This window comes from Pipistrellus kuhlii, unplaced genomic scaffold (assembly GCF_014108245.1).
Source record: "Pipistrellus kuhlii isolate mPipKuh1 unplaced genomic scaffold, mPipKuh1.p scaffold_m20_p_5, whole genome shotgun sequence".
Classification (NCBI taxonomy): Eukaryota; Metazoa; Chordata; class Mammalia; order Chiroptera; family Vespertilionidae; genus Pipistrellus; species Pipistrellus kuhlii.
In genome coordinates this window covers 36,645,141-36,789,319 of record NW_023425551.1, presented here as the reverse complement: position 1 = coordinate 36,789,319, position 144,179 = coordinate 36,645,141, and the positions used below count along the sequence as shown (strand labels likewise).

General features: G+C 39.9%; 1 protein-coding gene across 2 annotated transcripts; it reads right to left on the bottom strand.

The window, feature by feature from the left end:
- Positions 1 to 71,169: 71,169 nt before the first annotated feature.
- On the bottom strand, positions 71,170 to 142,553 carry SIM1 (SIM bHLH transcription factor 1). 2 transcript variants are annotated; one of them, XM_045572936.1, is made up of 12 exons: positions 142,248 to 142,553; positions 140,953 to 141,586; positions 131,562 to 131,644; positions 127,948 to 128,037; positions 127,335 to 127,443; positions 127,116 to 127,201; positions 126,226 to 126,425; positions 125,878 to 125,984; positions 124,999 to 125,146; positions 101,372 to 101,540; positions 79,421 to 79,823; positions 71,170 to 77,047 (listed from the first exon to the last, which is right to left on the bottom strand). In XM_045572936.1, exons 2-12 carry the CDS (start codon positions 141,125 to 141,127, stop codon positions 76,317 to 76,319), a joined length of 2,301 nt encoding a protein of 766 aa, XP_045428892.1. In that variant the 5' UTR covers positions 141,128 to 141,586; positions 142,248 to 142,553; the 3' UTR covers positions 71,170 to 76,316. The 2 variants fall into 2 exon arrangements, with proteins under 2 accessions (XP_045428892.1, XP_045428893.1); XM_045572937.1 differs by lacking the exons at positions 140,953 to 141,586; positions 142,248 to 142,553 and having other exon boundaries at positions 127,944 to 128,037; positions 131,562 to 131,591.
- Between the last annotated feature and the right edge of the window lie 1,626 nt (positions 142,554 to 144,179).

Sequence of the window (144,179 nt, the reverse complement as noted above, 5' to 3'; positions counted from 1 at the left end):
CCCTATGTACTTCCTAAAATATGTAGTGGAATGTTTTCTAGATCCTCTCCACACCGAAAATAAAATATCTAAGTAAAACTGAGCAAGTCCTCAATCTCCTTATGTCTCTTCTTCTCACTTCTGTGTCCTTCCCCCTAATTATTTTTCAATCACCATGTCAGGTAAAGCCCCATTTGTGTAAGTTAGATGCATGTGTGGAGAATTCTGCACCAAAAAGTGTTATTAAGCAATCATTTTCAAACACTGCTTGGCTTGGAAAAACACATCTGATCAATTCCCTTTGTTCCAAGATCCTGCCTGGTACATTACTATATCAATTTCACAATGAAATGATATTTAAATATTGCTAGATAATTATCCAGAGCATATTACTTATTCTGGGCCACCTAAAGAATGTCAGACATTTATGGGTATGGATGTGGATGTGGGCGTGGAGTAATCAGCTAGATCGATAAAGATATGGATACAGATACACACATAAATACCACATCTTTTCTCGTAGGATCCCCATTTAACAGAGGAAGAACCCGGCACAGGAAGGAGACCGACAAATACACCCTCCTATTGCAGCATCTCCAATTAGTTTTCTCAGGAAACTTCCACAGCCTAGATTTGAATTTTCTTATTTTTTATTTCGGGCAGCCTTTAGAATAACGCAGAGGAAAAATAAATGCTGTACAGACCAAGTGTTTTGAAATGCCTTTTATGAACAACACACGTACACTTACACTCCTAACAGCCACAGCTCAATTGTAGATCACAATTCTGTGCGCATCTGCTGCAATAACTACCTTTTCTATGTTGACAGGTGGCTGATGAAGGAGGAGGAATGTGTCTTTAAGTTTGCTATCATGAAAAAAATATATATATATATACCCCCCTCTCCAATGGCCGGGCACCTGTGATTCCGCGTGGTCCCTTTCCTTCTGAGCAGTTCAATTAGCGGGAAATCTCTCTCTGATGGACTGAAGCAGCTTGAGTGAACGCCCGAGCGCTCAGCCAATTAGGCTCATTTGAAGTTGCAGAATTGCCTTCTTTGGTGTTAAAACCCCATGTCAAACACTGGGTCTAAGATCATTTGTGCTTCAAAATGAGATTGACAGAGCAGCTGCAACAGGGGGCATGCCTGCTGGACGACTTAATTGTGGAGCCTGAAGGGCCATCATGAACCAGCTTGCGAAGCCAGCCTCACCACTGCTGCATTACAAATGCTCTTTATTAACAGCGATCTGTAATCAATGGGCTCAGGCTTTTTGCCAGAGCCCCCAAATCAGACAGCCGAGCCTCTGAGTCAGGGTGGGCGGAGCCACAGCCCCCCATCCCCCCCCCCCCCCCAACTATCGAACTGGGAAGAGAAGGCTGTGCTGCCCCTGCCTGACTCTTGGGTGCAGATGCTAAATCAGAAAGGGACCTCATCATCATTCCAGGGGCGCCCTCTCACACTGCTGCTTGAATATTCATCAGCCGGGGTAAGCATGGCTCGCCGTACATTTACATGCTATCATGTGAATGAAACGACTTGCTTTTGTTACAACGAAGGCAAATGTTCTAAATTAGCATTATGTGTAAGGGTAACTTTTGGTCAGAAATATAAAGGCATATATATATATATATATATATATATATATATATATATATATATATACACAAATGTAGATACATAGAGACAAACAATTCAGTAGTTAGGAAGGTCTTCGTTAAGTAGACAATAGGTTAATTGCAGGATTCTAAAAACTTTTTATTTGGAAACGATCTGTAAATTTCAATATGGACTTCCTTTCCTTCAGAAGAAATCATTACATAGCATTTTTTCTAAAATGTATAACGGGAAAAGCACCGGACTGGGGAGTCAGAGACCTGTGAGCCGGCCATGCAAGAACCACTGCCCAGGAGCTGAGTAACCTTGGGCAAATCATTTAACACCTCTGGCCTGCCCAGCCTTATCTGTAATATGTGAGGGATTAACGAGTTGTAATATCCCTGAAGTTCATTGTCACTCAACCTTAGCTTAAATGTGTTTAGTGTTATTTCTTTCACACTGTGGTGTAAGAAAGCCATTTATTGTTAAGAGTGGAAGAAAGGAAGAGTACAGAATGGGCAGCCAAACCAACTTGCCTCAGCCTCTTTGTGCTATTCTCAAACAAATGTCTTCTGTGGGCATTCTTTCTGCCACATTGTGTTAAGTGCTATACAGGATAAGGCAGGACTGGAATCACCTAGTAGAGAGGCCAGTCTACTAAAGGGAAACAGATCAATAGATAAACAACTCACCAGTCCTTGTGTAAGGCTGCTTTTCAGTTCAATAATAGATCCGACTGCATCTCATCCAGGGGCAATGAGTTTGGCACTCTATTTGTGCACAGCACAACTGTAGGTGGCACCACCACATAGACCAACAGCTGAACAAATACTACCTGGAGTTATGCAACATGGCAGCCCCATTCCTACTAGGTCAAATCAACAAGCATCACACTCCACTAAGTTTTGAGAGAGACAATAACATGAGCTCCATGCCCTCTAGACATTATACTCTAGAAATAAGCTCATCAAAAGTATATAAATAAAAATGCAATATTTAATACACAAATAAGATATAAACTGTAAAATAAATGACTTGAAGACAGCAATAAAAAATCACAAACAATAAGTGATTAGTGTTAAGACTATGCTATTGTCTGAATTAGATGAAATCATATATGCAAAGTGCTTAAAATTATGCCTGGTACATAGAAAGCTTTTAATAAATGTTAGCTTGTGTTTCACTCATTTGTACAATATTTTGCACAATGATAATATTTGCCAGAAGGGAGAGATTATTTTAGTTTGGAATTTCCAAGGAAGGATTTATAGAGAAAGCAAGGTTTAAATGGAATCTTAAAGCATGGGTGAAATTTGAATAAGGAAAATATTAAATCATGGCTTAATTCAGATTCCCACAAAGTGTGCCCATCAAGGTAAAACACTCTGGACACTCAAAGATCCAGTCATTTCTCATCACAAAATTCTAAAAGGTCCAAAGCACCAGCTCTATCACCATTCATTCAGCTGCCAATAGTCTCTATCAGAATAGTCAAAGGTTCTGTCACCCTCCTCTCCCCATTTTCTCCTTAGCCAATTCTGTGGAGCATCTTTAGTCCTTCCAATTAGAAGGGCTCCATCAAGCTAATACTACATTCCCAAAGCCACCTAAAAGGTTCCCTCAAGCTGACCTGACTGTTGGCTCAAAGATGACAGATTTGCCCCACTGGTGTGGCTCAGTTGGTTGAGCATTGCCCTATGCACCAAAAGGTCACAGGTTCAATTCTTGGGCATGGCACATGCCCAAGTTGCAGGCTTGCCCCCCGGTATGAGGTGTGCATGAGGCAGCCAGTCAATGTTACTCTCTCTCTCTCTTTAAAATCAATAAACTTTTTAAAATATATTTTTAAAAATATATGACAGAGTTTCATGTTGAAGACTAGAACATTCCACTTTCTCCAAACACCTAACCTAACACCTTTATTTGCTTTTAGTTTTGATACTCCAAAAGCATTTTCTAAATGATAGAATTTGAACTTTGTAGAACTTTAAATTGTGATAAATGCATCCTGCATGTATCTTAGGGAGATATATACTATAGGCAACAGTATTTTGTCAACTGTAGAAGCCTAATAATAAAGTAAAATATTACTACTGTATCCCTCTATTGACTACATTATAGCTTTACCACAAAGTACTTGTAGAAGAGACTGGTAGTTCTGTGGTAAGCAGTTAGACAGAAATCAGCAGAGCAAGGACGATGGGCCAGGTATAGAAGGTCACTAGAGCAGAAAACTCTGGATGCATAGCAATGGCCAAAACTTGGAAAACAAGGATTTTCCTCACCTAGCTTATAGCTCGTCCTAGAGTTCAGATCCTCCCCCGACATATCACTAATTATACTCCCCCCCCCGCCAGGAGGAACAAGGGGCAGGAGAATAGACTCATAGAACCCATGGCGCAAGCCCTTGCATGACCACTCCCTTAGGCATTAAGGCCTACAGATAACATCCAGGCCCCAAAAAGCAGCAAAACCAGACTGCTGACATCAGGACCACCTGAAAGGACACACCTGCAAAGCTGATGAATATTCTATCGATATCCTCCCTTGCGACCTCCCTAGGATCCTCATCTTTAAAAGCCTCTAGGAGGGAGGATTTCTCAAGAGCATTTTTCTTGCCTCTCTCTTTCTCCTAAACTCCAGGATCCCTTCTTTTGCCTCTGTAACTTGTTTCCTGAGACCATTTCTTCCACAGCTCACTTCTTCTACCTCTGTGATTTTTCTAAATACATTTTCTCTACTGTCTCTTATAGTTTGAGTCTTGACTCTGAATTCTTTTATAGCCAGAACTCAAATACAGAGGTTGCTGAACCAAGGTCAGGTCTGATTCCACTGAAGTAACACCTGGTGCCATTTTCCTTCCAACAGTTCTATTCCTAATATAGGGATAAGAAATTTTAATCCAAGAGAACCAGTTGTGTGCAATGTTCTTCTATTCAAACCAAATTTTATCTATGACATTTGTATTTAACATAGCTTCTAAGAATAAGCAATGTAAAAAATATTTTTCTTTTAAATAATACTCATTTTAATAGAAAACTTCAGCTCTCTAATTCCTTAAAAGTTCACACCAGTGGTTCCTGGTGAGGGCCAATTGATGTTTCTCTTCCTCTACCTTCTTCTGTCTTTAAAAATCAATTAAAAAAAACAATTTTTAAAAAGTTAAGAAATTCCAAAACTAGCATTGAAAAAAGTTTGTGTGTTTGTTTTTTAGTTGTTGTTGATGTTACCTTGCAAGTTATCATTATTTGTGCAAAATTATATGGTTCAGCTAAGGCACGAAGGTAACTATTCTTTGAAAATAAATGCCTTTTGCCTCAGATCAACAAAAAGAGCACATTTTTTGTAACACACATGCAACAATTTTAAAAGTTACATTCTGATTTTACTCGCTGGTGTCAACAGTGGGCATCCTCTGTAATCTTGCACAAGCAGAAGAAATCTATGATTTGATGTATATCATCATCTTTCTAGAAATTTCTCTTTTCCAGAACATCTCTTAGCTGATCTCATAGCTATTTTTTTTATCTCTACTATCACTTAAAATAGTTTATACACTTTATAGATGATGTATTGTAGAACTGTATACCTGAAACCTGTATAATTTTATTAACCAATGTCACTCCGATAAATTCAATAGAAATGTTAATGATTGTTGTCCTTAAATAATGTCATAGTAATGAAAGAATTAGCATCGACACTTGACACTGTTCATGCCAATATTTTACGCTCTCCATTCTTCCACCGTATGAAATCAAATTGCACATCTTGAGAGAAATGCACATGCCATGTTGTCATGCACAGTAGATCAAACTAATGTAAAAATCCTAAATGGAAACCTTCTCAGGAATTTTAAATACACAAGCTACATCTGCAAGATATTTAACTATTGTGCTTTCACTAAAAATTAATGAGATTTAAATTCAGCTTGAAAGATAGAACAACCAAAGTTTAAAGTGCATGCTAAATTTGTATCGTAGGTTTGTCCCTCATGACCCTATCCCGCCTGCTTTGGAGAAGATTTTTCAAATTCAGAACAATGGTGGGAGGGGGTAGAGATTCTAACTTCACTGTCCTATTTGTCCATGATCTCAACACAATTCTGCATGCTTTTGTATTAAATATCTTGGCTTAATTGTAAGACACCCATAAAAAAGGAAATTAGAGAGCACAGCTACAGTATGCTGGTCTATTCTCACATGGATGATTCACACTTGGAATTTGTCATAATACGAAAGCACTGGCAAGTGTAATTGGCAAAGTAGGGGTTGCTTCAATCCAGCACATGCCCACTTAGGTAATGAAACTCTGCTGCTGTGGTTTTAGTCCATATGGCCAACAAAAGTGCTTTATTATATGCTCCCAGAATCCTAGAATCTAGAGGAACCATTTCTTAGTATAAATTATATTTGTACCTATTTTTAGAAATGAGAGTCAAATGTTATTTATTACCATTGCAACACAGCATCTTCTCTATTCTTAGAGGCAACAACTCAAAACTGTAGTCATCCCTTTTGGAGAATTCCTATAATTACAACTAAACAGTACAGAACACACAGGTTCACCAACAAAACACAAAAATATTCAGCTAGCTGCACTATTAGTTCTTTGGCAACTTGTGGTAAATTTATATTTAATTCCAGTAGTACAGTACATAGAACCACTTTTTTTTGAACCAGTAAACTGTGTGAGTGTGACATCAAAGTCATAATGAAGTCTGAGTCTGCATGCTGAGGTGCCATTTCCATAAAACATCATTTTTGTGACGGATACACAATTAGATTTGATATTGAATAGTTATCAGCTATTAATTCATTACAATGCTCTTTTTCTATCTAGGCAATTTTATTTTGTCAGAAATACAGTTATTTTACATTTTCTTAATGTAGCAGAAGCACTGACATCTAAAAGCTACTAAAATACCAAGTCAAGACCTTTCTAGGCAAAGTACCATTTGAAATATCCACATGTGCATGACGTTTTACTGGTAGTTATTGATCTTAAAGGTAGTAAAAATGAAATCTGTTTTTAGAAAATGTTTTGGCTCGTTTCTAATATAAAAGTACCTACACATAAAGTAAAAAAGAACAAGTTTCATTTGCTTATTAATTTATTAAATCTGGATATTCCCTATTTTTGATAAATGGAATAAAACATATAATCATGACAAGAGAATTTTTTCAAATACCTTTACATGTGACATAGACAAAAAAGTCCATCAAATGTTTTTTTTAAACCCATTTGCAATGCCCCACATCTGAACGAAACATCGATGCAATGATAACTTCAGTTCTACCAACCAGAAAAGACCTTTTTGCTCACAATTTTCCCCATTGTCAACATTACCTGCAGTAGAAGATAGCCAATCTTCTTATCTTCTTTCTGACCCCAACTCTCAACTTTGCCCAAGCAACCATGGCGAATCCTAATATATAAAAAGTCAGGGGCCATCACGACAAAAACAACCAAATGGATGACTGAACACAGGCTATATCATGGGGCGACAAGGCTGGCAGGGGGGTTAGTGAGGGATGACCAAACGACTGAACAGCAGGCTGCATGGGGCAACCAGGCTGGCAGGGGAGGGGAGGGGCAAGGCGCAGTTGGGGATGACAAGGCCGGCAGTTAGGGGTGATCAGGCAGGCAGGCAGGTGAGCAGTTAGGAGCCAATGGTCCCAGATTGCTGAGTATGCAGGCTGAGCTGAGGGGACACCCCCTATCTCCCATGCACAAATTTCATGCACCAGGCTTCTAGTATATCTATATTAGAGAGACCTCTGGGAAAGGGTTGTGGAGGGTAGGAGAGAAAAAAGGCTGTTTCCCTTAGATGATTTGTGAATGAGTCCACTAAATTTGCTGCTCAGTGGCAGTATCTTTCAAAGCGACTAATGGCCACTCATTGGTGTTTGTTTTGTTTTAATGGTTTACATATGCTTCGTATCCAAATATACATCCTCTGATCTGCCCATATGATATAAGAAATGTCCAGGTCTTTTCAGATACTAAACTTGTATCTGGGAGAACTATCCATTTGTTGAGATGGTAATTGTTTTAACTTTGATGTCCCTCTCTCTGCACATCTGTTTCAGCTCTTCTACCAGACACACTCCCAAATTTATCATCTCTGCATATGTTCCTGGGTTAGGATGGCCTTAGTGGCAGAGCACAAAATAACTGCACGTCTGTGACATGAAAGTCAATAAACTCCACTGTTGCGTTAAGTTTGTTATTCTTGGGTGTGTCCATAAAGCACAGTGTTTACTACATGAACAGTTCACACTTCCAGAATGAAGAGGTACTAATATAGCAACATTTTGTTACCTGATATTCTAACCCACAGGAGCCAAAGTAGTACTTCCTTGGTTATACAGTTTATTCTATTATCATCAAGCAGATTTTTCATTATTATTTTTTTTTAATCTAGAAGGCTAGGCCCTTTCTCCTGTACCACATTGCTTCTCTAAAATGCTAGGTTTAAAATCTGACTCTATTAATTACTGCTTTTGTAGCCTTAGATAGCATACAATTTTCTCATTAGTAAATAGACTAAGCATAATACCAATCCCTCAAAGTTTTGTTGAGAAATCAGGAAACTCTTGCCACAATAGTGTTTAGTATCTTTCACAACACATTTCAGGGTTAATATGCATGACTCAGAGCTCATCTGGCCTTTATGGTACACAGTAAGATTTAAAGAGTAATAATTTAATCCTCAGTAGAGATGAATTCATGCAACAAAGAACCAGATTTTGTAATGCTTAAACCATATCTTATATAATCAAACTAGATCTTAAATCTCAGACAGATGGCATTGACCACATCTTGGGCCACATCTACCTAACTCAGGTGGGGATGCTGCTGACACTCAGATATTATCATATGATAACAACTCCATTAAAGCAAATAATTTCAGATGAGTTGTCTATTGAACAAATTATGACCATATTGAACTCTTAAATCCTTCACTCCTTAATTTAAAAACAAAACAAAACACAGTACTGCTTGTCTGTGATATGCAAGTCATAATGCAGAAATAATTTACATGCTTTGGGTCAGTTTCATAAAATAGTATTTTCACTAGGAGCTTATGATAAAGAAGCAGAACTACTTATTGTTTAAAAATATAAAAACTATGGAAGTGTATATGAAATATCCCCCCTTCCCAATCTCATTTTCCAAAGTTCTCCACTGTTCATGGTATTTACATTTCTGAATGTTTGCTATGCTTTTAAAGTATTTTAAATATCTCTGTATATAAAAATATTGTATAATTTTACCCCAAAAAATGAACATTTTTCTTCTGTACCTTGCAGTCTTCACTCACCATGTTGAAGACATCTCTTAGTGTTGGTCCATGTAGGTCGATCTACAATTGTGCAGCAGCAGAATCATAGTATAGCTAGGCAATCTGTCCCTGACTGATATGCAGGTTGTTTTAATATTTTGCTGTTACAAAGAATGCTGCATTCATGTATGGACGTCTCTGAACATTTGCAGACATCATTTTCTATGACAAATTTCTACATTACAATTGCAAATCACAGGGTGTATTTTTATTTTTACAGATCCTCACAAATTGCCATGTAAAAAGTTTGTACCCATTTATATTCCTTGAAACTATGTATGACTGCATATTTGCCTAAATATTAGCCAATACTCAGTATCACAAGTCTTAAAGCTTTTATTAATTTGATAACTAAAGCAAAATTACATTATTATTTTAATTTGCGTGATCACTATGGTGACTAAAAATCTTTCCAATTTATTTGAAGCTTATTTTTATTCAGTGATTTGCCAGTTTATTGCCTCTCTCATTATCTGAGCGGTTTAATTATTTCTTAGTGACTACTGGAAACAAATAGTTTATTTCTGTTAACACTCTGAAATATAGATTAGATAGATAGATAGATAGATAGAAGAAGATGCACAGATTGATATAAGTATATATAAATATATATATGGATGATAGACATAGGTTTAAAAGAGTTAGATGGAGAGACAATATTTCTTCATGATTACTCTTGTCAGGTATATTTATTGGTGCTTTTCTCATACAGATGGTTTTAATTTTTTAAGTAATCAAAACTGCCAATCTTTCCTTTTATGATTTCTGGGTCTTATTTTTGGCTGTGAAAGATCCTTTCTACTCTAAAATTTTAAATATTCTACTCTGATTTTTTTTTTTTTTGTAATAGTATCAAAGGGTATTTTTTTTAACCTTTTGATCTTAATGGATTTGCTAAGAATTTTACTAGGTATCTGAATACATAATCTCATTAATTGTTCTATAATATGAAGCTTATTGTTGTAAATAAATAATCCCCACTAGCTCCATATCACATAGCAGCTAAAGCAAATGAGATAATGCAAGTAAAAATTTATAAATGGTCAAACCACATCGTGCTGAACCCTATTCTTAAGCCATTTATATTGCCAAAGTGTAACTATTCTTTAGGCAATGGTCATATCAATAGAAAACCAGTCCTGATAGACTATTTTATTGAGAAGTCTGTTTGGCACCAAGTTAATGGAATAATTCTCACATAAAGAATGATGTTTACACTCAACTTCCTTTGTTTTGCAATAATACTGTAACACAAAATGCTTAAAGCAGGGCCAGTGGATGAGTCCTGTAGTATTTATCGTTCTTTTATTAAATAAACATGTGTATATGCCTCACATATGTAAAGCTTCGGGGTAAGTACTCCAGGCATACAGAGATGAAGACAGCCCAACTCTTTTCTTCAAAGGCACTTGCTCTCGAGTGAGGCACACATACATGCATAATGCCTCAGGAAAGAGGTGATATTTTATGTGCATAGTAGTATGAAGAATAAAGTAGCCAGCTCAGGTTCCAACATGTAACTGTGTGAAGATGTGGTCTTCTTTAAACCCCATATCAGTGTCAGAAAGCTAAATGGCAAGCTTCCTAACAGACTAGGGACTATAGTTGTGGTTGGTTTTTCGTGCCTGGTGTTTTTTAAAAATTTGATTTAGCTACCAACATTCTAAAATTCAGAGGTTTGCCAAGACTGGTTTGGCTCAATGGATAGAGCGTTGGCTTGGGGACTGAAGGGTCCCGGGTTTGATTCCGGTCAAGGGCATGTACCTTGGTTGCGGGCATATCCCCAGTAGGGGGTGTGCAAGAGGCAGCTGATCGATGACTCTCTCTCATTGATGTTTCTAACTCTCTATCTCTCTCCCTTCCTCTCTGTACAAAATCAATAAAATATAAAAAATAAAAAATAAAAATAAAAATAAAATTCAGAGATTTTACACTAAAATATACTTATAAATGTGTGCTTTCCAGATAAAATGAAGTGATCTGTCCTCAATGAGCTGCCATTATAACTAGGCAATCGATCAGCTGGTGCTGAGTGTTGGCTTTCCCTTCTAGACTGGCACGCACCCTCCGGCTTACCACAGTCTGCACCACTCCCTATTGTTTTACTTGCTCCTCACATTTTTTGTTAGCTGCCAGCTCCCTGGGGTCATGTCTGGGGACTTCCAGCAACTGTGACCCCCTCCATGGCAAAGTCAGGAACTCCAGGGTGAATTCCTTGTTCTTAAGGAAAGCCATATTCATGAAGGATATACCACAGAGCCTCTCCATTTAAAGACAGATTGTATTCTGATCACCCAATAACCAGAAATGAAGAGGCCGGTGAATTAATGGACTATTATGAGTGATTGCACGTGGCTTCGTGTTTCAAATATCTGAATGAGTACTTCGTAATTTACTCCTCTAACAAAAGAAGAAACATTAAAATGAAGGGGACTCAAATAATACATTTGCTGTTACCATATTCTAAATTTACAGGACGAAACAACTTCATGGAAATAAGATTGGATCTTTGAATAATGCAAAAGCCAGATGTTGGAGGAGTTGGAGAGCGCTGGTAGGTGTCTCCATAGCTGTACAGCTAAAATCTGTAAGTTATATGTGGTCTGCAAGAGGCAGAAGCACACTACATTTTGGGCCAAATTCTTCATGGAGCCTCAACCTTGTTTTTCAGATTTGTGACTGTCACAACCCAAAGGTTGAGAACTGCTAGTGGGGTCTCCTAAGACCTTCGGAAAACACAGATATTTACATTATGATTCATAAGAGTAGCAAAATTACAGTTATGAAGTAGCAACGAAAATAATTTTATGGTTGGGGGGTACCACAACATGAGGAACTGTATTAAAGGGTCATGACATTAGAAAGGTTGAGAACCATTGGTAGGCGAAAGAAAACATATTCTCATGTTCTTATCCTTGATGTATCTCCCAAATTTTAAAATATTTTATTTTCTTTTTTCTCTTTCTTTCCCCGCCTCTCCCAAGACCAGTGCTGTTCAAGTGTGAATATCTTGATTGGCATGAAAGAATGGAAACTACCTGAGGAATTTTCTTTCTCCCATCTCAGATAAATAAACAACTTTTCTCAGGTACTATGTGTCATCATTTTTTAAAATTGTCAAAACATCCTAGAATTCACATCTGCATCCCAAGTGAATAGCTATCAGTATTCATAATAAAGCCTGCCCATTAATGGAAATATTTCCTTTATTAAATAAAATCTATTTATTTTAGCAATTTCAATGTAAGGCTTACTAGTATCTTTTGTAATCTTAGTCACTCCTGATATTCCTAGACATTTCATATTTTAAGGAGGAATTTGAGAATACAATGAATGTTAAATAGTTTTCAATCCCTCTTATTAATTTATAAATACAAGAAAACATGGTTTTGTGTTATTATCATATTCTAATACCATTGTTGTTATATTTTGACACTAAATAATTTTATTTGATAGTTTCTCTCTCTCTCCTTCTCTCTCTCTCTCTCTCTCTCTCTCTCTCTCTCTCTCTCTCTCTCTCTCCCTCCCTCCCTCCTTCCCTCCCTCCCTCTTTCTCTCTTTCTTCCTTCCTCACACACACATATCAGATACACTCAATTCTACTTCTATAACAATCCATTGTTATTTTAATTTTACTTCTTTACTCTCTTGAACTAACTCTTGAATCCTCAAATTTTATTTTCATTAAGTAGCTTCTCATCTCTGGAGAGCCACTATTTCTTCTAAACTCTGGACCAAACACCCAGGACATATATTTTTCCTGGTGAGATCATTACCAACACTTTCCAAACTAGAAGATTCAGCTAGCACTGATGGCGCATCACCAACACTGCAGTGTGGTAAAACCAAGGGATGTCATTGTGTTTTGGCATTGGATCACAGGAGTGTGAAATGTGTGATTTACATCAGTGGACTCACAGTTCTCTTCCTCAGGGGTGTCCCCTTAGTGTTCTCCAGCTTCTCCTTCTTGAATTTCAAGTAGCCAGTCCCAGGAAAAGGACCCAAGTGTCCTTTTTCTTGATTTCTAGATTTCTTTCAATGCACATCAAGTTCGTCTTTTCTCTGGGAATGACTCTTTCAGTTAAGCTCCAGATTTATAGGTTTTAAAAAATACTTGGATCATTAAAACAGGAGCAGAGCAAGATTTCCCCCCACCTTTCTAGGGTCACTGACATATAGAAATAACTTATAAAAATTAATTTATATATCTTTTCCTTAAAAATATATAAAACATTCAACTTCTCTGCTTTTTAAATTAAGGGCAGGGAAACTAAAGATTTATTCAACAAGTAAAACAAACATTTAAAAAATATCTTCCAGGCTCATTTTATGTCCAGTTTGGGGCAAAGAGTAAAGAGGGATGTGATAGAAAAGAAAAAGGGTAGAGGTGAAAGAAGCTGCATGAAGAGAAATGTGAAATGCAGATGGAGTAAGAAAGACAAAGGAAAAAAAAAGAGACACAAAGCAAAAAAGTCACCAGAGGAGAGAGAAGGCAGAAGATCTCAGTAGGTTGTGAAGTATAAATTACAACCTGCAATTCACTAGGCCCAAGATTCCAGAATGTTATCATCAAGCATTCAATCATCAGACATTGAACACATACCATGTACTAAGCCCTCTTCCCTGCATAGGGTATACTGTATTGAACAAAATTAAACATCTCTCTTTTGAAAAGTACAGATAATAATCAAGGTAACATCTGTTAGATATTCTGCAGGGGTAAAAACAAAATAAAATGTTTAATGACTGAACAAGCCATTTTAGATTGTATGATCAGGAAAGTCTCTGAGGAGATGACATTTAAGCTAAGATCTAAATGGCAAAAGGGATCAACTAAGTGATGATATGACCATCATTTTGGGCCCAAGAAATAGTGTGGTACAAGTCTTAAAAGCAAGAAGGAACTTATTAAATTTTAGGAACAACCCAAGGTGAGTGTGGCAATGGCATAAGGAACACATAAAGAATAAGAGTGAGTCATAGGATGTAAAGTCAGAGGGGAAGGCAAAAACTGAGTCACGAAACTGCAGTAAAAAGTCAACTTGTGAATGGATTGGATTTGAATGATTCGAGAAAAAGAGGAATCAGAAATATTTACTGGGATTTGGGTTTGAAGATGTCAGTTATTAAACTGAGGAAGCATAGGGAGAGTATAAATTTTCAGTTTTTAACATATTTCACAATGTCTGTTGCTTGTGGCATTCTGTGGGTAGGAAATCAAAGGTCTCTTTTGGGCATGTTAAGTCTACAATGCCTAGTAGACATCCAAGGAGTGGTGTTGTGTAACTAAATAGACATAAAATTCTGGAATTTTTATCAAAATTCTTATTACTCGAATTGCTTTCTCTACAGATTTTCTACTACTCAGATACTTAACCTGAGAAAAATAAACAGGAAAATTGATGGAACAGATTCTCTGCAATATCATATTCATAATCAAAATAATGCTACCCATGAAATCTCGATGAAATCAAATTTTCATTTAAACCAGTCACTGAATTCTGCAGTCCTTGCCCCCAGCAGAAAGAAAACACATTTTCCACTTGGAAAGTTGAGACATTGGGACCCTGGTAATGTCCCTGACATCTTGTTTGTAAATACAAAGATAACCAAGTAAAGAAAAAATTAGGGAAAAAGTTTACCTTAATTTGAATAAATTAATTTGGTGGAAAAAGACTTCTCAGGGATAAGTATTTTCTGTGTAGCCTCAGGATTTTGAACGTGATAAGGTACAAAATGTGTAGATGTCATACACATTTGCCATTTTGCTTAGGTTAATACATATAAAGCTAATGTATGTTTCTGGTGAATTTTTTTTATTAATATAAAATATTAAAATGGGGGGGGTTCAAAACCATAACATTTCATTGTGAAAAATTACCAATATCTCATTTGTAGATTATTTCATATCAGTAGCATCTGATATGCTACTTAATGTCCAACTTAAGATAGAATATTCTTTTACTAGTCATATTGTCATAGCAGTTAAAATAAAATACAGTAAACGAATATTAACATGATGACAGCAGGTAAAACAGGTCTCTTATTTCTATGGTGGAAACATTGTTCCATGAGATTCTTTTAAAAATAATTTTTCAATACTTTTAAATAAATTTTTAAAATGTCTTCCCAACACTCTACTTCATTGAGAAGCTCCACAATTAGAAATTAAATGTCTGGCAACCTTAGTGTATTGTTTTAAATCTGAATGAAAACAAAATGGGCAATTTTTGGCAACCTACATGTATATAGTAAAAAAATAATGCAGGGGAAATTGGTTTCAAGATAGTTAAAATGAGGTTAACTTTTTAAATTGAGTTTCAAATAACTAAGTCCACACATTTATTTTGTTGCATATTTCTCTTCCATTGGAGAGCCCTGAGTTGCATTCTTTATAATAAACCACTAAATGTAAGTAAAGTCTTTTTCTGTGTCCATGAGTTGTTCTAGGGAACTGTCTAAGGAGGGCATTGTGGAAATCCCGTACTTTTGTAGTCAGCTGGGCAGTAGTAAGAGTAATTTGGGCAGCCCCATTTGTCACTGGTGCCTGTCATATGGAACAGTCATATGGACTGAGACCTTGACCTGGAGTCTGGGATAACTTTAAAATTGGATTGACTTGCTGGACACCCAGTTGGTGTCAGGGAATTGGTTGTTTGCGGAGAAAAACAGCGTGCATTTTGTGTCAGAAAAATATCACACACCATTCCTCCTCCAGCTTTCTAATGTTGCTGCATATGATTTCATTCCATTATACATTCATTCAGATTCTATTTCATGTCTTTTATGTTTACTATCATTTATATGGATTCAGTGTAGATAGAGAAGATTATAGTACGTGTTCTTGACACAAGTTAAATCCACAATTGTTTTTTTCTCTCTAATACTTGGATATAATTTTAATACTTTTTAATAAAAATGTATTTGTAAATGAATGATTGAACAAATTGATGTATTTCAACACTTTTTATTGCAGCATTTGTTTGTAAAGCCAAATTGGAAATCAACCATACATATATTACCAAAATAAATAAGTATCATTACTATCTAACATCTGCATTTAGAATCTAAAGATAAAAGCAGAAATTTGCCTTTGCCTTCATCCAACCCCCGTTCCCTTCTCTTCAGAAAACCATTATATTACTGCTGGAGGCCTGGCGCATGAAATCTGTTTTCGCGGTACGGCCCCTAGGCCTGGCCTGTGATCAGGGCCATCTTCCCCAGCTGCCCGCAGCCAGGCCCCCCCCCACCCACCCTTGGTTCCCCATTTGCCATTGGGCATGGGTGCCTGACAGCCAGGAGAAGGGACTGAGAGGTCTACTGTTCCCGCCCACTTGCTGACCCCGACCCTGCTGTGGGTGGCATCAGGTGATCAGAGCCTGCCAGCCAGGGAAAGGGACCAAGAGGTGGTCAGTGGGCCTCATAGTGACTTGTCCACTGGTCGTTCTGGTCACTCTGCCCTTAGGATCAATTTGCATGATACCCTTTATTATATAAGATAGAAGCCTGGTGCATGGGGGGGACGGGGAGAGGGGGAAGGGAGGCTGGCCTGACCTGAAGAGGGCCCCAGCTCAGGGGAGAGGGTCCCCACTGGGGGGTGGTGCCGCCCTGGGCGAGCGGCTGCAGGTGATTTTCAGGCCGGACTTGATCCTGATTGGGTGGAAGTCCTTGATGGGGTGGTGGCCAGCCTGGGTGAGGAGCTTCTCATGGTTTGCAGGCTGGTCATGCCCCCATTGGGATGGGGGGATCCTGCTAGGGGTTGGGGCCAGCCTGGAAAAGGAGCCATAGGCAGTTTGCAGACCGGCCACACCCCCAGATTTGTCAGGAAGAACATCCGGAATGACCTCCAGAAGACATCTGGTCTATCCAGACTAATTAGCATGTTACCCTTTTATTAGTAAAGATGACATCTGCCATTCCAGTCTTTTCCCCTAAATGCTTACACTGTTTTGATTGATTTATTGATCAACTAGATAAATGGATAAATAGTCTAGAACTATGGAGTATTGTTTTGTGTAAATGTGAATGAGTTCAACTGTGTAGATTATTGCACAACTATCTTTATTTAACAATATGTTTTGAGCATACCATTGTAACTGCTCAGTAGCATTCATAACACGGCTATGCCATATTTATTTAATTACTTCCTATGAACAGAAATTTAGATTGTGACCAAATAGTTCAGTGTAATGCACAATTAACCTTGAAGCATCCTTTGAAAGATACTTAAAATACCTCTTTGGATACATGTCTAAGTAATTTTATAATCTAAAAATCTGGAAATAAAATAAAATTGTTAGGTTGAAATATATATTTATTTTTAATTCACATAGATAAATTATAAAAATGTTTCCCAAAATTAACTGACCCCAGTTTACATATCCAACAAAATTTATGAAAAATACTGAGTATTATGTCTTTTAAAGTTTTTGCCAAATTGATGAAAGTGAAATATATTTGTTTTAAAATGCAATTCCCTAGTTACCCATGACTCAACATATTTTATTCATTTATGAGTCATTTTCTTTTTTCCTTCTATGAATTGCTTATTTCTAACTTTTGTCCATTTTCCTACTTAGTATTTGTCTTTTTTTTTGTGTAGAAATACTTCATGTATTCTGAATATTAAATTTTTGTTTTATTCACATCTATATTTTCTTTCTAACTTGTTTTGCTTTTTAATTTTGGAAACTTTACTTTTTACATCAGTGTTTTTAATTTTAATATTAAAACTTGTTTAAGAAAACAATTTTATTACTTCACTAATATTCCAAGAATGCCTTCAGTGTGCTAATCAGCAGTCAATAAAATACTAATATAAATTTGCTCATGCTTTATGAGAACTAAACCTATATTTTCTGAAAGTTATAAAAACATTTAATTTTTTAAATCTCAATAATAACAATAGTTAAGTTTATATGTTACTTCAAAATTGTTTTAAGATAAAGAGGCACCATAATATGTTGGAAAAATAGGGGCAGTTACATGTCATTTGGAAAAAATTCTAATTAAATCCTCACCTCACACCATATACAAACATAAATTCAGACAAATTAACAAATTAAAAGTTTAAAAGAAATATCAAACCATAAAATTTACAAGATAATTGGAATATCTGACCTTAGAATAGGTTAGATTTTTTTAGGATTAAAAGTAATGGAATAAATTACAAAAAATAAAAGACTGACAAATTTGTCTTATGAATACTCTTCAAATGTTAAGCTAAAAATTTAAATAAATACAATAGGCCAAAGCCTAACATTTTGGATTATAAACAAATCCACGTAAACTGATAAGAAAATATAAAGACATTCAAGAGATAACTAGGTAATGAACTTAGAACTGCACAATCCCAATATTTGCTGGAGTTAGTTTAAAATGAGCTATCCCAGGTTGGAGTGAGAATTGTAGTTCAGGTTAAGGTTTGAAAACATAATCCTTCACAGAGTATATAATTGGTATAACCTTTCAGAAAAGTCAATTGGCAGGTGTTAAGAATGTAAAAATGTTCAAGACCTCTGTCTAGGAATTTTCATTTTAATAATTGAATCCAAGGACATAATCCAAAATGTAGATAAAAATTTTTAGCAAAAAGATTCTCCATACTATTAAGAGTAAAAGCTACCTCTACCCCCCCCACAAAAAAATAGGCAAAAACAACAACCTAAAGTTTTGACATTATTAATTTATTCAATAAATAAATATTTACTGACCATCCACAATGTTCCAGACCCATTAAAGGGGCTGAAGACTAAGTGTTCAACAACACAGGCAAGGCTCCCATGTTCCAGGAGGATCCAGGCGAACAATGAATAAATGATTCCACCAGTCATTCCCCAGAGCTTCCCTCTGCAGAGCTGGGGGAAGAGTTCTGAAGGCTGAGGAGACCACAGTGCAAATGCCCTGAGCTCCCAAGGGAATTCAATTTTCGAGTATTTGCAACAACAACTACAAAAAAAGAAGAAGAAGAAGAAGAAGAAGAAGAAGAAGGAGGAGGAGGAGGAGGAGGAGGAGGAGGAGGAGGAGGAGGAGGAGGAGGAGGGGGAGGGGGAGGGGGAGGGGGAGGGGGAGGGGGAGGGGGAGGGGAGGGGGAGGGGGAGGGGGAGGGGGAGGGGGAGGGGGAGGGGGAGGGGGAGGGGGAGGGGGAGGGGGAGGGGGAGGGGGAGGGAGGGAGGGAGGAAGGAAGGAAAGGAGAGAGAGAGAGGAGAGAGAGAGAGAGAGAGAGAGAGAGAGAGAGAAAGAGAGAAAGAAAGAGAGAAAGGAAGGAAAGGAGGCAGAAAGGGAGGAAGAAAGATAAAAGCCCACATGACAGAGCATAGTATTAAGACTATTGGGCCATAGGAAAATTACCAATCAATAAATGTATCCTGTAAAACACTATTTAGCATTGGAAATAATGTAGTTTCACAAAAGGTGTTTAGTAATAAGAAAAATACTTACGAAATAATGTTAGGTCCCCCAAAAAGGCACAACATACATGTTACATTGTCACAACTATGAGGAGAAATGCATAGATAGAAGACCCACTTGGAAAGAAAACAACAGTGTTAAGAATAATTGCTCCTAAGACAGGGTGGTGGGATTATTTTTCAAATTGTATTTTATTCTTTTCAAATTTTCTGTGAAGAAAGAACCTATTATTTTAATAAGTGAGAAATGCTTAAAACTAGAGAATAACAAATTATATCCACTGAGTATTGATATTTCATTCAGCAAAGAAAAAAGAAACGGAAGGAAAGAAAGAAAAGAAAATGAAATCAGCTTAAAGCTACTTATTTTAGCATTCCTTCAGGTAGACTACATTTTCACTACCTCGTGCTGGTAAATTTTACTATTTCTAATGCATGGCTTTTTATTTTGTTGTCTTATCGATACATTTTACTAAAGTCAGATTCACAGAGGTTCTGGAATAAGATATTTAAGCAGACTGACACCACCGTGTCCCATATCTCTCCCACCCATCCTTCCCCCACCAGCTAGATTTAATATGCTGAAATACAAGTGAATTTGAGTGCCAGCTTTGCTCAGATGATGGAAGATCTTGACAGCAACTCCATCTCCTTGTAAAAACTCTCAATCAGCATGAAACCTACTTAGTATAATAAACACCACAGCATGAACTATTTTTGCAGGTGAGTTGTCCTGTGGGCAGCCCACCCATAAATTAAGAGGACAGGCTAGAACTAGAAAAGTGGCTCCAACAAGAAGAGGGGGAAATGGAGTTTGGCCCCAAACCCCCTACCGACTGAAGGTCACAGGCCTGTTGAGACTGACAATTCATTATAATTTATTAGTGAGAGCATTTTTCCTTAAACCAGCAGGAGAATTAGAACCTGACATATTACTTTCAAAAACTCAATGGAAACTAAACAGGTTTTCAAAGGACATGAAATATATGGAGAACCAGAAAGGCAGAGCAGGTTTATGGCCTGTCAACCAAACTTAGATTTTTCTCAAAAGCAAAAGGATTTTCAAAGTGGCATTAGTGGATGCTATCAGAGTGAAATTGTAAGTCACCAGGACCCTTCCTCTAACTTATGGTTGACAGAGTTTCTAGCATTATTCAGAAAATATTTAGCAAAGATTAATAGCTTATGTCATTATTCATGTGAATGGCTTCTAATCCTATTTTCAACTCCTAATTTGAATTAATTTACTATAATTTGATTTTAATCTTGCAACTATCCAACAAGTCTTCGAAAGAGCATTTAAAAAGTGTATCCAGCCAAAGCCGGTTTGGCTCAGTGGAAGAGCGTCGGCCTGGGGACTGAAGGGTCCCAGGTTCGATTCCGGTCAAGGGCATGTACATTGGTTGTGGGCACATCCCCAGAGGGGGGTGTGCAGGAGGCAGCTGGTCAATGTTTCTCTCTCATCGACGTTTCTAACTCTCTATCCCTCTCAATTCCTCTATGTGTAAAATCAATAAAATATATAAAAAATAAAAAAATAAAAAGTGTATCCAGTGTAATACTAATATCCGGCTGCTTTTTGAGGGGGAAATAAAAGGTTTCTCTGGGGAAAAAACTTTTGGGGAACCACTGAGTACTCTACCTCCTCCCGACCCTTCTCTCCACATTCTTAACTCACATTGGCATGTGAAAGAGTTTGAGAAATCTGGAAGCAAAGAAAACTGTTTTTCTGTTTAAACCAGGACCAACTTCTGAATGTTTTTGTACAAGGTATCTTTTAACTCTAATGCCCCGGAGACATTTGAAAAAAAGCTTCCTTAGAACACGTTGCCTGTCTATCAGAATTACAGTGAAGAGCCCTGGCCAGGTGGCACAGTGAGTTAGAATGTCATCCCATGTGCCAAGGTTTCATTTTTAATCCTAGTCAGAGCTCATATAGGAAGCAACCAAAGAATGCATAAATAAGTAGAACAGCACGTCAATGTTCTCTCTCTCTCTCTCTCTCTCTCTCTCTCTCTCTCTCTCTCTCTCTCTTTTTCTCTGTCTCCATCCTTCTCTTTCTCTAAATATCTATCTATATAAAAGCCAAGTGCCTGGAATGCTGGAACAACCAGTTGCTTTGACACACACTGTGGCCCCAATTGCCCCCTGCCCCAGCTCCCCCATTGAGGGTGGGGCCAGCAGGCGAACTTCCCTTGGCCCCTTCCTCCAGCTGGCCCAGCCTTGATCAGCTCCAATTGGGGTGGGCCAGCTGGACCCAGATGACCCAACCATGCACAAATCCATGCACTGGGCCTCTAGTCAATAAATAAAATAAAATTACAGTGAAGAACCCTGACTGGGTGGCTCAGTTGGTTGGAGTGTCTTCCTGATGCACCAAGTTTGCACGTTTGATCCCTGGTCAGGGCACATATAAGAAGCAACCAATGAATACAGTGAATGCAAAAATAAGCGGAACAACAAATCAATGTTTCCTACTCTCTCTCTCTCTGTCAATCAATAATTTTTTTACAAAAAGAATTATAGTGAATAAATTTTTTAGCCATGCTATGAATACTCCAAATATTAGGTGCTCATAAAAAATCTGAGAGTACGTGCATTATTATTTGGTGGTATTTATTTCCCTTCCAGATTCTAAAGTCTTATTTGTTCTAAGCATGACTGGGATCTCAATATAAGATGAAGAATTGAGTGGCTCATCCAGCAGCTCTTCTCTCTCCCCTCTTTCTCTTCTTCCTGTCTATAAATAAGTCACGTGATATATCTAAAAGGGCATACAGCAGATGCCATGATACTCAGCATGTGTTTCCTTGACTAGGGTATACCCGGCATATAATCATTGAGGCTGGCAATCAAATCATTATTTTGTTTCTGAATTCCAGAGTTCCTACAAGATGCAAAGCCCAATGAGAACATAGTCAAATATTAAATATTTTTGTTTCACTGGCTGAGTTCAACTTGATTTGGCCTACATGACACTTGAATTTTTACCAGGATTGCCTAATGCTTCTTTGTTCTTTCTGAATTGAAATGGAAATGTAGTTACAATGATACAAAGCAGAAGCAGTGATTTAATCCAAGAACCAGCATCATCGATATATGAAAATAGTCAGCTCATGAGTCAAGTCAGATGTTCTTTTCCTAGTTCCACCCTCAATGATTTAGATGAAATGTTCATAATATGTGGATATAGCACACTGCCCATGAGTTTACAGTAAACAGAATGAAAGAAAAATACATGAAAATATTCAAATGTACTGTTATTCCCGTTGCTAAAGCTGCTTAGAATAATCTTTAGTTTTCTAGAATTCACTGTTTATTGTTCTTTCTCAGTTTAACATGTCAACACAATTCCTAAGATGTTTCCCTTCTTAAAGCTCGGAACAGACCCCAGGGCTTCCTCTCACTTAAAGTGGGCATGCTAAACCATATGTAATAGATTAGGAAAAATTATATCTACAACTTGTTTTAAATGTAATATACTTTCCCTGATGACAATGGAAGACGAAAATTATTTTCTGAATAGCAAAGCACTTGACAAAGACTCATTCAGTGAGGGAGATAAAGAATGGAGCATTCAACAGCGGCCTGCAGATTGAAGCATCATGGGTTCAATTCCAGTTAAGGGCAAGTAGTTTGGTTGCAGTTCAATCCCTGCCCTGTCAGGAAGTGAGCAGGAGGCAACCAATCAATGTGATTCTCCTATCTCATGTTGATCTCTCTCTCTCTCTCTCTCTCTCTCTCTCTCTCTCTCTCTCTCTCTCTCTCTCTCTCTCTCTCTCTCTCTCTTTCTCTCTCTCTTTCTCTCTTTCCTCCCTCCTCTCTCTCTCTTCTTTCCTCCCTTCCACTCTCTAAAAACCAATGGGAAAAATATCCTCACTCCTCAAGTGATGATTAAAAACATTAAACACATAAAAAAGAATGGAGGCCTCCAGGGCAGCTGACTAATGGCCAATGCTTGGCTCTCTCATGCTTAACACTGTTCATCCACCATCTGACTGAGTCTGTCACCAATGTGACCAGCTTGCAGGAGGAGGACCTCAAGCCAGACAAATAACAGGATGATGGAGAAGAGCTGGGAAAAAGTGATAAAGATCCTGTTATGAGTTAATCACTGGCAGAGGGGAATATTTAGACCCAAAATGTGGTGGTAGGAGAAAAGAAGAGATAAGTTAAGAGAAGTGGTTAACAGCATGGGCTCTGATGGCCAGAGTTCAACTCCATCCTCTTAATAGATGTGTGGCCTGGCAAATTACCTAATCATTTGAAGATTAAGTTAATGAATTAATAGAATCATCTAACAAGATCATAATGATTGGATGTAGCTATTCATGTAAGCAAAAAATAGAACCTGGCAAATGGTTGGATTTTATTTAATATTAGAGGCCTGGTGCATGATTTCATGCACCAGTGTGGTCCCTTGACCTGGCCTGCATGGTTGGACAGAAACTGGCTCTCTGACATTCCCCAAGGGGCACCAGATTGCAAGAGGGCACAGGCCAGGCCAAGGGACCCCGCTGGTGCAGAATCAGGGCTGGGGGTTGGGGGAGAGAAGAGATGAAGGAATTTGGCCAACCAGAGAGAGACCAAGGGAAGGCTCCAGGGCATGCCTGGCCTGTCTTACTCAGACTCTAGCAGCAATCTAACCTACCAGTTGGAGCATCCTGTCCTGTTGATCAGTGCATGTCATAGCAACTGATCAACTGTCTGCCTCCTGGTAGTCAGTGCACATCATAGCGAGTGGTTGAGTGGTCTTAGCATATCATTAGCATATTATCCTTTGATTGGTTGAAGGGCCAACCGGCCAATCAGACACTTAGCATATTATGCTTTTATTATATAAGATCCCTTATTATTATTTTTTTAAATACACTTTATTGATTTCAGAGAGGAAGGAAGAGGGAAAGAGAAACATCAATGATGAGAATTATTGATCGGCTGCCTCCTGCACACCCCCTAACTGGGGACTGAGTCCCAACCTGGGCACGTGCCCTGACTAGTAATCCAACAGTGACCTTCTGGTTCTTAGGACGAAGCTCAACCACTAAGCCATGCCGGCCGGTTGAACAATATTTCTTCTTATTTAAAGAACATTTTCTTCATGTATTCTGTGAAACCGAGGGGCTAGGGAAGAGAAATAACAGATTCTGCTACATAGCTAAAAAGGAAAAAAAAAAACTAATAAAGAGGGTTACAAAGAGACATAAGTAAATTCATGGGAAGAAAGAAATCAATAAAGTGTGAAAATAAAATTGTAACTGAAGAATAGGATGTGTCTCTTCTATTTCCAACTTTAACTGATGTTGTCAACCTCTGGAACCCAGCATCTCCCCAACCGTGCCTCCCCAGCAGAAGATGACACTTACATTAATAATTATAAAAGAAGTTTCTCCATTAATTAGTAGACCAAGTCTGTGTTCTACTCCAAAATTTTATGACCAAGCAACATCTCTGTATAACTATTCCACACACACACACACACACACACACACACACACACACACACACAAAGCCTTTTAAAAATCAAAACATATGATTCCTCATAAGGGGAAGAAAGCACAAAAGTCTATGAACTTGAATGATTGATGTGACTTCCCTAACAAAGGTAACACACACACACACACACACACACACACACACAAACTTAAACGAGATAGACATGTTTCACATATCAGTGCAAGTGTGAGCACTTAGGGCAGCTTTGCTTGCTCCTTGTCTCCTGTTGCTCTAACATCCACAAACATAGATTGTCACTAGTGCTCCTGCACAGCTTTGAACAAAACTTGCAAGAAGATAGAGTTAAACATCATTTAATAATGTGAAAACTTTGTGCATTCTGCAGAGATATCCCCCTAAAAGAGCATGCAGTACCTTTTCTCTATATTGGCATTTATATTCATTTTTGAGGATTGAGAGGTAGAGGCAGAATGACCAAGACTGATAATTAAAGGAAAAATAAAGTTCAGAAGAGGATGAATAATTAGTCCACAAAACACAGTACTTGTGGTCAGGATTGGAATCTGAAGCTTCAGAACGCCTCTGGCGGTCAAAGCTGCTTGGGCTCTCTCATCAGTGTTATTGCGGAGACACCTACCACCCATGATCTACGTTTCAAGAAGCATCAGCCTTAACCAAAGGACTCTAATGGATGAAACTGTCTCTAGGCAGCTGTAACCAGCTGCTTACTAGACATAAAATAAGACATGAGGCAGCTGGGAAGACTAAGTAGCCAAAATAATGCATTTGACTTTCATTGCAAGAGGTACCTCTCCATCAAGAGGGATTATGCAATAGGGGCCCATATCGTACCCAGAGCCAAGCAAAGCCTAATATGGAAGTCCTACTGGTCTATAAACTTCTGTGTAGGTTTCCCAGGTTCTTCTCAGAACACCCAGGGTGTCATGTAAATGAGATTCTTCAGTAATCTGTATTGACTGTCCTTGAAATCCCAGCTTGAAGAGTTACACACATTCTGGCAAAGGATGCAAAGGGAAGCAGGTGTGTTCTTAGCTCAAAAGCGGGCCAGTGGCTGGGATGGTTATTACTCAGGATTAAGCTTAACTACATTACCTCTTTTTATTCCGACACACTTAAATATTTACTATCTTGTATTGATTCAACCAGACTAGACTACTATCTCCAACCCATATTTATAAATGCCCAAGGAAATAACAAAGACATTCTCAAATTGCTTGAAATCCATTTCTGAAATTGAATCATTAATTCCATATGAGATTCTCTTAGATCTTCCTGGGAGTAGATTTCAGATGTGACGCCATTATGTCACTTCATTTTACACAGATATGAAATGAAAGAACAACATCAATACATAATTAGAATAATTTCATTTCAATTTAATCCAAGTGACACCAGTTTTCATTGGTCAATACAACTTGAATTTTCTTTTATTCTGTAAGCAAACAACAGAGATAAATACCAGGAAATTTATTGTCAATTACTGAAAAATTACATGGGGAAAAAATTTAAGCCATTTTTTTTTCCAGTTTTTCATTGAGATTAGACATCTCTAAAAAGTTGCCCTAATATCTCCTAGGGAAAGTGGGTTGAGAATTTCTTAATAACTAGGCATTTCAGGAAGGATACATAAAATTCCAGATAATTTTTATGAGCACATTTTTTCTTTATGTAATGAGAGATTTTTTAACGTATAAAATGAGACCCCTTGAAATTGGATTTGCGAAAATATTTAAAGTCGCTAATACCACCCTAAAAGTAAAATCTTTTAAACAGTTGGAACAGAGGCTGATGCTCATCAGCAACCTCGGCGACTTTTATTGACGTCTAACATTCCAAATGATGTTTCTCATGGTGTTGCCCCTAGTCAGTCCCTTTGCCCTACATTGTTACAAAGCATTTTCTTTTAGCTAAGAGAAATAAATCAAGTTTGCTACCTAGGGACTGGAAACGCTCACAATTTGAAGAATGTAGTTTGAAATACCAAATGAGCATGCAACTTTAAAAATGCTTTAAATACTGAGTCAGTGCTTTGCAGGATGTCACACAGTTGTACTTTGGTACTGAGTTTGCAAGTCAATTCCCAAATAAAAAGTGTTCTGATTTGTACAGTGGCCATATTCAGGCAGAACTCCTGTAATGTACTCTAAGTTTCACAATGGGAAGTGGGAACTATGGTATGGTTTTTACATAAGCATACCAATGCAGTGGGATGAAGGTAAGTGCATGTAACTTATTCTCTTAGGATCATTAAAAGTTAAATGTGGAAGGCAAATTTTTCAAACTTTTAGGAAAAAAATAAAGGAGAATACATTTATGAGCTGGCGAAATAAAGGATTTCTTAAGACTCAAAATGTGCAAATTCTAAGACTTGATGGATTTGGTCGAGTAAAAATTAACAACTTCTTTGCATCAAAAGATGCCAAAAATAGAGTGGGAAAAAAACATAACAAACTGGGAGATGATTTTGCAATACATACAACCAAGCAGAAGAGAGAAATATATATCCCAAAGTTTAAAAAAAGAAAAGAAAAAACAACAAAACAAATTAGTAAGAAATACATAACTTAATAGAAAATAACTGCAGGTCATGAACAGACATTTCAAAGGTAAGAAAACATAAATGACTAATAAATATATTGAAAAATATAAATATGTTACAACTTCACTAGAATTAAAGTCAGTTGGAGAATTTCTCTCCAGTCTGCCAAGTCAGAGTCTTATACAGCTAAACATATGTATAGCATCGCTATCCCATCATTGGTTAGAGGCAAATAAGTTCCTTCCACATTCAGGGGGAGGAAGTCATATAAGGGCATCACTCATTGTAGATCACCTTATAGAGTATCTGCTACAACTACTTCATTTCACCTGAGGCCCAAATTTCCAAGCTGAATATACAAACTCCTCTGATGAAAACATGTTCTTATTGGACATTGATGATTACTCATTATAGTGACTTTAAATTCCAGTCCTTAAATCGTCAAATTGTTATCAGAATTTTCAGCTAATTCTAACATATCTTTACATCTTCTGAAATAAGAAAACATATAGCAAAGGGGAGAAATTATAAAGACAATTTCATAAATTGAGTAGGAGCACCTGTTATGGCAGATGGAGATACTTAATGCCAATCTTTAACAAGGTAATAAGGATTACAACCTGCTATAGTATATAAGTAATTTACCATTAAAAATGTTTTTTTTTAATTTTTTAGATTGTTCCTAACTTCTGTTTTAAAATTTCTTGGGTCATGATTCCTATTTGTAAAGCTTCTTCTACAACTATTTTTTCTGAAGTCAAATAATAGGAAAAGCCAATTTTCATCTTCTCTTTCCATGAAATTTATCCAAATTAAAAAAAAAGTTATTTTGCTTTCATGAAATAAAGAGAGGTTAGTCCGTGGACTCAGAAACAAACAAGCAGTCAAAAATCCCACTCCATTACTAGACCACTACCACCAGCTTCTTCAATTTAGTTTTTCTCTTTCTAATGCCAAAACAGTTTTTATAAATGTCCCATTGTTAAGATATTATTTTGACATAGTCTTGCCCCATTCTTCCCTTTAAATTTGGACACTAGACAGGGAGGGTGAGAGAAAGCTTATCAGAAACAATAAAACATAGGAAAAGGAGAATAGCTCATCCAACATCTTGGACTTGCTTCCAGCTCTTTTAAACTTGTTGAAATCTAGAATATTGTTTTCATATACTCTTCTCTTAATTTAGAATCAAGATCTATTTTCTTGGAAATTAATTCCATATGTTTCTGCTCACTTATTAAATACACTGTAAAGATTGTTTAAGGTCAAGTGTTATTTGAGTCCTTTTATATCTGTTCAACTTTTAGGACATAGGTTAAAAAAAGAAGTGGCATCCGGCCAGTGTGGCTCAATAGTTGAGCATCAACCCATGACCAGGAGGTCACAGTTTGATTCCCAGCCAGGGTACATGCTCAGGTTGCCAACTTGATCCCCAGGGCAGAGCATGCAGGAGGCAACCTATTGATGATTTTCACCATTGATGTTTTTATCTCCCTCTCCCTTCCTCTCTAAAATCAATTAAAAATATACACATTTTTTAAAGGGGGAAACAACTTTTTCTTCCTGAACTGTGACCACTGCCATCCATCTACTCTAATCAAAAATGGTTTAGTCTTCACAACATTAAACAAATTGGTTTCCACAATGAGAAGGTCAATAGAGCTGAGAGGGGAGAAGAAAAACAACTTTTTAGAGAATGTTTTGGCTTTTTGTCCCTAAGTAATTTGTCCTTTATGTGTTAAGAAAGAAAATGTTAAGAACTTTAACCAGGATTTTGGACATTTTATCCATATGCATTATACAAGGGTGCCTCAAAAGTGTGACAAAGATGTGCTAATAGTGCAAGAAGGAACAATCACACCTGTGATCTAGAAGAGTGAGAATGGACACATAAGCAATCCTTTGTCTGTCCTTGCAGCTAAAGTTCAGATTTCTTTTCTTGAGAAGAGAAATACCAAGAGATAAATTCTGAGAGTTTAAGTAAAATAGCTTTCCACCCAACCACAGAATTTAAGTTCTAGCCAAGCAGCCACATGAGAAATGGATCTCTTCACTTAGAAAATGGATGACTAGATCTCATCCAGATTGTCCAATTGGGGTATACATAATTGTGTGTGTGTGTGTGTGTGTGTGTGTGTGTTATTGTTGTTGTTTTTAAATATATTTTATTGATTTTTTTACAGAGAGAAAGAGAGAGAGGAATAGAGAGTTAGAAACATCGATCAGCTGCCTCTTGCACACCCACTACTGGGGATGTGCCCGCAACCAAGGAACATGCCCTTGACCGGAATCGAACCTGAGACCTTCCAGTCCGCAAGCCGATGCTCTATCCACTGAGCCAAACCAGTTTCAGCTATAATTGTTTTTATTTTGTTTTATTTTCAGACAAGTAATCATAGATCAATTTCTTTGTAAATCAAGCCAATTGCCAGTGTAGAGATATGAGATTCCACTTGTAACACAATTGGCTGGACTGAGAAAAGACAGATTCAGGGCAATATAAAACTGACAGGAGAGATACAGAAATCCCGTGGCATCTGCCTGGAATAAACAACCTTCTTCAGGGTCGCAGGCCCCATCATTCTGTATTGCTTTATAAACTCAGTGACACAGTTGAACTGTTCAGTTTGCCAAACTTCCTGGTAAGTTCAATTGTCAAACACTGAGGCACTGTACAGCGCGGTGCCTTCACCATTGCTCCAGGCTGGGACTTTCTGTGTGGGTTACCAAATGGGAATAGAACACATCTCGGAGTTTGTGTTCATAAAGTTATTCACGTCTCATCTTGTCAAGCTTCTCTCTCCACTGGCAGCATCAACTGCTTCTAGATGGGATGCTTTTGCAACATAGAAATGTGTCATGGAGATCCCAACTGAGCAACTGATCCCAACTGATCCCAAAACATCAAATTAGAGAGTGAAATGTGACATGAATTTTTATTTGCAGTCCTTTCCTCCTTGCCATCTGCTCCAGCTCAGCCTTGACCACTTATCAGACGGAGCATATGCAATAACCATCTCATCTTTAACACCTTCGTCTTAATTCCAAGCACTCCTTATTCTAAAGCCTTCTCTCTGCAAAAAAAAAAAAAAAAAAAAAAAAAAAAAAAAAAGAAAAGAAAAGAAAAGAAAGAAAGGGATAAAAGACTGTTCACGATTTCTCTCAGCAGAGATCACATGCTGCTGTACTGAGTTTTCAGGGTCTGCATCCCATCTGCTACCTGGCAGGAAAAAAACCTTTAAAATGTGTGACATCATCTGGGGTGGAGGCCCACTATTACCCTGGACAAATTTCATGCAATTGTGGATATATGCTTAACTTCCAGTCTTCCCAGTTCTGTTAATGTTCAGGTCCATTCACCTGTATCTCCACTTTATGTCTCGTATACAAGCTTGTCTTATTCCTTATTATTAACCACAGCATCTTAGCCTGAGGACTCCCTGTTCTCTCATATAATACTTGCTTTAGACCACACTGAAATCTTCAGTTTCTTGAACCCCCATTTCATTTCAGTCTCCCTCTCTATTCCAGCCTTTGTTTCCTTTTGATATTCAACTTTGTTTACCCACGTCCTTTGGCCACACTACCAATAAAACTCTAGCTATGGATCACTCAAAACATCTACTTTCCCCCTCCTAAACTCTGGTTTTGATGAGTAAAAATCACACACACACACACGCACACACACACACACACACAAACACACACACGTGCACACACAAATATAGAATGGTTCTATTATAAATTCATAATTTAATTTCTTAGCAAGCACTTTAGCATTATTAAGAAATGTTGAAGATACACATACCATAAACCCTGAAAATCCTACCAATACCCTTGAAGAACTTTTGAACATGTGGACAAGGAGACATTGAACTCTGTAGAGCCCTGTTTGTAATGGCAGAAAAGCAGAAACAACTAATTATAATTCAGATGCATGGATCAATACTTTCTGATATGTACAGTGCAATACTATACAGAAGCTAAAATAAATAATATAGATGCATTCAGTATGATATGATAGATCTAAAAACTGAAATATTGTGTTTAAAAGTTGTGACATGATACATGAATTATAATATTTAGGAGAAATTCAAACACAATAACAACAGAATATAGTGTTTAAAATAGACACATTATAATAAAAGTTTTAAATCTAATATGGCAAAGATGTACAACATCTTTAGGAAAATGGAGAGGAAAGGACAGAAGAAGGATTGTGAGAGCAGAAGATGGTTAATATTTCAGTAAAATTTTATCTCTTAGAAAAAGAAAAAAGAAATCTTAGACAAATGTGAGGAAATGTTAACAACTTATACCTAGACTAGAGGCCCAATGCACAAAATTCATGCAAGGGGCTCAGACTTCGCAGCCCCAGCTGCCACCTCAGCCCTCAAAGCAGCTCCAGCTGCCTCATGGTCCTCCCCCCCCCCCCCCCCACTGGTTGTTTTGAAAGGTCATCTCAGAAGGTCATTCTGCTGTCTGGTCTAATTAGCATATTGGCTTTTTATTATATAGGATGATCCATATTTGGGCTTCTAGAAGTGTATGATATATTTATATGTTTTAAAATAAAAATAAAAATTAAATTAAGTGAATTCATGATTTGAACCCTAAATATCTCTTAAGCTATTGATATAAGGTGGTCCTAATTGTCAGGGTCAGCTCCTTCTAATTCTAACATCATCTATCAGTCTCACTTTCTTTTTTTCAGATAAAATAAAATAATAATTCCCTCAATGTTCTGCCCCTATTCATACACTTACAAACTATGTGCACCTTCACCCCACATCATTTACATTTTCCTACCTCAGTAGGAAATTCTCCTGTTTCAGTTCTCTGCATTTTTCTCTCCCAAACCCTTTCTCAACTTTATCCTTGTCAGCTCCTTTTAAGTATTTCATTCAACAGATAAACCCCACGTAGGTCACAACCCTCTTGTAGGTGCTGAGGACTCAGCTGAGCACAAGCACTACCTCTTGTTCTCTGATGGCACTTTCCTTCCAACCTATTAAAATACTCAAGTCTTTCCCTTTCTCTCCCCTTTTTCCTTATAACCAAACTTCTCAAGATATGTCTGCATTCAGTGTTTTCACTTACTCTTTAACCTACTGTCCTCTGGCTTCTAAAATCTCTCTTGCCAAAATAATACATAGATTTCCCATTTAATCCATTGAACATTTTTTTATTTCTTATTTTGACTTTTCTGGAATGGCTGAAAATTCACACTTTCTTGAAAGTTCTTCTTTACTGTCAGTAAAATTATAATTTACTGTATTTCCCCCAATGTCTATTGGCCATTTCTCTTGCCCTACTCACCCTCAAAATGTGGTATTTGGCAAGATTACCTCTACAGGGTTTTGTGGTTTAATTGCATATTCCATATTTTCCTTGGGACATTCATTCACTTCCATAATCTCTAGGAACCTCTATATTATGTTAACTCCTACTCTATGGCTCCAATATACAATAAATCTCAATCCTGAATAACTTTCTTATATATCATACTGCCTACATCATACATATCCACTTAGGCATATGCCTCAAACTAACATATCCAGGATAGGTCATTAACTCTCCCAATGATAATAATTATAACAACTAATAAAATGCCAAAAATACAGTTGCTATAAAATATAAAAAAGTAACCAAGGCAGCCAGGATTTGATTGGTGATCTCTTATGGTGTTAGAACGACAAAAATTAGAGTTCAGGGCTCAGCAAAGAAGAGTTCTGGTCTTTTTTGAGATCTCCAAAAGAACTACACCATAGAAATAAAGGCAAACTGGAAATAGTTCAGCCTCATCTAGATTAAAGTGATCTTCTCTTACTGCCAGAAGAAATCTAAATCTTCCATGAAGGAAGATAACATCATTCAAAGACTCTACAGTTTTTCATACACAATGCACATTATTCAATACAACTTTCCAAGTATGAAATAAAGCAGAACACAATGACTGAAAACTAAGAAAAAAAGCAAGCAATAAAAATGCATTGAGAAGTACTGAGAATATTGGAGTTATATAAAACAGACATTAAAATTATTATGATTAGCATTTACTTAAAAAATATCAGGAGATGAATTGTTTCATCAGAGTACTGGAATCTATATGAAAAGAATCAACTGGAACTTGTAGAACTGAAAAATACCATTAAAAAATATAAGATTTCAGAAGATGATTCTATAAGCTAGTAGGTACAGCAAAAGAAAAAAAATATTGATAGTACAAGATCAAGATTGCTACTCAGAAAGGAACAAAAAGAATAAAAATACAGAAAAAAGAAATATATATGATACCAATAATATATATATATAATTGGAGTCCCAAAAGAAGAAGGGGTACAGAAGGGTATAAAGTTCTACTAAGTAGAAATAATTGAACAAGAATTTACCCACAGATTCAAAAACTCCATGAACCCATGCAGGATAAATGCAAACAGAACCACATTTAGGCAACCAGAGACCAAGAGAAAAATATTAAAAATGACAAAAAAAAAAAGACATGCTTTCTAAGAAGCCACCAGTCAGACTCAAAGCTGGCTTTTAACAGAATCAATGGAGGCCAATGCTGAAAGGAGAATGACTGCCAAAGTAGAATTCTATGACTGATGAAAATAAGTTCCTAAAGGGAAGACAAAGGAAATTTTTTTTTTCAGACAAACAAAACTCAAGATAATTCATAGTCAGCAATTCTGAACTAAAAGGAATACCAAAGTAAGTTCTTCAAGAATAAAAATGATTATCAGGTGGAAGTGTGGCAATGCAAGAAGGGATGAGAGCCACTGGAGAGCAGTGTACATGTGGCTAATTCTAAATGGATGTTGATTGCTTAAAGCAGTAATACGGCTGTATTGTGAGATTTATAGCATGTATAGAGGTAAGATATATGACAACAATATCACAATGGACAGGAATATGGTAAACAAAATGGAGGTATTTAAGGTCCTCACATTGAGAGCCTAATTAGAACTTAATTTAAGGTAGGCTCTCAGAAGATAGGAATGCATGTTATAGGCTAGATTTACTACTAAGCAATGTATATGAACAGACTAAAACATAGAGAAAATGAAGTGGTAATATTAATAAGCTAAATAAATGAAAAAAGAAAGGAACAGAGGAGATAAATGGAAAATGTATATAAAATAGAAGATTTAAACCAAAACATGCTTAGCAATTACATTAGATGTCAATCAAATAACCCAGTTAAAAGAAGGTCAGGTATATAGTGACAGAAGATAATTTAACTTTGGGTGGTGGACAAGCAATGCAATATATAATTTCTATGTATCATAGAAATGTACACTTAAAAATTTCAGCTACTGGTGGGAGTATGGAGAACCCAGATCTATTGGTCAGTATTGATGGGACTGTAAACTGGTACAACCATTTTGGAAACTATTTGATATATCTACTAATGCTTACAACCCATGGGCTAACATTTCTAATAGAAATAGAAATATTTATATACAAATATAAAAAGTACACAAATATTTATGCACTTTTGATTAAATTAACACAAAAATAAAGGCAACCTAATGGTCAATCAATAATAGACTAACTAGTGAAATATTCACACAATGAAATACAATGATTGCAATGAATAAAGAACGACTTACTGCTATATGTTATTATATAAATACTGATTAAAAGATACTATTGTAGATTGAAAAATAGTTGTATAATTTTATATAAAATTCAAAACCAATAAAAACTAACCTATAGTAACAGAAATCAGGATAGTCGTTACCTTTGGGAAATAACTAACTGATCATTTATTCATCTCCTAAGTAGCTTTTAAACCTATCCTCTCTTCTCCACTTCCATTTTGGTTGCTATAATTCAAGTTCTAATTATTTCTCACCAGGATTATTACAATCGTGTAACCATCTTCTAACTCCAGTCTTGCCTTACTGCATTACAACTTTCATTGTGTGGTTGAAGCAATCTTTCTAAAACACAAATATAAATATGTTTTCTCCCCTGCTTAAAATCTTTAAATGATTTTCCATGACCTTCAATATAGAATTTTAGGTCCCTGGAGTAGTATATACAAAGCAGTTTATCTTCTTGTGTTGTATATATTCTGTCTATTTCTCCACTTTCATTTCCTATATTGTTATCCTATGGGTTAGCCATGAAGTTTCCAAATCACACCCTGCTACTTATCTCTATATTCTTCAATGTTGTGTTCCTCCCGCCTGCAAAGCCCTCCACTCCACCACCTCTCCTCCTGAGAAACTGGAATATATCCTTCGAAATGTGTGCAGCTCAAGGCTCAGCCCCTCCAGAAAGCCTTCCCACTCTAGGCGATCCTTTTCTGTGAACCTAGATTTGTCTCTGATCTAATCCTGCTCTTATTATCTATTTATCTATTTATCTAATTATCTATTTACTCCAAGGACTCCCCAATCAAACTGTAAGGAATTGAGAGCAGAAGGTATGGCTTTACTTCTGGATATCAGTAGGTTACAAAAAGCCAGCAATAAATAAACAAAAAAATAACATTTGCTCAGTCATGCACACTTAGTTACCTGCAACTTACTTCTTGAATAGAAAGTGACCACACAATTTATTTTTCTATAAATTTAAAGCCTAACTATGGATGGAAAAATGCTTAACTAAAATCACATTTTTTAGAATTTATATTATTTTGCTCATAAAATTGTGTTACTATGTAAAATGGAAACTCAAACTCTCAAACAGATTTGATCTATATCTATGGAAGTTAAGGCTCTGGTGCAGACGGCCTGGGTTCCAAATTGCAGCACCATTATTAACTAATTATGAAACAGTGCCAAGTTACTTAACTTCTCTGCACCTCCATTCCTTCATCTGTAAAATGAGATGTCACTGTTTCATATAGTTGCTGTAAGGATTAAATGGGATAATACAGATAATGCATTAAGCATAGTGCCTGTAAAAATGTAAGTGTTTGATATTATCTACTGATCATAATAATAGTAGTAGCAGTAGTAATAATTTAGACAAATATCTGTTTACATAATGGAAATATACCTAAAAATTTTATGATAAATTTGTGGCTATAAAGCAAGAAAAAAAAGTCATTTTGTTGATTCATTACTGCCTGAAAAATTTCCAACCAGTCAGTCAATGCTTTATTTTAAAGTATAGCTTAGAAAAATTTTTGTGTAAAAAGTATTGAATCACTATCTTAGTAATTATGCAAAGCAAGCTATTGATGACTCAAAAATACTAATTTATACTTTAAAAAATATGAAGGTAACTTTTTGATGATCATATTTTTAAACATTTAAGTCAGTAAGTTGCTTTCTCAATAGTATAATATCAAAGTCTTGATATTATTGATTTAAAATTGAGGCAACACTAAAAATACTGCTTCAAGATTTAGACTCTTTTTTAGAAATAAAAACCATTATTATACTTTAAAAATTAATTCACATAGTGTTTGATTAAAATGATCTACAAAAAAAATAACATTCTAAATTCTTAATTATACTTCCCACTTCTGCACTTAATACTAACCTTGGTGTTTCTGTGCCTAATAAAAAATTTTCAGAAACTAATCATTGTATTATATTCACAGCAATTGAAGAACTAGACTTCATTTAGGATTATGAATGTATAATAGTAAAAAATATCTTGGTGATATAGTGACTTCTTAATGGTAAATGACCATTTTTTGCATTTGGGGGTAAGATTTTTGAATCTCTGTTATAATATCTGTTAGATGTATAAAGAGACACAGTGACATATGGTTCTGAAAGAAGCAAAAAGACTTCATATAATTTTCAACAAAAACGCATAACCAAATGAACCTGAACTTAAATTTGATCTGCTTATTATTTCCCACATGGCTTTTTATGACAACACAAAAAGTTGAGTGTAAGATATATATTTAATCTTGGAAGTCTGCATAATGTCTATAAATATAAAAACAAAACTTCTGGCTTAAAATCTACATTACGATTTCATCATATCCTCATTGGTTATATTGTGTGAAATTCTTCCACCAAATATTTTCTGCATTTTAATTGAAACAGAAATAAACTTAATAATAATGTATTTATTTATTACATTTACTATAAAAAAAACTTCCTTATTATTTATTTGTTTCATTATTGCTTCAATGTGATAACAAAAATCTCCTTAAAAATTGAAATATTCAGCTGGACAATATTTTGCCTAAAAATTTTTCTGATTTCACATGATTTTATTAATAAACTTGTTGCTTTGGCACCTTTTAGACACAAGCTAAAACTGCATAATTCTGTCCTCTTTGCGAGAGTAGAATATATCTTGGAAGTAACTGAGTTACTATCTCACATGTATATAGTTCTGGTTATAGGAGTTGATGAGTATTATCTTTGTAAGTTGACATTGCTTTTAATTTAAAAAAAAATACCATTTCAATGTTTAATGAAATTAAACAATATTCCTTCCAGATGCTAAAAGTGAAACTGTAAAATGGAGAAAGCAAAAAATAATAGTAAACATTATTTAATAGCGTGCAAATGGGTGCTCAGAACGGAAAAACAATTGCCCGCTGCAGACCTATCATATTGCGTGCAAAGTCAGACCAGAATGCTCTTCCAATCAAACATAAAATTCCAAATGAAACAAGGGTGATAGAGGAAACCCCATCTTGTTAAAGAACAATGATACAGGCAAGTCCTACAGACTTGTATGTGGCATTCCACCCTCACCCAGCAGTGAGCTTCAAACCCGAGAGTGGCAGCTTGGCAGTGTCATAGAAAGATATCAATATACGTTCTTTCCTATAGAAAATCTACAGAGAATCAACTAACTCTAAATCAAACAAAGATCTGATCATCAAAATAAGCAGCACAAAAGCAAGAGACAAAATTAATTTAAATGACATTTTTGACAGTGTGGCACTGCTCTTCATCCAGTTCCTAAAGCCAAGGAACAAGTTTGCTTACTTTCAAGCTTTTAAAAAATTGTGCTTAAGTGTTCTATTTTAAAAAGTTAAAATTTTAACACAGAATGTAAAGAAAAGAGATATAGCCCATTAATTCCATTTAACATACTTATTTTAATCATTACATTTTAAAAATAGGAGCAGAATACACATAGAAAATTCTAACTGTTCTGAGTACATAAAATGAAAAGTAAAAATCTTTCTCTTCCACATACCCCTACTTACCCCAGTATCAATCTACAGGTGTTTAAAACTTTTAAACACACCCACCCACAAATGCATGTTTACATTTGTGCCCACATTTACATGTACTCACCTCCCATTGTATGAACATTTTTATAATGTTCTTCCATTTCCAATCACAAAGGCAAAAACTATTTCACTGTAACCATTAGAATATAAATGAATAGAAGTACTTTATGATTATATTACTATATTTTATAAGAAGCACAATTTTGAGAAAAAAATTTAACCAGTTGTGTGTGGTTTGTTTCATGTTGTCTCAACTCTCTGTAACTAATTCTAATGACTCATAATATGCAACACACCCAAATCTTCACTAAAAATGATTAAAAAAAAAAAAAAAGTTACTAACACAAATCTTCATAGGCCCAAGGGAAAATTTAAAAAACACAAAACCTCTTCAAATAAAATTTTTATTATTTTTTATTTGTTGACAGTATTTCAGATCCCCCCCCCCCCATTTTTGCCTCTTTTGCCCCCCTCCACCAACCTGGTTCCACCCTTGGCCTTCCATGGGTCATACATATATGCTTATATATATATTCTTTGGTTAATCTCTTCCCATCATCCCTACCCTCCTACCTTAAAAAGAGAATTGGGTAAAAAAGAAAATCTAATCTGATTGTATAATTTAAAAGTTCTTTTATAAACTACTATGTAAAAAATTCTAAAAACAAATAAACAAACAACAAAAGCCACCTAATTTCATCTACCACTGTTTAGATTGAACATAAACAAATAATATGTAAATTATATGAAAGATGTAAGTGTTTAAGATGTAAAAGTCCTTAAAAATCCCAATTTTGTTCATTTATGTGAATAAGAAACTATTTCTTTATTTCCACATAATCTGACCTGAAATATCATTTTTACCTATCAAGTAATTCATTTTTAATTAGAGATGTAAATAATAAAATACCCATTTGAATTCTTTTTCAACACAATTTTTCTCATAGGAGAAAAAATGCACTCCAAGTAAATCTGTAATATTTTTAAATTCAGAATTATTGATCAAGGCATCTCATAAGCCTTTCACAAATCTTGTCAATATCAGTACCATGGCTCACTGCGAAGCAAAAATCAAACCTCTCCGTTGGCACTCATGCTAAGAAACCTTTGGGGAGGAAGTTATCATTCAGATTGATTGTCGAATGGATGAGGCAACTTCTGCCAGAGGAGGATTCGACTCTTCAGCTGGAAGAGATCCTCTGAAATTTATAATAAACAGACAATTAAAAATAAAAGCACTGCAAGGCCTCAGAGTATTTTTAGAAAGAGATTAAGTGCATTTGGTCTGCGTCGTTCGGAAAGAGATTTTGAAATCTCTTTCATGGTTAGTGGCTTGCCTTCTGTCAAAATGCCCTTGCTGTTTGAACACAGTGCGTTTGAAAGCAGAATCCTTGCATTTTGAAGTGCTAACTTTTTCTCTCCCTGCTCTGTCTCTGGTAGCCAGGTCCGCAGACTCTTCCCCTCCCTCCAGCTGCTGCTGGAGGGCCGCGATGAGGGAGGGAACTGCGATGGGCAAATTATTCCACCAACTCCACCGCTCTAGGCATAGCCACCATTATGGCCCTGACAACCCCTTATGATTAATATTGTCATTTGTAGTCAATGAAACCGATTCTTTCCCCACCTTCAAAGCTCCACAAAGAGAAGACCAAGGGATGTAGGGGCAAGGGGAGGTGATTTGTCTTTTATGATTTACAGAAATGAAAGGGAAAAAAATTAGCAGGAGAAAGGAAATAGTTTACAGCAAGTTAGGAAGCCTTCTGTCCTAGGACAAATTGAATTGCAGGATTTACAAACAAATCCACACTCATTCTGCCTAATTACATGACAAAAATGTTTCCCGTTTTGACCCAACCTCACACAGAGTCGCTGCTGCACCTTACCTGGTCACATTCCTGAGCGACTTACAGACTATTGGCTCAGCACTTGCCGGGAACCATATGTTGTAGGTAATTTGTCATCATAGTTTAAAACCTCCATGTCCTTGGCATCTCTCCAGTGGAATTGTGAGTTGAGAGAAAATCTCTGACACCATAAACCAACATTGTTTCCCGATAACCCAAGCCTCTTTGTCAATGAAAATAACAACAGAAAGGCACCGTGAGGGGAAAGAAAACCTTTCCCGCTTTCACATGTACTTCCCCTCTCACCTCTGTTTCTTCTTTGGGACATAAAAATCTTCTCTCGGGTTTAAAGTTGTTCTCAAAAATCAGCCTTCAGCTTCTTTCCTTTGCCTTTTCTCCTGAGTGAAAAATTCCTCTGCAAAATGATATTTTTCTGTCTGAATTGATAGCCCAACCTTTCAATTCTAACATTTCAATACGTGGACCGAGGGAGGTTATATATGTGTCTCGTGTTTCATGGACTTGGGCTCGTGATAATTTAGGTCTAGCTTGCTGATAATTTTGGGGCATCTACAATATATAGTCTGACATTGGCCATAAAACGGACATTTGTTACTGCACTATGCTTCATGTTGCTTAATGGTGTCCACAAATATTTGCAAAGCATAAAAAACACTGATATTTTAATGATGCAGTAGTATTACATCAAATAAAAGGCACTTTAGCCATAGCTGTGTGACAATAAAATTTACTGCACAAAAATGGCAACAGAATTTAAATGAAAAGTTCCATGGGGGGATGGGAGGGGGAAATCTCCTGCTTTTTCAAGATTCCTACGTGTATGTGTGTTTCATTGGTGTGCTACATTGGTTCTATACAGAAAATGGCATCATTGCCTTTACATGGCATTTTGATAATTTCCAGATGGTCTGTGTTTTCATTTTATGAAATTATGAACATAGAGTCATCTCCCAAAATTTCCACATGTGACATGTTTGCAAATATCAAACCTAGGTAAGTGCCCTGTGGGCAAACACTCTTTCCACGTAAATGTAACCTTAGCAGACCTATTCTATATTAACTGTACAACATCACTTTGTGTCTGACACTAATAATACGGCTGGTGATCACTGGACTGAAGACAGTCATTGGTAGGCAGACTAATTCATACCCCATCTGTTGACTAATATTCCTTCAGTGAAAACTAAAACTTAAAAAAAAAAAAAAAAAAGTTTTTTTATTTTATTTATTATTCTCTTTCCCTTCCCCGCAGTAGGGCTCTTGGCCTGAAAGGAGTTTTGCCATTGCATCTGACTTTTCAGAAGTCCACCTCCACAGCTTATCACTTGATATTAAATCGCAGTGTTTCTTAGGCCCACCCTGCTCATGGCGACCAGTTTCAGCTCAGGGTGCAGCCTGCACTGCCGTCCCTTCTCCACGCAGGTGATCCCCAAAGGCCTTGTGTTGCAGACAGCCTGCTCACCCCGGGGGAGGCAGCTGGCCCAGGTCCAGGAGCATGTGGTGGAGGTGCTCCTTCGCGGTTCATGCTGAGGACGGCTGATGCGTGATGCTGAGGAAAGGGCTCAGGGAGCCACATGTGGCATCCAGCGAGGGTGGACACGGCCCTCATGCCAGAGAGTGTCCATTTGGCACGGAGCTAGATGCTCTGCTGGCTTCTCGCAGTCCTCCGTTTCACAAAGCCCTGGAGGCTGGTGCTCTTGATGGGCTTCTCCTTGCTGAGGAAATGGAATTAATCCAGGTAGTAACATTCAGACCGTCTCTGACACGCCAAGTAGTATCATTTGTCCCATTTTAAGTCACAACAAACCAAAACACTCATTCGACTAATATTTATGGAACTCCTGCTTTCTGTGGGGACCAGAAATAGGCATGAGAAGTAGAAAGGAGAATGAGACGGCCTGTAGAGCTTACCGCATATCACTGGACTGTGTCGGTATTCATTTCTTTCTTCAATGAATTGTTTTGGCATTATAGACCTGATTTCAGAATAGTCTTCAGTTTTGCTCTCAATAGAAATGTCACAGACTTTGGTATATGCCAGTACCATATTATAATATTGAGCTGGCTGAAGGTACATCTAGTTAAATGTTTTTCTTGTTTGGGGGTAGTTGTCATGTAGCTAAATATAGATTTGTAAAATATTCAAACAAAAAGTACCATACAGAGCCCTAACTGGTTTGGCTCAGTGGATAGAGCGTTGGCCTGGGGACTCAAGGGCCCCAGGTTCAATTCCAGTCCAGAGCATGTACCTTGGTTGCAGGCACATACCCAGTAGTGAGTGTGCAGGAGGCAGCTAATCCATGTTCCTCTCTCATAAATGTTTCTAACTCTCTATCCCTCTCCCTTCCTCTCTGTAAAAAATCAATAATATATATTTTTTTAAAAAGTATCATACAGAACAAAACATGTTAATTTCTAGTTCACTGCTTCTCATGCTACCTGAAAAACACACACACATTCATACGCACATACACAACCCCACATACTCACCTATCCCCCTCCCAGAAGTAACCTCTGTTGATAGTTTGGTATGCATGTCATGCATTTAGGTATATATGTGTTCTTGTCGCAATTACACTTTGTCTTTTTTTGTGTGAATGGGACTATACAATATTATTGTTCCATGCATTTTTTCACTTAAAAATACATCTTGGAGATCGTGCCAAGTCAATATGTACAAGTCTACCTCTTTCTTTTCAACAGCTGAATAGTATCCTATACTACGGATGGACCATCTTGGATTTCACCCAGGTCCCTCTTGATGCATCATGGCGCCATTTCTCAGCTTGAAGGAATACCACTTTATTGCCAATTTTTTTTTTTCTGAAGAAAAGCTACACCATACATATGATCTCCATTTTCAAAATGCTATTCCTTTTCATATGTAGTGTTTGAAATCTATCGCTCCATAAGAGGATTCTGGGTCTAATTCTGGAGTCTTCTCTGAAGTACTCATTGCTTGGAGGCATAAGTTTCAAGTTATATATTTGATGGAAACAGTAACTTCACAATTACTTCACACTTTGCATATTTTAAAGAATATTAATTAGTTTATAGTATCACCAGTCCAGCATTAAAAGATTTTAAATAATACTGTGGGCAAAAAAGATAAAGTGACCTTGTAAGTCTTTATTTAGATGACTTCAAAAAGGACATATCTAAAAAAATTGAGAATAATATTACAATACTTTATTCATTTGAATTTTGAAAATGTGGTCTCAATAGGAACAGAGGATAAATCAGGATAAATCTGTGTGCTTTGATTGTAACCATCACATAGACCAAGACATATTTACTCCTCAGATTCCTTTTTAGTAAAGATGTAAACAAATGTCGATGAAAAAAATATAATAGTGTGTACTGATAATGATGCAGTTCCAAATAATTACCAGCAGCAATTTCATACACACTGAATGTTACTGGTTGATCTTTGTCCATCAGAGGCGAGAAGTTGCTCAAATCAGTATTCTTTGAGAATCTCTTTCAGGTTGTGAAGCTTTCTGATATTACATTAGGACAAAAATCTCAGTACATACATTAGCATTGATAACATTTCAGAAAATGGGAGTGTTACTGGTTTTGTGAGAACTTAAACTGAATGTTGTCACTTTTATCATCTTTGGTTTATCTTTAAAAGATTACATGATCTCCAGGTTCATGTGTGTGGTTGCAAAAGGTAAGATTTCCTTCTTTTTTATGGCCAAGTGGTATTCCATTGTGTAAATGTACCACAGCTTTTTTACCTACACATCTATTGATGGGCACTTTGGGTGTTTCTAAATCTTGACTATTGTAAATAATGCTGCAATGAACATAGGTGTGCATGTATTCTTTTGAATTAGTGTTTGGGTTTTCTTCAGATATATTCACAAAAGTATAATCATTGGGTCAAAAGGCTAAGTGAAATAAGCCAGTCAGAAAAGACAAATACCATATGATCTCACTTATATGAGGTACCTAATGAACAAAACAAGCTGATGAACAAAATAGAAACAGAGGCTTGGATACATGGAACAGATTGACAGCTGTCAAGGGGGGAGGGGTTAGAAGGGGAGTGATGAAAGAAGGTGAAGGGATTAAACAAAAATAACATATGTATAACCATACACACAAACAGCAGTGTGGTGATAGCCAGAGGGAAAGGGGGGTGGAGGTGGGCAAAGGGAGGGATGGAAATGGGCAATGGGTGCACAATAAAGTGTTTTCTTGAGTTGTACACTTAAAATTTGTATGATTTTATGAACCAATGTCATCCCCAAAAATTCAATAAAAAGAATCACCTGGTTAAAATGATGCCCATCACGTGTCTCTACACATTTTACCAAGTCTTGCAAAGCAATACATTTAATTTTTATGGGGAATAAGCCTCTGATCCTCTATGAAGAACATTGGAGACTGAAACCTTTGGGCATGATTATTGCTGACTCGGGAGTGTCATCTTTCCTCTTCTCCCCTTTAATTCTGGCTCAGGTTAGCCAATAGATTGGAGTCGTCCTTTTTACATACACAGACCTAATACAAATGTTATCCCAGTACACCAAAGCCTGAGTAAAAATTGAAAGGGAGATCATTGTCCAACAATGGCAAATATTCAATTCCATCCCCTTTGTTCCCGGGTTTAGGAGGTGAACGCATGAATCAACCTGAGATGCCACATTTTACATTTATTAAGGCAACCTCTATCAGCACGATGAGAAAAGCAAGCATTCAGCCTTGGAGCACTTTCAATCAAAGGCACTTACCACAGGCTAGCTGCAGGCACTGTGCCTCTCTCAAGCCCTCAAGCAGATCACCATGCTGATGCTGCCTCCATGGCTATTTCATGATATCTGGGGACCTGTTTATTTCAAGCAAATCAAAACATCTATATTTTGTGAAAGCATCTTATGTGATAAAGTCTATTTAATGTCTTTTTTTAACCTCTGCAAAAGGTTTCTTATCAGTTTCTTTAATTTCTCTTATTTTCATTACAATAATAGAAATTAAATTTCTACTGTTCATTTATTCCATTTAACTTTATTTTTATATAATAAAAATTACATTTTATGACCTATTTTTTTTACCCCAAAACTCTAGGTAATAAGCACATTGAAATTAAATGACCAACTACAATGAGATATCAATTCACATCTACTAGAATCATTAAAATGAATAAGACTGACCATACCAAGTCTTGACAAAGATATGGAGCAGTTGGAATTCCCGTCCTTGGCTAGTTAGAATATAAATTGGTAAAACCACTTTGGAAACAGTTTAGTAGTTTCCTACAGAGTTAATATGTGCTTTTCACTTGACTCCAATCCTATTTCTAGATATTTACTCAAGAGAAGTGAAAACATATGCTGTATGCAAATGTTTAGATCAGCTTCATTATACTATCCCAAGACTAGACAACCCATATATTCAAAAGCAGGCAAGTGAATTAACAAGCAAATTGTGATATATCCAAACAAGGGAATCCTATTCAGTAATAAAAAGAACTAAACTACTGATACACTCAAACCACATGGGTAAATGTCAAAAATATTATGCTGAACAAAATAAGGCAGAGACTCAAAAAAGAACAGACTGGCCTTATTCAGTTTGGCTCCATGGATAGAGCATCGGCCTGCCGATTCAAAAGTTCCAGGTTTGATTTCAATCAAGGGCACTTACCTTGGCTGTGGGCACATCCCCAGTAGGGGTGTGCAGGAGGCAGCTGATCCATGTTTCTCTCTCATCAATGTTTCTAACTCTCTCTCCCTCTCCTTTCCTCTCTGTAAAAAAATCAATAAAAATATTTTTTTAAAGTACAAACTGCATGACTCCATCTGAAATTCTAGTAAAACTAACTTACTGAAAGCAGATAAGTGGTTGCAGGGAAGCAGGATGGGGGCAGATGTCTGCTAAGGGGGTACATTTTTTTAGCTACTAAGAGTAGATTTCAGAAGTAGCAACTGGAAGACAGGTTACTTATTTCTTATCCTTTACTTCTTTACCATTTCAGAATTTTCAAAATAAGCTTATGAGTGTGGCCTCTTTAATTCTTGAAATAAGGCTGCAATATAGATATTATAATTTTCCCTGTAAGTCAGGAAAATCAAGGTCAAGTAGATGACCATATCTCTCGCCCAGGAGGAGAGTGTTATTAACAAATATAAGCCAGTTCCTTCCAGTTACTAGTAAAACCACACTTACCATCTACCCAGAAAGATGTGAGACAAAGACTCAAAGTCTTTGAATTATTCTCCACTGCCCTGCCCTTAAGTGATAAAGTACCTCACTTTGAAGTCCAGGATGTGCAACCAAAGGGCTTGTATGCGTGCATATTAACATAACTGGCACAGACAACTGGGTCAGTAGGGCTGCCTGGGGTGAGAATGGCTGTGGGCGGTGGGGGAGTGTCAGTTGGGGAAAAAGGAGACATATGCAAATCTTTAGACAATAAATAAATAAATAAGTCCAGGATGTTACCTTAGCTATATTATGTCAGTTGTGTTATCAAGAACTCAGCTTCTTTCTTCTATCTGCTTTTCTTTCCACACTGACAGCTCCCATCTAAAATTGGTTTTCCTTTGTGATCAAAAGATGGCTGCCAATAATAGTCACTTCTGATTCTTATTTAAAACCCATTTACATTTTATTTGTGGTTTATAATTATACTAAATGATGCTAATGTCCTAAGTCCACAGTGTGCCTGACAGGCAAGGATCTGAGCCAGACGCTTGGTTCAAGTAGACTCTGCAAGTGTGGCTTGATATCCAGTGGCTCTCAGGGTCTTTCTTTTCCAGCACCACCACACTCTGAAACTGTGTTAGGAAGAAAACGTCAGCTCTGATTCTGTGAAACCATGATTCATGGCAAATATATATTTAGATACATGTATGTAAATATATATATATATATATATATATATATATATATATATACATGTATCTAAATATTTTTAAAACAAATAAAGAAGGAATAGACTCATTCTTGTGACTAAAAAATATATAACTCATGAGCATGTTTCTTTTCTGTTCTAACTGGTTGCCTGTTTATTTGCTGGAGCATGTGCATAATGAATCCGGAAGCAATGGTTCTTCCCTTAAAGATAGAATAACATCACTCCTTGTTAATGCCATTTTCTAACAGGTTACGGATACATAAATGTTGTTGCCACATATTAATAGTATTCAGTCTGACCTTGTGACAGCCGGCAGAGCCTGCTCCCTCTCCCCCACCCGCACTCACACCTGTGTGTAGTGAGATGCTAAGTGCTATTCATAGCAAACACAGTCTCTGTTTAAAAGATGATAACTCAGTTAATACAAGATAGGAAGTTCTCCCTTACCATCACCACCTGCATAGAAGTGCTAGGAGTATTTAAAACAAGTGGTCTGGAATTTATTTCCAAATACCAACAGTATTACTACTGCAGCTAGATAAATATCACATGACATGAGGGATAACAAACATTCCGCTATGGCCTTCGACAGAACTAAGTTTGCAGAGATTAAGGCACACAACACTGAAAACCTCAGGCAAGCAAAGAACTTAAGATGAGACTTCCTCCCAACAGTGGGAAAAGCAGTGGGAAACTAAAACAAAACAAAACAACTACAAAATGTCTATAGCTTTATAAAAATAACTTGTAGAAAATACTAATATGGCTATCCGTAATGAAATGTCTCTGCAAGTGGATTTTGACTCAGACAATGAGAACAGTCTTTAAAAGAATATGAAACTGGCATAGCAGGTATGGGGCTGGTAAGATTTCAGAGACATTTCTGACTAAAAGGGCCTCCTTTATAAGTAGAATCCTCATCACAGCTTTATTTCCGTGGCTTATAGTTTGTCTCTTATCAAAAGGCCTATGTCCCTGAGGAAAGCATTAGTTACACTTTGGTGAAAATTATATTGTTATTTCTTGAGGATAACTTTCAATTGGAATATGGGGGAACAGTGAACACAGAAGACCTTGACAGCTATTGTTTAAGCAAATATATGTCTAATTTTAAATTGGAATTCCCAAAATAACCATCAAAGTATAACTATGGAAACCCATTTTCACCAACATTTCCATTCTTCCTGGATGTACATTGACAATTTATGTGGCTATGAAGTATGTATTCTGTTTGATGGAGTGTATATACATAATAAAATGGGGGGAAAGAAAGAATACATTTGCCAGAGCTTTAAGGTGATCAGCATGTGGCACCATAAGTTAAGAGAGAAAAATCCAAGATTGGGAGTCAGGGCCCCTGGGCTCCAGTTCCAGCTTTGCCTCACTTGACTGTGGGACCATAGGCAATTTTTTTGATATCTCCGAGGCAGAACCCTCTCCTCTGTTAGAAAGAGAGAGAGAACCATGTCATATATGCTCCACCTCCCTCACAGTATTACTCTGAGAATAAAATTAACAAAGGGTCTTAAACTTTGAAAAGTTAAAAATACTATCCACATACAAAATGATTTTTGCTAAAGTCCAAAAAGCATGACTTAACGGTTGCCCCCTGCACACACTATTCCAGAGGGTGTTTCTATTTTCACTTTCCCTTTGGCCCAAACACAAAGATGACAGAGCTGTATGTCTATGAATTTCATCTACTCTCATTTTAACAAACGGAGACAGACCAACATTTTCAGAACATTGAGAAATGGTTCTGTTTTGACTCTGTATCACCAAGGACTCTAAAATATGAATTCCACTCAAAGTCTTGCAATGTTTGAATTTACATCTAAAGTCTACACAGAGCATGGCTTTCATTCTTTCAACTGTGTTTTCTGCACGACTACCATGTGGCAGGCTTGATGCTAGGCACTGGAAGCTCAAAGGTGGTAGAGCTGGCATTCATTATGTGTTTGTTACCAATTATTGGAATGATATGGGGGTAAAGAGATATTGTGAGTTAGTAAAAGTTTTCATTGCAAATACTTAGGAGAAAAAGTTATTATTTTCCAATAGGATAGTAACTCAGACTGAACTAACAAAATTAACTGTCAGGAAAACTAAATAGATATTGTGCATAATTAGGAACTCTGTTTTATATTTATGTAAATTATTCTAAAATAGTAAAAAAAAAAAAAAAAAAATTTATCCTCAACCACTCTACTCTTCCACCAGTTTGTTCACACCCTATTAACTTTTACTGTCTTATAATTGAGTAAAGAAAATTTTCAACTGTTTCTATCTAAATAATCTAAATTTCTAGCCCTGGCTAGGTGGCTCAGTTGGTTAGAGCATAGTCAGGAGCAGCAGAAGGTGCTTCTGCTAGAGTGTTACCCACACAGAAACCATAAATATATCTTTTGTTCCTATAGGTAGGAAGTAGAGCGGATACCGTGTTAGGATTTACCTTCTCTTAGAGCCCAAAGAAAGAGAAAAGATTCCTGTTGCCTTCACAGTTTGAAAGCAAGTGAGACAAGCTTTTCACTTCCCAAAGCATTCTTCCTGCTTAGAACACTATGCAATTCAAATGCATTTGCCAGAATGTAAAATCAAATCGTTTAGGAGAAAGGGGGGAACAATGCGAGGAATAAAGACTGAAGGAAGCCATGTGTCATTAATTCAGTTATAAATTATTAGCCGAGAGCAGCCCCTCCGCATTTGTATTTGATGAACAAGAATTGATTGCTTCAAGGGCATTTCAGGCCTTTTGATGTTCCCATCTCTTAGCCTACCACAAATCTGAATCCTTAACAGAATGATTATAACATTATAGTAATCCTGAGAGCCAATACTAAAGGATTTGCAAGAGAAATGGAGATCAATAGTTTGGAAAAAAAAGAATGTCTTTTTGAATTGATGGCACTGCCTCGCCTGATCGTGAACCTGAACAAAATAAGTGGAGCTTAAGTACACAAGCAATCTCGCCGGCGATCGGAGGGGTTGCGAGGAGTCGAGACTCGGGCCTCTTGAATAGGCCTGAGCTCCGAATATTTCTAAAGGATTAAACCTCAACTAATGGCAACCCAAAGATATTTCGCAAACAACCAGCCTCTACCCAAAATAGATAAGATAATACATTAAGGGTCCTGGTTTGGCATTTAAAAGACTGGGTTCAGCTACAGGTTCAACATTTGCCTTTGTATAGAGTTTGAGATTCTGGGAAATTGGATTAGAGGTAATGTTGTTTTAATGGCTATCTCCTTTGGATCACTTTGAAATGGAGAGTCCCCGGCAGTGTTTCAGGATGGACTGGAGAGAACCATGTCCTTAACACAGTAGAAAACCGAATGGGCCAGAATTGTTTAAAGACACAATCGCTCACATCTATGGGACTTCCAAGTTGTAACATCATTCGATACCTCAAAAGACAGAGAAAGGCAGCCTCCTGTTAAAGGCTCTTTGAACAATTCAAGGATTAGCATAAAATTATACATAAAGAAGGGTAAGTACAGACAAGGCACTTGCTCACCACAGTGGGGGCATTGTTCAGAAACGCAAATGGACTCAGTGAAAGTGTGAAGGCATCTTAACATTGTCTGAGGACCTGCATGTTTTAACATTGATGTATATATTTTCTAGTTCTTTGTTTCCTCAACAAGAAGCCAGCTTAGTCCACTGGGGAGAGGTGTCATGAGACTTCAGATGGCACACATCTGGAGCACATCCCATGGAAATTGTGTGAATGGCTAAGTAATCTCCTTCAGTACCAAGACAAGGAGTGGTAATTTATGGTTTAACAGACTACAAAACCTGCCATTAATTCTAGCATCGCCAATGTTAAACCAAATGATTTGGAAGAGTAAAATATGCAACAGGAATTAGCAGAGGGAAAGCAGCTACCCCAAAAGACACTAGTTTCACACTTTCTTTCAAAGATGGGGGGGGGAAAATCTTTTCCTCTGACAGAGTGTATGTTTTCAGACACTACATTGAATTGCCTTGCTGGCCTTACACAACTTCGATGGCGTCGATCCTCACATGTCTGGCATGTTAAAGAGTGGCTCAAATTAAAAGCATGTCAAAGTCACAGTCCCTGAGAGTTGTGCTGGGGCAGATTAAGCATTTTATTTGGAGGCTATGCATGATAACATGTGAGCCTTAAAGTTAACCTTTTTCTCTAGCTGTTTAAAATGTTTTGTAGCTGTTCTTGTCTAAACGAATCAAAAGAAGGTTAAGCAGGAACTGGCATAAATAATAGCTGCCTTAAAAGGGGGCAGCAAAATTGATAGCTCTACAAATGGCAGCCACCTGCACTAAGAAAACTCAAAGAAGAAGAATAAGTATTTGAAGAGAAAGAATAATTGGAGTTGTGACAGCAAAGAATAGAAATCACTCCCCAGAAGGTGTTTAAAAAGCTCTTCTATCTCCTACTTAATCACTGTTCCTTTAAGCCCATAAATTAAAATGAAATGTGCATGTTATATGCATTATAAGTATGAATACTCATGTAATCGAAAGCATCTTAACTTTGCCCAGCTTGTTTTCATACTGCCAGAGTCAATTCCATTACTGATATAAGAACAACAAAGCCTCACAGTAAACTGTTCTTTATCACATTCTCTTACAATTTTATTAAATTATCATATTATTGGTCTATTACTTAGGGCCTCTTTTAGTTCCTAAACAAAAGCTTTGATTTCTTTATATAATACAGATTTATTGTTCTTTCCTTTAGCAAATGTACAATGGGTATTTCATTATTACAAATACTTTTTATGGTATTTGAGATGCCTTTCAAAAACTGAATTAGAACTAAATGAATTTGATCATCATTTCTTAAACTTTCAGCACAATTATAAAATTAAACTATTTCAAACTTATACTAGCTAAACCAAACATTCTGTGTTCTGGGAGTTAAACAAAATCAACTGTTTGGAAAACACATAGCTATCAAATTCCACTGCGCGCGCGCACACACACACACACACACACACACACAAAAAACAAACAAACAAACAAAAAAAAACACTAAAAATGGAATGACAGAGGTCATGGGTAAATGGTGAAGGCCTGTGGGTGGATGGAAATGAACTTGTGAAGTTGATTTGAAATCATCACTGATCAGAACCAAAAATTTTTAAGATATTTGTTTGCTACTCAGCTACCTTAACTAAAAACAGAACTAATTATATAGACAGAGAAAGTTTCATGAAACTGAAGGGCAAAAATGCAGCTGGAACTGCTGAGCCATCAGGAATCATGTAGGTCAATTCTCTTCAAATCTTTCTGCAATGCGTCTTGGCTTCTCTCATGCCTGCATTCTTTTCTCGCTGCAGACAGGTTTTCTTCTACTTCTCTGCACCAATGTCCCAAAACAGCAGGCCCATGGCTCCCAGGGTTTGCATGTGACAGTGCCATCCACATGCAGTAACTGGAGGTCTCAGTTCCAAAGCCAAATGATTAGGGAAAAGAGTATAATTCACCCATGTTAGCTTAGGGGCTCTGACAGTCTTGGCTGAAGAAACAGGGAACAGCATGCAAATATGACTGCCAAGAGCCCACCTGTGGAGGAGAGAGGTGTTCCCCTAAAGCTATAGACAGCACAGGGTTAAGGCAACTCTCAAAATCTCCACTGCTAGTGTTGTACTGTGATTTAGCTGCTTTTGTCTAGAGAAAGTAACATGCTTTATGGATCCACAGATGAAAGAACACTGCTAAATGCCATTACTAGCACTAAGAATGGAGAGATCCAAGGAGCAAATGAATAGTCAGAGTGTAATTGCAGTGGATTGTTGATATAATCTCACTCAAGAGGAGATTCAGTGAGACTTTTCTATTCTCATCTGACCACATTAGCTTTCTTTAAATAAGGAAAATGCTTTTAAGAATATTAATATATTTTAGATATGATCCCCCACTTACTAATTGCTTACATTTTCTGAGACACTGTTCTAGATTTTTTTTTTTTCAGGTGCATAAACTCAATTAGTAATCTTCACAACCCTCGCATTAGGCACTAGTTTCATCCCCACTTTATAAACTATGAAATGGAGGCTTGGAAAAGTTAACTAAATTTTCAAAGGTCACACAGCTAGTAAATAGCAGAGCCAGGTTTTCAACCAAAGGTGTCACAGTGGAGCCCTCAGAGTGACCAGTCTGTCCAAGAGAGAGGTCACTGTCAGGAGAGAGGTCACTTCCCAGGAGAGAGGTAGAAAAGTGACTGCCCAGGAGAAAGGTGACTGTCCAAGAGGCTGCACAGTCATATGAGGCAGAGGGCCTCCTCAATGAAGTCTAGATATCACCCACCTTCCTCACAAGATAAAATAAATATATTCAAACTTAAAAATGCAGTCTAGATCAGCAACACTAACAAAGGCCAGGAACCATAAAATTCACCAGCAACACAAGACAAAAAAATATTGCCTCCGAAGGCAGTCAGACGCGCACATCCTGGACACCATATGTAGAGACACACTCAGTCTACAGATCCTGGGAATTAAATTTTTTTCTCAGTTCATAAGGATTAAGAGAAAATTAAAAGACTTTGTGTTGAGGTAAAAAGCTTTCTAACCAGGTTTGTTGACTGAAGTTAAAGGACAGTTAATTTTAAACTATGTGCACTTAAGAACAGCGTTTGATCTGCCAACAAGTAAACCAAAATTTTTCAATAAAATGGGGGGGGGGGGAGTTTTCAAGTCTGGAAGTGATATACAATTGTCATGAAAAATAAAATGTTTCAGTTGTGTGATAGCAGCTTGGTGCCAGGTCTGAGAGACCCTGCAGGACCCAGAGACTTCCCAAACCAGGGGCATATGGTGGAGAACTGCTATGTGTACCAGTCAGGGCTGGTACTGTCCCATACTTTTAGTATTCTGCAGCTGGCAGATTCTTGAGCATCGGTTTTCATCTAGCTTTTGCTGGAAGGCAGAGAAGTGCACACAGTCCCCGAGTGGGCACGGTGAAGCTCTCCTGTTTCTCAGAGGCCTTGTTGCAACCCCACGTGACTCCAGGTGTGCTCTTCCATGGACGGCCTCGCATGGCTCTCAAACAGCACATCGCTGTCAGTGCTTTCCAAAAAGGTGAGCCTGCTCTGAACTAGTCCACTCTGTGTATAAAACTGCAAGGGCAACAGAAGTGCCAACAGCTGGGGTGGAAAAACAAAAGCTGAAAGGTTGGAAGAAACTGGAGCTGGAGGCAAATTCAAGAACGGAAGCCTGAGGGGAGGGAGCTGGTCATCGCAGGAGAAAAACCTGCCTGGGACTCAGGCTGAAAAGAAGAAAGCCCAGCGGGAAACCCTGAAGGTACTTGTCCTCTCTGGTCCTCAGCCAATGAGCTTCCACATCGACCCCAGAGACCACAGGGAAGGATCCCCAAAGGCTCCACTTCAAGATAGGAAGGAATGTGAGTTAGAAACACTCAGAGTTCACTGAGCATAAACTATTCACGGCCTTGTTAAAAACAAAATGTCTTGTTGAATAGAATATTCCGATTGTCAAATAGGCTACATGTGCATGATCAGTTTTTGAAACATTACACTTGTGGCATTCAATGGGAGATGCTGATTGTCCCCTTAACGGGGTGGGAGGCCCTCGAGATTCTCCTGCCTCAGGCACAGAACCGTGTACCGCCGTTTCTCATTCAGCTGAGGATGGGTGAAATTGCTAGTTAGCGCAATTCCCTTTGACGGTCTGTCGGTCTGTCGGATGAAGAACCAGATTCCGCTGTTTGCATTACGTGTTCCATATATAAATTAATATATTAAAACTGGAATCTAAACCACAGCTAATAGGGGCATTGCCGTCTTCTTAGGCGAAGGCCCACTACCCGCTCAGGAACTCCGTGTTTCAGCTTCACACAGACGACATTCACGTTAACCATCCCCACATTTCCTTCTCCCTCCTGCTCCTCTCACTCCCTTCCTCTTCAGTGACCCTTCCAGGCTTTCCCGATTTCCCCCCTTTTTAACTAGGCCTGCTTTCCCTGATCTGCCTTTCTTATGTCCCTGTGGACTGTGACATATATACTTTCCAAATTTGACTGTAAAATACAGTCCAGAAAGAGTCTTCTGGTAGAATTTGATAGAACTACTACTGGAAAGACCTGGGGGTGGGGGGTGGGGCGGGAATGATTTAATGCTTTGCAGAAAAATCGCCCTTCTCTACAAGCAGAAAGCATAACCCATTAGCATTCCAAACAGGCCGTTCAAAGCTTTCAAATGGTGAGGCTGAGCTGGCCTCGCCCTCTCCCCACGCACATGCATCCCAGGGGTGCCTCCGACCTGGGGCCTCCGCATACGGGGCTGACACAGCATCTGGGATTTTATCACCACCACAGAGAGTGAGTCTGGATGGACCCACTGCTGGTTACTCCAAATTTTTTTTTTCCCTGACTGAACAGCTTGATATGCATTAGCTCGCATGGTATTCTTTAGAATTGATCTTTGCAGATATTTGCTCTTTCGACACATTTGTATTACAAAGAAGAACATATGGCTCCTAAAAAAAAACAAAAAAAAACACACACAACTATTTCTATATGCATAGGTTCCAGAGTTTTCCGATCTTTTTGTTTCTAATTTAGCTTTAAAAAAAAAAAAAAGTTTTGTTTTTACACTTTAAAGGTTGTTTTTCTACCAGTACCACATACAGTCATACTTAAAATTTTTTAAGGTCTGTGCAGTTTGAGTGTGTCCATTCTACTTAAGGGATAAATAATTATCTTCAGGAAGTTTAACAAACAAGAAAAATGAAGGATGGGTTCCCACAGAACAGAAATGTAGAGGGCTACTGAAACCCATCCTGCCCCTTATCAGGCATCTCTCCTGGCCCCCACTCACTCAAACATAGAACCTCCACCAACACAACTAGGCGTTTGGCCATTAGGGTTCAAAGGCCATTCTCCCGTGACAGCTGGAGTACAGGGAATAATGTGGAAGATGTAGAGCTAATAGGAATCAAAAGTAATCCTGCCAAATGAAAAACAGAGAGAAGTGGGCAGACTTGTGTTATGTCTCAGTCGAGGTATCCTGGCTCAGCTGGGAAAGAAAACTGTAAAGATGATGCGTATCTATTTACATTGTTATAAGGGCTGGAATAAGTACCCAGTGACCTAAAAATTGAGATTCTCAACTATGAAAATTATAATTACTTGCAGTTAGTTATTACAAGGTGTGTTTTGTTTTTTTTAAAATAATTATTAGGGCAAAAACTTAGTTGAAAATCACTTTATCCCATGATTTACCTCTATAAAGCAAAATTAATTATAATAAATTCATAAACAAATAATCAAACAAAATGGTTAAGTACATGAGCTTCTGGTCATTTTGCTCAGATTTCAATCCTGGTGCCATCACTCATTAATTTATAACCGTGGTCTAGCAGCTTCTCTTCTCTAAGCTCCAGTCCTTGAATTTAATTAATGTTCAATAAATGTTAGCTACTCTTGTTATTTTGAGTCATTTCTATATTAGTAAATAAGCATTAATACTAACTGTTTTAGTCAGTGTAAGCAATGTTAGCTGGTCTAACAAACAATTCCAAAATTTCAGTGATCTCAGAACAATGGAAGTATTTTTTCATTCATGTCACAAGGTGTAGAGGTTGTCCTGCTCACCAGTGTGGACCCCAGAATCCTCCTACCTAGTAGCTACTCCACATTTTATAGCCTTGGAGTCCATCACTGGACCCTCTTTATCGAGCTTGCAGAGAAAGAGGGCTCAGGAGACTGCAGAAAATTTAAAGGCCAAGCTTAGAAAGAGTCTGTATCAAGTCCACCACTTTTTATTGACCAGTATTTGATTATATGGCCTCACCTATATGCAAAGAGGTTAGAATATGTAGCCTGGCAGCATGCTTGGAGGAGAGGAGAACATGGTTCCCTAGCAACGAAATGTCCTCATTCTTACTAGTCATCCTTGAAACAAAGGGCATTCATAGGAATGTTACTTGAAATGTGAAGATGAAAAGAGAAAGCAGTGTCTTTACAGTTTTTCCAAGTAATGGTATATGTATGATGTAACATTTTGCGAGCTCTAAGTGAAAGAGCATATTTAAATGGCTTGGCCCACAGTGGGTGCTCAATAATTCTTAGCCATTTCATTAATTATTGCATATGAATTTACAGACTAAGCACATTATACACTAAATACCCTTTGTGAGACTGTACCATATGCTTTCCACAGACCTTTCAAGACCTGTGTATATATTTCACTCTCTTTCTTTGCATGACTGGGAAGCAGAACACCCTTTGCAGTAAGAAGATAAAACCAAAGCCCCAAGCAAAATTAAGTTTTTATATTTTCTTATAATCCTGCTACTTATTTCTCCTAGACCTCATCTCAGCATCTCTTAGTTACTATTCTGAGAGTCCTGGTAATGGAAAAGAATAATAGTGTAAGGATATTTTATGTAACCTGATAACAATATTGTATTGTCAATCAAGAACATAATCTTCCTTACATTTTTTTCATTGACCTCATAGCTCCTGGGAATTAATTAAATTTTAAAGAGTCATAGCTTTATATCAACTAACCTTCACAAAACATAGACTTATTAAATAGGGAGAACATATTATGTGCTTTAAATATAAAGGTGATTTGTGTCTATTAAGCCATTGAAATACACTAGCAAATTATTTCTTCCATGGTAATGCCCTATAAGACTTAACTCAGAAATGTGTCAGGAATTATGTTTATTTTATAGTTATTAATGAGGAAAATTTCCTTCCAACAAAAAGCACAAATTGAAAAGAATAAACTATCTATGTAATGCTGACCAAAAAAAGGAATCACAAAACAAAATTGAATTATGCTTCCTAGCAGCTATTATTTTAAAAATACCATCTAAAACATTCTAAGTATTTACTACATACCATATGGCATTCTAGATTCCCATTTTACAGGTGGGAAAATGGAGACCCAGAGAAGTTTACTTAACTTGACTAAGAACATGTTGCTAGTTTGGGGCACAGCTGGAATTTGAATAGGGAACCTTGGTCCAGGATCCAGTTCTTAACCACTACCAGCCTCCAACATCTAGGGAGTGACAAACTCTCTGAAACTGATACCCAATGCAAGGTGGTGTGTTAAATAGTTCTCATGCCGTTTCTGTTGTAGAAAAATACCTACTTGGCATTCCAACCTAATGGTTGGTCCCTCATTCTGAACATAGAAAAAAAGGGTGATGAAACTAAGGAAACTATTTACCACTTATCTCCTGCCTCCTGTCCTCATCAGACTAACCCTGAACGGTATGGAAAGTTGATGAGAGCAAAGAGAAACCAACAACCCAATGGTGTAATCTCCCAAACGGGAATTGGGCAGGATAGGATGACAGTGCTGCAGGCTCTTTAGAAGTCTGTGCTCATGTGCATCTTGAAAATAGCATCTCCTCTCCCAGATCGCTGGGCTGAATTCCAGTGTGGGGAGTTGGCTTAGATGTGGAGTTGCAGAGCAAACACCCAGGAGCAGGAGCCCCCACAGAGAATTCTGTCCCTTCTGCCTCCCGCCCCTCCCCCCCCCCACCTTCCCAATTTCAGCAAAGCTCAAACCTACAGGCAAGCCACAGAAAGGATGCACATACATTCTCTAACTCCTGCAGTATGGGATAAACAGAAAGGATAAGGAACAGATTGCGAAAGAGGAAATTCAAATATTCTTGGCCCTTTCTCTTTTCAGTTGGTATTTGCCATGCAAAGAGTGAAAGCTTCTTTTTTTTTTTCTTCTTAGATTGAAGGGTATTATCGTTTTATGGAGAGGAGATGGATTGGGTTTTTTTTTTTTTTTTTTTTTTTTTTTGAAGTGCTTGCTTTGCTATTATTGCTCAAAGAAATAAATCAGTTCCACATTAAGCCAAATCTCTCATACTAGCCTGGGAGGCCAGAAGGACAACATGTTTCTCTTTCTGAAATCACGACACACAGCTAAGAGAAAGTCATAGGATATCTCAGGTCTGCTTAGAGCCGCTTGCAAATTAGTAGCTATAATTGGATCAAAACTACCCAGCTGTTGTTTGTCACTAAATGGGTGCAGCCTGGAGAAGCCCCTCTAGTCCGCAGTAGGAAAAATGCCTGTCAGACTGCAGATCAGACAAGAGTGAGGCCATCTCTCAGGCCTTAAAGAGTGTGCGGCTTTTGTTCAAAGTTTCCAAATTGTTGTGTAATGAGAAAACTTGAAATACCACTTCAAAAATGCACCCAGACACTCAGAGTGAATGAGGCAAGTGTCGTCTGTCATTGGTCTTCTCGCCATCACGCCTGAAAGCCAAGCGCTTTTCTTACTTCGGCTGCGCAAATTAAGTTCTATGGTGAGACACAAGTGCTTCCTGGTCTCTCCCACCTTGTTCTCTCCCTCCTACCCAATCCATACCCCCAATGTTGATAGTCTCATGGGGGCAGTATCACAGCTAACACTTGCTCCTGGGCTCTCAGCTGCTTGGCAGTCTAGTTTTCCCAGTGCATTCAAAGGGCAGAGGCCCACCACTCTGAGATGTGTCCACAGCTTCACCCCTTAACCAAATTACAGTATTTCATCTTTATTACAAAACTAGAAGCCCAGTGCATGAAATTCATGCATGGTAGGGGCCCTAGGCCTGGCCTGTGATCAGGGTTGATCTGGGCCTTCTCACTGCTGGCCTTCATTCTGCACTGCCTTCATTCTGCACTGCCCCCTGGTGGTCAGCACACGTTATGGTGAGTGATGGGTCTCCTGGCCTAATTCTTGGGGGGGGGGGGGGGCGATTTGCATATTAGGCTTTTATATATAGAGATTAAGCCTCACTCATGACCCAAGTAACCTAGAGTAAGTCATTTAAAAATCTTTGAGCCTCAGGTACCTCATCTGTCAAATGAGGATATTGATAATAAGATTTGGGGGAAAAGCAAACATGAAAATGTATGATAAGGTTCTAGGCTGGTTATTGACCCTCTCCCCTTTGTCTGTTATCATGGTGAGTAACTTCAGGCTCTTAGCACAGTGATGTTCTTTGTATATGCTGAGAAAGTTATCCACCCAGAAATGTAGGGCACCCCACCAAACCCCACATACTAACATGAACTTAAATGTTCAATTGCTGCTACACTTAATAAAGCTTATCATTTCAGAAATAGAAGAACAAAAAACATGAAGATGGAAAATGGGTTGAAGACTTCATTACCCTTAAACTTTACCCCCTCAATAGGTTTTATTAGTTGATGACACTTTGACCAAAGAACAATACTTTCTTTAGAGCACTAAAGAGAGAAGAGGAGGAAACTGATAATCAATCCCCACTTTTCCTTCAGGGTGGCTCCCTGTCCATCATTGGTAGGAGGCTACCTCTAGGAGCCCAAGTCAAATCATATCAGTGAAGTTAGAAAACAGCAAATTTCTGTTTCCACTCTGGGCATCAGTATAGCATATTTTATAGTGGTCTACAGATGCTAAATTATTTGGGTCTTCCTTCAGATGTTCCTAATTTACATTGTCTGTGGCAAATAAAAAGATAAGTACAATCCATATTGCAAATGCATCTTACTATAATAAATCTATTGCCTTTTTTCCATGGGTCTTCTCTACCTCATGGAATTTATATTGCAGTCATAATAATGTCAGATCCACACTATGAATATCTCCCTGCTAATTATGCCTACTATTTAAAACAGTGTCCATTTATGAAGACAGTATTATGGTATTCTTGATTATACCCTAAATAATTCTGAAAACATAAATACTGAATAATATTGGAATTCCACTAAAGAACTCCAATAAAAATAAAACTATCACATACATTCCAACATATTCTTTTCTTTTTATGAAGAATGCCTTTGATGGGATGCTATGCCCCTTAAAACTCCCTGAACTAGAAAAATAAATCTATAAATATTAATCCTGAATTCAGTTTAATCCTAGAAACAGAAATTATAGAATTTAACTCAAAGAACAATACCAAAATAATAATGATAATGACTATAATAATCATATTACTAATCATAACAATATTTATTAAGTACTGATTATTGAGTATTAATTATGTCCTAGGTACTAGGCTTCCATACTTTAGAGATATACTTTTTTAATATTTATGTCAATTCTTTCTTTCTTTATTTTTAAATATATCTTATTGATTTTTTTACAGAGAGGAAGAGAGAGGGATAGAGAGTTAGAAACATCGATGAAAGAGAATCATCGATCAGCTGCCTCTTACACACCTCCTACTGGGGATGTGCCCGCAACCAAGGTACATGCCCCTGACCGGAATCGAACCTGGGACTTTCCTGTCAGCAGGCTGACGCTCTATCCACTGAGCCAAACCGGTTTCGGCTTATGTCAATTCTTTAAAGTAGGAACCTTCTTTTCCTTCATTTTATAGTTGAGAACACTGACACTTAGATCAAGTACTTTGTTCAAGGTCACATTGCTGGTGTGATGGAGTGTAGATTAGCTAGAATTTGAATTTGAGGTCACATTTAAACTGCTTGGTTTTATGCATTCTCAGATTTAAAGAAAGAAAAACAGAAGCAGAAATTTTCTCTAGTTAGGCTCCCAGCCTATCTCATCAACTCTTTTGTTTTTAACTTGCATGTAAAAGACCTAGAAGGCAAACTTACATTGGTGATCCTTGTGGGCAGAGTCTCTGTAGCAACAGTACATAATCACAGGATGTAAATGCCCAAGAATCAGACTCTGATTCAAGGTCAAATGTGTCAGTACACAGGACTGGACTGGATGAACCACAGACTCTGCTGATTGATTTCCTCGTGTGCTCCTGACAGTCCTGCCCTGTCTTCACACCTGTCTCTGATCACAGCTTCCCATGGGAAGAGTTGCTCAGAACAGTGGCAGCACCTTTTACTAGTAAACAGGGTTTCCCAATTCAAGGCAACTGAGGGGACAGTATGACATTCCACTGTTCTTCTGATATTTGAAAACCTTGATTCTGTTTCCAAAGCTCAAAATACATCCAATTTGGCGAGGTTTGTGGCTATAAAGAGCAAGTCCAGACGTGCGGTGTGTGACAGAGTCTGGGAGTGGACATGCATCGGTACCTGTTACATGCTATTGAGTCTGGGACAGTCCCACGGTTGACGGGAAAGGGAAGAGCTAGATTTAAAGGTCGTGAACTAAAAGTATTCTATTGCATTCAAATGAACAATCTTAAACAAGGGAACAAAATTAATGATTCAGATATACATGTGCTAGGGGCACATAGATGTGAATTTACTCACTTTGCCATACAAAAAGACAAATTAGATTTCCCTCTAATTTAAATTTTAAAATTGAATGCTATTAAAAAAAAATGAAAGGCTAATGGCTTCATTAAAAACTACATTTCTGCCCACAAAATCATCTCAAATCTTAGTATAATTAAATGATCTGGAAACTTCTACATAAAGCAATTTGAAATTGCATGAATAGCCTCTGTGCTACCCCTCGCCCCATGACATCAACACACGCAAAATCTCACACTTAACAGAAGATGACTCCATGTGCCTTGGAGAGAATGGGAGACATTAGCAGAAATCTGTGCAAATGATTTTTTCCTGATCAATTATAACTTATTAAATAGAACTTGTTCTGAAATGAATATTGCAAGATTTGCCATACACTATTTTTTTTTTTTACATTTAAAAGATTTATATTGTTCACCGCCTTCACAGATTCTTTTCTCCAAGGAATAAATAAAAAAAGGAAATGCAGCTCAATTTGTTTCCTCCAACATAGCACGGTAGGACTTACACATTCAAACCACAGACAATGTCCCCTCCCCTGAGTCTATGAGGAGGGAGACTTTCAATGTATGCTCAGCCAGCAGCTACCACAAGTCTCTTAAGTAAACACAGAGGCACCTTGGTGAAAGCAATTGCATGGTCTGAATACCATCAACGGACACTTCTATGCAGTGACCCTCTCAGGTCTCAGAAATGGTCTTTTCAGATTTCCGAGTCTTGAGGTATTGATTTCAATCAGCAGCTTTTCCTAAGAGCATCATTTCAAAACTAGCCCTGTCACAATTTCTACGATCTCATCTTAGTTTCATCTGGGCTTTGTATTCCTATTTGAAACCATCCAGCGAGATGACACCAGAGGGTTTTACTGAGACATTGATTCAACTTCATGCATAGGCAATAAAATGTATTCTTCTGTCTAGGAAAAAGCATTAATATTGAAGTTTGATGGAGGGAAGGTTCGGGTTTAAACAGTCCAGTTACTTTTCTTTGTCTTCCTGTAGAAATGAAAAGCCCATATTAGAACTTGCCTATGGTAAAATTTTCAAGCTTACTGCTGAGTTGAACTGGCAACTAACACATCAGCATCAGTTCTACCCTTTGGGGTCATATTAAGGCTAAGTTAAAAAAAAAAAAAAAGTCGAAAAGATGTGTGTGAGTTGTCAAAGTAAAATAGACAAACAAACAAGAAAAAAATCATGTGTGCATGTGTGCCTCTAACAATCTATATGATGTTAAGTTTTTCTCAAGTTGTAATTATACAATATCTAACAGTGATCAAAAAGGATGACATCCATCCTTTCACTTTACAGTAAGAATGGAGAGGTTCTGAGTCACCCATAATGTTGTGTATTAAAAAAAAATAATTGGGTTGCCTGATACCCTCCCAATCCAGGTTATTTTTCTATTTCAAAAAAAATACAAGGAAGCTAACCTTAATTATTCAGGCGTCTTCAAACTACGGCCCTTGGGCCACATGCGGCCCGCAGAGGAGTCTGATCCGGCCCGCCAGGTTTTTTGGGCAGTGAGCGCAACCGAGGTGTTACAGTAGGAATTAGTAGTTCATATAGTCCGGCCCTCCAGCTCTCTGAGGGACCGTGATCTGGCCCCCACTTTAAAAAGTTTGAGGACCCCTGCCGGTCTAAACACTGTAATAAATACTTTACATATGTTCTCTCCTTTAATCTTTACATAAGACCTTAGAGAAAGTAATATCATACAAATAAACAACTAATATCAAGTGACCTGTCCACATTGCTGGGATTGGGATTACAAGCCAGGTCTTCAGAGCACAAATACAGGCATGGTTTGATCATCTACAATATTATGTACCAGGTGTTATGTGAGGTAAGGGGCATTTACAGCTGAAGAATATATGGGTCCTGTGCTCAAAGAGCCCATATTCAAATAGAGACCAACAGGATAAAAATATTATAAATGAAAATATAGAGGAAAAGGCCTGAAGCTAAACACTAGTACACTGAATACAGAGTATATTAAAAATATATTTGAGTGAGCAGGTCTTGGCCAGGAATGTAAGTATGCTTCAACATTAAGAGAGAATGTTTCACACTAGAAAATTAGGAAAGAAATGTATAATCACCTTAAATGCCAAGTGGCATTTGATGAAAATGAGTATCTGTTATTGATGTTTAAAAACTTACTAATATAGAAATTTTAAAAAAAGTTTCAAATATTGGAAAGTAAATATTGACGTCTACTCAGAAAATCCAAAGGAATCAACTAAAAACTATTAGGAATAACAAGAGTTAACAAGAGTTAAATAAAAGATAATTAATATAAGATAAATATACAAAATTTAAACACTTTCCTACACACTATCAATTCAAAGTCAGGAAAAAAATTTAAAAAGGTCTACATGGTGGTAGTTCACAAAATCATTGAATACCTAGAAATAAAATCAAGAAGTATGTCCAGCTGGTGTGGCTCAGCAGTTGAGTGTTGACCCAGGAACCAAGCAAGAGATTGCAGGTGTGATTACCAATCAGGGCATATGCCTGGGTTGCTGGCTCAATCCCCAGTAGGGGACGTGCAGAAGGCAGCTAATGGATGATGTTCCTCTTTCTTCTCTATCTAAAAATCAATAAAAATAGATATTTTGAAGTAAAAGAAATATACAAGACCTATAGGAAACAAGACATGAAACTTTATTGAAGGACAAGAATACCGTCTTGTGTACTGTTGAGGGAGAGTCCACTTTTACAATGTTATTGAAGGGCAATTTAGTAGTATTTATTAATATTGAAAATACCCTTTGACCCAGCAGTATTACTTACAAGGAAACTGTTCTACTGAAATTCAGTCAAAGGTTCGAAAGGATCTGCTTGCAATGCTATATTAACATATATCTATGTGTATAGAATATAAAATAATAAAAATTGGAAAGAAGTAGATGGTTATCAAAAAGGAAATAGACCAGTAAGCCAGAGCACATTTACACTATAAAATATCACATATCCATTAAATAGAACAAAAGAGATCCATTGAAACTTACTTAGAAGGATGCCCATCATGCTTTGTTCAATGGGAAAAAAGAATCTGCAAAATTATATGTATTCTCTTTATTGCTGTACACATTCTCTATTGGTTGTATCAGTGTTTTACCTAGCCTGTTGTTTTTATAATTTAGTAAAGATCTTACAACTCACAGTACACTCCATAAATTTTACAACAGAAATGCAAACCAAGTACTGTGGGAGCCCAGAAAGGAAATGTAAAACTTTCCCAAATGGAATCAGACTGCAGGCGTCACGTGAGAATTCTGTGCCTCAAGGGCAAAGAGGGCTTTTCCCAGTAAAGAATGGACAGGAGAGCCATGCCAAGGCCCCCTGACATTGGAAGGAGGACACCTTCCAGGTAGCAGAAAGCTGGGGTGTCTGGGGGGACAGACGGAAGAAAGAGCTATGACCTAGTTTGGAGTTCAGTTGGGAAGCACCTGATGTGACAAGCAAAGGGATTTCAATTTCGCTCAGCCTCACGAGGGACACAGAAGGGCTCTTTAAGTAGATGAATGGCATAAAACCTTCAGGGAAAATTGCCCTTTGTATATAGTGTGGGAGGTGCATAGTACAGAACAAGAGGAGGAAAATTTGAGGGGAAGAGAGGGATTTTAAAAAGAAAGCCAAGATGTTGAATGTGTGGTAGCATCTCACACAGCAACAGGGTAAGAATTGGGGAAATCGTTTCTTTTTAGTGGACCTGTGACATACAACACAACTTAGAAAATGAAATATGCATCAAAAAAGCAAAAGGAGCGTTTGAGAGGAAATGAGAGGAAAAGGTAGCTTTGAGAGGGGAGGAGAGACAGGACACAGAGGTGCTCATACTCACCACAAGCCAGGAACCAAGGTGTCACAAATGCAGCATCCCCATCAGTGTACAAGTCCTGGGCCAGAATTGTCCACATGAATGGGATGGCTCAGGTCTCAGAATCAGAAGGCAGTAAGCAGTTGCAGCCTCCTCACCAGCAAAGAAACCAGGAAGCAAATATAGCGATGTTTATTGACTCCAGGCTATTCCTCCAGTAATACAAGCCCCAGCAAGTTCTATGTCAGTGACTCTGGACTAAGGTTTGGGATGGGAATGGGGGCGGGGGAGGAGGGCTTTGACAAATATGTGATACCTTAATCAATAAAATAATAATAATAATAATAATAATAATAATAATAAAAGAAATAGCCTACAATACACCATCATTTGTGAGGCAGCATTTCTTCAGTCATGGAACACGTACTGAACGCATTTCTGTCCTGGGTCAGCAGGCTCTGTGCTGGGGGCCGGAGCTGGAGGCCACAGAAGGATGGACAACAGTCTCCGCATTGAGGTATTCGCTGCTAATGAAACAGCCCAGACAAACACCTAGAGAGCCTGAGAGGACGGCTAGGAGCATCCACATGGGGAGTTGAGGGAAATGTGAGTGCCAGGCAGAGGGGGAAGGGGGTGGTTAAGGAAAGCCACCACTACCACCCCAGGCATCTTTCAGAGTCGAGGCAGCACCAAGGAAAGTGGTGGAAGGGCCTGTGGTTCCCCTTCACCACTGCCCCCCAACGTGACCCTGAGTCAGGGGCTACACTTCTCTTCCGGGGGCAGGTGGCCAGCAGCAGGTCAGCCCATGGAGGCGCCAAGTGTTAGCAGCACACTGACTGGATGATGAAATGGGAGAAGGAGAAGGGCATGGCCCTGTCCCCAGGCTTCACCACCACCTATGAAGCGAGCTGCTGTGCACCCAGGCTCCGTGGGCCCTGCTTCACCCACGCCCTCCACTGCTCACTGGGCTGTGAAACCTCACATCCCCCTGCCGCAGAGGAAGCCACCAGTGGGGGAGAGAAGCAGGCAGGAAACAAGGACAGAGACTGTGTATTTGGACGTGTTGGGAAGAGATATCGAGGGCTCAGAGCACTCAGGCTTCAACTCAGAGTAACATTCACGTTGCTCTCAGGATTTAAAACAGTAGCCACAAGGGCAAGTCCAGAGCAACTGAGCAGGGAGAGTGTGTGTGTGTGTGTGTGTGTGTGTGTGTGTGTGTGTGTGAGTGTGTGTGTGTGTGTGTGTGTGTGTGTGTGTGTGTGCAGCCCGCACGTGTATGCATGTACCTGAGGATGTGTCAAAGGAACACTGGCATACTGAAAAGTCCAAGAGGAGCTGAGACAAGGCAAAACAGAGAGGAAGGAGATGAGGGTGGGCAGAAGAAGGGAGTGGTAAAGGATTGAAGGCTGGGATGTCCAAAGAGAGGCTTCACTGGGACATAAGGAGACCATCTCAATCTCTTCCTTTTATAAAGTGCCATAGATTGGATGACAAGACGATGTTATTTTCTGTAACTGGGAGGGTAACCCAATGGATATAGATGCCTCTTTTCTTCATCCTCATTTAGAGATGGTCACTGAAGTAAAATGTCAGGTCTGCAGGATGAAGTGAGCTTGAGAAAAAAGTAAAAATTTGGAGTAATAGGGCACATCACAAAAATCTCTAATAAGGAGACCTGGGGACCTGGCCTCAAACCAGCCACGGGGATGTGAAAGAGGCGTAGGGTTCTTTAGCCACCTTGTTTCCTTCTGTGGACAGTAAGTGGAGCTGCAGCAGTGCTCATGAGAGAAAACTGAATTGCAAGAACAAAACAGTCTAGCCCTGGCTGGGGAGGATCAGTTGATTGAATGTCATCTCATGCACTGGAGAGTTGAGTTGCCAGTGCAGTTTCAGGCCATAGTGCATGCCTGGGTTGTGTGCTGGAATTCAGTCCCCAGTCGGGTGTGTGCTGGAGGTAACTGTTTCTCTCTCACATCGATGTTTCTCTCTCTCTCTCTCTCTCTCTCTCTCTCTCTCTCTCTCTCTCTCTCTCTCTCTCTCATTTCCTCTCTCTCTAAAAACAAATCAATAAAAATATAATTTTATAAAATAATAAAACAATCTAAGTCTTATATTAAGGTACCTTCTAGGTATGTTAATTTTATGCAGGAAAAGCACCCAGGTCAATTATAGAGCAAGTGTAGGTATTTAAGCAAGAACACAGGTGTTTGCAAGATGTATTTAAGTCCCAGAGCAAAGATATGTTAGTCTTCCCACCTCTTCTCCTCTCCATCCTCAAAATTTTTTCTTAGCTATTGATGGCCTTTAATTATGTAACAGAATTGCATATGTTGATTTAAAATGTGTCTCTGACCTTTTAAATGAAAAAAAAAAGTTTAGCATGGCACCATAGGCAAGCCCTGTCTGGCCTAATGGGCATGCGACTAATACAAGGGCTGAAATCAGAAATTAGAAATGTAGAAATGCATTGAATAATGAACCTCAATTATAGTCCGGATGACTCTTCTCACATTAGATCCCAATTACCCATTCTCAAGTGCTCTCTTCAGGATTAGTTTTTGTTTTTGTTTCTTTAATATAGATCTATACTAAGCAAAGCTATCACAAAATGCTCCCCAGAAACAGAGAATGATTTCCTTATGGCTCGGGAGACACTGCCAAGATTCCCTTTAAGGTTTACTTAGATGGCACTCCAGTAAGATTCCCATATGGAATTACTCCGCACCCAGGAGCCTGACCTGGGGGCGGAGGGAGCTGAACAAAGAGATTATTTACAAACTCCCAAAGCAGGGGCTGTTTCTCATGTCTCCCGCCCTGGACCTCATTCTATTGGTAAATGCAGCACATATTCAGCCATAAAGTATCATTATGAAAAGGCCAAGGAGTGCTCCAGCGGATCGACCCCCCTGACACTGTGAGGCGGAGGCCGGGCCGGGATGGTTGGCAGGCTGCCTAAGCTGCTGGCACCTGGCAGTTCCCACCACCACGGAGGCAGCCATCTCATAGGAATCATCTGTGTTCCTGAGGGGGGCAGCCTTCCTGTCAGATAACTTTCAGTTTTCTTGCAAATGATAATGTAGCAGTTGCCACAGCCCCGTAAGCTCAACTAACCAAGCATCCTCAAAACTGGGGCCTTAAATAACACAGGCGATACAGACATGCCAGTTCTTGGTAGAGTGGCCTTTGGTTGTTTTTTTATCCAGAGAGGAAGAAAAGATTTCCATGACACAGAACAGAGTATTTAAGGACTGTCATGAAAAGGTAATATTTTTGTGTTGACTATCCAAAAAACCTTGGGTGAAAAAATTGTGTCTTTTTAAATGAGCAGTTAAGCCACTTGTGTTTTGTTCATGGAGAAAGCCTCAAAATATTTCTTTCTAATATCATGGGGATCTTATAGGGATAATCTGCGTAGAGTTTATGTGCCCTAGAGTTTTCTCGGCATCATGGTCATGTAGTGCTCATTCAGTTGGAAGGCGAATGCCGTGTAAGAGAGCCACAGCCTTGGCCTCTGCATCCCAAGGCTGGTCATCAAGTGCAGTGCAATATGGAGGAATAGCAATGTATCTGGGGCCACCGGAGCCACTGTCCATTGGGCTGAGTGATCTCTCTCATGCAACCACCATTTAAACACTGCTTTCTTTCACTTAATTTTTCTTTTATTATTATTGAAAGAATACAGAATGAGCTAAAGTAAAACTTGAGAGTAAACCTGCTTAGGTTGAAATTTCATCTCCACCACTTACCAGCTGTGCCACTAAGTTCCTTAACCACTCTGTCTCACTTTCTTTCTCCCCCGCACTATTGAAATTGGGCATATTGGTATGTCCCTCTGTGATGGTCTCTATTCAGGTTTCAGTGATAACCTGAGTTGGGTTCAGAGCCTGGCACATAGTGATTAAATAAATACTTGTCATATTTATGATTATATAAAGACTTTACACTTTCAAAGCGCATAAAGAAAACCAAAGATCTTCTGTATGTGCCTTTTCCATAATATCCTACAATGAGAAAGATTCTCACTATCTATTCCATTTGGGGCATATACAATAATAGGTAGTCCTTAAGTATTGTGGATTAAAACTGTTATTTTAGAGTATAAAGTGGGTGAAAATTCTACTTTCAGAAGCAAAAAAAAAACATCATGATAGAAAAAAATCCTATAAGTGCTATAATACTAATAGCAATGACATTTTATGCAACTTTGTCAAAAAATATGAAATACAAACAATATTTCTGTTGAATTAAAAATATACTGTGTTGGTTGGTTGAATTGTCTAAATTGACAATTTCTGGAATACATCTAGGTAAATCAGAAGTTTCAGAAGAAAGAAAATGTTGGGTGCTATAAAAATGCTTAAGAGAAAACCACTGAAAATCTATTTTTGTTTGGTCTTAATTCCTAATTTTAAATGTAAAAAATACCTTGAATTCCAAAATAAAAATTATTTGAGATGTGTTTTTAATTTGTTGTTGAATGACAGCAAACTAAATAACCTCAATCTTACAGGTTTTCATTTCCCTTGGGCATTAAAAATGTAATCTGTACTTTCAAATTTCTTGCTTTATTTTAGAAAAGTGGAGACCAAAGAAGTGCTGCTTAAGATGTTGTAATGAAAATTGAGAAAATAGTCTTCAGTGTCTAATAAAAATTAGGCCCATCATTTAATTGTTACTGGGAATGTATGTAAGATCCTAATGCTAAGTCTCTTAAAGTGGTGTGTGTGTGTGTGTGTGTGTTTGTGTGTGTGTGTGTGTGTGTGTGTGTGTGTGTGGATATTAACCATTCAACAGAATCTAAGGCTAAAACAGTCCTTATTTCTTTACAACTCTAATCTTCTGGGTGTCGGTCTGTTTTATCCTATAAAGATTTCTGTAAATGAATAATTCAGACACAAACTGCATATTGGTAACTATATTTAAAACCAGAAATTCGTCACATAATAAATACATTTTATGCACATGTTAACTTCGAATTTACTTCAGAAAGCTATTTACAATATAAATAATTATAAATGGGAGCATTTTGCAAGATATCATTGACATAGCTAATATTTTCTACTTTACATTCCAAAGTAAAAGTTCATATTACAGATTTATACTACGATGTCACTAAAAACTTTACATTGCAAGATGGTATTTGAAATATTGGCAATCAGTATCTTCTTTCACAAATATAATCCTTCTTATAGCATGTCAGTCAAAAAAACAAACACAAAATATTTTCTCTTTTTTTGAAATGCCTACTCATATGTTTTCTTTTTTGAAATATACCCCCCTTTGGAAAAAAGAAAACGGAAAAAGTTACAGTACTTCTAAAAACTTTTCACGCCATTTCATTTCTTTTGAAATGTAAACACTCCAGGGTTGTTGGGTGTAAATTCAATTGTGATTAAATGTGTTCCAGATCAGCAAATTAGGACAAATTTTCCACTATATAGATTTATAAAAGCAGAGCCCCATGCAGCAAAATTACGGTAATTAAAACTATACATGTTTGGCTTACAATAATTCATTAGGATTTCTTATGTGAACCATCAGTTTTTAAGGAGCACAGCAGAATACAATCTTGTTTCTTGCTTTACAATTCATGTGTGTGCATACATATATGTATACATAAATGTGCATGTGTACAAATATATGAATACACACATATAGCCTTTCTGCATACAATCTTAGGGAAGGAACTCTGAACAAACCCCTGTTCGGATCTGAGCACACGCTCAGCGCTTGAGTTAAGCACTACCCATACAATTCTCTTGCACAAGAAATGAGCACCACACGGAAATTGCCCCCAAGAACATTTTCTATGTAAGATATCCTTTCCATATGTTCATAGCTGTTCTGTCATTCATTTGAAGCTCAGAATGATAATGAATGTTCTATCCACAGTGCATTTCCCAGTAAAAACTAACCAACAGATTTTGCTGTCTTTAGAGTCAAATTCGTATTTGAGATAACTGACATTTACATAAAACTTGAATCACTTAGAGAACCATACGATTTAGATTCTTTATCAAGCCTCTTAGAAAATAGAATGTATATCTACTTCCTGTGATTTGGGTGAACTGGGGAGTCAGATCTTGGCATTCAAACTTTTTAAATTAAAGAGAGCATATTAAAGTGTAAGCTATCCACTGGGCCAGATAAGTGACCCCAAATGGCCAAATCCTCAGTTTTCCAAATATCAGCATTCACTCGGTCACTTCCAAATTCTAGCACCAATAGAATTTCACTGGACACCTTAGAAATGTCCTGCTCTTGAGAAAGCGAACTACAAAATAATCATCCCTACATTCAGAATGCCTCTTTAGCGATAGTGTCTTCTATTAGAATTAGTTGGTCTTTTTATTTTAAAATATCTATGCATATTTTCCAAATGATCTTTTATTGAATCAATCTTCATTCCTCATTTAAGAAAAAGAAAATGGAGCATATTATCCTTTTCCAAAAGATCCTATTAAAGCTTGTTTTAAGTGGATTCTCTGCCCAGAGGCATCATGTGGCAGCAGGGAAAAGAGAAAATTAAGAATACTACCCAATGAAAATAGTCGAATCCCATAAAATAACATCAGGAAAGAATGAGTGGATTTACCAAAGGCAAACCATTTATTGCATCCTGTCTCATTTTGAATGTCACATCAGCACTGTGTCAAATTATCTTGTATCAAGCAATTACAGTTTAGAAAAGCTGGTCCATTATATTCAAAATAGCATGTCAAAATATGGAGCAGAAGCACACCTAACATGAGTGTGACAATAATACTATGCACCCAAAAATAGATGCCAAATTTGTGTATTCTCAATAATAGTTTAAACAAAATTTTCTAAAGAACGATGGGGGAAATATTCATTTTTTCCTTTGGTCACTCAAATTAATAAATTAGGTAGGGCAGGCAGATAAAATGGGCAATAAAGAAAGATATCATTATTACTAGAAAGCACGAGCTTTGTTTCATCTAATGAACTGTTACATATTGTAAGAGTACTTGGATAGAGCACATCCGTATGAATCCCCAAGGTGATATATTATAAAAATCATACTTCTTTGTCTATTTCAGTCAAGTTTCATGACTTTCAGAATTTAAACAAGTTATGGAAATCAAGGATTAAAACTAAAGCCAATTCAAGTTTAATTTCAACTGATCAAGTTATGGGGAGCATACATATTTTACATCCCAAATTTTAAAAACACAGATAACATCTTCATTTTGAGGCAATATGTTTCTGCACAGAACAAAATAATGTAGATTATAAATAGATTTTAACATGTCTATGTGTACAGTATATTGAAAAGTTGCCTTGCCATAACCTATCTCATTTTATCTTGGGTCATTCTGCAATAATCGTGCCACACTGCAAAAAAAAAAAAAGTAAGCTCTAGAATACTGTAGGCCTGTATGGCATTATATGTAATGTAATAAATATGATATTATACAATTATGACATATAAAGTAAAGAAAATGTTTATATTTAAAAATGGGTCAATCTATCAAAAAAATTAATTTAAGATGTAATTCTACCCTCACTTAAAAATATTGGTCATACTATTTTAAAGAACATTAGTCCTTCTGATTACCCCATTTATAGAACTTACAATTTACATCTTTCCTCAATTAACTTTCTTCCATATAAATATCCCACTGAAATTTCTTTAGTGACAGTCTTTTCTTTAATATTAGTTCATTTTCCTTAATTCTTAAGATTCTATTTCCTTTACAGCATCTTCCCATGACCTTTTAGTACAATGTATATCCATCAATAAAATCCATCTGTATAGATTTCCTTTCCAAAACACCATATTCTTCAGATATTTGTATTTGAACATTTTTTCCATCTACAGAAGTCTGCAAAACCTTTAGCATTCCTAAAACCTTATTTCATGTTGCAGAATGATCAAAAATTCATCTTAAATATTCCAGGGGCTTCTTATAAATATTTTTTCTCAAAAATACTGAATACTTCTGCCTGGATAGTTCAAAATGTAGTTTTTATTGTTTGAACTTTTTAGAAAGGATATATAACCACTAACTTTCTCACTCACTTGTACTTTTTCCATTTACAGCACAATGTTGTTCCATCATACCCAAGACATATTTATTTAATTTTATGTATCCACTTTTCTCGTGTACAAACAACCCAATATTCATTTCTCAGATTATCAGCATTCAGATTGTCACCTACCTATGGATTGCCAAATGACTGTGTTATATGAAAATACAGTACTAAATCCCTGAGTGTTCAATGTCATGGTGTCTCCAAAATTATAACTCAGTGTCTTCCAATACATTCCCTCTTAATATGGCAAGAGTTTCAGGCATGGGGCTCCTAGAAAATATTAGCTATGAAATGTCTCTAATAACATGTCACCTCACTTTGATTTTTAGAGAATTAGTGCATTAGATAAATCGTATTCATTTTTCTTCTCCCTCATCAGTTTTACCTTCTATATATCGGCTGAACTAGAAAGTTGTCTGTAACTATACATGCCTAAAAGAGTCCTTGCACCTGCTTAAGCCAGGAAGCATCTAGACCTCTTTATGAGTACAGGAAGGCCAGAACGATCAGTCTTGTCAACTCACAGCAGAGAGTGAACCGATTAAAAAGTTCGGTTCTGTGGCATCACTGAACCACAGAGCGGTGGAACATTAGAACTGCCATTGGATGAAGATCCTAGGACCCTGTGTGGTGAGTGATATATCTATGTCCCAAAATCAGTTATAGGCATGGTTAGAACCAGAACCCAGAGATCTCGGCTTCTTAGTCTGCTAGTCTTTCTGCAGTTTCATTTGAGACCAATTTTATTGTTTTTGCTTGCTCGGAGTGGGAATGGCTGCAGGCGAGGGGTGGGAGTGGGGGGTCAATTGGGGGAAAGGAGACATATGTAAAACTTTAGACAATAAAAAACAATAAGGAAAATGAATACTTCGCCTGTTGTTCTAAGTGCTATCTTGCCTCTTTAATCCCTTGCCTATCAGCCTAAGCGTTTGTCTTAGACTCTCTCTGGAGGCTTTCCACATGTTGTCACATTTGCACACCTGTACTTTGAAATGTCAAAAACTTAGCTGCTATCATGTAGCACTTCACTGTTTCTTTCCTTAGTTTTTGCACATATTAGCCTTTTTTTCTTGGTGAATTAATTTGAATTTGGGGAGGGTTGGTTTTATAAGCCCCAAATATGTTGACTACATATTCTGAACCTTAAATGGTTCATTTTGCCTCTGGCCTTCCTAGCTTCACTATTTCCAATTGGCACTCCAGGTTTTTTATGTGTGTCCCAATGTCTCAGTACTTTCACTTAGAAAAACCCTCACTGATATGTCAATGTGATCCTGTTCCTTGTCTAACTCAAAAGTAAGGTAAAAAAAAAAATAAAAAATAAAAAAATCACCACTTCCTGATTGCTTATAATAGGTACCAAGTGAAAACGCATTCTTATACCATTTCCCTAATTTATACCTGAACCAAATGAGCTGGCTGGTAAGAAACATGAAGAAGAAAACACTTTACAAGATGTATTTCTCTCTCTCTCTCTCTCTCTCTTAGTTGAGAATAAACATTTCTTTAATAATCTTAATGTTCTAAGGTTAAGGAAAGTTACCCATTTGGGGTGAACTGATGGTACATGGTCTATATTTCTGCATGGAAGTGTACACTGCAGCTTGTAGATAGCGCTCTGTGTGCACGAGGGTCACTGGATCATCCCAGCACGATGATGTCATCCATCAGTCCTTTCATGTGGTACACATGCTCACTTAATCTACACAAGTGTTTTTCAATTAAAAGTGTATCTATTCTGTTCCCATATAATTAGAGGGGAAATTTGTGTACTCACTTCAGCTCCATTATCTGTGCTAAACCTTGAATGCTAATGCTGTTGTTGTTTTGTTTTTTTTCTCTTTGATTTCAAAGGAACACATGTCAAACACCCAGTAACTTAAATTACCCTCTCTAATGATGTGTAGCGTAGTAAATACTGGTCATGGGGCATTAAACTATAAATATGTTTCAGAGATCCTTAAAGAACAAAATATTTTAGAAAAACATCAGCTTCCATTGGTTATTATAACAGATGTTCCCTTATGTCCTTGTGCTGGGTCTGGCTGCATCCTTAGATGGGAAGTTACATCAAAGTGTGAGCCATTACAGCCCAAGGAATAGTTTCTAATGGTTTCGCTGTCATATAAGTGCTCCAAGGCATATCCAGTTAATGTGTAAGCATGCTTATCAAAATACTGCCGGTGAGAGCCAAAGCAGTTTGGAGAGAGAGCAGGGTGGTCTCCTGCTGTCTGATGAGGAGACATATCCGAATGGAGATAGTCTTTAGCTAGGATCAGACTGGATTTTGAAATGCGATCTGAATTGGGACTACTTATCCGAGACAGTGCCGTGGGGCTGTTGTCATAGTCGTTTTCGTGGGGGCTCAGCATCTTTCCCTCCCTCTGCTGGATGTGGTCACATGGCGAAGAGTTGGCAAGCGTGGAGCCATGGCAGACTTCGCCTGTAGGTGGGGGCTGTTGGTAGTTTGCGAAACAGAGGGAGTGTTTCTTCCCGGCTCCGTTAATGGAAGCCAGTTGGTCTGGGGCGGCTTTCCTCAGCTGCAACCTGTTCTCTTCTTCTTTAATCATTTGCTGGGTAGCTCTTATCAGAGTTTCAATTTTGCTAGGTTCGTGCGGGCTACTTTGATATTGCTCGGTGCGATATCGGTCACCTGATTCGCTGGCGGACCCAGGGTCTGGAGAACTGACCACACTGTCTTCATCCCAATGACCTCGCCCTAGAAATGAGAAAAAGCAAAAGGTAAGTGGCCTCAAAATTCACCCTCTCCCCGCAAAATGTAGGTGTATTCCTTTTTCAAAAAACAAACAAACAAACAAACAACAACAAAAAACCCTTATATCTTTCTTTTTTTTAACACATGCACCAATATTTGAAACAGACAGGCTCATAGGACAGAGTCTCCTATGTTGTACTGGAATTCATAGTTCTGTGGCTTTTAAGTGCAGATGGAGTCTATAACAAGTTTTCTAGAATGTAAGCCTCATTTGTAGGTTGTGAGCGCCAATTAGCGGAACGGTGAAGCATGTTTCTACTTCATGTATGCACATCATCGGACCTGTCCAGCTATAAATAACAAAAGAAAACTGCATAGCATTTGGTTGATGTTATTTTCTAGGAAAATGCCATGTAAAATGATGCTTAGAAAATGCTTTCAATAGAATTTTAAGGAAGAAGATATAGGCAGGACTATTTTCTCAATTCCAAACAAATCACTTAAAGTGTGAATATTGCTTAATGTATCTTACAGTAAGCACACTTATTACAATAAAGCTCTAATGTACTTTTTAAATTGTTTAAGGGCTAATAACATATATACACATTCATATACATGTATATGTGTAGATGTGTGCGTGGATATGAATATATCTTGTCTCAATCAAAAATATAAATATTGTCTTCTCAAATGTAGAAGTAAAAAATCTCAGTTTTATACATAATCATATTTAACTACTATCTTAGATTGTTTCTGCAATAAGATGAAGAATAAATAGAACATTTAAATGTTAATAATTCATCTAAACCAAGGAAAGAGATCTAATTGTGCAGGAAAAATATATACCGTGAATTAAATAATTCTCAAGCAGTGTGAAGTCAGTGTGGAAAGAAAGAAGAGGAAAAGGAAGGGACACATGAAAGCTGAAAACTGCCTAATGTGGCAGAGAAGCGCTGAACCACACTACCTATTGCTTTCCTGTTCTCTTCTCTTCTTACTTTATTTCTAATATTTTCTTTCAGACGATGTAGGTTAAGCCAGGATTTTCATTTCACTCCATCCTTTGGCAAGCAATTGCCCTTTGCCCTGGGTTTCCATTACCAGTCTACCAAACTAGAGCAACTCAGAGTAAAAGGACACAAATAAAAAGCAAAAACAGAAATATGAAAATCAAAGAAGGTGCCCGGGCAACATGGCTCAGTGGTTGAGCATAGACCTATGAACCAGGAGGTCAAGGTTTGATTCTGGTCAGGGCAAATGGCTAGGTTGCAGGCTCATTCCCCAGTGTGGGCAGGCAGGAGGCAGCTGATTAGTGATTCTTTCTCATCATTGATGTCTCTCTCTCTCTCTCTCTCTCTCTCTCTCTCTCTCTCTCTCTCTCTCTCTCTCTTTTCTCTGAAATCAATAAAAATTTATATTTTTAAAGATCATAGAAGGCAGTCAGCGCCTGGGGGTATCTGACAGAAGACTTTACAGGTGAGTAAACATTTCTCATTCTAAAGCCACAGAAATAAAAGTCATTTCAGGGACATTGGATCAATCTTAATGTCATTGACTTTTAATAAAATAGAGAAGGTTTCGAAGACCTGCCTGGACCCGAGTTTGAAATAGAAAGAATGAGCTCCTTGACCAGTTTCTTTTTGGATGAACAAAGAAGAGTATTCGTAACGTAACACTACCGGCTTTCACGGCAGTGTCTGTTTCTGTGTGTTTGTAAAGCCGTGAAACAAAAATCTCCTGGGTCCCACATATCTCTCCATCCTTCACACACAGAGACATTGTGGGCTGTCGTATGAAGACAGAAGGTGGCAGTGACTGGCATTCGATGCCAGAGAGGCTCAACTTCCTGTGACCTGAGTGATGGACCATCCTACAAAGACTGCCCACCTCACCAAAATGCCAACAGTACCCTCAGAGAGCAGCAAAGGTAGACCGAGTCCCAAACCACGGATGCCCACATTTGAAGCATGGCAATACAGAAGGACATAATACACACAAAAACATGTGCAGACATACATAGTGCAAGTTCCACAGACTTACTCAACAATTCATTTTAACTTCATTGCCTATACCTTTTCGATGTTTAAAATGGGAATCATAAAAATAAATAAATAAATAAATAAATAGGAATCATTTCTCCTCGCCTGTCCAACGTAAATGTATTTTGCAAAACTATTAGCAAAGTAAAGACTCTTAAAGGGAGTGGAACTGGTGTTTTCAGTCCCATTGGCGTGAGTCTGAGAAAATCCCTGGGTCAGTCACTGCAGTGTCCAGCCTGGGATGCTAACACCTGCCCAGGCTCCCCCTCCATCCCCATCCCACCCCCTCACCCCCGTTACCCCCGCGGGCTCGGGGGGGTCCCTCAGCTGCCCTTACCGTGGATCCTGTGGGCAGAGGCGATGTGCGGCATGCTGTTCTCATAGGCTTCTCTGCTCTCGGGGGAGGCCTTGGTCAGGGGCAGCGCTGCGCGGGAGCCCCACCAGGGCTCCCTGCCGGCCTGCGGCGCCCCCAGGAAGTACCTGCCGGCCTCGCAGCGGCCGCCCTCGCAGGCCGCGCTGTGGAAGTGCCGCTCCTCCACCAGCCGCGGGTGGTCCAGCGCGAAGCCGTAGCAGAGCGCGCTGCGGTCCGGGAGCTGGCGGTAGGCGCAGGACGCCTCGTGCTGGGAGCCGGGCCTGTCCGCGGGGTCCAGGAGCTGCGGGGAGGCCGTGTCCGTCAGGGGACTGCCGCCCCACTGGCTGTCGTGATCAGATTCCGATCTCTCCGTGTGAAATCCCGAATACTGAAACCGGAGGGTGGAAAACGTGCATTAATAAAAAAATAAAAAAATTTAAAAAAGCCCTAACTTGTTTGGCTCAGTGGATAGAGCATCGATTTGTGGACTTAAGGGTCCAGGTACGATTCCCTTCAAGGTCATGTACCTTCGTTGCGGGCACATCCCAAGTGGGGCGTGTGCTGGAGGCAGGTGATCGATGTTTCTCTCCCATCAATGTTTCTAACTCTCTATCCCTCTCCTGTCCTCTCTGTAAAAAAAAAAAAAAAAATATATATATATATATATATATATATATATATATATATATATATATATATATATATATATTTTGGACCTTTAAAAGTCATATTGCAGTTAAATCAGGTAAGCATTTATGAACTATCCTACCATATAGCCAGCACAGCCCTCAGAAAGTTAACGGTCCCATGTAAAGAGTGAGGGTTTGAAGGTCCTCAGGACACTAAAATTAGTCATTTAATTTCTATCTATTTTTGGTTTTCTAATGCCAAACTAAAGTCTAGTACTATAATGGAGATTTCCTGCTATGATAGTAATAAATGCCCTTGATTGAGAACTTACTATGTGCCTGTCAATGTGCTAATCATTATTTATATATATATATATATATATATATATATATATATATATATATATATATATATATATATATTAATAGTCTTTATGCTCTGCAAGCACCCCGAAGGACATATTGTGCTTAAGGCACCAAATCAAGACTCACTCCAGCACCAGCAGGGCACCCCTGACTTGCCATCAGTAAGCAATCATGCAAAACAAAATACTTCTGGCTGGTGAAAGGTAGAGATGCAAATAATAATAACCAACGTGGCTGAAACTAAATAGGCACTCATGAACGTGCTCCTGTGAATTACACACACATCCCCCATGCAGTTCTTATATTAACCCTTCAGTGGAAACATTGGTAACCCATTGTATGGATAGGGAAGGGAAGGCCCAAGGAGGAACAAGATTTGCCCAAGGTCATCAGTTTAGCAGGTGGCAGAGCCAAGATTCAAACGCAAATTCTCCATCACCACCCAAATGATTCTGCCAAAGGGAGTGTTCCAGAAAGCTTATTATTTTATTTCTATTTGCTTTTTAAATATTTTTTCTGAATTAAAAAAATGCTGACACACAAAAAAATAAGGATTAAGGAAGGCATCAACGTGCTGCACCCTCACTCTTTACATGGGACCGTTAACTTTCTGAGGGCTGTGCTGGCTATATGGTAGGGTAGTTCATAAATGCTTACCTGATTTAACTGCAATATGACTTTTAAAAAGTCTTGTCCATAGAAGCTGTCCCTGTTCACTGGGGTGTGTTTCTAGCTTTCTAAAGTAAGCCTCAACTATGTGTAGGATCATCAGGAAAACACAGCTGCAGGCCATGCTGTGCCTTGCTGGAATCACACTGCTTACTTGTTGCCAGGGTATTTGGTCTGGTGTTGAAAGAAATGTAAAAGGCTCAGCAGACCTCCCTAGGAGATATGCTCAGTTTGAAGGTCCTCAGGTCACTAAAATTAGTCATTTAATTTCTATCTATTTTTGGTTTTCTAATGCCAAACTAAAGTCTAGTACTATAATAGAGATTTCCTGCTATGATAGTAATAAATGCCCTTGATTGAGAACTTACTATGTGCCTGTCAATGTGCTAATCATTATATATATATATATATATATATATATATATATATCCTTATCACACCTGTATAGTAATACATCTCCATTTTACAGATGAGGAACTGCATCACTGAGAGTTTTAATAAGATAGCACAATCCTCCCACAGCCTATCTGGTCTCAGAGCCTGCACGTCAAACCACGGTTTTACATTTGAGAGAAAACACTGGAGAGAAAAACAGGATAATTGTTAAAGATATTTTCAGAAAAGTGGCAGCAACTGTTTTAGACTCTCTGGAACCAAAATATAAGTTCATTTTGTACTTTAATTCTTAGCCCAGAAAAAGAAAAAAAGAAAAAGAGGAGTGTGTCTGTGGTGGGATGTGTGTGTTGGGGGAGGGAGGACAAATTCCTTGGCTCCACTGTTCTTCTTTACTTGTCACGTGCTAGTTGAGCAAATTTTACCCATGGTGAGATCTTCACAGGACAAGGTAAACTCTTCCCTTCACACTGGGCCCACCTTGCGCAGAAGGGAGAATCCTGACTTCCCCACTCAGTGCCATCAGGCAGCTCACCTAGGGGCTCTCAAAGTCAGAGCAATGAGGTACAGAAGTTCCTCTGGGAAACCCCAAAGGATGCTAATAAATACAGCATGCTTAGGACAGAGTTCTGTGAAAGTTCCAGTTCCAGGTTCAAGATTTTTCCGTTATCATTTCTAATTATTACTTCAACTAGAGGCCCGATGCACAAAATTTGTGCAAGGGCCCTGGCCATGGCCCGGGGCCTCTGCTGCCTCTGCCACTTCTGCCTCAGCCCCTAGCTACTGTGGCTTTGTCCTAAAGGAAAAACATCCAGTCTAATTAGCATATTATACTTTTATTGTTATAGATGACTTTCCAAATGTACCTATGGACTATCACCATAGTCCATCAAGAAAAAAAAAAAATCATAGTAAATCCAGCTGCTTTCCCTGCAGGACTGCAAGTTGGACACATCAGGGCATCCTGCACTCCATGTCCCCTAATCACACCTCCACATGGCATCGGTCTTTTCTCCCAGGAGCACCGGCCTCTCTTTTCACAAGATGCCACCTTCACTTTCACCATGCAGTGCTGGCATCCCAGGATCTCCTTACTGAGTGGGGATCAGAGCGCCATGATTTGCCCTTTGGTAACACCATCCACATGGCTTGCCTAGGAAAAATTCAGATCGTCATGCTATCCCAAGCAAGAAATTCCCAGACCCTGCTTGTTTGGAGAAAAGCACAAACCAGGCCTATTTCTGAAGCACTCCAGTCAAGACTGTTGAGCCCTGTTGAGAGGGGCAAGCGCTTCCCCTGAGTGTCTGTGGGAAAGTGCTGTGGGCGCAGCAGAGAACCTTCTGTCCTTTGCTCACAAAGAAAATTCAACACAAGGGACCATGGCATCCATGAGGTCTCATTTCAAGAGCGCCCGAAGAAGAATTTGAGGGATAACCCACCCGTCAATAGTCAGGAAACTACGACAGCAAGTACACTGTACTTGACACAGGCAGAAATTGGGTGACTGCGTTGGACCGAGACCTCACACAGCTTTAGAGGCAGAGAGGAGAAGCCTGGCCGTAAACCTTTGTTTTTCAAGCCCTGCAAACGCGTACCTGTGTGCCCCTTCAACACTCAGCCACGTCCATCCCTTTACAAAGGGCTGCACTAGAAGTGAACTCTGCTTAGAATAGTACAGCCCCATAGTTTGATCTGAACTGTTTCAGGTGTCCGTTAAGTATCAGAGGAAAGAGAGAGAGCAGAGAGTACATGCATGTGCGGCACAGTGAATGGACGCTGCTTACCAAGGCCCCCGCTCTTCCCACACCCGCTTACTACATGTGTCATTTGGGGCAAGTGATTTATTTTGTCCCAACAAGAAAGGGGTCATGATGATAATTTACACACTAAAGGCTGATCCAGAAAAGGGGCCATTTAATGAAAGAGGCAGTAGGAACAGGAAGTCAAGAGAGCTTTGCTCTAGGTCAATCCTTGCTTGTAACTCTCAGGGCAGCCTGGGACAATTACTTTCTTTTCATAGAATGGCATGTTTGGTTAAATTAGACTTTCCCTAATTTTTCTTTCAGCTCTAAAACCCTCTATGATACCATCAGTATCTTGGTATCCTTTCTAGAGTTAAGACATATGATTCCTATGCCAGTCCCTATATTTCACTAATTTGAAGATAAATTATTTAGAACGGCAATCCATGTCAATAATTCTTATTGTCATGGTTATGAGAAGTAAGTTATATGCTATAATTTTACTATTTTATAGCACATATTTTAGAGGGGTTACATGATGCCTTCTGGTCAATGAATTACTGTATTCTAGAGACTTCTGAGTATGAAGAATAATAGCAGCCATCTAAATCTGTTTCTCTCCAAACATCCTTCTCCCAGTACCTATACAATCATCGAGAGCACAAATTAAATCGCATGTGACCCAATCTATCGGCATTACTAGAAGTCAGAAAATATGCCAAACTTCAAACTTCAAGTTATTTATAAATTTTTTTAAAAATCCAACTGCAGCCCTACCTGGTTTGGCTCAGTAGACAAAGCATCAGTCTGCAGACTAAGGGGTCCCAGGTTTGATTCTGGACAAAAGCACATGCGGGCTCAATCGCCAGTAGGAGGTGTGCAGGAGGCAGCTGATCAATGATTCTCATCATTGATGTTTCTATCTCTCTTTCTCTCTCCCTACTTCTCTGAAATCAATAATATATATATATAAATCCAACAGCAGTTGCTATGAGTCTATGGGTGCAGAGAGAAAGGTAAGGAGAGATTTAAGAGAGTCCATGAAAGAAAGGGAGCATCAAGTAAAGAAAGGGAGCGTCAAGATATTGACAAAATGGACAAAATTATCACAATTGAATGTCAAAATATGAGCACGCAGTGACCCACAGCACTGGCCATAGTGAAAGGGTCTAAAATCAAGCAACATCAAAAGTGGCAACTTCAGACAAGTGTCATTTCCTTAAGAGAAGTGAATTGAGAGTGGATCATGTCCCTTACAGACAGCAGTGAAAGGAAAGAAGGAAGAAGGGTTCTTAAGGATCCAGCATACAGGAAAGAAAAAGAAGACAAGGAAATTCTCTTTCCTCCTTCCCCTCTCTACCACCATCATCATCCATTTACAAACTATGTTTCACAAAACTGACAGGAAAGAGTGCTCTTGAACTAGTAACCCAGCTCATGAAATGGCAAGGAACAGGAGGAAAATTAAACTCCCCATAAAATTCCTGTAGGAAAAGAAACATAAAAACGGAAATACAAACATCCCAGCTGCATAAAAATTCTCATCAAGTAACCACAAAACAAAGGAAAAGTATAACACAACAGACACTCCAAACTGTGATAAGAAGCCTCAACAAGCATTTGGAGACATGCCCTCCTCCACTCTCCCCCACACACAAACACAATATACACATATGGGTGCACAGCACCTGGAATCAGAAATTTAAAACTAAGAAATTTACAAAGAAAAAACAACCACAAAACAGGGGGGAAATTCAATAATTCAAAGACATTGAGTAAATCTTTATTTAAATAACAAATTGTGAAATTATAAATTACAAATTGTGAAAAAGAGAATATATTTAAATAAATTTAAAAAAGAATTGAAGAAAGTCTGGAAAAGTAAGGAAACATTGGATAGAGAAAATAAAAGGATCAGAAAAAGTAGTTAAAATATCATAAAAAGTTTTCAATATATGTATAGCATTTAAATAGAAGGCAAAGGAACTGGAATTGTTAAAACTACTTATAAAAGAATGATAGAGTAAGATAATATGTCCACCCAACTTCAAAACTTACCATATAACTACAGCAAGCATAACTGTGCAGTATTATTGGTAGAGAAACAGATGCACAGATCAATAGAACAAAATAGAGAGCCCAGAAATAGACCTACACTGATTTTTGACACAGTGCAAAAGCAATTCAAGAAAAGGAAAAATAGACTTAACAAATGATGCTGGAGTAACTGGACATCTATAGGAAAAAGAAAATGAACTTCAAAGTAAGTCTCATACTTTACATACAAATTAAATATAAAAGTAAAATTGTAAAGCTTTTAGAAAATAACATGAAAGAAAATCTTCAAAATCTGGGGCTAGATAAAGAGTTCTTTGACTCAATACCAAAAGTACAATGCATAAAAGAAAACTAATCAATTAGACTTGATCAAATTAAAAACTTTTGCTCTGCAAATGACCCTATTAAGGAAATAAAGGATAAGACACAGACAGGGAGAAAATATTTGCAAACCTCATATAAAACAAAGGACTAGTTTCTAGAATCCATAAAGAACTCCCAAACCCCAATAATAATAACTTAAAAATTGAGCAAATGACATGAAGAGACATTTCACTGACTAGATATATAGATAACAAATAATCATATTAATAGATGGTCAGCATCATTAGCAATTAGGGAGATGCAAATTAAAATCACAATAAAGTATTACTGTATAACTAGTAGACTGGATAAAGTAAAAAATGGTGACATCAAATGCTGATCAAGATGCAGGAAAATTGGATCACTCATACATTGCTGGGTGAGAATATAAAATGGTACAGTCTCTCTAGAAACCAGTTTGGCAGATTTTACAAAAACTAAATGTGCTACTACCATATGCAATCCTAAACATTTTTTCAAGATAAGGGAAAATTATATTTAGACAACAACCTATATGGGAGTGTCTATAGAAGCATTGTTTCCCACTTTCTCATTCTCTTTAATTGTTCCCTTTATTTTTTAAATTTTATTTTTAATTGTGGATATATATATATATATATACATATATATATATATAAAAATAATGTAAACTTTGAAACTGATCCACTTTAAATGTACAATTCAGTGGCAGTGAGTACAGTGACATCTCTGTGCAACCATTACCAACATCCATTTCCAGAACTCTTTATCTTGCAAAATGGAAACTCTATACCCATCTATTCTAATATATAAAAACACAGGATCCATAATGACAGACTAAAGGCTCGATCAAAAACGGAAAGTCAGTTTTAAAGCTAGTGCTGGGTTGCTGTGGTGACCCAGCACTGACTTCCAAGGGGGCTGCAGATCAGGTCTGGAGAGAGGTCTGGAGAGAGAGGCAGGGTCTGATCAGGCCTTGAGATAGACCCGGAGACATGGACTGGCATAAAAACTGACCAGTCAGAACCAAATCTGGGTGAGCTGTGAGGAGCCAAAGGCTGCCTAGAAAGTGGAGCTTTTGATGCATAAAAATGCAATTTAAAGTTACTGACTAGGCATTCTAATAAAAACAGCATTAGACCTGATCTACTGTAATCTAATATGACTTATACAAAGGATCACTGTCCTTGGGCTTTGATTTTTTTCCACCTATAGTAGGGGTGTCGAACTCAATCAGAGAAGGGGCCAAAATCTATTGGATAAAATCCAGCCTAAATTGCGGGCCGAATGGTTTACTGAACAGTCATAAACTGTCATTGTGATGGAAACGCAGCGGAGTGCAGTGATGACAGCGCAGTGCAGGCCACATTGCAAAGCCTGGCGGGACGGATTTGGCCCGCGGGCCTTGTGTTTGACACATGTGACCTATAGGATAGAAACAGACTACCTTATAGAATTGCTGTGAAGATCAATTAAATAATATGCACCAAAGCATTCTCAAAAATGCAAACATGTCACAGATATGTATGTTGTGTGTACAGGTCCTTGATTAATGACTTTTATGTGTATAAAAGGGCATGATTATCAAATTATGATCCTGTAAAAATGACATTTTCTCTACACTGTATTTTCCAGAGACTGTGTCTTCAGACCCATCTTACAGGCATGTAAGAGAAAAACATATATGTTAAAATGTAAGATATTAATATCCCAACTGCAAAAAGAAATCAGTCCACTAGACAATTACCTAAACACTAGGTCTTTCTTCCAAATACTCTGGTTTTCAAAGCTGAAATGCACTTTGGTACCAAGAATTGTTACCAGCTAAACTTTGGTTGAAAGCCCAACGATCTGTTTTAAAGGGTAGAGAAATGGTGAGAATCGTGATTAATTAGAATATATGCAAGACCAGCAGATGGTTCTCCTAGTGATTGCCAGTATCTATACTACCTTCAAGTAAACAAAATCATGTGTTACAAGTTGTAGAATATACGGTCTTCTTCCTTTTAAATGTAACAACCCTTTCTCCTATATTTAAGGCTATGAAGTAGAATAATTCAACTTCCTATTTTACTTAGGTACATCAATCAAGTAAAAGAAAGTTTACTAAAAATTAGTTTTTGATTAATTTTGCTAAAACATGTTTTTTTCTTAGGAAATTTGTTATCATTAGAGTACTATACGCTTTAATTAACCTACATTTCTTATTTAAAATTTAAAATAAGAAGACATTCATTTTGGCTAATTAAAAAAAAATGAATCAGTTAAGGATACCCTGTTTCTCATAACATGAAACCAAATGCCAGCCTCCAAAGCTGACAGGCAAAGAGCTTAGATGACTGCTACAAATGGATGTCAGCTGACATCCATCTCCCCCAGCTGAATCATTCCTTCTAGAAACTAGTATCTCATCCGGTAAAAGGTCTGAGCCATCATTCGGAGCTTTGTATGCATCCAATGGGAACTATTTACAATCATTACTTCTACAATTCATTATAATATTTGAGTGTCTACTACTTGCAAGGCAAAGTGCCAGATGATATGAAAAATACAGCTCCATCTTCCAGGTATTCACATTAGGAAGAGTATAAATAACTTTATAAATAAAGTCATGTTCACAAAGCATAGCTTTAATACAAGTTAGAAAATGACGAGGACCCAAATAGAAAAACAATATAGTTTAGGAATTCACAGGAGGGAGGCATTACTCTCTCTTTTAACACTGTGATTGCTTAGGAAGCGAAAATGAACTGACTGATTAAAAGGCAATTTATGATCTGATTTTCATATGCTAACTAATACCCATAACAGCAACAATAATAACTACTTGCTATGTGTTAGTCACTATGCTGAGATCCCATAAACATTACCTTATTAAATGCTAACAACATCTTAAAGGTATTATTAATCTCTTTACAGATGAAACAAATGAAGCTCAAAAAAATTGCCCAAGATCTTATAATTATGAAGTTTAGGAGGAGAAATACCACTCCAGAGTCCTTAGTTTTTCCAGTACCCCAGACTCATATAGGCTTACATACTTAGATAATCATGATGGCAGTGTCCTACCCTCTAAGTAGTAATGGATCCAAAGTATACTTTCAGAAAGGGGGCTTTGTCCAACCTCTACACTCCAGTAAACCATCTGCACACACCCTTGGGTGATGTCCTCTCACCACGGAAGCACTGTCGACCATAGTTACACCCACAGACATTCACCACAATTAACCCAAAGATATCGCTGTTTTGATAAGAGTCATGAGATTCATTCCTGCCTCACCAGCATGTTCCGGACAGGTGCTCAGCATTCATCTGGATGTGGCAGCAACCACCCAACTCAGGAAAAATGCCAGATGTTCCAACAATAGACGTTACAGTTATCTATTTTTACTCTGGCAGCTCATTGAGGTTTTTATCATTTTTAGCTGCAAAATAAAGAGAGAGACCCTCTTATGGTAAAGTCCTGTTTTCCATGAAAAAACTTTCACTCTCTCAAGCATGAAGCAGCTTTCCTCTTGATTTGTGTCTGAACCATGAGAAAAAACATCACAGATGCAGACTGCCTTGTACTAAGAACATATGCATGCTTTTAAATCACTTTTATCTTACTTTTTACTAATGTAACCCTGAAACATAAAATATGTTCTTTCTTTTTCTTTTCTTTTTTTTCATTCACTGTTATGGGAAGAACAGATGGTAGAGGGGTTAGATTAAAGTAATACAGCATGTCCATTAAAATAACCCCCACTGCTGGGCTGCTCCCTCAAACAGGAGTTGTGTTTACTATAAAGAATGGCTTTGGCTTCCACACTGGAAATTACGGGGGGCTTTCTCAGGGATAAACATCAGGGTAAGAGAGAAACTAATGTCACAATCAAATGCATTTTAAAATGACAATTATGCAAGATATTTTGCTAATCTGAGAGGCTGACTGAAAACATGTGCCTGTGATAATGTAACTGAACAGCAGTGAAATAATGGAGTCCATTTCTAACCTGAGTAAACTGTAACATCTAGGAATCATAACTAAGCGAAACTGCAAAGAGGATATCGAATAGACATTATATTCTACATTCCCGCTCTCCTAAAAGTGGTACGATAGATAGAAAGTTTTTGCTGCTACTTCATATTTAATTAATTGTCTTATTAATCAACAGCAAGAATAATTCTATGCAGAATATACATTAAGGATGGCTAAATATAACCTGATTTCTACACAAGTCTCACAAATATGTAGCTTTGGGGGGAGAAAAAAAAACCTCATAAAATTCACTTTAATGTCATAGAGCTCCAAAAGAGGTAATCTTTAAAAAAGACTTCCTCAAGAAAAATTAGAGAATGCATTTGCATTTGAAAGGGGAAAAAATCTTGAGTAACATTCCTGAGTTGAGGATGGTTTCACTAGACGGAATTGAGCAATAAATATTTCCATTTATATTATAAATAATTAGAAAGCAAGTACTCAGATTCAATTATTAGAAGCTTTAATTACGTTGGTCATGTCTTTCTTCATTTTAGGAAATTGTGTAAATTGTCAGCTCCTCAAAATCAATTGTTGGGAATGTGTTCACAAGACTTTTCACTCATTTTTCAAGTGCTCCACTTACAGTTCAACCTATTATTTATTGCAATATTATTTTTTAACTTTAAGTCTAGTTATTTTTAGCTCAAAGAATATTCTGGTGAGAAATCTTCTATACCTGCAAAATCCCTGACATATTTTATGAAGTAGAAACATGGGAAGTTTTTTTTAACATGCTTTAAATGTGGTTTGAAATGTCATAAGCCTTCTCTTAATCCACCCCCCACAGTTACAAAAATGTTCCTGGGATTTGGTTCACTCATTTTTCTCACAGAAAAGTAACCATAGTCGACATCTCATTAGCTGTCAGGGTGATGTACAGCTGGAAGGGACCCAGCTCTCCAGACCAGAGGCCAGGTTTCCTGCATTGTAATTCTATAAGGAATCTCCTATAGAGGTCCATATGGAGAGAGCTGTTCCCAAACCGTGAAATCCACAATCCACATCCCTTTGTAAATTCAAAGGTACGGTACTAAAGGCTTGCTGGAATTTTCATTGCACTGAAGATTTTACACAGGTAGTAAGATAGAATAAATATTTAAATAAGCTTTTTAATGTCCTGGTGTACACAGCTATAAATGTCAAGAATATCCCAACTTGCAAAGGTAATACAGAAATAGCTCTAGCCCATTGGGTAATTCCTGGGTGTCCAGGATGAGTAGCTAGTTTTTATGATAATCTTCTATGAGGGGCTTCCAGCATAAGCTAGATCCACTGCCATCCTTTCATCAATACTCTCACGCTCTGTTTTTTCACATGTAAGTGGCAGATTAGATAGGCTTGAATTAGATGGATACAGGTGGTGCCACCTGCTCACACCTTACTCAGCATTGTTTGGTCATCCACTGTTCTATTCTGTGTCTGGACAAAGGACGGGCTGCCTGAGCTGCTCTCAGTGTCCTAGAATGGAGCCAACAGCTTGGCAGGCATACCACTGGCCTCCTGCACAGTGAAAGAGATCTATCCGATTTATAATTTTGTGGGGGGGAAAATTGAAGCTCAATAGCCCTCTACTGATTTAATTAATCTCAAACTGTTGTATGTAAACAGAAGGATGGACCTACCTATCTTCTTCTAAGCCAAGCTCAGTAAAATAATGAGGAAAACTATTAAAACTGTTATAACTCTGTATTAAACAATATACATCAGAACTCTGAACTTCAAACACAGCAATCCAATGCACTATAATATGCCACGGGGGTTTCCTTAAAATCTGTGAAAGACAGAAGAGTTAAAGAAATCTAGATTTCTTAAAGATATCCAAATCCAATGTTCTTAACTCTAGAAGGTTCTCATTATTACAGGCTCAAAACCCAACAAGGACTTTCAAGTAAGGCACTGATCCCTATAATTTCACTGTTTATTTTTAACTAAATTTGATTTTATAGATTTTGCTGTAATAAAATTTCCTGGATACATCTTGGAAATGATGGGTTCAGCAGAATCACACATTTCAGCTATCACTTCCGTTAAGCCAGAAGCAGAGGCTTTCCATTTGATTCAGCCCAGCTGTTTTACCTGCTGCCCAATTTCTTTTTTCTTTTTTTAAAATATATTTTATTGATTTTTAACAGAGAGGAAGGGAGAGAGAGAGCTAGAAATGTCGATGAGAGAGAACATTGGCCAGCTGCCTCTTGCACACCCCCCACCGGGGATGTGCCCGCAACCAATGTACATGCCCTTGACCGGGATCGAACCTGGGACCTTTCAATCCGCAGACCGACGCTCTACCACTGAGCCAAACCGGCTTTGGCCCAATTTCTTTTTTGACATTGTATCTCCCCCAGATCCAAATCATCCTATGTTATAAAATAGAGACGTGTTTAACATAGATTATGCCTCACAGCCAGGGATCTGTGGGGACAAGAGGTGGCGCTGCAGCTGTGGTGTAGGAGGTGCATAGGATTTAAGCTCAAAAGGAAAGGTGTCCTCATGGAGAGGACGCAGCAGACTCCAGTTAGAGGGCAGAGCTGATGTAGGGGTAGCTGAAGGAGCAGGCAGATTGTAGAGACTGGACCTCATTCTGTAATCAATAAGGCACTTCTATGGGTTTTTTAATAGGTCCAGGGGTAAGGATGGATGAGTTGGATACATGGCAAAACTGATATTTCAAAAAGATTACTCTGGCAGGAAGGATCAGAGACAGAAAGAACAACAAGGAGAATGATAAAGTAGTCTAAATGTGATGGAATGTTCTGAAGAATCTGGAACCAGAAAGAGACAGTTGGGAGCAGAAGAGGACCCAAGAAACATCATGAAGGAGCATGGCCTCATAATCATTATGTCCAGATTAAAAACCAAACCATAAAATAATCAAATCTATCCTTTATACAGCATACTAAGACTAATGGTATAGTATTATACCTAAATGTGTGGAGCTATTGAAAGAATAATAGCACATACTAATCATGGGAACTGAGCCCTGGAATGAGGATGTGCCCATAAACAAGGACATGTTTCTGAGATGGAAGACAGAGCCAAACAGCATTTCTTGCACAGACACTCACATTATTTTTGTAATTAAAACACAAATAGAGGAAGCAAATATCAGCTGTCATATCTTTCCATTGTTTCACTGGAGATGACAGAGGGAACATGATCGAAAGCCCACTTCAGGATGGATACGGATGGTTCTTTGCCTCTGCATGTTCATAGTTTCACACTTGAAAGAGTCTGTAGTTTCCACCACATCTAATTCCTCCTAAGCACCTAGGTGTTTGATTTGTACTGAAGAATTTGGCATTTGTAAAATCATCTCTAGGTTGTTTGCAAGCATATCTTCTAGGTTATAAATTCCTTAGTAGCAGAGTATTTTCCCTCCTTTTGTTTTTATACCTCTACAAACAATTAACAAAGTATTCCCACTCTTTTAAATATATTTGTTTAGTAAACCATTCCATTAACATTTAGTAACTACCATGTTTCCCCGAAAATAAGACATCCCCTGAAAATAAGACCTAGTGCAACTTTGGGAGAAAAAATTAATATAAGACACTGTCTTATTTTTGGGAAAACAGGGTATGTGGAAGATACCATACTAGATGCTGCGACAGGTGAGGGGTGGAAATCAAATAGACATGGTTACTACTTTCAAAGAAATTATGGGCCAACAGAGGAGATATGGCATATCCAAAAGGTGGTAGAATATACACTATTCTAAATAGAGGTCAAAAGTAGAGATATAACTGTTACATATCATGAAAGAAATTGCACTCAATCTGGGCCTTAGAAAATAGGCAGAATTTTGAAAAGTGCACGAGCTCAAGCATGGAGGTAGGTAAGGACAATACATTCAGCAAATAATGTGCAGAGGGGTCTGTCTGGATCTCAGGGTTCAGGTAATTTTGGATCCAATTATAAGTGACAGCTAAGGTGGTGGAAGGTCTGCAAGAACTGACATAATCAGTGGTCTTTTAAGGTCAACCTGGGAGGCAGGGCAGACTAGAGAGGAAAATTTCCCAAACTGGGGAAAGCATGAATATGTACCACAATCCTCCATTGAGGGATATCTTAGGACACAGGTGATGAGAAATGAAGGGTAAATGAATGAATAGAGAGAAAACCACAGCTGGGGTTTGAACATGAGTCTGGTCCTTGAGGGGGGCTCCCAGGGTGTATAGGGATTTAGTAGCTGTCATCCCATAGCCCCACTGCAAACAAGAGTAAATTTGACCCATTGATAACTCCCCATGGCATGCATGTCTCTAGACCTAGATATCATTCACTGTCAGCCCCCAACTCCCACCTCTAGCCCACGGCTGAAAGGGCAGGCCTACCCATAACACACACCACCACAACTACCACCACTGCCTCCACCGCATGCCTGTCTTACATACACAGCACCCTGTTTGTATTCTCCATTGACATTTTACTGAATCTATAAGCTCTCATGGGGCAAGGACTGTGTCCCCAGAGGCGAGGATCGTATCCCCAGAATATCTCATCACTCCCCTGTTTCTTTGTGCACCCACCCTAACACCTTGTGGACTCCTCCATTGATTCATTCATGCACTCATTCAGTAACTACTAAGGACTTTCAGGTGCCCAGGCAACCAGGTGCCTGGTTATCAAGAGCAACATCTCCTATCTTAAGGAACTTAAGAGTCCCCATTAACTTCCCCCAATTTTTTTTCCTTTTATCTTCTCATTTTGGTTAAATTTCATTCCACCTCCCTTGTTGAAGCTGCTGTTTCTATTTTTTCTTCTCATTGGTCTTTTCCTAGTCAATAATGTCCTGCTGCCTTGCTTATAACTCTAATGGGACTAACTCTAGCCATCTGTTTATTTAAATTTTTGTGAGATTTGTTGTCATTGCATTTTCACTCTTGGGAATGCATTGTATGTGACATATATCACTATATGTTGCAATATTGTCAAAAAAAATCAATGAATCAGTTAAGATACCCGCCCATGTGAGTAAACTAACAAAAAAAGCAGGTCCTATTTCTAATCCACATACCTAGTTTATCTACCATAAATATGGACCTTCCCTTTACCAATATCTTATACTATCATGCCCCAAAACAAGGTCAGAGACAAAGAAATTTCCTACAGTGGCTTAGAAAGACTGTACCAGTGCCTCTCCCCACTGTTGCTCCCTTCCATCTCATCACCCATTCTGTTTATCATACTTCCTACAACGTCACCTTTCTCTGCAGACTCCCTTAATAAGATTGCTCCTTTATCCTGCACATCCCCTCAGCAAGTTCGTGTGTCCTTTGTAGCAGACGTCACTAGCCTATTTCAAATAAAGGCACCTCAGTTCCTCCTGAAACCCCTGAGGGTAGAGAAGCAGGGTTAGTGACAGGTGCATTTGGGAGTCTAAGAAAGCTGATAAGTGGGGAAGTGTGTCATCAGGGAGTGATCCTATAAAGTGATCAATGAGAAAACCTGTTAGTAATCATGGAAGAATGGGCACCAGCCAACAGCCGTGGACGCCTGTCTGCCCGCCCATATAATATTCCACTAAATGCAAGAATTAGTAAAAACCAAAGCACAAATCTGTAACACAGAGGTCAGAATGTTTTAACTTATGAAGATGATCTAGGAAGAATATAAAGGTTCACTCTAATAATCTGATATTTCTAGGAAAAAAAGGAGATTGATCACAAGTTCATACATGGCCAGAAAATATAAACAAGTCTATATTTTTTAGAATAGTGTATATTCTCTTCGGTGTAAAAATTATACTACACAGTGTAAAAATTTCTGAAAAAAATAACCTCATTTTTTTGCAGTATGTATTAAAATCTTTTTGTTGCTAATGGTTAAGAATTACATATTCTCATGATGCATACAAAACATGAAATGAAGGGATGTCTATCCTGGTAGTGGTAAAGTACTATGTGTAAGGAAAAATTATACTGAAGAAATCTTGGTTCTTTTTTTTTTCTCTGTAATTTAAAAAGGCAGCATTGCAGTCTCTGGTGAATTTTTGTGGCCAGATGAACCTTTGGAGAAAGAATTTCTATCTTTACCAAAAGGAAGCCAGGTAGCTGGCAACAAAAATTAAAAGGGTTCTGTGGAATTACTTAAAACTTGCAAGTTTTGGTCTCTTCCTAGTCAATAATGTCCTGCTGCCTTGCTTATAACTCTAATGGGACTAACTCTAGCCATCTGTGTACCTCTAGGAAGTGATTAGATGCTTTCAGATTTCAGAAGCATAACCTGCCGCACACATGCCCTGTTGTTATGGAATTATACAGTGGATTGGTTTTTAGTGACTGGGGAAAAACCCAAAGGAGGGCAGGATGATGTAGTAAAGAAGGAGGGTCCATACTGGCTGTAATTATTTTCATGAATATGGACCCAATAACAATGAAATACAACTGTCATAAAGATAAGACGGTTGCCATATAGCAGCACAGTAGCTATCTTCAGAGTCTTTAGAAATTAACTATAACATTTCTTACAACAATTTTCTTGAAACCATTCATAACAATTCTATTTTGACCTATCTTGTCCCAAGTAATACACAGAGGTATAAAGGTGATTGAGTCATTCATTAAGTGACTAATGTAATCAAGTCTAAAATCATTCCCAAGGGCATTGCATACCAGAAGGGGACCTGACAGTTCATCACTGCTGCAGGCTGGTGCTGGCCGTGAATTACAATTTGAGCATGTCTTGCATGTCCCAATAAGGGTGCTTAAATAATTCCAAAAAGTAGTGCTGCTGTTTGCCATTTTTCAAACACTTGTGAGAAATGTCTAGATATGTTTTTAATGAACATAACAGAACAAAGAACCTAATAAATAATACAGATAGAATTATTGAAACACCACTTTTATAACTAATAAAAGGCATAAGCCTGTTACCCTCTAAGGTAGGGGTGTCGAACTCAATCAGAGAAGGGGCCAAAATCTAAAATCCAGCCTAAATCGCGGGCCGAATGGTTTACTGAACAGTCATAAACTGTCATTGTGATGGAAACGCAGCAGAGTGCAGTGATGACAGCGCAGTGCAGGCCACATTGCAAGGCCTGGCAGGACGGATTTGGCCCGCGGGCCTTGTGTTTGACACATGTGCTCTAAGGTCAGTTTTGCTCTAGAAACTGCCTCTTCAAAATGCTGATGAAAATTGCATGCCACAAATATGTAAACATAAAAATAACAACAAAAAATATTTTCTCTTTTTTGAGAAAAGAGGAAGTATTTAAAATTAAACACAATTAAAACCTTAATTATTCAGTAACTAAAATTGCATTTATTATGTGTCTATTAATAATATGTATGTGGAAAATCAGTACAAATGTGTTATAAGTTATAGAAAGTAAGCTTTTTCTTTTATTAAAGTCTAGTTAACATACAGTATTATATTCGTTTTAGGTACATACCATAGTCAACATTTCTATTCCCTATGATATGATCATGACAATGTTGGTCTGATAAACATATGTCACCATACAAAGTTATTGCAATAATACTGACTATTTTTTCCTAAGCTGTATATTATACCCCCATGACCTTTTTTATATAATTAGAGGTTTGTACCTCTTATTCCCCTTCACCTTTCCCTCAGTTCTTTCTCTCACTACCTTCCTCTGTAGCACTACCAATTTGTTCTCTCTCTCTCTCTCTCTCTCTCTCTCTCTCTCTCTCTCTCTCTCTCTCTTTCTCTCTCTCTCTCTCTCTCTCTCTCTCTCTCTCTCTCTCTCTCTATATATATATATATATATATATATATATATATATATATATATGTGTGTGTGTGTGTGTCTGTGTGTGTGTGTGTGTGTGTGTGTTTTGTGTTTTAGACTCCACAAGTATGTGAATTCACACAGTACTTGTCTTTCTCTATCTGACTTACTTCACTTAGCATAGTACCCTCCAGGTTCATCCACTTTGTTGCAAATGACAAGATTTTCTTCTTTTCATGGCTGAGTAATATTTCACCGCATATAGATACCACATCTTTATCCATTTATCTATCAATGGACACCTAGGTTACTTTCATATTTTACTTTCATATTGTGAATAATGCTGCAATGAACATTGCTGGGGTGCATGTATCTTTAAAAAAGGCAACCTACTGAATGGGGGGAGATATTTGCAAATGGTACCTCTGAAAAGAAGTTAATATTCAAATATACATAAAGAATGTACATAATTCAATATTAAAATAACAAAGGATCCAATTGGGTAGAGGACCTGAACAGACAGTTTCTTCAAAGAAGGCATACATATGGCCAACAGACATGTAAGAAAAACATTCAACATCACTAATCATCTGGGAAATACAAATAAAAACTACAATGAGATATCACTTCACACCCGTTAGAATGGCTATTATCAAAAAGACAACAAGTTACAAGTATTAGTAGGGGTGTGGAGAAAAGGTAACCTTCTTGCACTGTTGGTGAGGTTGTATATTGGTGCAGCCACAATGGAAAATAGTATGAAGGTTCCTAAAAGTATTTTTAAATAGAACTACCATGCAACCCAGAAATTCCACTTCTGGATGGGTATTTATCTGAAGAAAAAGTAAGCTTTACAATGTAATCTCAGAATAAACCTATAATAATCAAAATATATCTATAACAAGAAGAGGTGCAAGCAGCCAAAGACCAAACTTTGCCCATTCTTCCTGTACAACACTTTTACTTCAGCAAAGAACTTTAGTTCAGACTTTCACACACTCACACCAGGACTATCAATCTGAGTCTCCTAAGTAGTTTGCTTTGTGTCATCCACATGAATGCTCTCATTTTCTATTCAAAACCTTTACTAGTTCTCCACAAAACAAACTCTAAACTCCTTGGCCAAGTAGATAGTTAGCACCATTTAATGCTTCCAAACATATCACCCCTAGTCCACGTTCACAGGGGCCTACCCTCCTGCACTTCACCTCGAAGTCCAGTCACACAAACAACGCATTCCTGAATTTCTTCATAATCTTGGTCATCCTGAAGTATCCTCTCCTTTCCCTTATGCCCACATACCTGAATTCTACCCTCAAAACCAGATTACCTTCAACAATTCCCCCAACCATCCAGGCCAGAGTCCCTGTAGCTGACACCACTTGTAAAGCCCTTGCTATACACCATCTCCTATATACTATGCATTCAAATATATAACTTATTCCAACTGTACTACACAATTTAAGAACACTTCCTACACCACTTCTTCATATTATAGTACCTTTTACCCAACCTCTGCCCTCCTTAACCACAATGGCCAGCATAGCATCTTTCTGATGCAGGTGCTCAGCTAGCATCTACTGACTCAAATATGTATTGCATGAAAATTAAAAACTAAGAAGAATAAATATGAACCAAATAAGACTGTTGAGAAGCTGAATAGCTTTTTCTTTAAAATTCTTGAGGATTTGAAATTCAAGATGATGGTAGAGTAATAAGTTTGCCCAAGATGCCATGCTTTTCCAATGTGTCCCCAGAGAATCCTCTGCTTACACCATCACAATGCACTACAAATGCATGTTATCTTGTCTATCAATCACCCACGATTATCTAAAGTAAACACAACTAAAGAACAACCTTTACTAGACGTATAAATGTTAAATAAAGTTAATTCCTGACTGTGCAATTTTAAGTGAGACATATGGCTAAAATTCTAAGAACTGCATTTATGTATGTATTTACCACAAACATCAAGAGAAATCCTAGGACACGTGTGTGCATGTGCATGATTTTTATACCTCATAGAACATTTCTAGAATAAAGCACAATTTCAGAGAGGGAAAATGAGGAAATAAAGGGGGATATTTTACTCTCCACTATTCTGTATTACTTTTTTTTAAACCATAGAATATGTATAATTTTCAAATTAACTCATATCCCTCACACACACACACACACAAGAAGCAGCCTGATGGCAGTTAGAACATTTTTAATTAGTAGTTACTTTTAAACAAATAAAAATTTTAGAGACTAAGAGCTGAACATGAAAGAAAACGTAACTTAGTGAGGTTTTGGAAGTTCAATAGGGATATTTTTTTTTTTTTTTTTTTGGTATAATAGACAAACTCCTTCTTAACTTAGCACTTCCTAATTTAAATTATTTCATCTATGTGCCAACACTCCTATATACTTCAGGATAGAATTACCAGAAGATATAACCCACCCTTTCAAATAGTAAAAGAGAAAGTAAACTTTTCCCAAGGTACAAGATACTAATAAGAAAAGCTCCTCAGCTATTAGGTAAAATTCCTCCTCCACAGTGACTTTAAATCAAATGCACTTTTTAAGTAAAGTGCTCAGTCCTCATAACAGAAGGTGTCTGCTGAAAAATGTCTAGGCATCACACATCTACTTCTCTCCCTTTTATCAGAGCAAAAACATCTGGTCTTTTGTGGGAGATTTTAAACCACGTGACGTAAGTCTCCTGAAGCCACGATCTTCTCATCTTCATTTACTAACCACTACAGTAATCTATCTTAGGGACCATTCGTTCAGTAAATGACATTTCCCCAAAACTCTAACCTTGTAAAAATCAACAGAATAGCATGCTCTGATAAGTAAGGAAGCATTCATCTCTGCACATATTAGATTGCCATTTTTTACATTAAAAATATATTAAAAACATAAATGATTAAGGCCTCCTTTATGAAATAACTCCAAATCCAGTTTGGTTTTATACTCGCCCAGGGATCACCGCCGAAGCCCGTGGTCGGCAAACTGTGGCTCTCGAGCCACATGCGGTTCTTTGGCCCCTTGAGTGTGGCTCTTCTACAAAATACCACGGCCTGGGCGAGTCTATTTTGAAAAAGTGGTGTTAGAAGAAGTTTAAGTTTAAAACATTTGGCTCTCAAAAGAAATTTCAATCGTACTGTTGATATTTGGCTCTGTTGGCTAATGAGTTTGCCGACCACTGTCCTAATTTTCTAGTTAATTGCAGGAAGTTCCATGTGACACCCTTAAAGACAGAATAGAAGTGAGGTGGTCATAGGATATCAGGAGTGAGGAAGCCCCAGTTCCGTCATATTCGCTTCAGGCCAGGCAAGAGTGTACACACCTTGACACAGTCTAGTTTCTAGATCTCAGTGATTGATCAGAAAAAGAAGGTTTTCCTTCCAAGAATCAGGACTCGTCTTTGTACCTTAAAGTGTTTCCGAATGCCTCCTCTCGGTCTCGTCAGCTCACCGCCTTGCAGAGATGAGAAGACTTGCTTTTCCTACCACTCCTGCCATCTGGAAGACCCTCTCTGTTTCATTCCTCTCCATAAATAGTCCATCTGTGCTCAAATCTCATGATGAAATGCATCCTTGATCCTTTGCCTCCACTTCTTAATTTCCTTTGACTTCCGTTCCTGTCAATTCTTCTACACCAAGCTCTTGTTTTCCATATTTTGCTATGCTGGCTACATCTTTCTGCTTAACCATTATGGAGGGTGGGGGGGAGGGTGTTGGATCAATCTCCTTAAAATAACAAAGTTATAGTTCTGACTGCAAACTGAGACTCTCACAACCTCTATATAAAAGCAGTAAACCACTTTTCAAATTTTTACTAGCATGGTTATTTTAAAGAAAAGAAAAAAAAGGAGAAAGAAATAGTTTTAGAAAGCTTTCCAGATTTATAGAGGTTTTAAATTTATTAAAACCAGGTAATTCATCCCAAACAGTTCTTATACTTCTCCCACGATGAGACCAAACCAAGTCACACACAAAAAAGGAATTTGTAAAACTGCAACTCACATACCTGAGGGTATGGGGAAGTCCTGGACTTTGACTTTGAACTGGAGAGTCTGGTCTTGGCCCCCTTCCTGCTGTCAGGGATGGTAGGAGTGGAGCTGCTGGCGTAGGAGAAGGTTGGTTTGGAGGCTGAGATCTGATCCAGGGAGAGTTGCAGCCCTTTGTACTCTGTGTCCCTGCAGGGTGGGAGGACATAGCCCTTCATCAGCCACCAGAGGCAATGGAATGCATGCATTCTCTCACCAGGAACAGAGTAATCCATATTCAAAAAGGAAGCAAGCAGTAGTTGGTCAACAACTGGTTTCCACAAACACCTTGATTGTTTTTAGAAATGCCTAACGTTTAACTAATGTGTGTGACTATGGTCAAATTATATTAGTATATGCTCATGAAAATGTCTTGATTAAAATGTTTTTTCAGTATTTTTATAAGGGGGGGGGGCTAATTCACCGTCTTTGAGATTTTTGTCTCCTAATTGGTGAGATATGGATTATAAAACCTACTCTAAAGATTTCCTGTAGAGGGTGAAATCAACAGACAACTGGCTATCTGATGGCTATTTGATTATTGACCAGAAGAATGTCTTCTATCAGCTGTCCCAAGATCAGTAATCCTGATAAACATTCCGAATATTCTTACAGCTAGCAAACTAACCAATTTATAAATAAGTGATTTATTTATAACTTGATTTATAAATAAGTAAAAAATCCCTAATTCATTCAGTTACATTAGGATACATCTTATCACCAGTTCATTGCATTCCTTCCTTCACTCAATAAAGTTGTATTAAGCTCCCAATGTATATGGATTTTGTGCTCTGTAGTGATGAGAGGATAGTAAGATATGTAAAGTCCCTCCCCTTGTGCAGATTACAGTCTATTTGAGAGAAGAAACATTGAACAAATAAACAAGCATATTGCAGACTGAGTGTATCTCAGAGAGTTCATTGCAAAGCTACTCCCTGAGGTACTTAGGGGCTGAAGATGACAGCCTTGGCCCCACCCACAGCTCCCACCTGGGTCCATTCCAGGCAGCGGGGCTTCTCCTCTGACTCCTTGGTTTTCATAAAGGATATCAACCCTTTCCACTAGCAGCTATATACGATGTTTCAGAGTTTTCTTTATAAGGACTCATGAGAAAATTCTCCTTTAGGTTCCAGAATTAGCTGGGTTGCTCCGGAATATTTGTTATCTTTTTATTTCATGAATATTGTGAACCATACAACTCACCATGTTTTTCTATCTGCACTAGAATTCAAAAAGCCCCAAGTGTCATGGCAGATATTTGTGCAACAAACTCCACTGGCTTCCATTAGTTTTCTTATCTATTTTTCCTTTTATCTAATGGATTCACCTTTTAAAAATTTTTATATGCATTTTTATGCTCTTTAGGATGGGTTTATGAAATATAATAAATTGATAACATTATAATGTAAAAGTGACTGGCACACTTCCATGGATCAGCAAATATTCATTTACCTTTTATTCTTTTCCCCTGTTTATTCTTCTACAGAGAGATCAGGCAAAAGTAAAAGTATAATTCAGGCCAGGAGTCCCTCAAGTGACTAGGAATAGAAACCAGCTAAAACAGTTTAATGATATCTCTGCCACAAACTACAGTCTAGTGATTATGTCAGCAAATTACAATGGCTTCATTTCAAATAATCCATCTAGTCAGTGAGAGTAAAAACAAAATTCTCCTACAATAGCAACAATAATTTAGAAGGTGAACATGCAAGTTGTCTTCCAGGCTGGGGAAGTCAGATCACATCCCTGGTCTGTCTTACTGCTCTAACCAACTCCTTTAAGGACAACACACAACACAAACTCAGCACTCCTTGGCCAGAAATCCGAAGTGCTCCAAAATGTGGAACTGTGACTCCCCCCTATTTTTCTGACAATATCTCAAATTTTTCCTTCATCAGCCCCTCACTTCATCCAAAATAGTTCTCCTCAAACAGACCTCATACTTTCCTGTCTCCCCACCCCCAAAACATACCTTTTTCACAAAGAACTACCTTAATGCCACTAGCCTCTATGAAGCCCTTCCTCCGTTCCTTCAATACTAGTCCATGTGTACTGAGTGTCGCTGTGTGCGCTCTGTTCCAGAGGTGGCGGAGACATCAATGAACAGAAGGACTAAGTCACTCTCCTCAGGAAAAGGCATTAGGGAGAAGTAGAAGTGGGACTAAAAATTACCCTTTTCCTCCTCTAACCTTACTTTTCAAGTGATTACGTGTTATCTTTCCCAGTGAATTCTAAGTACTTAGAGGACAAGAATCATGAGATGTTCCGTTGTGGTCCAATGCCATTTGCACAATATTTCACAGTTGCAACTAAGAAAGAATTGCTTCCCCCAGTCATTGTGAACAACCTGACCCCCATCAGCCTTTCTCTGTGGGAAGAGACCCCCGTTGATGGTAGGGCCCCTCAGAGCACAGGTGTGACTGTGAGACCGGAAGATGGGCTCTGAGAGAAGGTCTCATCAACACGTGGGCATCTTCTCTGTCAAATGTGACCTTGTCTACTGGGCAGTAGGGTATTCACCCAGTCCTTGCCTGACAGGCTTTAGACTGACAGCAAAAATCATGCACCCCTGAAAATATGGCTAAATGATTTTGTACACTTGTTCTTAATGCAACATTTTAGCACAGGGACTTCATAGCTACAGTCAGAGAGTAAGCAAGACTTTGTTTTTCTCTTGAACAATCTCAGACTCCACAGATATGCATCTCAACTAATTGAAAAAGTTTTTCCAAAATGTTTGCACAGCTTCCAATGACAGAAATACTCCAAATCAAATAGGCTTAAATAACATTGTAAAACCAATAAATGACTTGAAACTCTAAATGCTCACATGAAAACTCTAGTAATGTAAGATTTATACAAATGCCCTTGACAAATTAATAAAAATGCTTTATGTTTTGATGCATCTCAAAAAATACAAAAAACTAATCCACTAGGTCAGGGCTTGAGCTGCTTCTTTTGTAATAACATGTCTAGACTTCAATTCTCTAGTTATAACTCATAGGGATGGGGATAGATGAAATGTTATATGAAGAACTCATAATACAGTGCCTAGAACATAGTAAATGCTCAATAAATGTTATCGTTTCTTAACTCCCACATTCCATAGCACTTATTCACTACCAAATTCCCCCCAGAAAAATACTTTGGTAGCAATTGTAATCCATTTAATGACAAACACCTCCCTGTTCTGTATTTCTTTTCACCCCAAACTCATTTTAATCTGTTAGTTTTTAGCCTCTCAACTCTATGGTCAAAATACTTATTAAGGTAAGTTCTTTACTGCTAAGTCAGCAAACGGCACCCTTAGAGCAACACAGACCCAATACGCTGAGAAGAGCTCAGCCCGTACAAAACTCTAACAGCTCAAAAAATGTGTTCGGATGCAAAGTACAATAAAAAAAAAAAAAAGCCCACTTAAAGACATTTCAAGTACGGTTGATGTGCTGCCAAGAGGAGTCTGAATGGCAGATTCACTAAGAACAAAGCATTTGTTTTATTTTTAGAATTCTATTAAATTGAGTATTTCATTTGTATAGATTAAAGGGCTAGCTGCTGATGGGAATCACATTACGAGTTCCATTTCCCTCCTCCAGACTCAGACACAAAGAAGAGTCTGGCCTTACCTCTCTCCCTTCCACACAGTGAAGCTTGTGCTGTTATCACACACACTCTCAAAGTTAGGTGTATGCATAAGCAATGCTTCCCTTTGGGGTGGGACAAAATGAAATTATTGGGCACACAGACCTTGACTCTAAAACGAGTACAGGGAGAACTTGACTCAGCTGACTTTCATAAAGGAAGGACACAGCCTGCTCTACTCCTGCAGCTTTCCTGAAAGTGCCACACTGACCCTGTGTGGGACTGCAGAGGTGTCTGTCTTATGCGGAGCTCCTGTAGTTCTCCCAGACATGATTGGCATATCCAAACAGGAAGTGTAGCATACACGTTTTGGCATATTTTTTCAAAATACCGATGATGCCAATTTACATGTGTTTTCATTTTCTCCCTTGAATGGCTTGTACCAGAGCTGCAGACATCCTGTGTATCTCAGCTGTGGAAGCAGCACTAAATGGGTAATTTGCGATAGGACACACAGCTTGTCAATTTCACCCGTATTTGTACAGACCAGAGTAACCCTCTTATTCCATTATGGACAGTGCGAAATCATTCCATTTGCAGAATTAACCATCTGAGTCTACTCTAAACTTTGTAAGAGTCATGTGCACATTTGGAATTTCTCAAATTCCAATGAAATAAAAGGAGCCGTTTTCACATCGTTGGCCTTCTAGCATCCCCTTAAGCAATATACTTTACCCTCCCATGAGGTAAATGCCACCTTGCTATGTGGGGAGTTCAGGGTGACTCCCTTGCAAAGCAAAAGAGGAGGTGTCTTCACCACTAAAAGGTATTATCAGCTTCAGAGAAATGCATTTCTATCGTTTTAACTGGGAGACACGCCTCAAGGATGCCAATGGTAGCACAAACATATTTACGGCCTTCAAGTGAAATGGAATGGATGCACGGAGAAAAGGTAACGATATTTTATCAGCTCAAGTTGAACAAAGATTCTTTGCAAGACTTTTCCTCTTCAACTCGCTGCACCCTATTCTACTTCCATTTAAGACAACTGAGTTTTTCTTCTTATCATTTCAGTTTCGGAGCTGGCCATTCTGGAGCTTCTTTGTTGACTTTGTTACTTGGCAATTCTTAAAAGATGTTGCCAGATTTCCCAATTGAGCTATTTTTTTAAAACAGCTGAAGGTGATCAAATTACCGAGGAAAACGTGGAAACAAAGACGTACAATTGATTTGGCTCCAAAGGCGCCGACTGAAATAAGCAGAGGATTGTATTAAACCGTGATCGGATTAAGTGGGAATGACTGCGCCTTATACTAAACTTTTTAATTGGATTCTAGAGTCACTGTTACACGAAGTGCCTGACCTTCTTTATATTCTGGCAGAGTTCCTGCCTGGCCACTGGGTGAACCTCTGCAGCAGAGAGCCCTGCTTTATGCTTCATTTTCAGGCTCCCAGGGAGCCCAGCAGAGAAAGCTGATAAGGAGGATCCCACACTGTGAGGGGCTCGCAGACTGGGACAGTCTGCTGGGAAATTAGGCTAAGGCACCCTTGGAAATGTAATAGTGTCGTACTAATAAGTGGATTTGTGTTTGCTCCTTGTGGTTTTCTCCATTTGGCAGTGTTAGTGGTTCTCAAAAAGTCTTTGGTGTTACATAAACATCACCTCTGCCTAGAAACATCTTTCTCCTCCATGTTGCAGGTTTCACCCAACGTGCTATGGCATGGATGGCGCCACAAAGGTAAGAGATGGCTTAGGCACAAAGTCTACTCTCACCTTGTGATTTCAAGAAGGAAAGACATGGGGATGCAAACAATAACAATAAAAAAAGTAAGTCAAAAACTGTAATGTGTCAGCAAAATGTGGTAAAGTCAACCATCCTCCCAAAAGGGGTTGTGTAATACCATGATACAAGCTGAAATATAGCTTATCCCAGGCCTGCCAGCACACTGCATCTGAATTTGTTTCCTTACCTCCATGAGTCACAGTGATTTCTCCCTGCTTCTTCCTCTGAGCTCCTACACCATTCACTTACTGCCTCTCCCACTTCTGTGGCACTTTAGTTTTGTCTCACAGGATGGTGATTGGCATATCTGGACACTCTCCTAAATTCCATCCCTTATAATAATTTCTACTTCCTAGTAGCACTATCTCTTAACCGAGAACAAATACTTGCAAGTGATTAACAAAATAATTCTCATTGCAATAAACTCATTCATCTCAAATCCAAATGACTGAAAACTCAAAAAAAAAAAACAAACAACAACAACAACAACAACAATCTGGTACATCTTTCTACATAAATGAGAAAGAGATACCTGTTAAGTAAGCAAATTTATGAGAGGAGTTGTTTTGTTTTGTTTTAATTCCCAGTATATAATTAGCAATGATAATTCTGAAATTCTGTGAGGCCCTATATCAAAGAAACTACTTATATGTTATTGTTTTCTTGTTATGTATATTAATACAACGCTCTTAATTTTTATAACATCATATTCAGGCACAACGTATGTGATATGTAGGAAAACTAAAATACTAAGTAAATTTCATCCTCAACCATATATTTGGAACTTTATAACTGTATTGAAGGAGTGAGAAGGAATAGTACTTTAAACCACCAGAGAAATAACCTTTATAAATTGATAATAAGTGCAGCATCTCTTCAATAGAAAGATAATTAAAGGTTATATAGTATATAAGCATGTTTAGTATATATGTGCACACATATATGTAACATGTACTGTATGCAGGTACATGTAGTGAAAGGGAAAAAACTAAAATGTCAATAGCGGATATCTAGAGAAGAGATTAAAGATGTTCTTTAGCTTTTCTTTAATACCTCTCTGCATTATCTTAATTTGTTCTATAATAAATATGTATTACTTTATAATCAGAAAAAAAATTTTTTAAAAGAAAACATTGAGGCAAATTTCAGGTATTCTCACTTCATATTAAAATGGTTCCCAAATTTCTTTTCTTTATATTTCTAGACTTCATTCTTTGGGAATAATATTAAATGGCAAAAGATAAAGCATGATTAAACTTCTTTGCCTAAGGTTCAACTTCTCAGGCAAACCATTTATCATTTTCAAATATCCTAATGACCATATGCTTCATCAGTGCATCTACATTTCACTGATTTTCTGATTTATTTTTCACCCCTCCCACCTTACGGAATTATTTGTCTCTGAAGGCTTTCACGTAAACTGTGAGACTTTTTATTTCCTTCTTTGGGGACTATAACTTATATTATTACTTACAATTGAAAGAAAAGAAACTCTAGTTTCACGTGAGCTATAGATGGTGTATTTGTCAGTTTAGATGAAGTAAACCCAACTGTGGGGCCATATTTCTTATTCTGAGAAACTTCATTTATTATGCTTGGGAATACATTTCATATTTAGCTACTAAAATTTTAGGCATATTTGTGAATTCTTCAGGTCTAAATTTCAAATTCTTGTTATGCTTTCTTGTTTCTTTTTTTTTTTCTTAAGGAGCATGGAGGGATGGAAGCTGTTGTTTAAAGGTAAGATCTGAGCAAATTAAATGCAAAATGTGCTGCCTCTTTCATCAAGGGCATAAGTTAAAAACTGTTAGTCTCTTGTCCCACAGTCAGAACCCTTAATTTGAGACCATTTCTGGGGAAAGGGGAAAAACAAATAAAAAGAAAGAAAAAGTCATACTAACATCAACCAAGTTTTTCTTACTTTAAAATGTTTTCAACAAATAGGGAATTAAAAGCACACACTATTCTGGCCCCCTCTTTTCCATTTTCTTCTATTCTTTCCCCACTCCCACCCCTGGTGTCCATCTCTCGCCTTCCTTGTCATTTACTAATATGGATAAGCTATGGGGGAACCCACCACCTACCACCTTGAATGAGGTTGAGGTTTTATTCTCACAGTTCTTCTGACCCTTATAAAACTGATTCCTAAACCCTGAAAACTCTGACAGGGAGGGTGGAAGAACCCATAGTTCCAATTTTTAACTCCATATAAACTATAGAAACAGAAAAGGTACCCACAGGGTCCCCAAATTCCCCCAAGGGCTTTGCATCTGCAAGGCCAAAACTCAAGGCACTTTGGGAAGCTCAGCTCTTTTCTGCACAACACAAAGGTACTGGCATTTCTGCAAATGATAGAGACCTAGACCCTCAGACTTTGAACTGCCTGGAGGGAAATGCAGCAAAAATGGTGGCATGATGATATGTTTTCAAATGTACAAATCTTCATTTGTTTAACTTAAATATTTTATAACATGTCCCATATCATTAATTTTTTATTAAACCTCTTTCAGATAGTTAATCATTAATGGTTTCTTTACCATTGCTATGCAAACACTTCATCATACCTATGACATATCAACTCTCACAGATATTATTTAATTGGATTCATTTATTTCTAATCTCCTTAAGCCCTTACTACTATAATGCTTGTCTAAAGATACATTACACTCTATTATTTAAACAGCTAAAATGTATTTGAGTTGTATTTTATGAACAAAAATTCACAATTCAACAAGTGTTCTATCATTATTATTATTATTGATATTCAGATACTATTTAAAATTACCTGATAGATATGCTGTGCTCAACCAAAATAACTTCTGAGTCACTGCTAGAGAGTTTGGATTGCCCACTAAAATGCCAAAATGTTCATTGTCTATATTTGAAGTCAGAGAGCTTGTATAATTCTATTAAAAAATACAGAGTGATCAATAGAACCCTTTACCAAAGACAGGATAGGCAGCTGCCTACTTTTATGATTTGTAGAAGTTAAGAAGGTTTCTTGGAACACTCATGAAGATGTCCCAATAATGGTCTACTGGCTGATGCTTAAAATTTGCTATTAGGTATTTATTTATTTGGCTTTATATAAATGCCTTAGAAAGGAATAATATAATAACCTCATCTGTTATCTTTCATTGATTTCATTTTAACAGCTCTTTTTCCTAGAGCAGTGATTCTCAAACTTCAGCCTGCATCAGAAGCACCTGAAAAGTTTACTAAAACACAGCTTGCTGGGCTCCACCCCTCAGAGTTCATCACTTGTAAGTCTAGGGCAGAATCCACAATTTCTGAGGATTCCCAGTCTCCAGCCCAGACCTTCCTTCTCCACAGACACTCAACTCCAGCCATCAACCTGAAACATCCACTCTGATAAAAAGACAGGCATCTCAAACTAAGCATTCCTATTGCTGCCCCTACCTCAAATCTGTTTTTAACAACCCATCTACCCTGGCTGATGCTAGAGCTGATGCTGCCAATCAGGAGCCCATACTTTGAGAACTAGAGCAGTTGTTATCTGGAATGAGAAAAACTAAAGGAATCTGGTAAAAGGGTACCACAGAAGAGATGGAAAACCACTGAACAGGGAGGAAACTCTCCAAAGACAAAATTCACACTTTTCCCACCAGCTGACCTCACTTGCATATGTTTCACTAAATTACTCCCATTCCAACCAAACTGCTTGCTTCCTCTCAGCCTCCTTTTGGGCACTTTCTGTTCTATAAATCTCATAATACTGGAGAGCCACAGGGCTTGGTCTTCAGGCTGCTTCTCTATTAACATCCATGCTCTAATAATTTCATCCATTCTACTGACTCTAAATTCCATAAGCTGAGGATTCCCAGTCTCCAGCCCAGACCTTCCTTCTCCACAGACACTCAACTCCAGCCATCAACCTGAAACATCCACTCTGATAAAAAGACAGGCATCTCAAACTAAGCATTCCTATTGCTGCCCCTACCTCAAATCTGTTCCTTTCCACCAATCATCTAAGTTACTCATTCTAGAAACCTAGGTGCTATTCTTGACTCCTCTTTTTTCCCCCCCGCCCACAACTCATATCTAATCCGTCTGCAAACTGCAATTGTCTATTTTCAAACTGTATCCTCAATCTGACATTTATTACCTCCCTCTTTCAAGCCATTATCTTCTCTCACCTAGGCAATTACAATCCTTTCCCAACTGGTCTCCTTGCCCCTACCCTCCACTATCCTCAAAGCTTATCCTTCATACCAGCCAGATAATCTCTTTGTAACTTAAATTAGCTGATGCCATGCCTTTTCTTGGAACTCTCCAATGGCTTCCCAAAGCCTTGAGGCCCAACATGACGACAAAAATGGAACTCCCATTTGGCCCAGTGATTCCACTCCTAGGAATATATCCCAAGAAACTAGAAACACCATTCAGGAAGGATATATGCACACTATGTTTATAGCAGGACAATTCACCATAGCTAAGATTTGGAAACAGCCTAAGCGCCCTCATCAGATGAGTGGATTAAAAAAACTGTGGTACATCTATACAATGGAATACTACACTGCAGTAAAAGAAGAATTCTTACCATTTCAACAGCATGGATGTTAACTGGAGAGCATTATGCTAAGCCAGTCATAGAAAAATAAATATCACATGATCTCACTCATTTATGGAATATAATGGACAACATAAACTGATGAACAAAAACAGATCCAGAGACAGAGAAACATCTATCAGACCATCAAACCTCATAGGGAAGGTAGCGGAGGGTGGGGGTAAGGGGGAGAGATCAACCAAAGGACTTGTATGCATGCATATGAGCCTAACCAATGGACACAGACAGCAGGGGGGTGAGGGCAGGCATGTTCTTCCTGCAGGACTCAACATAGCTGCCTTCCTCCCTTCATTTGGGAATCTTCAAAGAGTCCTTCTCTAAACATTCTCACCTGTTTGTCCTGCTTTTTTCCCCTCGCATTCCCTAACATTATGTGATATATTTGTTTATAAGTACTATCTATTTCTTCCCACTAAAATGTATGCTCCAGCCCTAACTGGTTTGGCTCAGTGTATAGAGCATCAACCTGCGTACTGAAGGATCCCAGGTTCGATTCCAGTCAAGGGCATGTACCTTGGTTGTGGGCACATCCCCAGTAGGAGATGTGCAGGAGGCAACTGATCAATGTTTCTAACTCTCTATCCCTTCTCTTCCTCTTGGTAAAAAGTCAATAAAATATATTTTTAAAAAAAATAAAATATATGTTCCATGAGGGAAGGGATCGTGTCTGTCTTCACCACACCATAGCCCTGGCACAGAGAAGGCACTGAGGAAATACTTGCTGAGCAAATGAAAGAGCCATCATGTTTGCCATAGAGAATAAATACACTTTGCAACATTTCTTACCATCCTCTTAATTATAGCAACAGAAATTAAGCTGATTCTAATGATAGAAATTTGTTTATAATGAAGGTCCCATTGAGTTGACAGAGAAGAGGCACAAACAGAAAAGATATTATGTTGTAAAATGCCATGTAGTGGCTCTAAATATTTTCCTCTGGTTTTTAATTAGCCCTCGCAATAAAATGGCACCCTGCACTTTGTTATTCCTTTAACTGCTTTAATTGGAGGAATAAAATTGACACCCACTCTGCCCTCTTTCTCCTGGGCTTCAGCCTTCCAGCATTCCTGAGCTGTAATCCTGTGGGGGTCCATTACCCAAAGCCAGCACAACAAATACCTCACTTTGTCAGGGCTGTATTGAGAGTTCAACAGCTAATGGAAATGCTGTGACTTCCAACACTATTAGTCTCTTAACAGCATATAAAAATTAAAATGAAAAGCCTTGTGTTGCATTTGGTTAGTTTTGAGAGAGAGAGAGAGAGAGAGAGAGAGAGAGAGAGAGAGAGAGAGAGAGAGAACTGCTCTTTTCCTGTCATCTATTTGGACACCAATAGCAATTAATGGGAGTGTTGAAAGAAGTAAACCTCATGGGTTCTCACCTTCAGCAACCAGAACACATTCAATCATCTCAAGTACAAAGAGTGAAATGGAGGCTGAAGAGCAACAAGCTACAACCCCAGGAAAATGCTTGCAAACCAAGGATTCTATTTTTGTAATGGTTTTCAGTGGGAGGCAAGAAACAGCCCATTCTCAGATTGCATTAGCAGAGAATGTTACTATTCTCCGAGAGATGTAAAAAGTGGCAAGGGACTTGGGTTTAAAAGTACAAACACAGAGAGAATCCCACCTTAATGGGTACTGTTATGACATCCAGTTCAATAAAATGAGGCTGTTTTCACAGTCTGGCCAGCCACCTATATTAGCACAGCTTTACTGATGTGGATACAACAAATTCTGTTTGAACAAGAAATCCCCAAGAAAAAAAAAGAAATCCTTTCACGGGCTCTATCCAGTTAGCAATCAATCAAAGTAGAAAAATCCTTCTAGTAAAGACAGCAGCTCCCTTTTGAAACCTGGTGAAATATTAGGTGTTCTGAATAAAATGTTTTATTTGTGGTGCTTACCAATGGCTGTTTTGTGAAAATGCCATAACTTGATGACTAAAGGGAGATAGGGTTGAGCCTGGGTGAGTATATCACATGCCCACTGACTCGGTTCTGAGTACGCTCAAGACCCCATATTGAACAAGAGAGTACACTATCTACAGACCTTTGCAAAATCTCTGCAAAATTTCACATGACTTCCTAAATATTTGGTGGAACTACATGAAATTGCCAATATTGGGCTATGGACATTGAAGTTCAGGCTCTGGGGTGATATGTCCACTCATTAACTGTGCTGTATTGGCCAAGTCTCTTGGACTCTCTGAGCCTCTGGCACAAAGTAGCAACCCTTCAAATGTAAGTCCCTCTTACTCCTCAATCTAAGTAAGGCAATGAGCAGTGCACCTTCCCACCCCTCCTTCAGCTTGGAGCTGACAATCATCTTGCACTATCTCCAGGGCACAGCAGCCATGCCTGGGAAATATCCCTTATTTAAAAAATAAAATAAAATAAAAAACCTTAAAATAATTAGCAACATTTAAAAATAAAATAAATCCACAAAAATGTTTGAATCTAGATTAATTCTTCGATTTAAAAATTTGCTGAGATTCATAATATTGTTAGAAGTCAACCCCCAAAATATGTAAAATTCCCATTCAACACAGGAAAAAAAAATCACTCAAGCATAACACTCTCTCTCTCTGGCTGAGGTAATGAGATATACAGGACCTGGCCCAGACATTGTTGTTCTTGTGAGCATTATACTCTTTATCATGCAGCCATGTACTGTTCTACCAATCATAATATCCCTAACACACACACACACATACACACAGGTATACACACCCAAAGGTTTAGCTCCTCCCACCAACCCCACCCTCTCCCCACCATCTAAATTCTAAATGGAGGGAAGGGTGACCACACCTGGAAGCTTATTCCCCAGGAGTGACCCAGGCAGTGCCAAGCCACTTCACATCCTCTTCTTTCTAATTGTGGATGGAAACTTTTACTTTGAGGAAGGGATCTCAGTCCCAGGCAAGCCTACAGGGAAATCAAACAAGGACTCGCCTTACACTTGTGCTTGTTTCTTTTTCCTGTAGATACTGTCATATTCGTTTTGATGTCCCCAGAATTTGGCACATGGTGTGACCCATGGCAAGTGCTCAATAAACCATTTGTGAATGCTGAGAGACCTACCAGTCCTCATCAACTGAAGAAGGATCTAGCAGTCATTTCCCATGTAGCAGAATCATTCCTGATTTCTCATTCACGGGCAACCCTCTGCCTTTCTAAGGCTTATAGATTCCTGCCTCCAGCCCAAACACACAGACGTTGATTTTGGTGTTTATTAGCAAGCTAAAGATTATTTTATTTCATTTCACTGAAATAACCACCCTAATAATTTGCATTTACTTGACGTTACTTTGTGTTGGGCACAGTGCCAAGAACATTACATTTAATGTTCCCAAAGTTTCTATGAGGTAGATGTTACCATTACCTCAGGGATTAAAAAACAAAACAAAAACAGAGACAATGAAGGTAAGCAATTTTCCCAGTCACAGAACCAGTGAGTGGCAGCAATCGGGTTTGAACAGACAATAGACCCAAAACCCAAGCTTTTAACTAATATGCTATGTTGCCTAATAAAATGTAGTGAGATCTCATTTCATAACACATTTTTCAAATACCTTGTAATACCGCCCTGTGTTAATCAGGGTTTCAAACATCTCACTAACAAGCTGAGGCTGCATCATATTCTAATAACAGTAGGATTACGATGTCAAACACAGCACCGGGGAGACCTTCTGGTCCTACAAATCTGGAACCAGCTGCCTATGTACTTTGCACCTCCCTCTCCTTCAATCTGGTCCTAATGTATACCTCAAATTGGCTTTCTACAAATAATTTTTAAAATACAGCCATTATACATGTGGTATCGCTGTATATTCCTATCAATAGATTTTTACATTTAATTCAGATGTATGGGGATACAGCCATAACCAGTCCATGCAGAGGAACAGAGAATGCAAGCAAGGCTCCATTGAACACCATCAAAAATAGCAGCATTGCATATTCTACCCACTTTATATTATGATTACCGACATTGGTAAACTTGACAAAACACTGATTCCAACTAAATTAACCTTAGAAATCTGACAGATGCTTAGTTTCCTAGAACCTTCTTTTCCCAGTAAAGCACCAGGCCTTTGGCAAAGGCTGGCTTAACTCCCTCCTGGCAGAAGTCTCAGCTCCCTTTAGAGTACACAATGACAGCTGTGAGACACGGGGTGAGCTTAACCCAATTGTGGAAACCGCCACACACAAAAACCACAGTGCTTATATAGGTGTGCGGGTTGAGAGACTGACAATGAGGGAGAAAATAATCATTTAAATGTGTGGATCACAGGATATAGGAATTCAAGTAAAAGAAGAAATTACTCATCCTCTTCCAAAATACTTTAGTTGGCATCATATATTTGGCAAATGCTAATAGGTAAGATATTTTGAGCACTTACTATATATATATATATATATATATATATATATATATATATATATATATATATAGAGAGAGAGAGAGAGAGAGAGAGAGAGAGAGAGAGAGAAACCCCCCAACCTTAAAAATTGGGCACAAATGTCCCCATTTCACAGATGGGAAAAAGGAGGGTCAAAGGAATGGAGCTGAGCTCACCATCTGACAGCTATCGCACAGCAAAGCATATTCAAACCCGGATCTGTCTGACACCAAAGCCTATGCCTTTTCTTTGCAGGTTTATTTGCATGATACTGTGGGGTTTTCTAAAAACAGAATCTTGATCCTACTTCCAGAGTAGAAGACACAGATGGTAAACAGATGGTCCAGACTCAGCCAGACATTCCTCCTCATCCCCCTCAGCCCTGCTATCACCATGGACCACCTCTCTTCCCTACCACCTCCCCAGACCTCGGAACGCCTGAGGCAGGGGAAAGGAAGTAATGAGAATTTACTCCTTCAGACCAGGCAGAATGTTAAATTCCTCCATTTGTAGGCACACAGGTATTTCCAGATTTCATCTAAACTCCACCAATCCTTTCTACAACCAATCTTTTCTGCTCAAGCACAGACACCAGCACTTCAACCCAAATGAATTTTCTTTCACTACCTGCTTATCTGAAAAGATGTCACAAGCCAATGAGAACAGGAAAACAGAGAAAAACAAAGCACTGGAGAAGGTGCAGCCTTTTACTCAGTTATCAAGATAGGCATCATCCAACACACACACACACACACACACACACACACACACACACACACACCTGCACTAAACATAAAAGGGTGTTTTCCCCATGAATAGACCAAGTCAAAAGCATGGAGTTCAAGGAAAGCTACATTGGAATTTGTGCATCCAGGCACAATAACATATATGGACCCTGCCTTTAAATTAAGGTAATGATCCATGATTTTCCATGATGTGACTCAAAGATCAACAGCTGGGCTAAGAGAAAGCCAGAGAGATGAGTGATCAGGCTGGTCATTTAGCACACACCAAGTGGCCTCCCCCCAGAACTAAGGCAGAGGTCCTGTGAGTCAGTGCCCTCTGATCAGAATAACAACAAAGGAAGAAGTGGAGGCCCCAGAGGCCCGGGGAAAGCCGCAGAGCAGCAGCCTTGCCAAAGGACCAGAGGATGACACACCTACCCAGAGCATGTGGGATGGAGGGAAGCTCTCTATCCTCAGGCCCTGAACAGAGTCCCCAGGGGACAGCCTCACTGCCATTCTCCATCAAAAGCAGAAAGGGGCCAATTATGCATCCCCAACCACACATTCAGACACACTTCATCCGGGAAATGATCCACCATCACAAGAGGTAATTTGTGCCTAATCTGACCAAAAATAAAATGGCATGGTTTGCCAAACAACTGACATTTGTTTTAACACATTTGTGTAAAAAGAACAGTGAGTATTAAATCTGGTTACAAGCATAAAATTATTCACAATAATGTATCTGTGTAATCTAAAGGCAAACAATTCAGTAAAAATCCTAAAATTTTTACAGGCCACATTTTTTTTTCTTACAAAATGAAAATGTCCTTAGTGATACATAAAGGAAAAAAATACTTACTCTTACTTGACTATTGTTGAGAAAATAGCTTAGCTAAACGTAAACCAGTAAATTGTCAATATCTGTATATTCTTGTGAAGCAGCAACACAGAAACGGCTCTTTAATCTTCCATTATAAGATTAAATGAAAGCTTACCCGCAAGTTGGGTGGACTGAACCCTATAACCTTAGTCACTTAAACTCATCCCTCTCTCCATACTCCCCTACATTTATCCTTAACTCACACCTCCAGACAGAGAATCTCCCAATACAATAGGAGTTGACACCCTAGGCTTTAATTCTAGTAATTCATGAATTACTAGGAATATCTGACTTGTTTCCTCACCTAGAAAAATGGGAGATGTGATCCCTGCCCAAACCACCCTACACAACTGTCAAAGGAGCAAATTAGGTAACAAATGTGAAAGTATTTTGAAAGAAATATTTACATATATATGGCAAATGTAAAAAGTAAAAAGTACTAAGTTTGAGCACAAATAATGAATTCAAAACTAAATACAGACCATTTTGATGTAAAAAATTATAAGTAAAAGTGTATGGGGATAAGATTATTTGAATGAGTACTAGTACTATGTACTGTAAAACAGACTAAACCACCCAGCTTTCTCTTTCAATGAAGTGTTTGGTAGTTATAAAATTACTATTAATTACTATTAATGGTTTTGGTTGTTATAAATTACTATTAATATAAATGTGTCTTCAATTTGTTCCTATAATGATTCAGTTACAATTGAAAAGGACAACTGCAGCTTTGATGTTCAATATTATCATAATAAAGATCAAACACAATTAAGGATTAAATCTAATTTATGGGTATACATTTGTTCATGATTATTATTTTTAATGATCAAAAAATTAAATCTATGCAGCATGAGCTCCATAGATTCAAGCAAGGCACAAGAGTAAATTATTTTATATTTTGCTGTACTTGCTAAGTCAAAAGGTGCTTTACTTGATATTATTTATAATATCGTATAAAAGAGTGGTTTTGCCAACCAGGGAAATAAAATATATTTCTGTAACTATATATATTTTTGGTCAAATTTTTAAAAAGATTTTATAAAATGTCTTAGTAGTAATAACAATAATATCACTGGACATTTACATTAATTAAAATATTTTTAAATACCAAATGAACTCAGCACTATTACATTGAAAGAACAAACTAATATGAGTATAGCTTAATGTTTGTTGCTTTATGATAAGAATATGTAAGGTTTATATTCACAGAATGTGTTAATACTTAGCATCCTTTTAATTGTGAAAATTATCAGGTCTAGTAATAATTAATGTTGTTTTTAAACATTCGTTTAAAATCTTGCTTGGCGTTGACTTGTATTGACATAACCTTCAAACACGTGGTATCTACAGAACGTGTGAAGTGCAATTAACAAGTTTTGCTTGAAAAAGTTTGTGTTTGGTTTGGTTTTTGTTGCAAAACTAGGGCTAAGAAGATGGCGGATGAAGAGCATATTTGGCACTGCATGCTTTACGAGTTCCAATTAGGAAGAAAAGCAAGTGAGGCTGCAAAAAATATCTGTAGTGCTCTTGGTCAAGATTCAGTTAGCGCCAGAAAATGCCAGCGTTGGTTTGAGAAATTTTGCGAGGGAAATTTTTCGTTAGATGACAGGAGTGGTCGAGGCCGTGTGTCCAATTTTGATCAAGAAGCTCTTCAAGCTCTTTTGGTGCAAAATCCTCAAATTACCCAACAAGAGCTTGCGACAACTTTAAATTGTTCACAAAAAACAATTTCCAATCAATTGCGTGCACTTGGCAAAGTCCAAAAGTTTGGAAAATGGGTTCCTCATGAGTTGACCGACAACAACCGTAATCAAGTCACAATTTGCAGTTCGCTCCTCTCTCGTCAAAACCCGTTTGCCGTTTTTAGAGCAAATTGTTACTGGAGATGAACAATGGGTGCTGTATGTTAATTTGAAAAGGCGGCCTCAATGGTTGGACAAAAATGAGGCTCCACAGCCCACGCCAAAACCTGACTTGCATGCGAAAAAAGTGATGTTGTGTGTTTGGTGGAATTTTAAAGGAATTCTTCATTATAAACTTTTACCATCTAACCAAACCATTACAAGTGCAGTGTATAGTGCCCAATTGGAAAGGTTAGCCCAAGCTTTAAGAGAAAAAGAACCCGCGCTGATTAATCGGAAGGGCGTAATTCTTCACCACAATAACGCACTACCACATACTGCAAGAATTACTGCTGAAAAACTGCGCCAGTTGGAATGGGAAGTTCTCCCTCAACCTGCATATTCTCCTGATATTGCCCCTTCCGATTACCATTTGTTTCGTTCTTTGCAAAACTTCCTTCTTGGAAAAAAATTTAATAATGAAGAATGCCTCAAAAATGCATTGACCGAATTTTTTGCATCAAAATCACAAGAATTTTACAACAGAGGGATTAAAACGCTTCCTGAGCATTGGGCACAAGTAGTAGAAAACAACGGCAACTATATTGTTGATTAAATTTTGTTGTATTGTTTAAATAAATTCGATTTTAAAAAGTATTAGAAAATGACATTAATTATTACTAGACCTAATACAATGGTTTTTTTGGGGGGGGGGCGTTGTGTGTTTTTTTCAAAGAAGAACAAAATTTAGATCTGAAATAATTACAATGTAGAGACTTTTTTTTCCTTTTACATGAAAGAAGTATGTCTCCTTTGGCATTAGTCCTAACTTTTCAAATTCAAAAGGGTTATTTAGTAGAAAGCAAATATTATATAGACCACTAATGTAAATTGTCTTTATTCTATTCTTTGCAACACTGATAGAAATTTTAATTCAGAAAATTACTTCCTTCTCTGTGATCATTGAATCACTCTAAAACAGTATGAGATTACAATTGTGTTCCATCAAAAACCTAGAAAATAAAAAAATGGAGAGTGTTTATTTTTACCAACCAGAAAATGATTGAAGATATTAAATCTGTCTGACTCCAAACTTAACAAATCACTCTTGAAATCTTCTCTCTCTCTTTTACTTTTCAGGCAGAATATCAGAATTGTATTAGCTAATAATTCTCCTTAGGAGAATTCACTAATGTTAACTATATCCTATCACTACAGAAGACCTCCAGCGAAATATCGCCTATCAATCAGCCTAATTGAGGTCATATATCAATGAGTACTTAATGAATTACAGTGGCAGATTGCTTTTAATGGCATCAATAAATGCTCTCATGTTTATTTTTTCAAACTTCTACGTACAAGTGTCCTCATAAATAGTACAGGACTATAAAAAATATATCCTAAGAAACCTGAAGCACCAATCAGAAAGGATGTATGCACTGCTGTTTATGCACAATTTACAATAGCTAAGATATGGAAACAGCCCAAGTGCCCATCAGTAGATGAGTGGATAAAAAAGCTTTTACATTTATACCATGGGAAACTATGCAGCAGTTAAAAAAAAAGAATCTCTTACCCTTTGAGACAACATGGAGGGACCTGGAGAATATCATGTTAAGTGAAATAAGTCAGTCAAAGAAAAACAAGTATCACATGATCACACTCATATGTGGAATCTAAGTAACAAAATAAACTGATGAACAGAGTGGATCTAGAGACATGGAAGCATGGAACAGAGTGTGGGATCTCAGAAGGAAGTTGGAGAAGAGTAGGTGGGTGGGAGGTAATCATATATGCATAACCCATGGACACAGACAATAGGATGCTGAAGGCCTGGGGGGTGGGGGAAGGAGGGGCAAGCTGGAGGGAGTGAATGGGGGAAAAAGAGGGACATATGTAATACTTTAAACAATAAAGGGTTATAAAAAATATAAATAAATTAGATGAATTTTTTCATAAGGAATCGATATGTTTAAAATAGAAAAAAAGAAGAAGTGTGGCTGGTGTGGGTCAGTGAAGTGATTGTGCATAGGGTGTGCAGGAGGCAGCAGATTAATGATTCTCTCTCATCATTGATGTTTCTATCACTCTCTCCCTTTCCCTTCCTCTATGAAATCAATAAAAATGTATTTTTAAAAGAAAATTAAAAAGAATAAAGTGATGATGTTTGTAGCTTACTTTGGAATGATTTTATGGGAGAAAAAAATTACAAACAAATAGACACATATAAATAGAGAAAATTTTGATACATAAAACAAATATGGTTATATTATAGATAATGTGTGTACAAATATCCATTATACTATTCTTTCAACTTTCTGTATGTTTGAAAAAATTTAATATTTTAAAAATGTTTACACCTCATTGGTTTATCCTTAAAAGTATATTTTAAAGTGTTATTTTAAAACATATAAAGTTTAAAAACACGAAGAGAATCAAGACTTTTCACTTTTCTAGAAATTCATTTTCATAGCTTATTGGATGTTTCACATTTTCAATTTTCTTCACACTAAGTAATAATGGTTTCTATCTGAGTTGGAACTAATATTTACTATTAATTAAACAAACCAAAGAAAATATGAATGCAAGAAACTTACTTAGGTTTTACACAGTATGCTTTCCTCTCCATATTATTCTAGACATTCCCCAACATTCATTGTTACTAGACACAACTCCATTAACCTATCTTCTTGAAAACAATTAGGAAGCAGGGCCTATCATACTTAACACTTATTTTTCAAAGCCTGTAAGCACCAACATTTGTAAGATATTTTTCTTCAATGTGTCACCCAAAGCTAATAAGGCATGTTTGTCTTCTAGAAAATTATGAACTGGCCATTTTTTTTTTATTTTATTTTTTTTGGTTTGGGGTTTTTAATGGGTATTGGGGGAGGAGGGTTATTGGTTTGGTGGGATGAAAGGTTATGTTTTAATGAAGGCTATAGAAGCCTCAGGGAACCTCAAGGACCCAGAGAAAATCTAAGAGAATTTTAAGAATTCAATGATGATGTCCTACTGCTCTCTTCCCCAGAATTTAAGAACACCGAGATTCTGTATGGGGGTCACCCAAAAGCCAGTAAGACATCAGGGAATACACCACCTACCTCTGAAATTCCTATATTTGCTGTTGTAGCTGCTGATTAATACAAGGTTACTAAGTATTTCTATTCATTATTCCTTTTGTTAGATAAAGACGATTAATTTTTCTAGGTATATTTTAATGTATATATGCATAGCCTGAGGACACAGACAATAGTGAGGTGAAGGCATGGGGTGGGGCAAGGACTGGGTGGAGGGCAAAAAGGGGAAAAAGTCAGGACTCTGTAATATTGTCAATGATTTAAAAAAAAAAAAAACAATAAATTTAGCATCAGGAACTTAAAATATGGGCTTCTTATGAATGTAGCTTCCACCAAAATGTCACACTTTCATTTGACAAATGCTTACTTAAAATTCTCTCTATTTTCATGACATGAAAAATTCCTTCAAAATGTATGCTATTAAAATGTCTAAATTTGGAAAACATCTGGTCTGTAAAAATATTTGGGAGGGGGGGGCTTGCGGTTCTTTAAGTACATTGTTGGAGGTAGTGTACTTGGAAAGAATTTACTTATCATTCTCAGGCCTGAGAACTAGCCCTGAAAACAAATGTATGCGGTAGTTCACTGCAACCACAGAGAATCAATAGTCATCTATTTAATTTGCTAAGACAATGGAAATTAGTAACTTCCAGCCAGATGTGTGATATACACATCAAACACACTGCAACCTGTTCATTATGAAAATCCTGTCAACACACACACACAGCCACTTGATGACATTTTATCGAAGGCAGTTTCCACATTTGCAGCTATAAATACTGTCCTAAGAATTTTTATACAAAGATTTGGAGCTGAGACTCATAAAAGGGTAATCAATTTCAGCTTTTCATCTTGTGTGCCTCTGTGTTTATTTCTATTTTCATTTAGAGGCATAAAACATTCAGAAAGACGTGTGCCCTGCTATTTTTCCTTCGGTAAATCATTTATCCTCATTACATCTTTTTAATCTGATGTAAAGTTGGTAGCCTAATCCTGCAGCTCTGGAGAAGTGTGTAAAGTGAAGAATGACAGAGTCAACAGCAGTCAGAAAATACACTTATGCACTGGAAAACAAAACAGAATATTCCAAAATGACTCCGAACATAAATTAAGTTTACCCATTGGGAGGTCTAACTTGCATTCTGATCATTTATATGGGTCTGTGTGACTATATACCCTGCTGTTTGATAAAAAATGATTACTAACCACAGGCACCACCAGAGAACAGAGTGTATGTATAATGCTTGTGATGTCTCAGACATACAAAGCACCTTCTTAAAGAATGTCCATTTCCTTTCCATGGTAAGCAGACATAATTTTTCACTTTAATACTTGTGCTTCACAGAGTGGCTTATTTTATGAATTATGATTTGCTATTTTCTCTTGTGCTTATTTTAATAATATGAAAAGCTGCATTCATAAAATGGTTGATGTGTTGCATGATACCCAAAATAGTTCTGTTTTATGCTCTGTATTAAAATACACAGCCTTTGTGCTGTTACAAAAACATAACGGTATTTATGGTATTTATGTTAGCACTATTTACTAACATGAAAAAAAAACAATTCTTAGTAACCACATTATTCTTAAGTACTAAATTTCATCTAAACTGATTCATTTTCCAAGTCTATTAATTAAATTTTCTTATTAAGCAAGCACAAATTAAGTAGCCTTATTGCCAAGCATAATATCTCCAACTACATTTTTAACGGGCAATTGAAAAGAACGTGGAGTAAATCCAGTCCTCATCATCTGTAGTCTGATTCCAAAGAGCACCGCTTAACCAACTTCCTAATATCCAACTAGCATTTCTGCTAAGCACCTGGTGTGTTCACTGACCCAAAGCAAATAACTCCTGAGGTACCCTAAAATCACAACCGAGAGAGAGAGAGAGAGAGAGAGAGAGAGAGAGAGAGAGAGAGAGAGAGAGAGAGAGAGAGAGAGAGCGCAAGAGAGAGCGCAACTGCGCCCACAAAAGGTTTCTTCATAAAGGCTTCAACCTTTTGACTTTCACAAACATTATACAGAACGTGCTTTCTTCACCACCACCAGCCGCACAGCAGACCATGTGATCAGCCTGCGGGGCCACCCGAGATGATTGTTTCTGGGAGGAATAATGCTCAGATGCGCTGCCGGGCCGGCCCGCCGGCCGCACCCGCAGGTCCCGCAGCCCGGCGGCCTCGGCCCGCAGCGCTCAGCGGGGCCTAGGCACCCGCGGGGCCGCAGCCTGAGGCGGTCCCTTTGCTCCTGGAGGTTCAGTCAGACCCTCCCGGCCACTTACACCCCCTTTGTGGTTCAGGGGGGCAGTCACTCTCTCTGAACTCTGAACTTGGATTGAAGATTCTGGTTGAAATTAAGAACTTCAAACCCAGATTTGAAAAAGTGAAACAGATGTCCAGTTCGTTATCCGTAAATGGCTCCGTACGTCCGACCCTTTCCTCTCTTCCCTTTTTCTTTCTGCCACATTAAGTTTTATTTAATGCAGCGTTTCCTTAAAAGGTAGAGAGAGAGAGAGCAGAAAGCAAATACGGACTGAGGGTGGAGAAGTCCTAAATCTTAGGACGAAAGGAAGCCTCGCAAAGACGACCGTGCAAGAGCTGCCGCCTCCCTCCCAGCGCAGGGGCACCTAGGGGACCCCGGTCTGGAACATCCCGGGCGGGGGGCGCCCACCCTGCACCCCGCCGCCGGCGAGGGGCAGAAGGAGCCCGGGCTGCACTCACGTGAGGACGTAGTTGACGCTGACGATGCAGTGCGGCCGGGACGAGCGGCTGTTGTGCACGATGGTGGCGTAGCTCTGCACCCACACCCAACCGCCCTGCTTGGCCAGGAACCTGTAGTACTTGGTGGTCACCTGCCCCTTCACCAGCACTGAGGGGAGACGGAGAGGGGGCGGAGGTGAAGGAGCCGCAGGATCGGCCCCCACGCAGCCCCGGCGGGAGAGCATGCACGGGTCCCCTGCGGGCACCAATGAGAGCGGGAGGGGGAGCCCACAGGCACCTGCCCAAACCCATGGACTGTCCTGTCCATGTGCTGGAGCCCTGGGTCCCTCACGATGAGCAAAGAGGGAAATGCTTAAGGCTGGAGGACCCCCCCCCCCCACACACACACACACACACACACCATTCGATTTTCTAACGGGCAGCTCACTTCCTAGCTCACACCGGGAGGTGAGGCTCCAAGCAAAGCGAGAGCAAAAGCTGAGAGCTGCACCCACCGGAGCCGCGGGCTGGCCTCCGGTTTTCCTCCCGCCTTTGGTGAGGCTGGGGGGTGGGGGGTGGGGCAATATATCAATAGGAGAATAACACCCACCCCCATCCCTCCCTCCCAGGGCCCCAGGGAGAATTTCTCCAAGAATTTCAGAAATTCTCCCTCGGCCATGGGAGCGCCCTCGGATGCTTAGAGAGACAGGATGGGGTCTGTGTGAGAGCGGCCGCTCGCAGGTCCTCACCTATCACCCCCACTGGCTCCCTGAGCTACCAATGGTCCTCGGGCTGGGGCTTCGGTCACACCCTCCCCTCCCCTCCCCCCCTTCCCCTCTTCCTCTCCCTCTCCTCCTGGGGGCCTGGCCGGGGTGCAGCGGCCGCTGGGGGGCGCCTTACGCAGGTGGTGGGCGCAGCGCAGGTGGAAGGTGTCGCAGCCGTGCACGTGGTGATACAGCGTCTTCTCAATCAGGTCCTGAGGCTCGTACCCCGTCAGCTCCGCCACCCTGCGGAGAGTCATGCCAAGGGATGAGCAGCGGGGGGCGTGGGGAGGGGTCCCCCACCCCACACAGCCACCTGAGACGTGGGTGCCCGCCGTCACCCTCACCTCACAGAGCTCCATCAGTCACCTCGTCTGCCAAATGGGCCCCTAAGATCCACAGGGAGCTCCCCCCATGGAGCCCGGCCGCCCTCTCCTCCCTCTAGGGGTGACTCTTTACCGCCTCCCCCCTCCTCCCCGCCTCCCACCTGGAGTCCAGGAAGATGAGCTTCATGTCCAGGCTGGCGCGGAACATGAACATGTTGCTGTGCAGCTTGATCTCCGTGACGGCGCTGGGCGGCAGCGAGTGGCCCACGGCCACCAGCCCCACGTTCTGGTAGCAGCCGTCGAAGGGGGACATGTCCAGGCTGTACTGGCGGATCTTCAGGTAGCCGCTGCAGTGGATGACCTGCGGCGGTGGCAGGAGACAGGACAAGACTCAGCCAGGCAGCCAGGAAACCACCCAAAAAGGTGGGGGAGGGACCCAACTAGACCACAGATGCCCTGTGGGCCACGCCCCCGCGTTCAAGTGTCCCAGGATACTGGGGCTCCAAGGTGTTTCAAGGAAACGCCTGCACGGCCTCACTGAACTTGCCTGGGGACATGTGAAAATGCAGAGGCTTGGGCCCTGCCAGCCCTAACACACCTGAATCTCCAAGCCTGCATGTTTAATCTCATTAACCAGGAGGACCACAGACTAGAACTAACGCTCTGTTTCCTGACCTCTCTGGGGGGTCAGAACCTGACGCCCTGAGTGAACTCTAGGAGCCCACTGGAGCGATGGACCATGTCTGACACTTGACACATCCGGGAGACCCATTATGGGCCCCTGATTTTAGAGCCCCAGCAGCCAGGGAGTGAGTATCCGGACCCAGTGGGCTGTCTTCAAGCCTAGTTCCAGGTGTTCCCAAACGTCAAAGACCTTGGTGATGTGCCCCACCTCCCGGAGCTCCCGCACCATCCACCCAGGCAGGGAACGCCCAGGTGGGCGGTCCAGACCACAGGGAAGCCCCTCCCATGCCACGCCGCTAGGTTCCCCTGCCCTGCCCCTTTCCCCTCCACCAGGCTGTGTCTGGGACCCTCCCTCTCAGCCATGTACCTTGTAGCCACCACAGGTGAGGCCCGCGTTCCTCTTGGCCAAGACACACTTCATCCTCAGGAAGAAGGAGCGCTCGATCTCGTACTCTGGGGAAGAGGAGCGGAGGGAAGCACAGGACCTTAGAGGCAGCGCAGCCCAGGGGCCCTGCCACGGCTAACTGGGGCAAAGCCGCCAGCGGACTGTGATGGGCCAGAGTGTGCGGGCACACTTCTGCCTTACCCTGGACAAAGTGAGAGTGGTAGGGCTGATGGGCCGTGAGGACCGCTGTCATCTCGTCGTGGTCTGCCGGGTGGATGTATTCGTAAATGCTATTCCCGGTCAGTTCTACCTGTAAAAGAGGAGGGTATCACCGTCTGGGAGTGGTGATGCCACATGGGGGGACTGGAAGATTAGGCTAGGAGGGCCACAGGGTGGTGAGGACAGGAGTTAGAACTCTAGAGTCTGTCCTAAGATCGAATTCTCTGCTGATGCAGCCTACCTAGGCCTTGGTTTCCTTATCCATGGAAGGAAATAATAGTAGTAGTTGTAGTAATAGTCCCCTGTCAATACTCTGGTGAAGACATTATGACATAAATGTGTAACCTATCTCCCATGTTATTTGGCCTCTGCTAGGGACTCAAAAAGGTAGCCATTGTTTGGGCGTGGAATAGAAGCTAAAGGATAAGGGAAGTGGAGAGCGGGAGAGATCCAGCCTCCTGTCAGCTGAGATGTTTCCAGTCCCAGAGACGCACATATAAAACCTTTGGGACAGCCACCCCTCCCACCCTTCACCCCCTGCCTCCAGCTCTGGCTGTAAACACTGAAGGCTAGGGTTTCTAGACCACTCACCTACCTGAGAAAGACCCAGGTGGACTGAGGCTGTCTCTGAGATGTACATGATCTTTCCATCTGGGGCCACCACAAAGATAAAACCATCCAGGGTCTGGGAAGATAGAAACAGAGTTGAATGGAGAGTCCTCTGGGACACTGGTACAAATTGGGGTTACGGGGACAGAAGTTAGAGATGCCCAGCCAGAAGTGCAAAGAGACAGAGTAGAGAGAAGATGGCAGGAAATAGGGCATAGAGAACCAGTCCCAAGAGTCCCTCTTTTGCTTTTCCCAAATTTGAAAGCATCTGGAAAACGCAGCACACCGGAAGAGATTCAGAGGAAGAGATGGAGAAGATTCGGGATCCACCAAAGTAGACAAAGCAAGCCTATCTGTAGCACACACACAAATATTAGGAGGGGGGACATAGTCTGCTATAAGAGGTGAATTAGGTTCTTGGAGTGATGATCACTGAAAAAGCCAGAGGTTTCCTCTGTTAGTCTTGGGGGACTCCATAGTGACAGCGTCTTTTAATAAAAATAATACCTGGGGTTTGGGAAATAGCAGGCATTGGGTGATGTGGAAGGGCTGGCAGTCTGAAAAGTTGTAGACAGAAGGCAGATGGCCAATAGCTCTGAAAAGAGTCTGGGAGAGGGGGATTTAGATGAGAGGCTTTCCAGGCAGCAAGTCCATAAAGTAGGGCAACAGTGTGATGTGTGCGTGTTTACATTGATACGTCAAACTGACAGGCTCTCCATGAAGGCAAGTCTCACTTTCTCTGTCCCTTTATTTGTGTGAATGGGGCTTCAATCCAGGCAGTGGAGACAAGGATGAGTCAAATTTTACTCTCAAGGATCTGGGAAGTCCAGTAGAAGCATAAAGACTGGTGTAAAGACAGAGATAATGACTACACAGATGAACAGACAGTGCTGTTAGGGCCCAGAGGGTGAGTGGCCAGAGGCCTAGGGAAGAATCAGAGGCCTTAGAGGTACAGTTTGAGCAAAGCCTTGAAGAGGAAGCTTGAACTGTAGTAGAGAAGAAGGGCATCCTAGACAGAAGGACTGATGTGCCAAAGGCAGGGACTGAGGGGAGGATGGATCTAATGATTTTTGTGCATCAGAGATAGGGCTGAGGGAGTACACCAGTGCTGGATTTTTGGAGAGTTTGAGATGTCAATCTGAGGAATTTAGAGATACTCCTGTAGGCATCAAGGTTCTAACAGAAGTTTCTAAGCAGGGGAATAGCATGCTTAGACATTTTTTTTTTTTTTGGGGGGGGGGTTGGAAATTTGGACAATCACTTATAGGAAGAAAGAATGGGGATGAGGCAATCAGAAAGTGGAGTTCAAGTCAAAGATGGTTCTGGCCATGGGATTTATGGTGGCAGGAAGAGTCTGATTTCAATGTCATTGAGTTAACACCATTAACCAAGATCGGGAATTTGGAAAAGCATGGTGAGTTTTTGTATGGGTGGGAGGAAATCTGGAAGAGGAAAATAATGAATTCTTGACTTGGAGATGCTGAACTTAAGGTGTTTCCAGATTTCCATTTGGATGTATCCAGTTGGCAGGAGTAAATAAAGGCCTGGAATTTAGGAGGGGTGTCTAGAGGGGGGGGGGGGGGGGGAGACCAGCTGGAGTCATGCAAATGTGGGGAAAGGAGTTGAGATGATAATGTTGGCTGAGATCACCCAAGAGGCCTTGAGGCTGTGAGATGAGAAACAGAGTTGGAACCTTTAGGAACTGTCAGCATTTACGACCAGACAGTGATGGGAAAACCATCGGAGCAAAGGGAGAGGGAGAGGAATTCAGAAAGGTGTGGTACTTTGGAATCTGAAGGAGAGGGAGAATGTCACCTCCATCAAGCCCAAATGTCCTTCTCAATGAGGTCCTCTGCCACTCAAACGCATCCCTACTCCTTCCCCTTCTTGTTTTTCTTTTTTAAGTCCTCACCTGAGGATGCTTTTATTTGTTTTTTTAGAGAGAAAGGAAGGGAGAACTGCTATTCCCAGTGTGAGAGAGAAACTTCAATTGGTTACTTCCCTTATTCACTCGGACTGGGATTGAACCTGAAACCTGGGCCCTGACCAGGAACTGAACTTGTCACCTTTGGGTATATGGGATGATGACACACCAACCAACTGAACCACCAGGCCAGGGTTCCCTTACTTTTCTCCACAGCACCTCCACCACCTGTTACAATGAGCAGAGCACCTGGGTTTGCAAGACTGCTCTCCTTAGAATGTAAACCCATGAGGCAGGGCTTTCTGTCTGGCACATAGTTGGCCCTCCTATATTTGTGGAATGAATGAGGTCAGGCAGGATAAGAAATGAGCATCTTATGCTGCATATCAAACTGTGGTGGGGCCTGCGCAGAGCACAATGGCTGGGAAGGGTGCTGGACCTCAGGAATTTGGGAGGGAGTGGGGCAGGGTGAGTAATAGAAGTTGAAAGTGTAATTAAGTCCTTCTGAGAAGTTTGGGATGAAGAGAGGAGAAGACTGGGCAAGAGCTAGAAGGGGTGAGGGATTGTCTGGTTTTTGTTCTCTCTTGTTTATATTGATGAGGGGAAATTAATTGGTAATAAGGCAAGATCAGGTAGGGGGTCAGCTGTTGAGAGACAATGGATGGAAGTTGTCCCTGTGAAAGGGAGGGACAGTGCTAGTTAAAATCAGAGGTGTAGGGGCCAGGCCTGAGAAGTAATACTTGAGCAGTGCCTTTCTTTACTCCATGAAACTAAAATCTCTGGCCTCTGATACCAATGGGGTAGCTTCGGGACAGGAAAGGGCGTGGCACTCCTGGTAGGAGATGCTCAGGCCTGGCCCACCTGGGAGAATGGGCTCGGATTCCTCCCTGATGCCCGCATAGGTTTGAGGCACCTACAGGAGAAGTTGCAATGGACTTAAGGGTGCAGGTTGGGAGACAAGTGTCAAGCCTAAAAAATGGCACCAGGAGTTTTACTATTTTAAATATTTGCTAGGTGACTTACGTGGGCAATTGGCGATTTGAAACAGTATACACTGCAAACAGTGCAAGAAAGGGAGCTTCCACTTTGGATAAACTCATTACCTGGGGAGCTGTACGTGTGTGCACAGGGCTTTGTCTATACATGGCTGGGCTGGCCTATGGTGAGGGCCATGGGGAGTGAGGAGAGAGCCCAGAACTACCAGGAGGAGATGAAAAGAGTTGCAGGAGCAGCTGCATCCAGAATGTGCGGGCTCAACGCATTGACTGGCATTTCTGCCAGATTTCCCTGATTTCCTGTGTAAATCCTTCATTTCGGATGGTTTTGCAGCCTAGCCTGGGCAGCTTGGCTTGGCTGTGCTCTGGTCCCCTCAGCCCAATGGTGTCAAATGGCACCCCTCCCGGGGTCCAGTCCATCTGATTGCTGGAGCTCCCTTTCACATCCAATGTGCTGATTGTCACCTTGCCTTCTCTCTTGGCCTCTGGAGGCGCCACTCGCACCAAGGCACCACGAGAGGTTAAGAGCTAAACCTTTTAACTCTGGAGAAACTGCAGGGGCTGCAGGAGGGACACGTCAGGGCAGGATCCCATTTTTCTAGGAAACAAGAAGCCAAGCACGGGGACGGGCGCTCAGACGCTCAGAGCTTATGCAGACGGGCTGGGATGCCACGTCCGTACCTGCAGCAGGTGAGAGCCCAGTTCGCGGCCAACGTTGTCCAGGGGGCTGGTCCGACTGGAGTGGCCCCACGCCTCACCGAGCCCTGTGGAGGCACAGAGACACCCTTTAGCAACGGGACTCCAACCCCGCTGGCAGTTTGAGACTAGCCTCACAGTGATGTCACACATTCAAGCTCACACACGTGACCAGATACCATCAGGCTCCCCTCGCTCTCTGGACAGCAAAGAATGGAAGCAGGTAGATATAAGCCCTGCCCTCTCAGTCTGAACAGAGGTCGGACTTCCTCTCCCAGAGGGGCCTGGGCTCCTCAGGGAGGGCAGATTCTGGTTGAGCATCCCTGGTCAGGACCCCAAGTGGCTGAGAACCTTGCCCTGAAAGAGCTCCTTACATTGCACCCCAGCGGTAACTATTGCGTAGGCTCACTAGTGTTCTTAGAAGGGTGAGGGGCACTATTTGTCACCCAGCGTTTCATCATCATTCTTATGGAAGCGTGAACGTCACTGACGGCCCAGAGTGGCCTGAGGTCCTGGGCCAGGGCCAGCTTGTCCCTGGGGAGCTTGCTGATTGGCAGCCCGGCTCTCCAGCACTCCCCTCCCAGGGCCTCTGACTTTAATCCTCTTCCAACAAACCCATTTGCCTGCGCAGATGACTCCTGGCAGTAACAGGCCCCTGCAGTCCTTCTTTGCCTTTTCCCTCCCAGCCTCTCCCCATCTTCTTATGCACCCTAACCTCACCTGCCATCCCACCCCCAAAAAAACACCTCACAGGCTTTTCTGAGGTCCGGTACTTGCAGGTTCTAACACTGTTTTAGCAGTATTCTTATGGCCTTCTGAATATAGAGAATTCATTACTTTCTCTATGTCCAGGTATCATCTTAACAAATGCAGTCCCTTTCTGTCCACGTTAAGATCTTCCCAAGTGTTGCCACAAATAATTTTTCCGGTGAAGCCTAAAAAAATAAAATTCTCAGGATGCTGTGGCTGGCTTTTTTCCCCATTAATATGGAGAAAGAAAATGAAAATCAGGTAGGAGAAACTTGTCCAGATCAAGGTGAAACTTCTTATGGGTAACATCTTTTAATAGTTGCTGCTGAAATTGATTTAACTGTTATGTTTACACCATTACACAAGGTTTAACATGACCAAAAAAAAGGTGGGAGGGAGAGGGCGATTTGCTGGGGAATGGGGCACATCACTACGAAGTACACAATGCCCATCACACCCCCATTGTTATATGGGGTTGTGGGTGGATCTTTCAGAATAAAACATGGAGCTGGACTCTAAAGTGTGTTGGCCAGGAGCCGCTTCCTAAAGCAAATGCCCAAAACCCTGGTAACGAATAACCGTGAGCGCTCAAATCGGGTCTTTCTGGGTGTTTGCACATCTAAATAAATCTAACGATTTCCCCACCGCTCTGCAAACACGGACGCTCCCGCCTTCCCCGGGTCTCCCTTCCCTCCTTCCTCACCCTCCTCCCCCCCACCCCCATGCCTCCTGATCCCGCCCCGGTGCCCTTCCCCAGAGCTTCTCCACTACCCCAACCCCCGGGGCCGCCCTCCTGGACAGGACACTGCAGTCTGCGCACACACACCCCTTCTCTGTCACCTTCTCTTTGTTCCTCCCGTCTCAGCCCAACTATCCACCTGGGTTTCGGGCACGACGTGTTCATGTTTTCGTTCCCGCGCACAGATACCCGCCCAGAAGGAGTGGCGGGCAGGTCGACTAGGGAGGCCGCACCAGGGAAAGGGGGAAGGATCCATCCTGCTGGGGTGGCGCTGGCCCTTGGATGCCAGGGGAGGGGCGGGGGTCCTAGCCGAGGCCTGAAAGCCCAGAGCTTCCCCGGGGCCTAGGGGCAGGGCACTCGGGCGCCTAGAGCTTGCCGAGGCTGCGCAGCTTCTGGAACCAAGGAGCCCGCAGCTCCCTAAAGGGCGCAAAGAGTGCGCTTGGGATCCACAAGTGTTTTTATTCTGAAATGATCAGGCCCCCCAAAGCGGCTGGAACACACCCGGGATCAGCCTCCCGACCCGAATCGTCTGAAAATGCCCCAAACTGCGCTGAGGTTAAGTGCTGGTTCCGACTCGTGGCGCCCGCCTGGTCTCGGGTTGCGGCCTCCTTTGGGGAGCCTCCGGGGGAAGTAAAGGCTACTCCGCGGGTTAAGGTTAATCAACAGCCGGCCGGCCAGGTTCCCCGGGCCCTCCCTGGCCCTCTCCCGCCCCACCCCCATCCCCACCTTTTAAGGAACCTTTTGCTTTCACGGAGCATTGCCTTTTCTTTATGCTCCCGGCCCAAATCTCCGTCACACGGTTATGTCTGGGTTAATGTTTTATAAGGGACTGGATGCCTTCGTCGACCTGCTGGGCTTCCCCCGACCTAACACGAGGGCTGAGCTCGCCCTTCAGCCTGCCCCGGACACCCTCTGAAACCCGGTCATGGATGGGTCCCACTCCGAGCACCCACCCCGGGGTGGGCCAGGGACCCCTCTCCCCGGACCCTGCCCTTCCCGCCTGCGGGGACGCGCTCCCGCACCCAGTTTCGCTTGGCGAGGGGAGTAAGCCGAGATTTCGTTTCTGCACTTGACCTACCGCAGAAAATTCGCAAATCCTTTGATTGTCTGTTCAAAATGAGGAGCAAACCAAGCCCCCTTTGCGGCAGGATTTCGGTGGGAACAAGATCTAAAGATTCTCTTGTAATTCGGGGAGGCCGAGGGAACGGGGTTTTGCAGAGGGGAAAAAAAGGGAGCTCAGTGAGGGAGGCGATCGCTAAATCGGGTTTTAGACAAAAGGATTTTCCCTGGCTAAAGTGGCCGAAGACAAAGGAAAACATAATCTATTTGGGAAGATTTCCAAGATATGCTACATTAACCTTAGCAGATAAATTTTGCTTCTCCCCGCCCCCTTCCTCCCTCAAAGTCTGGCTTATCATATTTACATAAGTAGTATTACAAGGGATGTATCTATCATGGATCTAAAGGGCCAGCTCACGTTTCATGTGGAAGCTCCAAGTTCCACTGTTGCTTCACCCTCAGCGGCGGGCGGAGGAGCCATTTCCATTTAAATACCCCCTGACCCAAGGATTACCTCAATGGACTGACTGCGCGGGTTTTGTAATTTCCTGAAAATGAGATTTCGATTTATAAAACAAGAAACCAATTAGTAACCAAATGAGGCGAAGTAGATCCACTAAAATTGACCTAATCCCACAGGCACAATTTAGGCCCCGTTCTTGGCGAATGAATGATGAGGCCCAGTCCAGTGTGAGCTCAAAGCATCACCCAGCTGTGTTATTGCAGGCAGCAAAAATAAATTGATCGAACTTTCCTTCGGAATGAATTTCATACCCTTGACAAAGTACAGATGACAGGCGCGGCTTCGTCACCTCCTTCAGTCAGACAGGAAGGGGAGGATGAGAAGAGTTTCTTTTCTTACCATTCTTTTTTTCTTTTTCTTTCTTTCTTTCTTTCTTTCTTTCTTTCTTTCTTTCTCTTTTTCTCTCTTTCTTTCTTTCTTTCTTTCTTTCTTTCTTTCTTTCTTTCTTTCTTTCTTTCTGTTTTAATAAACACTCAATAGAATGTGTCCTTCTGAGGACATCGCTATGCCTTTTAAGCAACAATGTGGGTGCTGGAGGAGCTGTCCCACGACCAGATCAGATCACAACCGGTGGCTGATGCCACAAACACTCCCCCCCCCCCCCCCCCAGACCGAGACTGAGATCACGCTCCTAACTTTGGGTCTCAAAGGGACTTGTCCCAGCCACCTGGGTTTCTCTCTGGACCGGCATCCTGGCCGAATGCGCACTGCCCAAGCCTTTCCCGGGGCCCAGCAATCAACAGCCTTGAGGAGAGCCTCAGAGGCTGGATTTCTTCGGGAAAAGAGGAACTGAGATTGGACCTTTAGCCTAGACCCAAATCCAGGAGTCACTGGGTAGGAGGCTGCTTCGCGCACCTGGGCACCCCCACGCCCACCTCCGGCGCTGGGGCCCGCCGCACTCCGGGCCCTCTCTGGCCACCTGGCGGGTGTGGCAGACCTTCCCACGTCTTTGGTGGCCGCGGGGGGGCCAGGCTTTGTCCTGAACCTCACCCACCGTGCTGGCACTCCGCAGTGGCAGTGTGCGTTCTGGCTTTTCCTTGTCTGCCTCCGGCATCCCCACCCATCCGCGCCTGGGGAGTCCACTCCAGTTAGTGAAAATCTGGGGCGGAAACTCTCTGCGCCCTCGTTGTGCTCTGGCCCCGAGCTAGGGCTTCCCGGTCCGGAGGGAGCTGGAGCGTGCTGCCAGGCTGACTGTGGGCTCCCCGAGCCCGGGGGAGAGAACCTTGCCGCAGGCCCCCGACCCCGGTGGTGGTGGGGGGGGGCGGTAGCCGGGTCCTCGCTAAGCCTTGGGACAGAAATGCGCGCAGGGGTGACCGCAGTGCTGAGCGGCTGCTGGAAAGGGCCAGGCGGTGTGGCCAGGACTCGGGGCTTCCAGGGCGATGCCAGGTCCCCAAGGCGAGGCCGACGGGGCTGCCCCGCGGCGCTAGCGGATCCCGAGTAGGTTCTACTTGGCAAACGGGACTCCGACCGCTGCACCAGGGCTCGCTCGGGCGGGATCTCGGTTTAGACGATGGCAGGTCCTTGGGGCAGTAGCCCGGGCAGCAGGAGGGCAGCGGGTGCCCAGGACAATCGGGCGGAGGCGTCCTCAAACCCTGGGCAGGCAGAGACTCGGTCCATTGCGGAGGCCCCCAGCTGGCGCCCCCAGGCTGCGGCCACCCCGAGAAGGCAGGCGGGAGTCTCAGGGGGAGGACGAACCGCAACACACTTCTCCTAGCTGTTCTGGTCCATGCTGGAGGCCAGGCAGAGGTTTAGACAAGGTCGCTATCCCTGGTTTTGTCTGAGCCACCAAGGTGGAGCGCTCCGTGCAGGAGCCGCCTGCCCGGTGGAGCTACCTGCAGAAGACCGTTTGCCACGCTGTTCTCAGGCTGTTTTAGTTCCTTCTGATCAGCAGGCCCATTGCTAAATAACTGAAGGTTCTCCCGGCCTCCACAAAAAATTTAAATCCCGTGGATCAGAAACTGGCAATGAGTGGACTGAGAAAACCGTAACATATTCACTGTGCCTGAACATTCTCTTGAGAAAAACCTGAGCGGACCCATAAAGACATGCAGCAGGAATCCATGGACATTTGTGTCTGCAAAACCTCAAAGCTGCCAAGATTCCCTGAATTTGAAAAGTTACTCCCTAGAAATCACGTTTGCCCTCTGGAAAGTTCGCCTGATTTTATTCAGGTGGGTGACTATACCCTGCTTAAAAGCATCTCACCACAGCTTATGATATTGTGTTTATGTTGGGGGTTTTGTTATTGTTTTTATTTGTGATCCTTCGTTTAAAGGGGGAAAAAAGGTTTTTGGGTTTTTTTGTTGTTGTTTTTTTTTTCATTGATCTAATCTACAATTTCTAGCACATAAATCTGCCTTGCAAATGCTCCGCACGGAGTTTAGTTCTGCACTCTACATTTTAAGTCAACATCAAAACCGGGAATTAAATAGAGAAAACCAGCATGGAGGCGTAAACTGTGCCTGAAGGCTTTTAAATGAGAAAAACTTCTGTAAGAAAATAAACATGGAAACCTAATGCTCAATCATTTCCCCAAGCAGCAAGAAAAACAGCCTTAAATCACCCATCCACGTGGGAAATGGGGGCCTCTTTTTCTCTTCCAGTTCTCTGCCTCAAAAAAAAAAAAAAAAAAAGTAAGGCGATAAAGGTTTCAATCTTGAGGTGAATATTATAGGAAAGTTCTGTGGAGGTTTGCTTAATTATCCTTGTCCTTCTAGTCCCGCTGAAGACTCACTTCCTGCACAGTTACTAATTTCAATTCTGTAATTATTTTTATTTTCCCATGATATCTTGAGAATGAAATAGTAGTGTGATGTTACCAAGATTCTGAATGACTATAAACTTGAAAACATGGGTGATCTTTTTGAAGGTTATTCTGTAAGCCACTTCATGCCCCCCTCCTTCAAAACTATTATATCTGAATAACAAACACATATTTCTTTAGTTGAATTGTCCTAGTTTGCACACAAATAAAGTCACATCATCTTTTTTTTTTTTATCCTGCCTTTCTATCTTTGATCAGAGAGCATACATTTCTAGATGCCCTAATTTTCCCTTTGTAGGGCCATTTTAGAACAGGATATGCTGTCAATTGGGAGATATGCAGTTTTAATGATTTCACAGTAATCTTCCTTAAGTTTTTTTTTTTTTTACTGTGAAATCTCCAATCTAATGATTTATTCTCAGTTATTCCAGACATCCATATCCTGTTCCTTTACTCTCTCTCTTGTTTTTCCCTCCCTCAACAGCTCAATTTTACCTATTCGGGTAAATAAGAGCTGACTTTTGACAGGGCAGGGGGGATAAACAGCAACTGGAGGGGCTAACAATATTTTAGGAATTAAAACATTTTTCAAATGTAAGTATAGAAGGATTTTTGCTTTCGGACTTAAGCCTTTTGGCATTACAGGCTATTACAGATGAAATGTATATGAACAAAAACAATGAAGCATGTCAGTCATTGTTATGCCTATGAGCTGTCACTAGATTTATAATTATTTTAGGTTATATACCTTGCAAAATCCAAGTTACCTGGGATGGAATGTTACCATTGTGAAACAACTATCTCCCAACCTTGAAATAAAATTTTATTGAAAACCTACTATGTGCTAGGATGGTGTCAAATGCAAAAATGAACTATATTGTCAAACAAATTGTTTTCATTTTTCATCACTAAAAAAAAAAATTATTTCCCCATATAAAATATCAGTCTCCCCCACTGCTATGGAGCCATCCCCTGCCTCCAGCCAAGAGCTAAACCCAAATTTGGCACCCTCTGCAGGTTGTGCCTGGTTCTTCCTCTTGTGAATATTTTACTCCTTTAAAACTATTGGGTGTTCTTTGTTTGTTTATTACTATTGCTGTTTAATGTTCTTAAAGGCTATGTTTGGATACTGAATTTTTTGAAGCTAATCTACCCTCAAAATTAAAACCTCATCCCTAGCAGCAGCTGTTCGGGATGACCCTGTCTAACTCACGGTGTGGAGGCTGCAGGGTGAGTTATGAGCTCAACAGTAGCAGGAGAAATAAATGATGTGCCCAGAGTTCACACATCGTCCATTCCCTCCGCCCCATAAACTTACACTCACCCACCGGAGGGAGAGGAGGGGCCTGGGGCTGGTGAGAAAGGTGAGGGGGCTGCGGAAAACGCGGTGGCCCCCAAGGTAGCCTCCTGGGGCCAGCCTAGCCAACAACTAGACTCCAGCCAGAGTCTTCACCAGAGCTCTCTTTAAAAATAACAAGTTGGCTAAAACAGTTTACTTTTTGTTCCTCTTTTTTTTTTTTAATTTATTCTGGGATTTACAATTTGTGGAGTTAGCACTCAAATAAGAAAAGCCTGCTCTCTTAAAAAAAACAAAACAAACAAACAAAAAAAACTACAGAAACCAGCCCTATCCCCTCTGGGTCCGGCCAGCGTGCAGGTCTGTAGGACACAGATGAGGCCCCTGGCCTGACAACTCCCCGGGCTCTGGGGTCCCTCTCTGTGCCTCCCCAGGAACTGGGACCTACTATTCTCTTCATCCCCAGATTACACGCAGCCCCACAAGCAGCACCATATGCTTCTTCTGATCAAACAGCCAGCGACATTGGCACTGATAATTGATGAGACCCGCTAGAAATCACGCAGAAAGGGAGCCCACTGAGACCGCAGGGGCTGACAAATCACTGCTAATAACCCTGTTAGGAACAGAGGGAACAGCGGAGTTCGAAATAGCTTTATTTTTATAAAGTAGGCGCTGACAGTATAAAAGACAACACGATCTCTTTTTTAAACATCAGGCAGTGTAGCATCGTGATAATTTCCCACTAGCAATTCTCAGCAGAGTTTGAATGGGAAATGTGGTTTTTAATATATGTTTCCTCCTCTTTTTTTTCTTTTTTGGCCATTGCTTTTTAGTTACTTTAGGTTTTTATTCCTTTCCTCCTATGATTTCCAGGGTCAGAGGAGGCTATTCAAGGAACTGCTTTAAGACAAAACAAGTATAACACTACCTCTAGTTTTAGGGTGAAATTGAACTATAATTTGAAATTTCTCCTTTGGTACCCCTGACTATTTTGAGGCATAGTTTGCAAGATTTTGATTCAGATAATAACTGTTTGTCAAGATCAAGCAAACTGAAAACTCCAAACCAAATAATGACCATTTCCTTTCCAGTATTCTCTTAAAAGAAAAAGAAAAAAAAAAACCCTTATTCAAAATCAACAATGACATAAACCTCTCTGGGACAAATAGAAAGTTCTGCTTTATAAACAAACAGGGTGCTTTCTCTTGGGTTTTTGTTTACTTGCCATTCTCTCCTTTACATTTCAAATTCCCTCCCTCAGAAAAGGCATATCTAAAATGTATCTGTTTTAAATCTGTTGATGTTATTCCAATGGGGGCATAACGGAAAGATGGGGAGGTAGGAGAGAGAAGTGTCCTTTCTCCAGTGAGTGTAAGTGGTTTTATACAGGAGAATGTTTTTCGAAGGCTGCTCTGTTCTCACACAGTGAATCTTCATAATTCAAATGCCCATTTTTAAACCATGTCAACAACTCGGCTCAGCTATTCTAACTTCTAGGCCTTACAAGAGAACTTTTCCAGGACCCCTTTGCCACCTAGGAGATACTTTCTAAGCGGGCTCGCCATCTTAATTCAATCTTATGTTTTTTTCGGGACTAGCCTATTATCTCAGAGATAATATCAAACCCAGGGTTGCAAATCACATGCTCCAGAGTTAGCTTCAGAACCTGTGACCATCTCAAAAAACTCAAGATAAATTTGCAATCAGCAGTCAAAGAGACTGGGTAAATTCAGGACATATTTGTTCACGAACATGCTTGCTCCTCAACTGCAAAATTATAAACATAGAGAAATCATTATCTAGCTTAGTTAGCTTCATAACTAAGAGGTCTATCTACACATGGCAAAAATATACAAGAATTTGGCAGTGTTCCTGCCTCCTACTAGATACAATTCTAATGAGAGAAATGAAAAAAAAAAAAAAAAAAAGTCCTGTTTGGATTAGTAGTACTTTCAGTTGAGCCCCGTATCTGAAGTGTTGACACAAGCAATGTTGGGCTGCTTCCCAGCCAAACACACATCGGATGGACTGAACAGAACGTATTAATGGGGAAGTGGAAAGAGCCGCAGAAAGGCAAGAGGATTTCTAAGTTCAGAGAGGTCCTTGGTCAAGCAGCCATGCTAAACTCCCCTTTGCAGCGTGTGTGAGAGAGAAAGCATGAATGTACTCCTCTGCCCGCCTGGAGGCTGGCAAACCCTGTACCCCGTCCTTCTGAAATTCCATCTGGGCAAAGTCACTTACCTTCCGGGAACACTACTCTCATTTTGAGATAGCTGGTGGTGAGTCTGATTATGGATGCTTTGTCCAGCTGCGAGGTGATCGCCGAGGGCAAAGGCAGTAACTTGGCCAGTTCGTAAAACTCGCTGTTTTCCTTCTCCCTCCTAGTCCGGGCAGCATTTTTGGACTTCTCTTTCATCGTGTCTCGCTCCCCCTTTCTTCTTACAACATGCGCTCCACAGATTCATCCAAAACCAAAATAGACATTCAATTAAAGATCATTTTTTTTGGCAAAAAAAAAAAAAGTGAAGCAGACATTGAATGAAAAAGACTGCAGTTTTTGCTTCGGTGTTTTGGTGGTGGGAAAAAAGACCAACGCAGGGAACAGGAAATATTTTCTTTAAAAATACGGGATGCAAAGAGAGGAAAGCGGCCGATCCGGAGATCCGGAGCAATCGGGGAGCGATCCTAGGAGTTTCTGGATGTCAAATGCCAGCAGGACTCCCGAGGAGCCAGCCTTTCCTTCGGTTCCGCGCTGCGAACCCGGGTCCCTGGAAAAGCGACATCATAATCCCCGACGCCTGTTCTTCGGGCCCTCGAGACAGCCCCGGGCCCTTCTGGGGAGACCAGGGAAGCCGGCGGCTCTCTCAGGAGGGCACTGTGGAGACAACAGCATCGGAGCGTCAGCGACCTGCGGCCCCGGGCGCTCAGCCCTCCCCCGGGGGCCGGGCAGGGCCTCGGCTCCCCTCGGCGCTTCGGTTTGTTTTCCAAAGTGCGGGGCGGTCAGCTGGGAGGCTGAGCCCCGCGCAAAGAGAGCTCGCTCGCCTTCCCTCGCCCAGGCCAACCGCGTTCTCCTGCCCCCCTGGGAAGTTGCCCAAACAGCGAGACGCCTATTTTGAAGGGACCCCCCCACCCCGCAATCGCCCGGCCGCCGGGCCCGGGAGGGAGGCAGGTCCCTGCAAACCCGGATGCCCCAGCAGCGCCGCGGCCGCCTTCCAGGCCCCCCACTTGGGCAGACCTGGGACTTGGCTGGCTCTCTCACTTGGATGGGAAGTCTCGGGGATTCCTCTAAAAAGTGGCACCTCCACACCAAGTCCCTCGGGGACTCCCGAGCCGACGACCCAGAGCTCTCCCCGCCCGGCGGGGGCGGCACCGCGCCGGGCCGGCCGCGCCAGGTTAACAGGTGGCACGTTCGCGGCAGCCCCTCGCGGGCACCGGGGCGGGCGGCGGGCCGGCCTCTGCCTCCGCCGCAGAGCCAGCGGCCGTGCCCCTGGGCGGGCGCGGGGCGCGGGGCGCGGGGTGCGGGCCGCTGCACCTACCTTCCGTCCCCGCCGGCGGCCCGCAGCGCCGAGGCGCCCGCCTCTCGGCGGCACTCATGTCTGCGGCCCCGTCGGGCACCTCCGCGGGCCCCGCCGCTCCCCGCCGGCGGAGAGGAGCCCAGGGCTCCCGCTCCCTCTGCTCTCTCTCCGGGTCAGGACCTGGGGGAGGGGTGCGTGGAGGATGGGGATGCGAGCTTGGGGGCGCGTGCGGCGGTGTTAGAACCCTCCTCCTCGGCTCCTCGGTACTTGCTACGAAGCCAGTATTATTCCTAACGGGAAGCCGAAAACACCCCCCTCCCCCCCAACTTCTTTATACCTTTCGGGGTTTAGCTTCAACTTCACTCCCGGGCTCCCCTGCTCCCGCCCTCCCTTCATGGCATGCACAGGCCTCCTCGCTGCCGATTGGTCGGGCGCGCCTCCGGGAGCGGCGCCCATTGGCCAGACGGGCTGAGTGACGCGCCGCTCCCCCCCCCCCCCCCCCCCCCCGAGCGGACCCGCTGCAGCCTGGCAGCCTGGCCACCCGCTCCGCCGCCGCCGCCGCCGCCGCGCTCCTCGCCAGCCCCGGGCACCGGGGTCCGCGCTCACCCGCAGCCGCGGCGGCTTCGAGCGGGACCCCTCTCGTGCTTTGCGGGCGACGTGCAGCACCCGCGGTCCCCGCGGTCGCTGGGGTCAGGAGGCTAAGCCTTCGGCCCCAGCGCGGGCTCCTCAGTGCCCGGGGTGCCCGCCAGCGCCGGGCGGCGTCCCGGGGCCGCGGAGGTCAGGCGGGGGTGGGGAGCGGCGGGGCTCCCGTCGGGCAGAGTAGGGAGCGGGCGAGGTTCGCCCCGGGGCGGACCTGGCGGCATCGCCCTTCCCGCGAGCAAGTTGCGGGGCCCGCGGGCCGCTGCGGGCCGGGGCTGGGCTTTCTTTTCTCCTCCACGTTTCTCTGAAACCATGGCGGCACCGAATTCACCGCCAGGGAGACACATATATGCCTTTCAGTGACTCCCAAAGCCGAGTGTCTTTTTCGAAATGGGTAGAGTTTGGGGGCTGACGGGGTGGCGTTTTCCTCCGGGAGGCAGAGAGGAGAAGCGGTCACATTTTAGGCCCGAAGTGAAGCAGATAGATAGCTCTCCTACCCGTTGTGGCGCACGTGAACGAAGACTTTTTGTTGGGTTTTGTTTCAGGAAAAAAAGACAGAAGTCCAACATGAGTATTCCTTACAGAAAGGAATGAATTTAAATTCTCCGTGAGTGAATTTAAAGCATTCACCGATCCCCGACGGGAGCCTTTTAAACACTCTTTGAAGTACCATTGAGGGCAAATTTTACCTTAGAGGGACCTTCCCGTTTGAATTGCTTTCTCTCTGTCGCCTGAGGACAGCAAAGGGGAGAGCCGACCTGTCCCCCAAGACAGTCTTCTCTGCCGGCGAACCCCTCCCCGAGGATGCGATGCCCCGCTCTGTCCGGGGGCTCCATGCGCCCAGACATCAGCCGCAACGGAGCGCGGAGGCAGAGGTTTCCGCAGCCAGAAAAGAGGGAGAACGCAGCACCCTCTCCTCTGGGCTCTAATTGCCGCAGAGAAAACACACCCTGAAGAGGGCTGTGCCCAGTTCCGCTGAGGTTCGGAACCGCGTGAAGAGTGTTTGTTTAAAAATACAGACATCTGCCGCGTCCTGGCCGCCTCCGACGGCAGTGAGCTCTCAGAAACGACCGGGCTTCCTGGGGTACTTGCACATCTGGGGGACACCTGGCAGGCGGAGGTGAACATCCAGGAGAGAGAGAAAGAATAGGAAGGGGGAAACACACACACACACACACACACACACACACACACACACACTAAACACTGAGAATTTCTGGGTGTTCCAACACTGGAACCAAGCTAATGGGCTGTCATCTAGAGCAGAAGCTGTAGCCCCTTAGAGATGGTTCCGACCACCACGCTGTGTATGTC

Bases quoted from the DNA above. Each gene is read 5' to 3' on its own strand.
- SIM1 (XM_045572936.1), bottom strand. From the start codon at position 141,127: ATGAAAGAGAAGTCCAAAAATGCTGCCCGGACTAGGAGGGAGAAGGAA. The intron at 127,444-127,947 runs GTAGGTGAGTGG...CCTCTTTTACAG, and splicing joins TCCACCTGGGTCTTTCTCAG to GTAGAACTGACCGGGAATAG. The intron at 79,824-101,371 runs GTATGTGAGTTG...CTCCGGTTTCAG, and splicing joins GGACTTCCCCATACCCTCAG to TATTCGGGATTTCACACGGA.